The 143,422-nt window shown below is 44.4% G+C and overlaps 3 protein-coding genes and 1 long non-coding RNA gene across 12 annotated transcripts; 2 read left to right on the forward strand and 2 right to left on the reverse strand.

The window, feature by feature from the left end:
* Positions 1 to 4,302: 4,302 nt before the first annotated feature.
* On the reverse strand, positions 4,303 to 18,343 carry CSTF1 (cleavage stimulation factor subunit 1). Of its 3 annotated transcripts, none has more exons than XM_049869478.1 (6): positions 18,246 to 18,343; positions 15,056 to 15,256; positions 12,053 to 12,330; positions 11,699 to 11,896; positions 10,046 to 10,436; positions 4,303 to 6,508 (listed from the first exon to the last, which is right to left on the reverse strand). In XM_049869478.1, the coding sequence occupies exons 2-6, from the start codon at positions 15,222 to 15,224 to the stop codon at positions 6,249 to 6,251; spliced, it is 1,296 nt and encodes a 431-aa protein (XP_049725435.1). In that variant the 5' UTR covers positions 15,225 to 15,256; positions 18,246 to 18,343; the 3' UTR covers positions 4,303 to 6,248. The 3 variants fall into 3 exon arrangements, with proteins under 3 accessions (XP_049725435.1, XP_049725436.1, XP_049725437.1); XM_049869479.1 differs by lacking the exon at positions 18,246 to 18,343 and adding an exon at positions 18,070 to 18,139; XM_049869480.1 differs by lacking the exon at positions 18,246 to 18,343 and adding an exon at positions 17,734 to 18,052.
* Positions 18,344 to 18,385: 42 nt separating this feature from the next.
* Positions 18,386 to 39,618, forward strand: AURKA (aurora kinase A). 7 transcript variants are annotated; one of them, XM_049869482.1, is made up of 10 exons: positions 18,527 to 18,646; positions 18,911 to 19,020; positions 23,764 to 23,810; positions 26,563 to 26,842; positions 28,583 to 28,637; positions 29,714 to 29,905; positions 31,258 to 31,396; positions 35,547 to 35,695; positions 38,458 to 38,632; positions 38,770 to 39,618. In XM_049869482.1, exons 3-10 carry the CDS (start codon positions 23,769 to 23,771, stop codon positions 38,950 to 38,952), a joined length of 1,215 nt encoding a protein of 404 aa, XP_049725439.1. In that variant the 5' UTR covers positions 18,527 to 18,646; positions 18,911 to 19,020; positions 23,764 to 23,768; the 3' UTR covers positions 38,953 to 39,618. The 7 variants fall into 7 exon arrangements, with proteins under 7 accessions (XP_049725442.1, XP_049725439.1, XP_049725440.1 ...); XM_049869483.1 differs by having other exon boundaries at positions 18,527 to 18,629; XM_049869485.1 differs by lacking the exons at positions 18,527 to 18,646; positions 18,911 to 19,020 and adding an exon at positions 18,386 to 18,463.
* Positions 39,619 to 40,343: 725 nt separating this feature from the next.
* FAM210B (family with sequence similarity 210 member B) lies at positions 40,344 to 58,025 on the reverse strand. Its single transcript, XM_049869497.1, has 3 exons — positions 57,797 to 58,025; positions 44,541 to 44,710; positions 40,344 to 43,598 (listed from the first exon to the last, which is right to left on the reverse strand). Exons 1-3 carry the CDS (start codon positions 57,977 to 57,979, stop codon positions 43,382 to 43,384), a joined length of 570 nt encoding a protein of 189 aa, XP_049725454.1. The 5' UTR covers positions 57,980 to 58,025; the 3' UTR covers positions 40,344 to 43,381.
* On the forward strand, positions 55,305 to 65,368 carry LOC126067513 (uncharacterized). The gene is made up of 3 exons (XR_007515425.1): positions 55,305 to 55,642; positions 62,595 to 62,709; positions 64,979 to 65,368. It is a non-coding gene; the product is annotated as an uncharacterized LOC126067513 (long non-coding RNA).
* The last annotated feature ends 78,054 nt before the right edge of the window (positions 65,369 to 143,422 follow it).

Below are 143,422 nucleotides of genomic sequence, written 5' to 3' on the forward strand. Positions count from 1 at the left end.
TTAATCCGGACGTCAGCCTTAAATGGTAGCTAGCACTATTATGCACATCTTACTGATGAAGAATCAGGCAAGACAGGGAGATGAAATAATTTGGCCAAACAACCCACCTAGTTTCTCCAACAAATAAACTACAAGGGGGAGAAAAGGAGGGTGGAATCAAAAGATGAAGCGAGACTTTAGAGACATCAAATCACAAGGTAGGGGCCATATCTGATCTTAATTCTAAACAAACAAGTCATTTTAAAGACTTCTGGAAATGAACACTGCCTAGATATTTGACGTTAAGTAGAGGGTCATTGAAAAAGAGGAAGACCCTCAACAAGATGGACTGACACCATAGCTGCAACAATGGGCTCAAGCATAGCAACAATTGTGAGGTCGGCGCAGGACTGGGCAGTGTTTCGTTCTGTTGCACACAGGGCTGCTATGAGTCGGAAGCGATTCAATGGCACCCAGTGACAATGGTGGTATGACTGTGGTTTTAAAAGTCTGGTGGCGCCGTGGTTCAGCACCTGGCTGCTAACCAAAACACTGGCAATTCAAACCCACCAGCTGCCCTGTGGGAGAAAGATGTGACGATCTGCTTCCATTGAAGATTACAGCCTTGGAAACCCAGTGGGGCAGCTCTACCCTGTCCTATAGGGTTGCTGTGAGTCAGAATCGACAGCAAAGGGTTTGGTTTTATATCTTTTAGAAATATTTACAGATAAAATATATCTAAGATTTGCTTCAAAATAATTCGAGAAGGGAAAGTAGATGGAGGTACAGGTGAAAGAAGACTGGACGTGAGTCAGACGTTGGTAAGGCTGGGCCATTGGTACATGGTTTTTATTATACTGTACTGTTGGCTTTTCTTATGTTAAAAAAAAAAAAGTAACAGCAGTTTTGAGATGTGTCTTAGTTCTCCAGTGCTGCTGTAATAGAAATACCACAAGTGGATGACTTTAACAAACTTATTTTCTCACAGTTTAGGAGGCTACAAGTTTGAATTCAAGGTGCCAGCTCTAGGGGAAGGCTTTCTCTCTCTGTTGGTTCTGGAGGAAGGTCCTTGTCTCTTTGAGCTTCTGCTCCTGGGCAGTCTTCATGTGGCTTGGCATCTCTCTTCCCCCACCTCTGCTCTGCTCGCTTGTTTAATCCCTTTTATATCTCAAAAGAGATTGACTCATGATATACCCTCAACTAATCCTGCCTCAGTAACATAACAAAGATAACCCATTCCCAAATGGGACTTTAACCATAAACAAAGAGGTTAGGATTTACAGCACGTTTTTGTGGACATAATTCAATCCACAACAAGATGTAATTTCCATAGCATAAAATCCACCTTTTTGAAGCATACAATTCAGTGTTTACTATATTCAGAGTTGTGCAATCATCTCCATTATCTAATTTCAGAACATTTTTGTCACCCCCCAAAAGAAACCTGCACCTATTGGGCACTCAATCCTAACACCCCCCAACCCCCTCAGCAACAACTGATTTGTTCCTATGGTCCTGTTGAGTTCCGTATAAATTTAAAGCTCTCCATAATAAAAAGTAAAAGGGGTGGACAATCTTGTTCAAGGTCATAGTTAAGTGGTGGAGCCAAACTTGAACACAGCTTTCCAGAAGAAAGACTCTGCACTGACCCAAGTCTGGGCAAACTGTGATGGCTTCCCAGTACTGAAGGGCTTACCCTGAAGTTCACAATACAGATTAGAATTTGTTGTCATGTATATGAGGGAAAACACCAACCAGACCAAAAAAGGAAACATGCAAAAGTTAACTGGATTTGGCCCTGGAGTTACACAGACGAATTCCTACAGACACCCAGTGCGATATTCCGTAAATGAGGTTTGATGTCTCAAGTCTGTTATTAATTTCTTTATGATTCTTCTGAATTAAAGATGTGAGAAATGACTGCAAACGTTCTGATGCAATCTGATCGTATTTACTTCTTAAGGTAATTGAGGCTCTTATGTGCACGAATATTGCGAGAGTTGGTTATTCTAGGAACCCGGGTAGCTTTCATAATATCCGGCTGTCTGAAGGCTGAAACGGCATATGTTGGGGACTCCTGTGAGGTAATCTAAGTACTTCCGACAAACGTGCTACTGAGAACATTACTGGGACTAAATTTTTTCTAATTAGTGTGCAGAAAGGCGAATTGCTTTAGTATATTGAACTGGTTTTTGCACGCTTTGATGCTCTTTTCACATGGACTTCTGGCTATCTAGCTCCTGGAGTGGTCGTATTCCAACACCGGCCTCAATACCTGAGTTACAAAGTACAGCTGAACCAGACTCCGAATGCTCAAAGAATTAAAGCCTTGGCAGGAAATCTCAACCTGCATGGCTTTAAAATTGTCTGGAATTATCAGGCAGATTTTAACTGCATAAATTCATAAAAATAGCTCCTTTGGTCCAAAGCAGGATTTCCTAAATTGCCAACAAATGAATCGGAATATCTTAATGTAGGAGTAACACAAGGGGGGGTTGGGGTTCTGCAGCCACCGCCATTATCGGTGATAACTCAGCTTTATAGCCTGGATTTTGGTCCCAAGGTTGAAGAGGAAAAGGGATCAGAGCAAGAACTGAAAATAAAAAGTAGACAGGAAAAGCTGTGGGTGTCCAGGGAGGACAGAAAGCTAGAGAAAGAGGCTGATGGTCGGCGTGGAGAACACAGAAAACCAGGGTCGAAAATGATGTCACCGGCAAGTAAGACACGTGTGCAGACTGAAAGTGGTGGAGCCAACTGGTCAAAAGATGAGTGGGAAGAAGGCCTCAAAAAAACCAAACCCCCTACCGTCAAGTCGATTCCAACTTATAGCAACCATATAGGACAGAGTTGAGTTTCCAAGGAGCGGCTGGTGGATTCGAACTGCTGACCTTTTGGTTAGCAGCCGTAGCACTTAACCACTACGCCACCAAGGTTTCCTTGAAGGGAGGAGGAAGGCAAAATAAAAAGCTCCAGGAAAAGGCCAAAAGCATCAGGTGTGAAAACCATAGAGGTTGTTCCTACACAGTTTTCTAAACATTCTCTTGTTCAAATCCACTTGGCCACTTTCGAGTCTCTTGATCCCTGGTCCCCCTTTAGTTATCCTGTTTTAGTTCTTCACGTTATACAAATGTATATATTCTGCATCTGGTAATTCCTACATCTGCTTCCGGTTTCTGCTGATTCTCACCAGCAGGGTGGCTGTTTCCTCATACATTTGACTGTGAACCTGACTCTCAGAACCTGTATCTGGGAGAATCATTTGAGGCCTGCGGTTCAGTGTATTCTTCCAGAGTCTGTGCCAGCTTGTGTCAAGACGCTTGTGGCCACTACCGATTGGAGATTGTTTTAAATTCCCAGCTTGTTTTTTTCCAGGCCACAAAGGTAGTGTCAGCTGTTCCAAATCTGAGGGGGGGTCTGTGGTTAGAAGACCCTCTCCTCTCCCACTATGCCCCTCCCCTGCAAACCCTGGGCTAATGCCCAGTCAGGCAGGTTGCCTATCTTTCTCTGAGGCAGGGTTTTTGCCAAGTTTGCCCTTCCATTGAGGGGAGCGCTTTTAGGGTTCTGGGCTTTCTGGGTCTTGATCAAAGTTCCCACCCTGTGAGGACCCAAAGTTTTGACTTTTGTTCAGAAATCCTCAGGCTACACGGGACTGGCAAATGTCCTTGGTGCAATTGTCAGCCCCAGCACGCCACTAACCCGGATTTATGTGTTCTTGTTTTTGCCTCTTAAGAATTTCCTCCTTTCTTGCTAGCTGTTATCTATTCAGACATTAAAAATAGATTCTTTCCAGGTTTGTTCTGCAGGGCTCTCAGAGTATCTGGTCTGCCATATTCTCAGAAAAAAGTCTCCACCCTAAAAGTCAACGCACCTCAAATCTGTTATATCACGTTGCATCTACAAAAAAGGAGCTTCACGCGTTGATGTGCGTGCTGGAGTTTTTTTTTTTTTAATTAAGCCCCTTAATCACAGAAAAGGAAGCTGTAGCCCAGAAGAGATTTTTTCCTTGCTCCTTACCAAGTTAGTAACAGGAGTCCCCCATGACACTGCCCTTCCTAAGGGAAAAGGTAGCTTTCTCTGAATGGGCCAAAGACACTGAACTGTGCTCAAACTCGGAACTCAGAGGGTAGATGTAAAGAGCAAAGGTGCACAGCTAAAGGTGGTTAAGCTACCAAAACCTGATTTCTAATACGAAGCACTAAAGAAATGGTGTGAAGAGTACTAGACCAAAGTCGCACCTACTGTGTGAGAGCTGATGCTCCCAAAAAATAAAAAAAGAACTAGCTTTAAAACATTATATATAAAAAGTTTATTTTAGAAATCACATATCTTTAAAAAACAACATCGAAGTTATAACTTCATATCCTAGCTGGATAATATTCACCATTTGAGTGCCACGGTACCATGTGGGACAATTAATGACGTGAGGAGGTGGAGTCTGGATAATATTCCTGGCATTTACATCAGCTCAGAACATCAATATGATTTTTAAAAGAAAAACAATAAAATAAAATAAAAAGACTATTTTGGGAACACACAAAGATATTCTGATTTTGTAAGCAGAAATCCTGAAACTACACACCCATTGCTGAGACGACTCCTCAAACTGTAAAACGTAAGCATTACTATTTTTAGTCATGAGCAATTAAACAGACACAATGGCACTCACACCAGAAGCGCAGTGTGTGGTCGTTCTAACATGTGCTAGTACACATGCCAGGGCAGAATAATGAGGAAAACGTCAAACCTCTCCTTTAGTTTCTTAAGTTGAAAGCAAAAGAAAAGTCCGAAAAGGAAGTGGGGAGTTTTGGCTCATGACTTTTTGCCTGGCTGCCAACCAAGAGGTCTGCAGTTTGAATCCACCAGCCGCTCTTGGAAACCCTACCCTGTCCTTTAGAGTTGCTATGAGTCGGAATCAACTCAACGGCAACAGGTTTGTGTTTTTGGTTATCTGGATCAAGATATGATATCCCTGAGCTCTGGGATTTAACAACACTTAAAGAATGCTTTTAAAATAGCTTCACAGACCAAGGAGTTTAACTGACCCTCCCAAGGGTGATGACTAACGCAGAATTTTTATGCAATAACTTTAAGATGAGTTTAAAGTTCCTATAGTATAAAACAAATACTTTTACTTTCATCTATTTACTACTGTTATCAAATGATCCCAGATTATATTTGTAGGTATACCCTGGCCCAGGCCATTAAGTATTTGTTTTTTGGGGATAAATACAAACCACAGCTCATGCTTATAATGAGTTCAGGATTTTCTGACCTAGCTGGAGTTGAAACCATAGAAATATTGTCACCTTTTAAAAAGTTTCAAGACAAAGAAAACATGCATCAGTTGGCTAACTCTCCTGAGGCTGCAGATACCATGTGCATCAATGATGAGAAGTTACAGCTCATGCTGAAGGGAACTGAAAAATAAGATTTAAATTCTGTAAGAACAAAGTCAGTCGGTGGTAATCATTTGTGAAGATGAGCAGCACCTGAGAGCAACAGAAGGCTCACTTCATTTTGATTAGATCTGGATATACTGAATTTTCCACTATGTTCCTAATGAAATCATAATCTCATCAGAAATACATTAACTGAAGGTAAGCATAGCAGGAAATGAGAGGATAATGTGGGACGTCATGACGGAGGACGTATCTAGAAATCTTCAGGAAATAACTGGCTGTTAATATCATTGAAGTAAAAAATATGTAACACTACAATTGCAGATCTGAGCTTTATTATCAGAATGATGCCATTTCAGGATAGAACTGATAATATTCTCTAGCGTGGTTTCAATACGGCACAAAACTCTTGATTCTCAGAGCTGCAGGACTCTATCTGCCAAAATGTATCTTGAAAGGAAGTAAGTACACAAAGAGGGTGGAGCACAACAGGTACAAAAGTTGACAGAATAACCAAATGACAATTCTCCATGAAAGAGCCACCTGAGATTTAGAAAGCGCTTCAATACTCCATCCGTCCTCAAACGATCTAGAGATTCAAGAGAACTGGCAAGTCCTAGGCTTAGAAACCGATAAAAATCACACTGTAATCCTCAGGGAATGTGGAGCAACTGCACAGATCTGCATTTCCAGCTTTCTCCACCATGATTCCACATCAAGGTAAAAAAAGGTTCTTTTGTACAAATCCAAGAAGGCTGTCGAGTGGCAGCTCAACCACCAAAGATGGTACAGTGACTTACTACGGAGGCTGACGCGGGCCAGCCGGGGTGGAGGGCAGTCCTTGAGAAAGGAAGCCCATGCAGGGCCCGCTCAGTCGGTGGTAGACCTGCGGTACCAGAAGCGCGCCCGGAAGTCGTCGCTGCAGGTCATGAAGCCAGGGTTGGTGGGCGAGTGCACGATGCAGCGGACGATGTTGTTGTGGCCCAGGGAGAGCAGGTTCCGGCGCTCGGCCGTGCGCGAGTCCCAGCAGCAGAGGCTGATGGTCCTCTCGTCCGGCAGCAGCACGTAGTCCTCGGTGTGGTTGAAGACCGCCTGCGTCCTGTGCACCTGCCGTCCGCTCAGACCGGCACCTGCACAGAGACCGGGAGGGTGAGGACCTGCGGGCCGAGTGAGAGCGGCCTTCCCCTCTCAGACCCTCAGCCTTCTCTACTGCAGTCCTTTCAATGTGAAAACAGCATGTGAAAACTGTCAAGGTAGTGCACATGTACTGTACAATTGTGGAAACTCTAAAAAAGTATAAACGAGAAAATCACCTCTAGGTCCACCACCTGAGGGCAACACTGTTAATGTTGTGATATACGTCCAGGCATAAAACATTTTTAATACATAACTAGTATTTTCCTAAAACGGTTTAAACCAATTTTACGTCGGGTAATTTTCCCCCATGATTTTTAATTGGCTGCCAAGTATCCCATTGTCCGGATGCACCATTAGCTAACAATTATTTTACTGCCAGGCATTTAGATTGTATTCAATTATGAGTAATGTTGTGATAAACTTCTTTTGTATAGAAAGCTTCATTTTCTTTGGATGAAATTCCTAGGAACTGAACTCCTTGGGACTAAGAGTATGAATAGCTCCAAAAAGAAGCTATATCCTTTTTTAGGACCGTAAGAAAACATATGTTTTAGGGTCTATAGTTTGGTGAAAATCGTTTCCAAGTATCTCTATGTGTTGTGCACTCATATATAAAAGCACATATGTCAGAGCATATGCCGTATGGTGTTTTCATTCAATAACATATGGTGACAGTCTATAAAGAGGCAGTATCACTTACTGGCTAAAAACACAAACTTTTGGTATTGGACAGATCCGGAGTCAACACTACTTGTGATGTAACCCTTGGGCAAATTACTTAATACCCCTAAGACTTAATTTTCTTATCTGTTCAGTGGGTATGATTAAGCACCTATCCCACAGGATATTCTATGACAACAGTTAAAAGTTTGACTGCTAGCCAAAGGTAGGTGGTCTGAACCCAAGCAGAGGTGCCTCAGAAGACAGGCCTGGCAATCTGCTTCCAAAAGGTGACGGCCTTGAAAACTCTATGGAGCAAGCAGTTGTACTCTGCACACATGGGGTCGCCATGAGTCAGAATCGACTCTAATTACAACTAACAACAACAACAACGATGCTTATACAGCTTTGCAGCATAAGAAGGACTCAATAAGCACTGCTATGATTATTTGCTTGATGATAATCATGGGCATGTATGTTGTTTCCAATTTCTGATTACTCCAGATGACACTGGATGAACTTCCTTTTATGTGTACGCGCTTGTCTGATTATCTTAGGCTGACTTTCTAAGACAGGATATGGTGGGACAAAAACACATGTACTTAAAATATGACAACACACTGCCCTTCACAATATTTTACCAATTGACACTCCCACAATACATATAATTTCCCTAAATCCTTATCAATACCAGATACTATCAATCTTCTTAATTCCTGAAATCTTATCAGCAGAAAAAAAAAAAAAAAAAGACTTCCACTTACATTTCTTAGGTTCATAGTGAGGCTGGTCATCTTGTGCTTACTGACCATTTTTATTTCTTTTATAAAATGAATCAATGTCCTTTGGCCATTTTTCTGCCAAATCTGGGCTCATCTTTTTCTTATTTATAAGGCCTTTTTATAAAGACATTAATGCAATGTCTGACATGTGTCTATTATAAACGATCCATTGCCATCGAGTCAACTTTGACTCATTGTGACCCTGTAGGACAGAAAAGAACTGCCCCGTGGGGTTTCTAAAGCTGTATATCTTGATGGAAGCAGACCGCCACATCTTTCTCCCATGGAGCAGCTGCTGGGTTCGAACTGCCGACCTTTTGGTTAGCAGCCCAGTGCTTAAGCACTGCGCCACCAGGATTTGTGTATTAACGTGTGCCATGCATATTTTCCCTCTAGGCCAGCACTTTGTTTAGTGTCTTAAATTAATTTGTGTCAAAATTTCTAATATTTTCTTAAAAGTTCTTCCTTTTCCTATTTCAAGAACCCCTTGAACTCTAACTAAACGTTAAAACTGGAAACAGATCTAATGTGCCGGCATGGAAGGGTCTTAGCGGTGTTAAAGAAAAAACCCGGGAATCCGTGTACAAAGTCCCACAGAATGCCATTCTGAAAAGCAAACTGCAATTCTCCACAGAACAAACCAGTCAACACATGCCACCACAAAACATCCCCAACACTCACAGAACAAAACAAAGACAATAAACGACTGTGACTGGCTGGCTGTGTACCCACCCAGATACCCATCAGTCTTGAAAAATAACGGTGGCTACTTCTGAAGAGGGAGGGGCTTTCAATGTTTACTTTGATCACTTTTGTACCTTCTTTTTGCAGTAAGCCCTTGGATACTAATGAGTAAAGATTATTTTCAAAATAGCTACATATAAAATTGAAGTGTTTCAATGAAGTCACAAAGGATTATGATAAAAATGGCTCTTTGCAAGACTTGGCAATTGTGCTATATACACTGGAAGCCAGGAAGATGGCCTGGAAGCAAACCCTGGTCACAAGACAAATCTCAGGTAGGTTGTGCTGCACCCTGGTGGTTCCAATGCCACAAACCCTTCAATTTTCTTCTCTAAAATGCTAGTTTTGAAACCCTGGTGCTGTAGTGGTTAAGTGCTACAGCTGCTAACCAAAAGGTCGGCAGTTTGTATCTGCCAGGCGCTCCTTGGAAACTCTATGGGGCAGTTCTGCTCTGTCCTACAGGGTCGCTATTGAGTCAGAATCAACTCGACGGCACTGGGTTTAAAATGCTAGTTTACAGGGACTGTCCCTGGTGGTCCCAATGCCACGAACTCTTCAGTTTTCTTGTCTAAGATGCTAATTTACAGGGACCGTCCCTGGCACAGCAGAGTCTTTTCCAATAGTGTCTTCCTGTGAGTTTTTTTTTCTTCCAAAAACCAAATACCAGTCTTTTCTGCTCCAAGGAACAGAATAAGACAACATGATATTTTAGTAACTCACTGGCAAACATAATTAGACCTGAACAGTAACTGCTAGTGATAGGATAAATTTAAATAGATTTCACCAGAAAAAGAGCACACAAGCTCTTTTCTTCATGAGATACCAACATGAATTGATGACAAAGAATTACACCACCTTGGTTTTTTGTCTGACGAGCTCACTAGTCCAGGCTCAGAACATCCGTGGTCTTACTTCGGGGGCTACCTCTGCCCTCTTAGAAATGGGCCCAGACCTTCCTTTTCGGCCCTTCTTTCCTGAACTTGTAGACTTCCTGAGTCACACTAACTGAGGCTTTCTCTGGACTGCACTTCCATTTTTGTGGGCAGAGGGCAGGCCATCAGTCTACAGCCAGCCTGCCAGGTTCTTCTGTGGTACCTCCATGGAAACCAACCTACACTGAGCTGTCATGTATCGCAAAGAGCAAAGCTAGGAAACTGGTTTTATTTCCAGCTCTGCCTCCTACTAACCATAGCCTTAGCAAAAACTAGGTAACTTCTAAGCTTCAGCTTCCTCTGAGCATCTGAAGCTCAGAGATTTATTGTGTTGATCTACTGTGAGCATCTAAGAGTTCTGGGAACTGTAAAATGCTACACAGATGCCAAGTGATGCCAGTTTTTCACATACCTGTGTATCTGACCAGCGTGCGTCCTGTCGATATCTCCCAGAGTTTGGCAACAGAGTCTTTTCCGCTTGAGAGAATGTATTTAGAATTTTTCGAAAAAATGGCAGAACAAACTTCCGCACCATCATGTGCCTTCTCAAAAGTTGTGATGCAGCGATTTGAAACGCCATCCCACAATTTGATGCAGCCGTCCTTGCTGCCAGTTACATACATATTGGCACTAGGGTTGTAGTTAACGGAGCATATAGCATCTGTGTGTTGATCTTGAGGATTACAAGACACAAAACACTGAAATGTGTTGATGTCATAGAGCCGAAGGGTAGGATGCTGAGTCCCAACGAGTATGAAGTCTCCGGAAGGATGAAAGGAGATGGAGCGGAGCATCTCAGCCTCCTGTTAGGACAGAGACATTCACAGGTGACCAGCAGGCAGACGCTGAGTCCACAGGAAACACGGAAATCCATAAAACAACAATCAAATATTACAAATATTACATAGGTATGAAAAGGAACAAACGGACTCCCTGGAAAGTATCTTTTGAACCCAAACCAAAAAAAACCAAACCCACTGCTGCTGAGTCAATTCGACTCCAACTCATGGTAACCCTGAAGGACAGAGGAGAACTCTTCTGTTGGGTTTTTAAGGCTGAAACCTTTACGGAAGCAGACTGCCACAACTTTCTCCCGTGGGGTGGCTGGTGGGTTCGAACTGCTGACCTTCTGGTTAGCAGCTGAGTGCTTAACCACTGCACCACAATGGCTTGTCATCTTCTGCACAGAGATTTCCAAAATTGATAAGGTTATTCCAAAAAACCATAGGAGTGAGCGTCATTATTTGCAATACGAGCACCAGGTGAACTCAGATATCTATGTACCATAATAATGACCAATGACGCATTTGTGCAGGATTACGGAATGAACGTAAAACTTGCACGTATTTGCCCCAGGACTCCAAAAACTGAGTAAAAATTTAAAATTTTAAAGTGGGGAAAAAAAAAACCCAAACCGAACCCGCTGCCATTGAGTCAATTCACAGCAACCCTGTAGGACAGAGCAGAACCACGCCATAGGGTTTCCGAGGTTGCAATCTTTACGGAATCAGACTGGCACACCTGCCTCCAGTGGAGTGGCTGGTATGCTCAAAGTGCTAACCTTTTTGGTCAGCAGCCAAGCGCTTAACCACTGTGCCACAATGGTGCCTTTCCAAAAATTGAATAAAAAAACAAATTTAATTATTAAAGTAGAAACCACTACTATTAGTATTTTTGAACTGAACATTCAAAACAGGGTACCAGATGCCACTTTTCCAGCAAGCTCTCAATAGTTTTGACTTAACAACTTTTTGATTTCCCTAAGTTATATCTTAGCCAAATTGTTGTGTTTTGTTTTTAACAGGATTTACGACCTTTAAGAGTGATATGGGTTCTGACCCCGCATCTCATGAACTGTGACCAGTCAGTCCTGGCCGCCAGAGGGAGCTGGCCTGCGACACGCCAGGATGCCTCACCCTCACGCCCCCTGCGGCACGTCTCCCTGTTGCTGTACTTTGTTTTATAGGATGATCACTGGGACTGCTGTTAAAAAAGAACAGTCAGACGACGGCTCACGGCACTTAAGAAAAAATGTTACGCTCCTTTCCAAACACCAGATTCTAACCTGGATGTATTTGAAGGCTCTTTTTGCCGATGGTTTGGAATAATCAAACAATTTAAGAGTGTAATCCCTTGAACCAGAGGCCAGGATCTGTTCTGTTGGGTGGAAAGCAAGACATGTGACTTCATCCACGTGGTCGTACAGAGTTCGAATCACTGGGTGGTTTTCCATATTCTGCTGTGCAGTCTCATTCATCATGACCTAAACCAACGAGCAAAGAGATGCTTAACACATAAAATCTGCCAGAAATCAAAGCACACAATCTAAAACCCTGACAAGAGAAAGGTGTTTAAGCCACTCTCTCATTTGACCCAAGAACAATGGTAGGTAAGCAACAGCACGTTCTGGGACTCTCACCTCGATTGGCATGGCACTCTTGGCCAACATCCTCTCTGTGTCAAGGATCTTTATGGAGGCATCAGCAGACCCGGTTGCTATTAACTGCCCATCTCTACTATAGGTGGCGACCCGGCAGGGCCCTTTATGGGACGTGACGTAGCATGTTTCGTACTCTGAAGCCTCTGGGGACATGGTCTGGACATCTGCATCAAACTCCAGGTCAATCCCTGTGCCAGGGGCAACTGTATCTGAACGGCCAATTGCATACTGAACTGCAGTATCATCGTTTTCCATTCCTTAAAGAAAACAAAAGTATGGGCATGATAAAAAATGAAATTAATTACAAACAAACTCTCGCTTATTTTTTTGTCCTAGTGGAAAACTCTCAGTAGTAGTTTCGGGGGGTGGGGGGGTTAAATAACACGTAGAGGAAGAAGGGGGGCAAAAAACAAAATCCTCGCGAGTTAGTCAGGGAGAACGGTATTGGTGAAATCGTATATAGGTGAGTGCCAGGACATCGGTTCCTCATCGGTAACAGGCTACATGCAACCTACTTTTGACACCGCACTCCTGAACAAACAGCTCTGTATGGGGCTGAGCAACTAGAAAATGAAGAGCTAGGGCCCTGGTAACCTCAGCAAGAGGCCTGCTCCTTCAACATTCTACTCCCCTCCCAGGCCTTGAGATCATCTCTGGCTGTGAGCATGTATCTGTTGGGGGCTGATGGCCTGGAGACATACTGGCAGTCACCCTTGTGTGAGATGGCCTCAGGCCCACCGTTCTAGGCACTGGCAAGCTCTTCCCAAGCTGCCAAGCAGTGCTGGGCCAAATCAAGGAGAGGCACGGGGTTGTGGGAGAGACTGGAATTCCTGAAAATCTGACAACTGGGGACCTCTGCCAGCATTTAGTTGTAACAGTTAACAATAAGAAATGCGGTTGTATTTATACCCCAGGCCCATAAGCAGTGCACACTAGTTACAGCAGAGGTGCTTGTGGGGTTCTGTAATCTATAGAGAATCTCAGCTTTTACAATTGTTAACTACTGCTTTTTAAAAAGTTTTTGCCTAGAAAAGTATGCTTCCATTCTAAATCAAACAAATGGGCACCTATTTTCTCTTCCAATCCTTCTGTGGCTTTATTTAAACTCGGTGATCCATTTGGAATTTATTTTTGTGGATTGGGTAAGGAGGTTCTTTTCATCTACACGGTTTTTCCAATGTCATCTGATGATAACCCATCCTCTCTCTACTAAGTGGCAGATTCTTGTATCCACTCATCTTGTTTCTGGGCGAGTTTTCCTCCCACTAATTGTCCATTTTTGCATCCAGTAAGAATAAGCATTTAGTAAATTTTTTTATACACGTAATTTTATACAATAATACTCGTATTCTGCGTATAATCTCGTTTTCTATTTTTCTTAACAAAATGGATGAATATATTTTTAGTGAAAGGCATTTAGTAAATCTTAAAAAGAAAGCCAAGAAGCGGCCATGCCTTACTGGTATTAAAACATACAGCGTTCTTAATCTCTTGATGGTGCTATTGCAAAAACCTCCTAACTGGTCTCCTGACCTCCATGCTCAGACTTCTACAACCCACTCACCACATCATTCCTAAAATAATTTTTAAAATAAACTGGGTATACTCTCAAAAAAAAAGAAAAAAAAGAAGATGCCCCTGGACTGCCCAACCCCCTTCGATCATATTCTGTTTTGTGTATCACTGTGGACCTTTTTGTTTCCGTTTATGCAGACAAGACAGTTCTGTAGGGTATAAACCACAGCTTGTTTCACACTATAGATACTTCTCTGAAGTTTGCCTTCTTTAAAGTGATTTCTCTAAGCTGCAGATTCAGTCATTTTACTCTCTGCTAGAAACACATCCCCAGGTACAGTACGTATGTAGTCATGCCGCCCAGATTCCTGTTCTAGGAGGGATTGCTGCAGGGCACAACCTCGTCCACGGTGGTTACCTTCCCTGTGCAGTCCACATCCTAGGATGGGGTGAGGCCAGGTACACAGGCTTGGTTCTCTTGGCCTGACACAGACTCAGGGACAACATTCACTCTAGTGCCCTCCACTGGGGATGCTTTGTTGGGCCTGAGTTGCATTCGATTTATTCCTCTGCCCAATCCTGCGTGCTCCCTTTCCCTGCTTAGGTGCTGATCCCTATTAAACATCTCATACACAAACCCCACCTTGGCGTCTGCTTCCAGAGCTAGGCCTATAACACACTGCCTATCAGATACAGTTTCAACTCCAGCACAGTAACTGAGACAAGACTATGTATTCAGCCACTCTGTTCTATTGCGTTTTCTATAGCCAGGTGGGCGTTAGAATGCCATGTTGAACAGGACAAGGTCCTGACTGTTACTAACTTTAGCGAGGAGGAGGAGAGACGGCTTGTGCAGGAACAACCCAAACAATAAAGAACATTTCACACAGTGATTCCCTTATGAAGGAAAGAGCCAGGTTGGCTGTGGTGGAGTAACTGGGGAGTGTGGGGAAGATCATGGGATTACTTTAGAGGGTGAGGACAACTCTGAGGTGACACGTGAGCCAAGACCTGAAGGAAGTCAGTAATAACACATCAAAGTCCTTCAGGCCCTGAGGCTGGAAGTGGCTTAAAGTGTTCATGATCTGGACTTTGCTTACCCCATTGGTATCCAGCACTAAACCTGGCACGTTTAAAACAAAAACAAAACAAAAAAGAACCCGCTGCCGCCGAGTCGATTCTGACTCACAGCGACCCTCTAGGACAAAGCAGAACTGCCCCATAGGGTTTCCAAGGCTGTAATCTTTATGCAAACAAACTGCCACGTCTTTTTCCCTCAGAGTGGCTGGTGGGTTCGAACTGCTGACCTTTCAGTTAGCAGCTAAGTGCTTTAACTGCTGCGCCACCAGGGCTCCTTACCTGGTCCATAGTAGGCATTAAAACTCAACTATAATCATCTTAAAAACCTCTGATGCCTGAAAACACCCAAAACCTCGTCTCGGAGCTACGCATTCCCTGACAGGCTACCTAGTTTGATGAGATGCAGGAGCTGCTCTGAGGGGGCACACACGGACTGGGGCTTGATTTCGTTGATGAGGCCGTTGGCAATGCTGATGTAGCCATCATACAGCAGCTGGCTGATGATCAGCTTGTAGAGCTGCTGACGGTCCTTCAGGCCCACTTTGGTTCTGTACATCTTGGAGGCGAGGAAGACGGTTTCCCTGCCAGCTGCAAGAAGAGAACACGGGTGGGTGGGGAAGGGCAGAGGCATGAGGAAATCACCGGACGCAACACAGGTCTCTGGGGTCAGCCGTGTGGGGCTGAAATCCAGCTCTAGTGGCCGCATCATCTTTGGTCAGTGACTTCATTTCCCTGAGGCTCGGGTTCCCCAGCTGTTCAGTAAATCACTGAAGGTTAACAAGATGTGCACATAGGGCACTGAGCACAGAAGGCATTTGAGTCATGCCAGCTGAGATCGAGAGTAGCATTTCCCTTCAACTTACCCTCACCCTTTCCTTCTCTGACAAAACTGTTGTTGGGTGCCATCGAGTCAATTCCAACACAGTGACTCCATGTGACAGAGTAGATGTGTCCTATAGGGTTTCTTGGCTGTAATCTTTACAGGGGCACATTGCCAGGTCTTTCCTCCTGCAAAGCTGCTGGTGGGCTTGAACAGCCAACCTCTTGATTAGCAGCCAAGCACCTACAAGCTGCACCACCCGGGCTCATTCTGCCAAAACCACTTGCCTACAATTTTAATCCTTTATTGCTGTCCCAGGAACTTCCATTTCTTCTGTTAACAAAACACTGAGTGGTGTTGAAAATTGTGGACAGGTGCTACTTTCTCGAACGTCTAGGGACTACTGTTTCCACCAGCTGAGCTGTATGTTTACCAAAGTCAGTCATGCTTGTTCCTAAAATCTGTTTTACGGCAACCAATCTTGTTACTGAATTATATAATTACACAATAAATTAAAATATGAGGGCAAAAAGCTATTGTTTTAATGAAAACTAAAACAAGTTGAATGCTCTGGAAAGACAAAACATGAACCACTTAAAAAAAATATTGCCAACTAACATATGGGAAAAATGGGGGAGAGAAAAGAAAAAATCTGGAATGATTGTGCATTCAGATTGATTTCCAAGTGTCTAAGTGCTCCCAAAGTCTTAAAAGACCTGTAGTAGTCCTATTAAAGGAGCACTGGTGGCACAATGGTTTAGCGCTAGGCTGCTAACCAAAGGGTCGGTGGTTCCAACCTGTCAGTCACCAGAAAAGACCTGGTGATTGGATCCTGTAAAGATTACAGCCTAGGAAACTCTATGGGACAGTCCCACTCTGCCCTACAGGGTTGCTATGAGTTGGAATTGACTTGATGGCACAAAGTAACAGTGGACCTAATTAGATAAGACATTGATTATCAAAAATCACAGACCCAACGAACGTGTGGGCAGGTAATCAGAAGGCTGCAGATGCCTGGGAATAGCAATAAAAAAGAAAAGTTGTGGATTTGCAGCCTGAGAGAGAGAAACAGAGACAAGAAAAACCAGAGTGAACGGTAACATCAGGACCTCTTGGTGTTGTTATATTTACTTGGTATTGCTATATTCTGAAAAAGAAGATGTATGCAGGAAAGAGATGGAGAACCACCTGTTCTAACTACATAGCTTCCTCTGGAGAGTCACTGAGGTTACTGATCATAATAACAGCTAACACTAACTGAACGTTTACCATGTTTTATCTCATTTAATCCTCAAAAGCATCCTATAATGGAGGTTTTGTAATCGCCTTGTTTCCAGGTGAAGGAAAATAAGTTACTCAAGTTCTCACAAGTATTGCCTGGAGAAATCAGGGCTGGAACACTGGGGGTGTGTCTTTAGAGCCCGTGTTGTCCCTAAACACAACTTCGTAATGTTCCCTAAAAGCTTAACAACAATAATCCTGGCTAGTATTTATTTGATATTTGTCGTTCTTGTTAGTTGCCATTGAGTCGATTCCAACTATGGCAACTCCATGTGAGTACAATATGCAGGACACATTGTGTAAACAGCTTACATGCATCACCTCATTCACTCCACAGCTAGTCCTACTTAGAGATAAGCAACCTGAGGCCCAAACCAAAATGAAACCCATTGCTGTCAAATTGATTCTGACTCATAGCAACTAGAAGGACAGAGAACTGCCCCATAAGGTTTCCAAGGAGTGGCTGGTGGACTTGAACTGCCGACCGTCTAGTCAACAGCTGAGCTCTTCACCACTGTGCCACCAGGGCTCCAACCTGAGGCCCAGAGAGGTTAACTAACTCAGCCAGGGTCAAACAGCTTGCTAATGGCAGGGCCTGCGTGCTAACCCCACACTATACTGGTGGGTGTTAATAATAACAGGAACATTTACTGAGCATTCCTACATACTGGACACCGTCCTAAGCACTTCAAGAGTATGCAGAAGCAAATCTATGTACATCTATGCTTCTGTAGGCAATACTGAGACACAACGATGAAACGGGGCTCAGAGAGGTTAGGAAACCCACCAAAGTTAAGTGTGGCTGGTTAATCCACCCAGAGCTCAGAACTTAACTATTATTTTAACCCGTATCTTCAGTGTATCATGGGGTGCACAAAGAGCTCAACAAAAGAAAGCAGAGCGAGCTCCCGCTTCCCAACTCCCATTGTACGTTCACTAGCCGGGCTAGCAGGAGTCTACTTACTATCCCCCGTTTGCAGGTGGGGACACTGAGGCCCGGAGACACGAGGAATGCCGGAGTTGGGAGACCCGGGCGAGAACAAACTCTCCTTACTGTACGCGCCACAACCATCCCAAGGCAAAGGCGAACTAAGAACGGGGAGGGGACGGGCGCGACGTCCCCTTTTAGGAAGAGGAGGGGGTGTGCTGGCCCAGCCCGGCAACTCAGAAAACCGAGCTCAGGCTGCAGGCCTCTCCCCTCACTCTTGACCCTCCTGCCTCTCCTCAGTCCTGCCCGCGGGCCCTTGCAGGCCCCAACCGACCGCACAGCCACTCTCCCCGCATCCCGGAACCCCCTTACCCGCTGATCCGGCTCTCGCGGTCCCCGCTCTCTTTTAGAAAAATGGAGGCGCGAATGCTTCCCAATCGATCGCTCGGCGCGCACGTTCTCTGCGCAGGCGCACAAGGCGCCGCGCCGAGCGCTGCGCTATCGATCGGCCCCATTCTCTCGTCTGCCCTCCTCGCCATCTTACTTACTGGCACGTTCCAGAGGCTCGTTCACCTCCCCTGGATTTATTCCTTGTGCGGCAGCCCTGACGCAAGGGAACTGTTGTTTCCCAGAAAAATGCCCGATCCCGGACAGCACCGCGGGCACTAGGACGGCCCCAGGTCTGGCGGGCCGTTGCGCCACCACTTCCGGCACTTTACGGAGCGAGTGCGCCTGCGCGGATCTCAGCCTTGTCATGTGACTCGAGGTCCGGTCCTTTGTTAACCAATCAGAAGGCAGTCTCTCTTCAACGCAAGCCAATCAACTTTCGGGTTAGAGGGTTTAACTCGTATTTAAAAAGAGGAGGCTTTGCTTCCTAACGGCTAAGATCTTGGGCGGATTGGCGGCCACTGGTCGGAGGTGGCAGGTGACCAGTGTGTAGCGGGCAGGGGTGAGGCCTGGGACGAGGGGGGCTCGTCGAAGGCGGCCTCAGGGCGGGTGGCGGGGCTGGAGGCCGAGGGGCCCAGAGGAAGGTTCCGCGAGGGTCGCCCTCCCAGCCTGTCCACAGTGCCCACCTGGGCTCTTCAGGCGCGTTTCCTTCGGCGGGTGGGCACCGAGGCGCCTTGGAAATGCCGCGTGTTGTTTATTCCCGTAGAAGCGGATGGGGGTTGTTGAGTGGTGTTGCGGGTGCTTCTGATGGGATTCTCGTATTCAGTGAGCAGCTGGGTTAAGAAAAATACGGAGGGGTCTCTGCCGTCCTGGAGTTCACCTTCTGTCTGGGTTGAGGAGACAGACGACGAACTAACAAGATAACGTCCAACAGTGGTGGGTGTTCTGAACCAAGTGAAACAGTTACATGGTTTAACGGGGGTTACTTTAGATCTACTCGGCTGCTTAGGAAAGGTTGGCGGCCAAAGAAAGGTTGGCGGTTGGAACCCACCCAGCGGCCCTGCAGGAGAAAGGCCGGCAGTCTGGTTCTGTAAAGATTGCAGCCAAGAAAGCCCTTTGGGACAGTTCTACTCTGTCACATGGGGTTGCTATGAATTGGAATTGGCTAAATGGCACCCAACAACAGCTTTAGATAAAGGGTCCTGAGTGGCGCAAACCTTATGGAGCGGTTCTGCTCTGCTCACATGGGGTCACCATGGGTAGGAATTGACTGGAAGGCCGCTAACAACAACTTTAGGTAGAATAGCCTGGGAAGGGGCTTATCCTGGCTGGATGAGTGAATGGACAAAGAAATGAATGATAACCTTCTGCAGAGGCCTTCCCAGGCCAGCGTTTCTCAAACCTTGGACCACCTATATGAGATTACTGGGGCCCTTGTTAAAAATGTAAGAAGCCCTGGTGGCCCGGTGATTGAGAGCTCGGCTGCTAACTGAAAGCTTGGTGGTTCGAACCCACCAGCCACTCCACGGGAGAAAGATGTGGCAGTCTGCTTCCACAGAGATTACAGCCCAGGAAACCCTATGGGGCAGTTCTGCTCTGTCCTGTAAGGTCACTGGGAGTCTGAATCAACTCGATTGCAACAAGTTTGTTAAAAATGTAGACCCTTGCTGCATACCCAATGAATCAGAATCCCTTGGGAATAGGACCCAGGTGTGTCTACTTTCAGCAAGCTCTCCAGGTGATTCTGATGTTTCAGTGAGAACTAGTGGTCTATACCAGTGCATAGTATCATCTGGGGATGATGTTAACATTTACGATCTGATTTATTTAGTAGCCTGGGGTTGGCCCTGAGAGTCTCCATTTCTAACAAAAGTCAGGCAGTGCAGCTACTGCCCTTGACTTTCAATTCTGCCCCCTCCTTAATGTTCCTTTTTCCTTGACTTAAACACTTTTCAGCAGTGTACTCAGTTCCTTTCCACTCACTTTCATCTTTGTAGACATTCACAGGTCTCCTGTGCTGAGGGAGGAAAAAAATAAGTCCTGACCGTCAACCCAGAGTGCTGTTAAAGCTAACACTTTTCCTAGTTAGAATTGTAGGATCTCATGAAGGTCCTCTTGTCACTGCCTCCTGCATCTGGTTCTAGATCAGAATCACCCGAGGAGCAGTCTCCCTGGGCGAGTCCTCAGAATTTCTGAATCAGAATCTTATCCATTCTGCTTCTTCATCATTCATCTTCATGAGGAGAAAAAGAAAGAATAAATTGGAGCCAATGTCTGTAGCTTTTGTCAGAAGACTGTTGAGTAAATGTCCTGAGGCCTCTGTGATCTCCTTAGTCAGCTACTTGTGATTGTTAGGGAAACTGGAAGCCTCAGAGCATGTCTTAGAAATTAATGTTTGCATAATATAAACATATAAGTCCTGTTACTTTTTTTGTTTATTATTATTTTTTACTTAACCATTTTCTGTAAGAGCCTGGGCTTTTTAGGCCTCTTCATCATGAAGTTTGCATATTTATAAAATGAATATAAAGCTTTGGGATGTGCTTTCTGGTTGCATTATCATATTCACTGAGCAGCTGGGTAAGACAAATATGGAAACGTTTCTGCAGTCTCGATAGGTGATAGTGCCTGACTCACAGTGTGGGCTTACTGTGAACTTTTTGTTGATGTAGAGGCTGTCCCGGGGCTACAAACAGACCCATTCCTGACTGTGTCTTTAAGAATTTGCAGGTAGGTTGGAACAGGTGCATAGGGTTCTCATTTAGCTTTACTTTAGCGCAAGAAAAGACTTGGAGCCCTTTCGGTGAATTCAGAGCTGTGTGTGTGGCAAATGGAGGTGATCGTGATGAATTTGTTGCAGGTCAGGGGCTGGTTCAATTGTTTCACTAAATCTGTTGCTGTCCAGTCAGTTCCGACTCATAGTGACCCCATAGGATAGAGTAGAAGTGCCCCATAGGATTTCCAAGGAGCAGCTGGTGGATCTGAACTGCTGACCTTTTGGTCAGCAGCCTAGCTCTTAACCACTGTGCCACCAGGGCTCCTCATTTGTTTCAAAGCAAGGGCAAGTTTCCCCAACATTGAAGGATAAGTCTGAGTTATCCGTAAGGCGGACGTTGGTAACTGGGGACTTACTGTACTTTGTAAAAAAAACTCATTGAGTGATTTGATGCATACTGTGTGCCAGGTGCTGTTCTAGGTTCCGGGGGTGCAACAGTGAGCAAAGTAGGACTGAGCCCTTGCTGTCACAGAGCTTTCTTTCTAGTGGGGAGAGGTGCACAGTAAATACATATGTAACGTTCGTGTAGAATGCTGAGAGACGTGAAGAAAAGTAAGGGAGGGGTGGTCCTGGAAAGGCACACTTGAGCCGAGACCGGAATGAAATGGAGGGTGAGCCACACATCTGAGGAAAGAGCCTAATAGGTAGATGGAACAGGAAGTGCAAAGGCCCTGTGGCAGGGCACTTGTTGGAGGAAAGAAAGGAGCCCTGTGTGGCTGGTGTGCAGTGGATAAGAAGAGGAGAGGTGGTCAGGGTCTGCGTTCTTTGGAACGTCATGGGCCTGTCCCTGCAGGTCAGTGTTTGAGATTCTTTTGAATTGAGCTAGGGAGCCATGGGAGGCTTCTGGACAAAGGACTGACATCGGAGTCATTGGCTGCAGTGTTGAGAGTGACCATAGCGGGACAAGGGTGGAAGCAGGGAAACAGATCAGGGAGAGAATTGTTGGACCGAGTGGTGGCAGTAGACATGGTGAGCAGTGCTTTTGCAGACAGAGCCTAGAAGATATGCCCATGGCTTAGATGTGGGGCTTCAGGGAAAGAACCACACAAGGCTTTCAGTCTGAGCAACCGGCAGGACGGATTTGTCACCAACTGAGATGGCAACTTTGCTGTGAGAAGTTTGGAGAGGTGCGGGTGGCAGGCATCAGGACTTCAGTTGGGAACATGTTAGAATTGAGGTGTCTCTTAGATAACCAGGAGGAGAAGTTGCGCAGATGGTAGGAAATTTGAGTCGAATTCAGGGAAGGGGTGTGAGCTAGAGATGGAGATTTGGGAGTCCTCAACCTATGGAGACTGGATGAGCTCACACAGTGAGTGTAGACCGAAAGGAGGGGGTTCACCCAGGGAGTGAGTGTAGACAGAAAGGAGGGGTTCACCCGGGGAGTGAGTGTAGACAGGTGGAGAGGTGGTTCACTCGGGGAGTGAGTGTAGACAGAAAGGAGGGGGTTCACCCGGGAAGTGAGTGTAGACAGAAAGGAGGGGTTCACCCAGGGAGTGAGTGTAGACAGGTGGAGAGGTGGTTCACCTGGGAGGGGGGTGAGTGTAGACAGAAAGGAGGGGTTCACCTAGGGAGTGAGTGTAGACAGGCGGAGAGATTGTTCACCCGGGGGATGAGTGTAGACAGAAAGGAGGGGGTTCACCCGGGGAGTGAGTGTAGACAGGCAGAGAGGTGGTTCACCCGGGGGGTGAGTGTAGACAGAAAGGAGGGGTTCACCTAGGGAGTGAGTGTAGACAGGCGGAGAGGTTGTTCACCCGGGGGATGAGTGTAGACAGAAAGGAGGGGGTTCACCCGGGGAGTGAGTGTAGACAGAAAGGAGGGGGTTCACCCGGGGAGTGAGTGTAGACAGTGGAGAGGTGGTTCACCCAGGGAGTGAGTGTAGACAGAAAGGAGGTGGTTCACCCAGGGAGTGAGTATAGACAGAAAGGAGGGGGTTCACCTGGAGAGTGAGTGTAGACAGGAGGAGAGGTGGTTCGGAATTGAGCTCAGGGCACTCTCCTGAGCAGGGAGGGGAGAAACAGCTTTGTTTTTCACGTGTTAAGATTAAGTTGCCTGGTAGACCTTTCAATGGTAGTTGGATCTCTGAGTCTGGTGGTATGAGGCGAAGTTAGGGCCAAAGGTGTAAATTCAAGTTATCCTAATAAAGATGGTGAGAGCCAAAGCACTGGATGGGGGTAGCTAGGAGGAAAAGAGGAGGGTCCAAGGACTCTTTTTTGGGTCCCCCCAGACACTTTCAGGTTGAGAAGAATAAGGCCAATGCAACCCAAGAGGAGAAGATGGGACAGCTAGTGTGGTAGGAGATGCACCTGGAAGCTAAGTGAAGGAAGGGGGTTCAGGGCATGGTGATCCACCTCGTGAAGCGCTGGGGCAGGCAGTTGGGCTTGGCATCCACAGGGTCCCTTCATGGTGGGGACGAAAGCCTGAGGGGGAGTGGTCTTGGAGGAATGAGAAACCTTGTAGAGAGGAGGAGTGTGGAGGTCTCTCTGAAGCTTTGCTGCTGGAAGAGGAGGAGAGAGAGGCAGTTCTGGGGGTGAAGAGGATGTTTTTTTTAAAGGTAGCAGGTATCACAGCAGGCTTGTACCACAACAGAAGTGATCCACAGAGCGGAAGTGATGGAGGAGAAAGACCATTAACTCGGGAGTGCAGTCTGAGCGTGCATGCCGGGGGTGGGACATGGTGCACAAGGGGAGAGGTGGCCTTGCATACAAGCTGCACGTCTGCCTCATCCATGTTAGATGACAAGGCACTTCCCTGATCAGCTTCATTTGGGCAAAGAAAGAAATTACACAATTCTGTGGTTGGCTGGGGCTTTTTCTCAGGGAGTTAGAACTCTTATGTTAACATGGCAGCACTTTGCAGCAGGTGGATTTGTGTGAACTAAAGCACGGTTCTTTTTTTCCTTTCAGGCATCATGGATAAGTCTAAGGAAAACTGCATTTCAGGACCCATTAAGGTGATTGAATAATATAATTGCAATCATGTCTCAAATGGAGATTGGTCCCCTATCTGGAATTTATACCCTTATTTATTTATTTTTTTGATTCTAACTGTAGATTCCTGTACTACACTCCCAGATATGAATGGCTGCTTTCCTCAGCATTCAGTGACATTTTGTCAATTGCCTCAGTGTATCTCTAATTTGTTCTGCCTTCTCTTATAGTTAGCAGTATCCTCTGCTGTATGCAGGATAATACTAATGTACCTGACAAACCAAAAACCAAACCCATTGCTGTAGAGTGGATACCGACTCACAGTGACCCTATAGGACAGAGTAAAACTGCCTCCTAGAGTTTCCAGCGAGCACCTGGTGGATTCGAACTGAGGACATTTTGGTTAGCAGCTGAGCTCTTAACCACTGTGCCGGCAGGGCTCCTTATGTACGTGATAGGAACCTAATATTTGTGCAGCTAGATTGATTTGTGCTCAATTGGATGCCTGTACTCTCTTGCTTGCCAGAAGTTAATTTTCTTTGGCATAGATTGTTGGGGTCATAATTCAGGGAACAGTAAGCGCTGAGGAAAGTGAAGTTGCATTTTTAGTCAGCATTTCCTGGGAACCTACTTTGAGATGCAGGGATTATGCTGGTGAAAAGCATAGGGTCCTGGACTTTGAAGAAGTTGGAGTCCGTTGGGAGGTGTGTGAGCTAGTACCATGACTTGGGATAATATACCTAGAGCCTGGGTACTCCTGAGGAGAGGTACTTGGTTCAGATTGGGATGGGTGAAATCCAGAAAGGCTTCACTGAGGAAACCCCACTATGAAAGACCCCAACACTTAGCATTTAATGAGTATTTGTGGGGTACCAGGGTGAATGAAATAAGCCCCAGGTTTTTTTTCTTCTTAGAACCCAAAACACCAAACCTGTTGCCATTGAGTTGATTCTGACTCATAGCAAGCCTCTAGGACAGTAGAATTGCACCATAGGGCTTCCAAGGACTTGAACTGCTGACCTTTTTAGTTAGCAGCAGAGCTCCTAACCACTGTGCCACCAGGGCTCTTCTTAGAAATCAGAATAAAAACATATATATTACCTTTTTTTTTTTGTGGGGGGGGGCTTGTTTTTAGAAGTCTCAGTCGTCAAATAAATGGATGTTTACCTTTCTTACTGATTGAAAGTATAAAATGACCAATAAGAAAGAGGCTAAACTGAGTCCCTATTTTATTCTTGGTAGAAGGCCAGCGTAAAAGAGGAAGACCCTCGAAGAGATGGATTGACACAGTGGCTACAACAATGGGCTCAAACATAGCAACAATTTTGAGGATGGCACAGGACCGGGCAGTGTTCCGTTCTGTTGTACACAGATAGGGTTGCTGTGAATTGGAACCAACTGGATGCCACCTAACAATTTTATCTTCAAACTCTGTGATAAACATCTTTTAAAAAAATTGCTCTGTGTTTAAAATGTTTTTTTTTTTCACGTATCACTGCTTAAATGCCTATTGTGTTGTGGACACTGCAGACTTCAGAAGTAACTGACTCTATCTGAAAGTCTTTTAATTTTAAACCCTCTCTTTGAAGGCACTAACCTCAGTGAATGGATGATGAACTTTGAGGCTTCACTTCCCATCACTGGCTCCTTATTTATGATGCGAAACTGAAGCTGGAGGAAATTTCACCCATCCTCTCATTTTAGCCTGATTACCTTGAGTTAATTTAACTGTATTTTAAGCTTGTAATGCACTGTGTATGAACCCGATGTCGGTTGTGACTCACAGCGACTCTGTACGACAGAGCAGAACTGCCCCAGAGGGTTTCCAAGGCCATGATCCTCACAGAAACAAACTGCCAAGTTTTTCTCCCATGAGCGGCAGTTGGGTCTGAACCACCAGCCTTTTGGTTAGCAGCTGAGCTTAACCAAGGCTTTTCGCACTGTGTATACCAAAAAAACCAAACGCATTGCCGATGAGTTGATTCTGACTCATAGCAACCCTATAGGACAGAGTAGAACTGCCCCACAGGGTTTCCAAAGGAGTGGCTGGTGGATTTGAACTGCCAGCCTTTTCATTGGTAGCCGAGCTCTTAACCACTGTGCCACCAGGGCCCCAGGCACTGTGTATAGGTGTGTGAATTATACATTTTGTTAATAACTTTGAAGAACCTACATTTATTTCTTCTTTGTCAGAGTTCTTTTTGCTCATGACCACTTCGAGCCTTAGACACGAAACATTAGGGAGTAATCATTACCAAGCTTATTGTGTTAAATCTGGCCAATAAAACAATTGGGCTGTCTTCCAAAACTTCTGCTCTCAAGAGTAACCACCACTGAGCATTTTGGTGCATTTCTTTGTTTTTCTCTTAAACACAGGCATTCAAAGGAATTTCAGAATTAGAATTGAGATTTTAGTATAAAGTGTGTATATAGCGGCTCTTTGCTAAACAACAAATGAGGAGTTTCTGTTACAGAGAATTTTTAGAACGTGCTTCATGTCCCCTCTCATATCTTTCAAGCTTTCACTTTAGCTGTATTCCCCATCCTCTGGATGCACTAATTACAGTGGCCTTCCCGCTTGAGGGATGCTCGCGATTTTGTTATATAAGAAAACAAGCTTTGTGAAATTCTCAAGATATTCAGCTTTCCTTTTTCCCGCTTCAGGGATACTCGTGATTTTGTTATACAAGAAAACAAGCTTTGTGAAATTCTCAAAATATTCAGCTTTCCTTCATGCCATCCATGAACTTACTTTTATTTTTCCTCTCCACCTAGACTACACTTCCACTTGGTGATGGTCCGAAGCGTGTTCCAGTGACTCAGCCATTCCCTTCTCAGAACCCATTGTCTGCAAGTGGTGGCCAGGCTCAGCGGGTCTTGTGTCCTTCGAATTCCTCCCAGAGCGTCCCTTCACAAGCACAAAAGCTTGTCTCCAGCCGAAAGCCAGTTCAGAGTCAGAAGCAGAAGCCATTGCAGATAACCACTGTACCTCGTCCTGTCTCCAGGCCACCCAACAACACCCCAAAGGGCGAGCAGGCCCAGCCGCCAGCATCTGGTAAACCAGTTTTTGAGACTCATTGGAGAGTCATTCTTTTTGGTTGTTGCGAACAAGCGAGTGTGTGAGCTGCGTTTATTGTCTGCAGCCCTAGTCTTTCCAGCCTGTCTGTGGAGGGGAGGGGGACGGTGCGGTGCTGAGCTTGAAGTGGCAGTGTCTGCCATAGGTCAGGCCTGTGGTAGAAATACAGGCCTGACCACTGCCCTCACGGGACACTTGGGAGTCGGGAAGGACACAGGACCATTCCCATGTCCCTCTGATTGCTTAATAGTGAGTGGGTTTTAAGGTGTCCTGGTGGCGCACTGGCTAAGTGCTCAGCTGCTGACCAGAAGGTTGGCAGTTTGAATTCACCAGCTGCTTTGTGGGAGAAAGAGGTGGCGGCCTGCTTCCATAGATTACAGCCTTGGAAACCCTATGGGGCAGTTCTGCCCTGTCCTCTAGGGTCACTATCAGCTGGAATTGACTCGACGGCAATGGGTTTGGTTTATTACAGGAGATACACCTGAGGAACTGAAAAGTCTGAGGTTATGGAGCATGGGCGGAGCTTGGGGGCACATGAGAGAACTGAGGCAGACCAGGTAGGGTCATAGTGGGCTCTGTTGGCCGTTAAGGAGTGGGGGCTCCATCTAGTGCATTGGGTGTGCTGCCCAGGGGTTTTTGAGCAGAGGACGGGCGTTTTAGAAAGCTCCCTCTGGGTGTGTGGAATGGATTGGAGAGTCACACTGGTGGGTCCGGGTATACTAGGACAGGAGGCTTTTGCAGTGGTTTAGGCTAGAGGTAGCGGTGGCTTCGGCTGGGCACAGCAGGGTGGATGGTGGTAGTTGTTACTTACTGCCTGTTGGGTGCTTACGCACAGCGGACTCTGTGGTAAGTGCTTCTTCATCTGCTGCCTTGTTGCATCCTCATAACTACCCTACAAAGGTAGCCAGGGTTGCTAACTCAGTTTTACAGAGGAGGAAACTAAGACTCAGAAGAGATTAACTTAATCCAGAGACAGAGCAAGGATGGAGAGGTGCAGACTCAGAGCTGGGCACCAAAGGAGACATGGGAGAGGAGTGAAGGGGAGTTGGGGGTGGCGGTTGCGATGATAGTGATCCACAGAGGGAAGGAGGCAATGGAGACCCCCGTGATCCATGGAGGGAAGCAAACAGTGGAGACCTGCGTTCAGATATCGGAGCGGAGCAGACTGTGCTATTGCTTGTTTGAAGTGTCAGAATCAAGGGGAAACGTCCTGTGTGCACATCCAGCCACGTGGCTGATGACGTAGTCTCGGGCCCTGCTGTGTACTTGCTTTATTGTCTCTGCTGAGTTAGTGGCTTCTGTTCCTGTTTCTCCTTCCAGCCAGTAGAGTGGAAGGAGGGTCCTGGCTTATGTTTTGTTACATTTTTTGATGGTTTTTACGTGGCATGATTAGAGAGGAGGTGTGTGTGGACAGTTGGCTGGTCCACATAGTGGGGAGAAGCCGACAACTCATAAGTTTGTCATGGAGGGGAAGACTGGTAATTCTGCTGTAGCGGCGCTCTTCACATGGAAACAAGCTGAGGTTTCCGGGAGAATCTGCATGGTCTTGAGTCTTTAAATCATCAGCAGTCCTAACTACCTATCTGCCCAGCATTACTCTAGAAATTCTATAAAGATTTTGCTTGGTATGGGAGTCAGGTTGGAGGGTAGTGGTGTTTTTTTCCTAAAGTATAAAGAAAAGTAGCCCAATTTTTTTTTTTTAAAACTTGTTTTACATAGGAAATAATTCTGGAAAGGAACTGGCGTCAAAACAGAAAAAAGAAGAATCAAAAAGGTAAGCTTTATCTTATTTGCAAAATACTGTATTGTCGTTCTAGAATACACCTTTAATTGTAAATTTAGTTGTGGGAACTCTTAAAAAAAATAGGTCTTTATGTTTTCATTTAGAAAACTGGCTGTCAGACAGTTCCCAGATTTCTAATCTTTATAAAAGAGGGAATTTTTTTAATGATGGGTATTTCCTAGAGACTCGAGTTATGCTTTTCAAATCTAGGAAAAGCCCTTATGAATCTGGTACACACAGAAATGTGTAAATAAAAGCTGCTTTCTGCCGTCAGAAGTAACCACTCACTATATGTAGTTCATGTGTGTTGCTAGACTTCTTTCTGTTCTTATACAAAAGCGCAGGTTTTTAAAAAGCAGAGGTGGTTATGTTGGAGAACTATATATACATTGTGTATGACTATCATTATTTTGACAGTATTGATAAAACTGTTGTATTTATTCTTTCATAAGCTTGCTATAACATTTTCCCAAGAAATTGTCTAAAAGGCTGCTCTCAATCTCTGAACTGCCTAGACTCTGGAATGTAGTAGCAGGAGCCAGGAATGAACCCACACCAAGACTTATTTGCTTCTAAATCCATTGGTTTTCGATCTTAACTGCCCAGTGGGATCCAGCCTGCTCCCGTCAGTAACAGTGGCTCAGCGTCCACCACCAGGGTGGTTCTCAGCCCGAGAGTGTTAGCATCTCTGGATGGTGAAGGAGGATGTAGTTAGCTCGAAAGAGGCTCACAGGTGGTTCTGGAGCATTCTTCCCTCCCTAGTCACTTATCTAATCCTCTTTTATGTTCTCCAGCGTAGTGTTGTTAGTAGGCCTTTACACCTGAGCATAGGACAGCCTTGGGACGATTCCCGTTCCCTGTGTCAGCTCTAAAAGTCAAAGACAGTTCCTTGTCACAGACTCGTGCAGCTGGGGGAGGGGTGTGGAGTGCGTTTGTGGAGACTCACTCATCGTGACGATGGCTTGGTTCTTAGGTACAAATCCAGAAGGTGTCTAATGCTATTGTTGACAAATTGTTGGAGAAGATTTATTTTCTTCACATTTTAAACTGTTCACATTCTTTCCTAGAAGGCAATGGGCTTTGGAAGATTTTGAAATTGGCCGCCCCTTGGGTAAAGGAAAATTTGGCAATGTTTATCTGGCAAGAGAAAAACAAAGCAAGTTTATCCTGGCTCTTAAAGTATTATTTAAAGCTCAGCTAGAGAAAGCAGGAGTTGAACATCAGGTGAGAAGAGAAGTAGAAATACAGTCCCACCTCAGGTAAGTTTTCAGATTGGTGCTCAAAAGAACGGTGTATAGAACCTAAAGTTCTTAAGAATTAAAAGATTATAAAACTCTTATTAGAGTGCTTGTGTCTTAGTACTGCAAAGAGTAATTAACTGTGATTTTTCCAAGATTTATATGGACTGTTTTGCTGTGGTTCTGAAAGATCACGTGCAGATTTGATGTTTTGTTATGAAGTAATTTATGTGAGCAAAAGCATGTTTTGTATTTTTCTCTGGGTTATTAGGGGGAATCACACCGCTTATTCTGAGGGTAACCAGTGTGCAGAGCGGCAGCCTGTTGGTTGATTCTGGCCTCTGGATTTTTTTTGTTTTTTTTCTTTGTTTTATTTTTGCTTTCATAGCATTTAACAATTTGAATGAGTTGCTAATACTTAAAAATCTGGCTTCATCAGGCGGGTATCCATGCATGGTGACAACGGGCTGGAGTTGAGAGGAGCCAGCGTCTCAGGCCACGTTCTCCAGCTGCCTGTGGCCCTTGCCCAGCCCACCCTACCTGGCAGCACAGACGCACTGCCATCACTGAGCACTGCGTATACATCATCTGTCTCAGTGTCTGGGGATCAAACCACTGTGGAAATGCCATGACTTTTTTTTTTTTTTGACATTCACGGACAGTTAACATTTAACTGAAATTCTCCCTAAGAATAAATAAAGATGCCTAAAGGAAGGAAATACAGGTTTCCCTGCTGTCCAAAAGTAGAGCATCCCTATGAAACCTTTTGTAAGCAGAAACTGTGTAAAGCTAAGGAGCAATTACAGTTAACTAGCGTGGGAAAAGTTTCTGAGCATTCCCAGACCCAGAAAATAACCTACCAAATCACACACAAAACCTAAAAGAACACTGACATAGAGTAAAGGCAGGAAAACTGAGTAGTTCCCAGGGAAGGAGCTTGGCACTGTACTCCCACTGGTCGGCGTGCGCTGCCCCTTTAACAGCTCCCTACAAAATAAGTGAACCCCAGCCATTCGTTTTTCGCCTTTTTGCGTAGTAGCGAAAATCCTCTTTGAATTTCTTTTGGTTAGCGATAACAAGGTACTGTTGTAGGTCTTTCGTAAAAGCGAAGTGGCGTAAAACAAACTTTGGAAAAGTGAGGATACCTAAAATAATCTTAACCTGAGGTCCACGTGTACCTTGAAATTGCATGGAAAATGATGTGTGGTGTCCGTGTTTTCCTGTGGACTGGGTGTGTAGCTTCAGGATCTTGAGCGGAGCGGGAGCGGGGGCTCATGGCCAAAACCGGTTAGAAATCCCACCGGCTTCACGTGAGAGGTTCGTTTGATATCAGCTCCCAAACCAGATGCTAGTGTATTTGTCCTTTGTTGCAGGCATCCTAACATCCTCAGGCTGTACGGTTATTTCCATGACGCCACCAGAGTTTACCTAATCCTCGAATACGCACCTCTTGGCACGGTATACAGGGAACTTCAGAAGCTTTCAAAGTTTGATGAGCAGAGAACTGCTACCGTAAGTTCCCAAGTCTCATCCCAGACTAACTCCGGTTCCTGCAGAGCAATAGGCCTGTTGTTATCGGGAGTCATTATTGTCTCATGACAGTACAGCCTGGTAGAGTCAAGTATCTGAAATGGAAGGATCAAGATAGCTGTAGCATATGTACAGGTAATATCAGGTACCAGGTTGCATGTGGTGGAAGTTTGTTTCCACAGGCGTTTTGCTTCAAAAATGTGTATACCTAGTTGCCCTCCATTTCACATTTTGTTTTTAAACAATAAACATTTTATTTTAGAATAGTTTAGATTTACGAAAAATCGTGAAGATAGCACAGCGTTCCTCATATCACACACACCTCGTTTCTCCTGAGCATCTTACAGCAGTGTGGTACAGTTGTTACAGTTAATGACCCAGTATTGACACACTGACTATATAACTGAAGCCCATGTAGTCTTCCAGTCTCCTCGGTCTTTCCCATGACTAGACTTGGGTTACAGGTTGTGGAGAGGAAGGTCGCAGGTAAAGCGCATTCTCATCATGTCAGGGGTACATCCTGCCAACATGACTTCCACACCTGGCCGAGGTGTGCTTGCCAGGTTTCTCCGCTGTGAAGTTTCCCCTCCATACTGCCCTCTTGGGAGGAGCAGAAAAACAAGCCCACTTTAGTAGGTAAGCTTTCAGGTTGATGTCCAGAAAAATGATGCACAGAACTTAAAAGTTCTTAAGAGTTCAGTGTTCTCCTCTCTGAGGGCATAAATTATTTGAAATTTTTCTTTAGGGGAGATTTGCCTGTTCTTCTGTAGTTACTCAGTCCTTCATTAACATCAGAGTAGACTCGTGGATATTTTATACTTTGGTTATAATCCAGTCCTACTCCAGTACTGTTTTTTTTTTTTTGTGTGTGTGTGGTTCACATTGTTCCATTTTTGGCCACTGGGAGCCCTTTCAGTTGACCCCTGTGTCCTTTTGACGTACCCCATCATTGTGGGCTGTTTTGCCACTCCTTACTTTCCGGCTCTGCACGCTGCCCCAGATTCATCTTGTGTATTTCTTCCCCTAGTTGTGGCATCGGCCACTTCTTCAAGGAGCGCTGGTACCTTTTATTGGAGAGTGATTACCTGAAACCAAGATTGGGGGCCGGGTGTGCTTGTTGCTCCTGGGGTGTCATTACTTTTAGGTCCTCTAAGCTGACAGAGCAAGAAAATATGGGTGTATATTAACCAATGTATATACACATCTGTAAATATTTCCATATCCATTTGTATCTGTATTGAACAAAACATGAGTTTATACTGATGTTTCCAACTCTGATCCATTCCCACGTGGACCATTCTAGCCTCCTCCCCTGGCTTGTCTGTAAACTCCCACTCCTGCCATCCAGTTACTTGATCATTCTATTCCAGTCTGACGTATTGCAGTATTGTGGGAAACAGTTTTATCAGCTAGGGTAGAGTGCTCAGGGACAGTTCCTTTTTGCCGTCAGTCTTACAGACTCCACTCGCTTCCATCGCCTAGGTCAGCACCTTTTCCTCCATGGCCTTCAGCGAGGTTTTCATACGTTTGTAATAGAGTTAGAGTCTTTTGTTACTGTTTGCAAACATTTTCTCCCAGTCCGTGTGTGGGTTGTTTTTCATTTATCTTAACCTGTGTCTTTTTGTAGCGAGGAAGTTTTCGGTTTTTAATAGAGTCCAGTGTATCAATGTTTTCTTTCATGGGTTATGCTTTTGGTGCCCCTCTTTTTTACGTAAATGCAATTACTTGTTTTAATTAATTAACTACCAGTCTTAATTTCAGTTGGCAGGTGTTGGGGCCTATTGAATGCTGGCTGCTCTGCTCGTTAATCTGTTTCTTGGTGTAGATCACTGGGCAGTGTGCCCACTAATTGTCTTCTTGGCATTGATTTAAATAACGTTTCAGTTCAGGTGACTTTACTTCTATCATTTGGTGAAATGCCACCACTGTTCCCGTATTGATGGATGACCCTTCTCCAGCCTTGTCTCTGTAATAACATTTTATTCTTCAAATCACAGTATACCTGGTCTGTAACTTTCTTTTCATTGAAGGCATGTTATTGACAGGTTTTCATGCCAAAAATATATAATTTCTGAATATGGAATGTTTGCCATTGTGATAAACAGAAATAGATTTACTTTATTTCTGTTTTTAGTATTAGTGAAGAAAATCAGTTTGACAATATATCACCTATCGGGTGACTTCCTCTTAAATTGGTAGATCAATAAGGGAATGTACTTCTGAGTGATAGTGACGCTCCCTGACGTACTCTTTCTACCTTTTTTTTTCTTTTTTGAGGGACGGGGTGGGAAGCATGTGAAACTTACTTTTTCTTGAGTTTTCTGATGTTGATACCATATTCGGAAGGTTTTACCCCCCAGCAAGATTGTAAGAATATTTACATATTTTGAGTTTTTTTTTTTTTTTTTCAGGTGGAATTTATTTTGGCATAAGGAGGATATAGCTATTTGAAAGAAAATGAAGGTTCTTTGTAGATTTCTTAGTTGTTAGGTGATACATTTGTGTGTCTTTGTGTGTGTGTATCTCAACCTGTTTCCCTTTTCTAATTATAGAAAGTTTAGGGTCTTTTATATATCCAAGGAGCCCTGGTGGCGCAGTGGTTAAGAGCTCGGATGGTAGCTGAAAGGTTGGTGGTTCAAACCCACCAGTAGCTCCGGGGGAGAAAGATGGCAGTCTGCTTCCATAAAGATTACAGCCTTGGAAATTGTAGAGGGCAGTTCGGTCTATCCTGAGGATTTGCTGGAAGTCAGAATGGGCTCAACAGCAGCAGTTTTTTTTTTTTTTTTTTTTTTTTTTAGCAAGGCCTGAGGTGAAGGAATGAGGTGCCAAAGAACTCCAGTTAAACTAATAGCTTTTTGTTGGGAACGATTTGAACAGGGGGAATCCACCGCCCTTTGGGATTCTGATACGTGCTCTTAAAGCATCATTAACCCAGAGCAGGAGGAGGAGAAGAACGTTTTTCTTTGCCTTCACCTTCAGCGTATCACAGTGCCCAGGGTCACTCTGAGTCGGAATTGACTCGATGGCAGTGGGTTGGCTGTTGGCTTTGGCCTGAAAGAATGAAGGGTGTCCTTTCTGATGGTAACATTTGGTTTTTACCTATTTGTTCAGTAAACATTTTTGGTGTAAGAAAATGTTCAGTCCTGTTCCAGCTACTTTGGAGAACAAAGTCTTCTCAAACTGTAGCCACAGCTAAATATTATACTTCGAGTACAGTAATAACAAAACACTTCTTACCTATATCTGGAAGGAAATGCTGGGTCTGCTTGCCAGTCCTTGTGAGTCTGGTTGGGGACTGGAAAATCCTTTCTTAAAAGAGGTGGTAACTTAAGGACACTGAAGTGATGAAAAGACTGAATTGCTTGTGCATTTTTAAGTTGGCTGATGATTAGCACATGCAAGAAGTTAAGACGCCATTTAACGTGCGTGGGTCCCTGCTTGTGTTTTCTCGGATTGTTCAGGGTTAATTTCTTCCCTGGTATTCTCGAAATAAATGTTTAACCTCAAACAAATCCTTTTTTAAAAATAACTTTATTTTGTTGTTGTTGAGAATCTACACAGCAAAACAGATACCAATTCAGCAGTTTCTACAAGTACTATTTAATGACATTGATTGTACCGTTTGATGACATTGTACCGTTTAATGACATTGTACCGTTTAATGACATTGTACCGTTTAATGACATTAATTACATTGGAGCTGAGCCACCGCACTCCTCCTTTTCTGAGCTGTTCCTTCCCATTAACGTAGACTCCCTGCCCCCCAAGCTTCCTATCCAACTGTTCGAGTTGCTGTTGTCAATTAAAAAAAAAATCCTTTTGTTGTAGAATGATCTTGGTTTGAAAAATGAGAATTGATTACACTTGAAAGATTTTTTTCCAAAAAATGTGCTTTTTTTCCCCTTAATATTGTGTTTTCAGTGAAAGTTCATACAGCAGAATAGGTTCCAATTCAACCACTGCTACACAAATTGTTCAGTGACATTGGTTACCTTCTTCACAATGCGTGAACATCTCGTTATTTCCGTTCTGGTTGTTCTGTTTTCATTCGTCTAGTTTCCCTGGCCCTTTACGTTCTCATCTTTGTTTTAATTAATTGTCGCACGGACTTTCCATCCTCTTTTTTTCGTAGTATATCACGGAATTGGCAGACGCCCTGTCTTACTGTCATTCCAAGAAAGTTATTCATAGAGACATTAAGCCGGAGAACCTGCTCCTCGGATCCACTGGAGAGCTGAAGATTGCAGATTTTGGGTGGTCGGTGCATGCCCCGTCCTCCAGGTGAGCGACTTAAGAGGTTGAAGCTCGTCGGCCTAGCAGAAGCCCCCCCCGGGGGCCAACCATGAGCTAAATTGTGAAATCCTTAAATGTAAATTTTGTCCCTGACTCTTCTAAGTTGGAGCAGGTGTTTATACAGAACTACTTTGGCATAATCTAGGCCTGGTAATAAACTAGAGTCTTGGAGAAAACTTTATTCCGCAACCATTTTGGGGATTTATAAGGTTGCTATCGAGTCAGCAATGAGTTTAGGCCTGGGGATAAAGAGGCTGAAGGTCTTTAGAGACTAATGAAGGTGATAGCAAACAGATATGTCAGAAGTGACATTGGTGATGGGGGGGCACTCTCACCTGCTCCCTGGGTGAGAGGATGGGGTGAAGCTTCCAAGGGTGGCCCTGCAAAGATCTAGAGCCGAGAGCCCAGGCCTTTGGGGAAGTTAAAATGTTTGGGTGGAGCTGTGTCTGCTTCTGTCTGCAATTGAAATAGTCCTTTCTTGCCTCTGTTAAAGCTGAAGCAGAAAAGTCAAGCTCACAGAACAACTTAAATCTTATGTGAACTTTGCAAAAAGAGCCAGAATATTCTCTGCTATTTAAAATTTATTTTGGGTTAAAATAGGCTTTTGAAACTTAGCGTGACTTGACATGCCCCACTTCACAGTATATTGCCTGATTAGCATTTGTCAGCCTTGGGGGAGGACTTGAAAATGACAGCCAGATTACCTTAAAGCTGGTTTCTAGCCTAAAATGGACGACGGGGGAAAAAGCCCTTTGTGTTACCACGTGGAACAGTTTCGGGTGATGCACTGAATTAGCTGCCGAAGTCTTGTCTTTTTCTTTTTAGAAAGTACTGGCTGCCTTTCATTTGTGTGAGTTGTTGTCCCTGGCTAGGCAGATGATACAGAATTGCAGGTTTCATAGAATCACCATGTTAAACTAGACCTTAATGTGTCCGGTGGCTTGGAGTCTTTTGTTGGTCACTTTGCCCCACATCCCAAAGGTTAATAATGACTGTTATTTCCAGATTCTCGTGCCCCATGGTTTGAGAACCTCTTGATTCGGTCTGTCTCCCTCATCTCATTTGGGGATGAGAGGGGTTAGGGTCCAGAGAAGTCAATTCTGATCCCAGATCACAGTCCAACTGAGTGAACATTTGCATGCTCGCTGGGTGCCAGGCGTGGCTGAACACAGTGCCGGCATAGGGTAACTATAAAGAATAGCTGATAGAAAGCAACAGGGACTTACAGTCTGTGCTCTTGTTTTGATGTCTCTGCCATCCTCAGTTTATCTTCCACCTTCGTCAGGGAGATCCAGATGCACTGAAATGTTGACCTGTAGTTGAGTGCACACTGTCTCTCCAGTGCCTACATTTGATGCGTGTTGACATTTGCCATATAAGTTGCATCCACTTTTTGGTGACACACCTGAAAATAAATTGCTGACATCATGATGCTTCACCCTTAAGTACTTCAGTTTACGTCTCCTAAAAACAAGGACATCTCCTATATAAGCACAAAATCGTCATCACACTAGAGAAAAATTATGCATTCTTTCATATCTAATAGCTAGTCCCTGTTGAAATTTCCCAAGTTGCCAACAAAATGTATTTCATCACTTTTTTTAAAAATCTGAACTCAGTCAAGCTTCATGCGTTTTATTTGTCTCTTGTGATCTTAATCTAGATCAGTCCCTGAACCTGTTAAATGAAGTTTTCTGACTATGTCACTTACCTTGGTCCTTTGTCCCATGTGTTTGCTGAAAACTGGAGGTTAAGACTGAAGATCTGAATGGATTCAAGTGAAATGTTTTTGGCAAGAATATGTCATGCGATGAATGTGGTGCCAACCCTGACATCTCAGTGTCTCTTTTGTACCAACGATCTGTCAGAAGGCAGCACGAATCTATAACCCAAAACCTGGTGCTTTCCTAGTGGGACAGTTCTTAGTTTCTTGTCCTTAGTGTCACCTGGCTCTTAGCTTCTTAGCGTATCTGTCACGGAAGAACAAACGGGAAACTCCAAATGGTATTTACAGAGAACTTTGCACGGCTGCTTTTAAACAGTAACAGTTTTAATTTATACTCTGGAGTTGTGCAGATTTGGGGCAAGGCTTGGTTGGTGTGTTCTTTCTTACACACTCCCTCAATCTGTCTCCTGTCTACAAATGGGGATTTATTGATTTATTTAAAAGATTTTTTTCTTTGTGGTTGAAAATCGACACAGCAAAACATAATGCCAGTGTACATGAACAATCTGGGACGTTGACCACACTCTTCAAGCTGTGGAGCCATTCTCACCCTCCTTTTCTGAATTGTTGCTCCTGAATTAACATAAACTCACTGCCCCCTAAGCTTCGATCTAATCTTTTGAATTGCTGTTGGCAGTTTGATCCCATATAGATATTAAAAGAGCACACTTCAGACATTCTTTACTAACTAAAGCTAAACTGTTGTTTGGTTTAAAGAAGACTTCAGAGGATGTTTTTGATTTAAAGTTTAAAGATTGTCTCAGGGCAATAGTTTCGGTGTTCATCCAGCCTCAGTGGTTCTGTAAAGTCTGGATTCTACAAGAATTTGAAATTCTGTTCTACATTTTATCCCCTTCTGATCAGGACTCTACGGAAATGGGGATTTATAATAGTACCTGCTTCCTGGCACAGGATTTGGCCTAAAGAAAGCACACAATAGTTAGTGTACTGTTATTGGTTTCTAGTGGCTGTCATAATAATCAAGACAGAGCCTGTCAACCTGAGCCCTTCCCTCCATTTCCAGGAGAACCACTCTCTGTGGCACCCTTGACTACCTGCCTCCTGAGATGATTGAGGGCCGAATGCATGATGAAAAGGTGGACCTCTGGAGCCTTGGAGTCCTTTGCTATGAGTTCTTAGTTGGGAAGCCTCCTTTTGAGGCGAGCACATACCAGGAGACCTATAACAGAATTTCACGGGTAAGACGTCGCTGAAAGGCATCTGCCACTTTCAGAATTCTTCTGTATTAGCCTCAACTTCGGGCTGGTGAGATCAGCACAGTTCTACTCTGTGGTGTCTCCCAACCACATCTTGTTTCTCATTTATTTTACTCCAGGTTGAGTTCACATTCCCTGACTTGGTAACAGTGGGAGCCAGGGACCTGGTCTCCAGATTACTGAAGCATAATCCAAGCCAAAGGCTGACGCTAAAAGAAGTACTTGAGCACCCCTGGATTACAGCCAACTCGAAAAAACCACCAAGTAGCCAGAACAAAGAACCAACTAGCAAACAATCTTAGGAATCTTGTGGGGGGAAATCTGAGCCAAGGCCGCTGTATAATCCGGCAGGAAAATGCTACTGAAACTTCACCCGCTGTGGACTGCCTGCCCTCCATCGAGAGCGCTGCAAAAAATAATTTTTTACTGAGCATGCAGGACCTCAGGCTCCCTATTCAGAAACCTCTACTTCAGTAAACGTGACGCTCTGTAATCTCCCTCTCCCGGGCTCCACTGCACCTCCCCCAACAGCCCCAGGTGAGGAGCCTTGTGGGCGACACAGGTGGAGGCTGGTGGTGGGAAGTGCCACCTTCGCCCTGATGATTAAAGGAAGTGCCGTGCAATAACCTCCAAGTCCCCGAGTGTGTGTGTAACTTATTGGGTGGCCGCGCCTGGCAAAGCTTTTGGAATGGACACTTGATCTTTGTTTCCGATGTTAAAATAAAAGACTTTTGCATAGACTTGTATTTTTACTTCAGCGCATCCCCTTGGGAATGCCCTCTGTCCAGCACCCCTGTTACGCCTGCTTGGGTGTAGTCTTTGTTAACTGCTCGTCCCCTATATGAAATTTCAGATAACAGCACGTGCTCCACCTCTGTCTCAGGCCTGGCTCCAGGCACCGCCACGTATCTCAAAGTTGTTTCTGAATGTCCGGGGCTAAGTTTTTTTTTAATTACATGAAGTTATGGCCTGTGTGCACTTTAAAAATAAAAGTGTAAATAAATGCTTGAAGTCTGAGGTGCACAGGTAGTTCTTTCCACCACCTGCCCACTACTGGCCTCAGGATGAGCAGGTGCCAAGAGGAGAGGTCTCTCCTTTGGTCTGTATTATGCTCGGTGTGCACCTAATTCATAAAGTTACGTATCTGTTTACACAGCATGGCCCTGGCTAGCAACAACTTCATCTGTTCGTCAACTAAGGACATGGTGAACTTGCCAGTGATGAAGGAAAACCTGGGCTTGTTGAACTCACTGAGAACGAATAGCAAGCTTTTATGGCTGACCTTTAGTGCAAGGGACTAAATATCAGAGGTCAAAATGTAGAAGTGGCTACATAAATACCTGCGTTGGGGTCACAGAGGAGTCAGGGAAACTTGAAAGCACAACTGGGTGAAACTGTGGCACCCAGTTACCCCCCTAGGACAAAAGGGCTCTGGGTTCCTATAGATGTCTTGAGCCAAACCAATGTTTACATCCCCCAAGTAGTAAGATCTCAGGTCCCGCCCACCCTGGGTGTAGTTGACATGATGTGGCCAACTTCAGCGATACCAGCTAAACTGTGCTGTCTCTGCAAACCCGATCCTGCACAGGCCAAGAAAACAGTGCATTGTAGGAGCATGTTAGTAAACAAGTCACAGGGTCCTGCTTTGTCAGCAACAATGCTGACTTCACTGAAGAGGAATAAACTCGGCATAGACTTTACAAAGACTTTTATTTTTTTCACAGAATTTAAGCTGCTTTGTCAGGTTAAAAAAAAGGTGAAAGATGGCTTACATTTTTAAAATAGGTCATCCAGCATTCCTAGTTGCATAAAAGCAAGGTAAATACAATCAGTTTGTACATCCTGCTGGTGACCACGTAATGCTCCAGTTCCCTGAGCCTGTGGTCTCACCCCCTCCAGCTGTTCTTGTGGATCACTGGCCACGGGAAGAGAATGGAGCCGGGGCTCAGAAGGTAGGGACATGGCTATTTGGTGTGAGAATTTTATTGCTTGCCCTTTCAGCCCTCTCCCATTACTCCTAAGAAAGTCGAGGAACGAGGCCCTTAAACCTGACTATCAGCTTTTTTGCATAGGTACAACAAGGCCTGAATGGCAGGGAGCCTGGGATGGAAGGGGCAGGGATCGATAAACCAGTAAGCGCGGTACACACGGGCTTGTGTTCACTAATCTGTACTGCACAATTTCGTATGGGTTTCACCACATACTCAATGTGAAAAACAGGTGAAATTGTGCACTACAGATTAAACCCACGCATACCTTACCGGTAATCCATCCCTGCGAAGGGGCTAGGAGCCCGAAGCCGACAAGTCACGTTCAGACACAGCACGCAATGGGGGTAAATGCCGCAGTCCACGTAAGGAGTCGCCCAGCACTGATCCAAGGGCACCTTGCTCAGGTGTGTGGATGCCCTTGGAATTAGACTCCAGAAAGGCAGTTAAGCTAAAATCTGTAAAATCTTTGGGGAGTGTGCCAGGAGTTGCTTTAAAAGAAAAATAAATCAGTTCTCTCAAAATCCTACAAGTGGAGAACGTGTCCCACAAAGACTCTTGTAAAGGGTAGTGGAATGACTGATGGACATTGGTTATTCTGCGCGAACTGGGGAGCTGTCAGAGGAGAGTTTGTAAAACCAGGAGGGTCAGTTGATAGTTCTTTAATGTTCTGACTGTCGCAAACGTAATGTGTCAAACTCCGGAACCAGAAAGATGACCACGATCCCCCCAACCACAGCGATGGGGCAGAGTTGGTAAACTGGGGTTTCCCAAAGTGTGTAGCCACTGCCCTGTGCCAGGGGGCGGCCAGCAGGGTGGTGTGAACACTGAGTACCACAGGAAGGACTTCCTTCAAGTGCTGTGGCCTGATGACTTCAAGGAGAAAGTCTCAGTTTGGGTCTAGTGTGCTCAAGTTTCTATGCTTACCTAATCCCATAACGCAGAGCGAGGGGCCTCAGGTCACACACCCTTCATGAGTAAAACCAGCTTAGAATTTAATTACATTGCTCATCCCCCACCTCCCTTTCCTGTATTTATTGTACAGGTGCTTTCCATTTATAGGAAACCCTTGTGGTGTGGTGTTGACCAAAAGGTCAACAGTTCGAATCCACCAGGTGCTCCTTGGAAACCCGATGGAGCAGTTCTGCAATGCCCTATAGGGTCGCTATGAGTTGGAATCGACTCCACAGGAATGGGTTTTGGTTTAATGGGTTTCCATTTAAAACCCCAATGCTGTCGAGTTGGTTCTGATTCATGGCAACGCTATAGGACAGAGTAGAACTGGCCCATAGGGTTTCCAAGGCTGTCATCTTTATGGAAGCAGACTGACACATCTTTCTTCCACGGACCGGCAGGCGGATTCAAACTACTGAACTTTCGGTTAGCAGCTGGGCAGGAAACCACTATGCCAGCAAGACACCTGTTTATAACAAGTGATACTCATTTCCTCCTTAGGGCATGATACTTTTTTTTTTTTTTTTACATAGTTAAATATAAAGCCGGTTAACAATATATGAGCAACACAACGTCCACGCTGACAGTAGCTCGGGAATGTCTGCAGTTTGTAGACAGTTAGGCAAAGATTGTCTCAGCTCTTCATATGTGCAGGATCCCAATTCTCCTGGATATGGGCAGCAGGAGCCAAATGATGCTGTTACTTGGAGACATGCTGCCATCCAGTCGATTCCGACTCAGTGACCCCATAGGACAGAGCAGAACTGCCCCATGGGCAGGGCCGGATTATGCAAGTAAAGCAAGGTAGGCATGGGCTTACTTGTGCTTACTTATTAATCTGTAGTGAACAATTTCACTACAAAGATGTGGTAAAACTCATGCAAAATTGTTCACTACAGATTAATAAGTAAGCACAAGTAAGCCCGTGCTTACCTTCCTTATTGGATAATCTGCCCCTGCCTGTAGGATTTTCTAGGCTATAATCTTTACGGGAGCAGATCACTAGGTCTTTCCTTCCCAGGAACCACTGGATGGGTTTGGACCTCCGACCTTTTGGTTAGCAGCCGAGCAGTTAACCACTGTGTCACCAGGGATCCCCTTATTTGGAGGTTTCCAGTTTCACTGAAACGAAAACAAATGACCATGATCTACCTGAGTGAAATCTCAGCAAAGCCACCTGAGGTAGGACCCACAGTGCCCAGATTTGAGGGTGTTTTGGAATCTGAAACCCACCAGACAAGTCTGCTTTTCTTTTCCCAAAACAAACATGATGGATGCCGAAGGGCTGAGGCTATAATTTAGATGCTGATTACACATTGTTAGGTCTTCAGTTCTGCGTCTCTAACTGAGCACTGGCAGCTGCTCTATAGAGCACTGTGTATTAAACCGCAGGCAGCCTGACGACAGACACCGGCCTTGACTAATCACTGCTCTTTGGCCGGAGCCAAGATTCACCTCCCAGGGTTTTGTCGACCGACCCTCACCCCCTCACCGAGATCTTCCAGAGGGGACGTTTTGTAGGCTCACAGTTTTGTTTATAAAGGCAACTCCCTTCTGATGTCTTAGATCACGTATACAAGCCCGTGAGGAAGGCATTAGCAACATTTATAAAGCAAAAAACTACGATTATTCAGAAATCTAAATGTTGCTGGCAAAGGTAAAACATTCATGAGAACGTAGCAATCAGCTCTCTCTGCTCCCCCTAAAAAAAGCCCTACAGCCCTAAAACCAACCCCAAATGTGTCATTTATAAACAGTAGGTTTTCAGTGCCTACAACAGCAGAGTTCATCAAGGCTTGGCCACAGGAGGTTTGAAAAATCCCACTTTCCGGAGATATCTGACAATCAAGGGCACAGAAACTAAGGTGATGCTGATTCTCACTGGTGCAAACAGCTTGTGGATCGCATATGCCACCACGAAGGTACTTGTGCCCGCTGCCATCTTTGACTGCACCAGCGACTCTTTGAGTCCGAGCTTCAGCAGGAGCGCAGACATGTCCACGCCACTGGGGAGAAGAGGCAGAAAAACGGTTATTACAGCGAGGGGTTGACTAACGAGTGGATTCAGCTGCCAGATTTACAGCATTTGTTTAAAAAACTTTTTAAGTATTTTTAAAAATGTGATGAAAGTAGCCAGGTGGATAGAAAGTCTTAGAAAAAAAAGTTTTTATTCACATAGAACCTTATGTGACAGTAAAAAAAAAAAAAAACCCAGTATTTATTATTAGTTTTTAATACTTTTTTTATTGTTGAAAATATACACAGTGGAACATACACCAATTCAGTTTCTACATGTATGCCTCAGTGACATTACCATAAACTCACTGCCCCCCTAAGTTTCCTATCTAACCTTTCAAGTTGCTGTTTTTATGCTCAAGGAGTGTGAAGTATACCAAAGTGAATTTGATCCCACATATATAGTTCTTTAAAAGAGCATAATTTTTTTTTTAATTTTTATTGTGCTTTAAGTGAAAGTTTGCAAATCAAGTCAGTCTTTCATATAAAAACTTATATATACCTTGCTATGTACTCCTAGTTGCTCTTCCCTTAATGAGACAGCACACTTTCTCTCCACCCTCTATTTCCGTGTCCATTCAGCCAGCTTCTGTCCCCATCTACCTTCTCATTTCACCTGCAGACAGGAGCTGCCCACACAGTCTCATGAGTCTATTTGATCCAAGAAGCTCACTCTTCACCAGTATCATTTTCTGTCTTATAGTCCAGTCCAACTTCCGTCTGAAGAGTTGGCTTGGGGAATGGTTCCTGTCTTGGGCTAACAGAAGGTCTGGGTAACATGACTTCCGGGGTCCTTCTAATCTCAGTCAGACCAATAAGTCTGGTCTTTTGACAAGAATTTGAGGTCTGCATCCCAGTAAAAGAGCACAATTCTTTACTAATTAAGCTAGCCTATTAAAAAGCCAGTTATTTATCACCGTCAAGACTCTTACCTTGAAACAGCCGTGTAAAAGATGCCCAAGGAGACTAAGGAGGTTGCAATGTGGAAGGACACACCCACGGCCCCATATTCTTTAAAAATCTTTCTCAGCTGCTGTGACTTGCTTTGCTTCTCTGTGCTGCTCACCTCGTTGCCTGCTGTCTCTGTGATTTTGCTGAGGTCCTGCATACAAGCCAAAGGGGAGACACTCAGGCAGGAGCAAAGATCCAGTTCCAAGCATCACCAGCTTTTGTATTCATGAAACCTTATCCTTGCTTTCCAGCCAACGAGAGATCAACGTTATCCTTACTTTCCTGTCCAACAAGAGGCCAATTAACCCTTCCTACTCAGCGAGTTGAGACCAATGCACTCAGTCAGAAATTGCAGGCAAAGACCGCATTCTAGACAGACAGTATGCCACTAGGTACTATAGACACTAAGCCCAAAACCTACTGCCGCTGAGTTGGTTCCGACTCATAGCAACCCTATAGGACAGGGTAGAACTGCCCCCAGAGTTTCCAAGGAGTGCCTGGTAGATTTGAACTGTAGGCTTCGTGGTTAGTAGCCATAGCTTTTAGCCATTATGCCACCAGGTTTTCCCTACAGATACTAGATACTGTGGTAAGCAGCATAATGCCCTACCCTTTCCCATGTCCAGGACCTAATCCTTAGAACCTGTCAATATTCTACCTGACATGGCAAAAGGCCCCCACTTGTCTGTCAGTTTGTCGTATTGTGGGGGCTTGCATGTTGCTGTGATGCTGGAAGCTGTGCCACCGGAATTCAGATACCCAAGAAAGGTGATCCAACCAAATGTGGAAATTATAGAACAATATCATTAATACCACACACAAGCAAAATTTTGCTGAAGATCATGCAAAAATGGCTACGGCAGTATATCAAGAGGGAACTGCCAGAAATTCAGTCCGGTTTCAGAAGAGGACATGGAACCAGGGATATCATTGCTGATGTCAGATGGATCCTGGCTGAAAGCAGACTACCAGAAGCATGTTCACCTGTGTTTTATTGAGTATGCAAAGGCATTCGACTGTGTGGATCATAACAAATTATGGATAACATTTCGAAGAATGGGAATTCCAGAACACTTAATTGTGCTCATGAGGAACCTTTACATAGATCAAGAGGCAGTTGTTCCAACAGAGCAAGGGGATACTGATTGGTTTAAGGTCAGGAAAGGTGTGTGTCAGGGTTGTATTCTTTCATTATACCTACTCAATCTGTATGCTGAGCAAATAATAAGAGAAGCTGGACTATATGAAGAAGAACGGGGCATCAGGATTGGAGGAAGACTCATTAACAACCTGTATTATGCAGATGACACAACTTTTCTTGCTGAAAGTGAAAAGGGCTTAAAGCACTAATGAAGATCAAAGACCACAGCCTTCAGTATGGATTGCACCTCAACATAAAGAAAACAAAAATCCTTATGACTGGACCAATGAGCAACATCATGATAAACGGAGAAAAGATTGAAGTTGTCAAGGATTTCATTTTACTTGGATCCACAATCAACAGCCATAGAAGCAGCAGTCAAGAAATCAAAAGACGGGTTGCATTGGGTAAATCTGCTGCAAAAGACCTCTTTAAAGTGTTGAAGAGCAAAGATGTCACTTTGAAGACTAAGGTGTGCCTGACCCAAGCCATGGTATTTTCAATCGCCTCATGTGCATGCCAAAGACCGAAGAAGAACTGACGCCTCTGAATTGTGGTGTTGGCAAAGATTATTGAATATACCACGGACTGCCAAAAGAACGAACAAATCTGTCTTAGCAGTACAACCAGAATGTTCCTTAGAAGCAAGGATGGTGAGACTTCATCTTACATACTTTGGACACGTTGTCAGGAGGGATCAGTCCCTAGAAAACAACATCATGCTTGGCAGAGTACAGGCTCATTGGAAAAGAGGAAGACCCTCAACGAGGTGGACTGACACAGTGGCTGCAACAATGAGCTCAAGCATAACAACGATTGTAAGGATGGCACAGGACCGGGCAGTGTTTTGTTCTGTTGTGTATAGGGTTGTTATGAGTTGGAACCGACTTGACGGCACCTAACAACAACAACATGGCAAAAGGGATTTGTGACTAAGTTAACAGATCTGGGGTTGGGGAGACTGTCCGGGATTATCCAGGTGGGCCCAATGGAATCACAAGGGTCCTTAGAAGTGAAGAGAAGGGGGCAGGAGGTGCAGAGTGAGAGAGAGCTGAAGACAGAGAAAGGGGCCACAAGCTTAGAAATGTGGATGGCTTCTAGAAGCTGGAAAAGGTAAGGGAACGGATTCTCTCCTGGAGCCTCCAGAAGGAACCAGCCCTGCCGACACCCTGATTTAGCCCTGTGAGACTCCTTCTGGACTCTGACCGCCAGAGCCGTAAGAGAATACACCTGTGTTGTTTTAAGCCACCAGGTGTGTGGTGACTTGTTACAGTGGCAACAGGGACTAATACAGCAGAGCTTCGACACTTGTGGACAACAGTGATAATTCATGGAGCATTTTCTGCGAGCCAGGCAGTGGTCTGGTGCTTCCTCGTGTAATCCTCGCAAGATCCTGCTGAGTGAGATACTGTTATTTCCCCCACTTGTCAGAAGAGCGACACAGGCTTAGACAGGTCAAGCCTGAGCTGCTACTCAGTCACCAAGACTGGAACCCCGGCCATCTGAGTCTACAGCCTGAGCCCCTGCCAACCATGTTCTGCTTTAACCAAGACACCAAACCCATTGCTGTCGAGTCAATTCCAACTCATAGTGACCCTGCAGGACAGAGTAGAACTCCCCCATAGGGTTTCCAAGGCTGTCATCTTTACAGAAGCAGACTGCCACATCTTTCTCCTCTGAAGCAGCTGGTGGGTTCGAACTGCCAACCTTTTGGCTGGCAGCTGAGTGCTTTAACCACTGCATCACGAGGACTCCTGCTGTACATAAAAAGGACAAAAAAAAAAAACCTTCAAAAACAAGCAAAAACCCCAAACCAGTTGCTTTCCAGTCAACTGTGACTCATGGCAACCCCGTGTGTGTCAGGAGAACTGCACCATAGGGTTTCGAAATACATTGCCAGGCCTTTCTTCCAAGGCCCCTCTCTAGACTCGAACCTTCAACCTTTCGGTTAGCAGCCAAGCACATTAACCATTATCCAGGGGCATAAGTAGAGCAAAATCTGTGGTATGTTTACTTCGAAAATCAAGATTTACCCCTAAGACCTGAACAGGTGACAAGAGGGCCAACTCCTGACAATAAGATTTGTACAAAAACAATTCATTGCATGTGGTGTCTGTTAACATTTTTAAAAATAATATTGTGTTTTCAGTGTACGTTTACACAGCAAATCAGGTTCCCACGTGTCTGTTAACATTTATTGAGTACCTCCAGGCCTGGAATGTTAGGGAAGGAGAAAACTCAACACTTGGATTAAGAAGCAAGAAAGGACCCCTTTTCAACATGGTCAGAGCCAGTTTTATCGAAAGATAATTTCAACTCTAATAGCAGTCCTCGGGGGTCATCTCACAGGTCCCGTGTATCTGGGTCAGACAGCACCATTTATCGACTCTGCAGCTGGGCCACTTCTATTTTCAGAGCTGTGGCTGAGCCACACTCTAGAGCCACAGGGTCAGACAGTAGCAGACCAGATCCCCAGGTGACAGGGTCAGGACTGCCCAGGATGAAGATGAAATAACACGGCCCAAAGCCAGCGCTGCCCAGACATGCTGCAGACCTGTCCCAGGCTGGTGGGGCCTCCCAGCCCTGCCTCTGCCCTGCTGATGGAGCAAGTCTGGGCTGAGGCCCCAGGGTCTATGTTTCTCATGAGCTCCCAGGCAGCCCAGATGCTGCTGGCCCAAGGAGCTTACCTTCAGAGCCTTTATCCATGCCACCCCTCAGCCACAACCGTTCCTAGCCTCCAAACTCCTGTCTGGCCTTGGCCTCAGCGCAGACCCTGGGTCCCACGTCCCGTTAGAATCCTGGGCTCTGGCCACATCCCACGGCTGCCCCCAACTCGCTCTTGGGCCTTTATTTCCACTTGCTGCCGAGCCCCTCCTTCCCCAGCGAGACCCTCTTGCTGACTTAATGTAACTTAATGTGTTTTCTTGTTTTGGTTGACACACATGGCCCAGGACTGCTGCTGTAAGGGCAAATACAAATTGAAAACGAAAAACATTTCATTTTCCCTCGTGCAAAAGGGAAAGAGGCTGCCCCTTCTCTCCCCGTTTTCTTTCGACACCTGTCATCGTACATTCTTTCTCTGCCCCTTTGAGATGTATGTAAATCTTTCGAACAGGTGAAAAAAAAAACCCACAAACAGCTCTTGCTTTCTGGTGGTAGTCATAAGGTTTCTAGCTCAGAAATGTCTTTCTCAAGGACCTGGGAGCCACCTCGTGACATGTAATCATCAAGGAAGACAGCGCACCCAATCTTCCCGTCTCCCTGGGAGCGTGGGAGCCTCACTTTCGTGGGTGGCTGGCTGGCTCCAGGCTTCGAAAACCAAAACCAGGCCAGTTGCCATCAAGTGGATTTCCACTCACGGTGTTCCCACAGGTGCAGAGTAGAACCGTGCACTGCAGGGTCTGAACCGCCAGCCTTTCAGTTAGTAGCTGAGCGCTTACCCATCTGCACTACCCAGAAATCTTCTTCCTTTGGGTGAAGAAAGCGAACACAGATGCCACTCCAATTACCAGGCAAACTGAGGATGAATTGAGGGCAATGGTGGTTCAGTGGTAGAATTCTTGCCTTTCATACGGGAGATCCAGGTTCAATTCCTACCCAGTGCACTTTGAGTGTAGCCACCACCCATCTGTCAGTGGAGGCTTGCAAGTTACTGTGATGCTGCGCAGACTTCAGTGGAGCTTCCACACTAAGACAGAGTAGGAAGAAGGGCCTGGTGAGATTCACACCTCACCACGGGATGGCACAGGACTGGACAGCATTTCTCTCCCCTGTCCATGGGGTCGCCATGTGTTGGGACTGACTCGTTGACAGCTAACCACAACAATATGTGAGAAAAATGATGCTGTCAAGTCCTCTTACTTGAGTTCTAGTTATCATTTATCTTCAGGACAGGTTGTATCTGCCTGGCTGGATAAAAGGGTGAGATTTCTTTGCAATCTCTTTAGCGGATTGCTTGTGATACGCATCACATTCTGGCTTAATGCTTCTTCGATGATAAAATTGTTTTCCTTCTCCTCCACCGCTATGGAGAGGCTTTCTGGGTTGGCAGGAGATTCTGTGTTTAATTTCATTTTCCCGCCACTGCCCTGTGACTCCTGTCTGGGTTTAGGGTGGGAACACAGGAACAAAACACAAGAGGGCACTCTCGGGGCTGAATCTGAAGAACAGGAGGCTTGTGTTGTTGTTAGGTGCCATGGAGTTGATTCCAACTTATGGTGACCCCATGTGACAGAGTACAACCGCCCCGTAAGGTTTCCTAGGCTGTAATCTTTATGGAAGCAGATTGCCAGATCTTTCTCCCACAGGGTTGCTGGTAGGTTTGAACCACCAACCTTCCGGTGAGCAGCTGAATGATTAAGCATTGTGTCACCACGGCTTCTTTTGACCTAAGTGAGATCAGGGGAATATGTGTCAGGGCAGATCCAGGAGCTCAGGCAGTGTGGTCTCTACATCTCACTCCACGTCTCTACACGGGGGAGGGAACTGCCATCGAGGTGGGGACTGGCCTCGCATGATGGCACAGCCAGGGCGCCCTGGCCTCACCCTCACCCAGTCTATGACCCTTGACTCTAAACCAGCACCTCCACTTGGCTTGAGAGTCAACAGCCAACCCAAAGGCAACATGCCCAGAACTGGGCCCCAACCCTCTCCTCTGAGGGTCATCCCTCTCAGCACGAAATAGCAATGCCATCTTCCTGGGGACTCTGGCCCCAAACCTCCCAGCCACCTACCACTAGTCTCTCTTACACCCACATCCAGTCTTCAAACTTGCACTCAGACCCTGCCCCTTCTCACCTGCTCCAGCACTGCCACCAGGTAAGTAGGCCACCAGCTTCTCTCCTGGGTCTCAGGCAGCCCCAGCTGGCCCGGCTCCATCTTCACCCTGCAGTCTACTCTCTACAAAGTCGCCAGAAGCTGAATGACAGTGCTGCTCTATTCAAAACCCTCCTGGATGCCAACAGAGTCCCTGCACCAGCCACTCAGCCTCCCAAACACGTCTCTGACCCCCTCTTCTCCAGTGCAGCCTGACCGGCTCCTTAAACAGGCCAGCTTCCTTAAACATTCCCGCCTTCGCACCTGCGGTTCCCTCTGCTTTTCTCCAGATGTCCTCAGGGCTTGGTCCCTCACCCCCTTGGGGTCTTTGTCAAACGTCCCCTCAGGGAGGCCTTCCCGGACCACCCTCTTAAAACTGCTGTCCCTTTACAATTCCTTCTGGGGTCTTCTCTATCTAACACACCAGTATTTACTTGTTCCTTTGTTGTTGGAGACCATCAGCCCTGTGAGGACAGGGGCTGGGGGTTGTCTCCTTCACTAAACCCCCTAAAACAGGCCCTGGAGTAGAGTCGGGCTCAGAAAGGAGCTGCTGAAGGCACTTCTCTACCTCCTGGGGGCAGGGGAATGGAAGGAGGTGACCCGTTTTACTGACTACTAAAGCAGATTAAAAAACAACACCCCCCAAGCAGTTTTATTGATATTTAATTTACATACCACAAAATTCACTTGTTTCAGGTGTGTACGTAAATGTTTTTTCACGTATTTATAGTTGTGTAACCATCGCCATTGCAAATGGTTAACATGCTCGGCTGCTAACTGAAAGGCTGGAGGTTTAAGTTCACCCAGGGGCACCTTGGAAGAAAGGCCTGGTGATCTACTTCAGAAAACCAGCCACTGAAAACTCTGTGCAGCAGAGTTCTACTGTGACACACATCGGGGTCGCCATGAGTCCAAATCAACTCACAGCAACTATTTTTTAACCATCACCATAATCTAATTTTAGAAATTTTCATTGTCCCCAAAAGAAGCCTTGTATCCACTAGCAGTCACACCTCCTTCCGCCCTCCCCAGCCCCTTGGCGACCACTAATCTACTGTCTGTTGCTATGGATCTGCCTCTTCTGGGCATCACATAGGAGGCCTGGTGGCACAGTGGTCAAGAGCTCGGCTGCTAACCAAAAGGTCGGCAGTTGGAATCCACCAGCCGCTTCCTTGGAAACCCTATGGGGCAGTTCTACTCTGTCCTACAGTGTCACTATGAGGTGGAATTGACTTGATGGCAATGGGTTTTATGGGGCATTACATATACATGGAGTCATACAATGCGTGGTCCCCTGTGACTGCAATCTTTCACTCAGCATGTTTTTAAGGTCCATCCTTGTTGTAGCATGAGTCAGGGCTTCATTGCTTGTTAGAGAGCCGGCTTTGACTCAGCTGAATACACGCAGGCAGATTCTAACATTAATGCGGGTGCCACAGCCCACTACCCGCCCCCAGAAGGTCTGCTCTGCCCAGGGAGCACTGTGCCCTCTGGTGTCCTGGGTGGGGCATTACGACCTGGTTTCAGGCAGGAAGAGGAAGGGCAGGCTCTGAACATTCCAACCAGATGGTGGCAGGCAGTCTGCGTGTGGGGAAGATAATGCGTGCATGTTACATGTATGTGGAAGACACGGAGTCACAAAGACAGGCTTTCTCGGACTCCCATCCCCACCACGAAGGAACTAACACCCAGTGAAGGCCCAAGTTCTGCACAAGACGAGGAGGGGTGGAATTCAGCCTAGATTACAATCTGCCCAGGATCATTCTGATTTTTAATCATACGCAACAGCTACTCATTTGCCTCTCCGCTAAAAGGGCTGCACAAAGCTCAGGTTTATGAGTTGGAAGAGTCTTACTCTCTGTGCTCGACTACTAACCCAAAGGTTGGTGTTTCAAACCCACCCAGTGGTGCCATGGAAGAAAGGCCTGGCAATCTGCTTCTGTTAAGATCACAGCCAAGAAAGCCCTATGGAGGAAGCAGTTCTACTCTGTAACACGTGGGACTGCCAGGAGTCCGGGCCCACTCAAAGGTAACTAACAACAACAACAGCTAAAAGAGGATCTCTCTTGTTCCCAAACTGTAGTTGGGTCCGAAAAACAAAAAACAACAACAAAAAAGCAAACAGAAAAGTCTGGATTTAAGTCTCTCCGTTCCATTGAAGGCAGCTCTCGTCTCTGGGCATTAAGGCTGCAGGGACGGGGACAAACAGTATTTCGTCCCAGCCATTAGCCTTCCAGGAGCCCTGGTAGTGTGATGACTAAGCACGCGGCTGCTAACAGAAAGGTCGGCAGTTCGAACCCACCAGCCGCTCCATGGAAGAAAAGACCTGGCGATCTATTCCCATAGATTACGGCCTAGGAAACCGTGAGGTGCTTCTACTCTGTCACATGGGGTCGATGTGAGTCAGAATCAACTTGATGGCAGCTAATGACAACAACATTCAGCCTCTACTCCTGTGTGTTATTTCAAATCTATGAAAACAGACACTTAAACAGGGTGGGAGACTACTCAAGGCCAGTGCTGGTTATGCGGACCCAGAGGTGAAACTCTGACGGGCAGCAAAGCCTAACTTTTTGGGAGGTCTTGGGGAAAACTCCACTGCTGTCATGACAGGTCCCGTCCATTAAGCCAGGGACTGTGCTAAGTGCTTTAATGGCGCCATTTCTTAGAAACCCTCACGACCCTGTGAGGACGGAACCCAGCTTCCTCCCATTTTGACAGATGAGAGAGAACAAGACTGAAGTTCACAGTGGGGAAGCAAGGTGCTGGCGGGCAGTCCTAGGGTGGGTTACCCTGCTTGTCACCACCAGGCCACACAGTCTCTGTATGATCACCAGGTCCTCCTTCCTGTCTCTCATGAGCATTTCTAAAGGATGACTTTTCTAGAACATCAAGGCGCTCCGGAGGGAAGGGCAAGGAAAACGGGAATCAGCCTCCTTCTGGTTACCCAGCATGTCCCCTCCCGCTCCTCGAAGCCTTTTGACTAGCTCTGCCACCACCGGCCAGAGTGGCTGCTGGGAGCTCCTGTGCTGCCTGATAACAGCCCCTTGTACCCCCCACTTTCACTGCTGATCGGAGAACTGCCGGGTGTTGGGTGCTGATAGGACGCACCATCTCCAAACCGTTCTGTGAGCCAAACTGCATCTAGGATGATGATGGGCCCTTTTATTTCCAACTTGACGCTTGGCTCAATCAAACTTAATTATGCCCCGTTTCACCCATTCACCAGGACCCCGGGCGCTCTCTGTGAAGGCGCTTGTCTTTACAACCTCTGCTCTGGCAAAGGCCTTTTTTGCCGAAAAAGAAAAATAAAAAGGCAGCCAGACTCCTAGCTACAGAACTTCCTGTAAGACTATGGCAGGAACAAAATCTCCAGCCGCAACTGACCAGGACAGCACCACGAAGAGTTTCTAACGTTTTCGAGAATACTAATCACTTGGACAATTTTCTTCCTTTTATCTTCGTAGAAGGAAATTGTCTTTAAGCACTGTAAGCTGTGTACTTTTCTTTCTAATCCTGGAGGAGACTGAAGAGGCAAAAATAAAGGGGTTTATGAGGGGGTGACGTGGAAGGGACAGTCATTCCTTATTATTACCTTAGCTTTGCCGTCAAGTCGATTCCAACTCATAGCAACCCTATAGGACAGAGTAGAACTGCCCCGCAGGGTTTCTGAGGGGTGGCTGGTGGGTTCGAGCTGCTGACGTTTGGGTTAGCAACTAAGCACTTAACCACTGCGCACCAGGACACCTCAATATTACCTTAAGTACCTGCAAAGTGTTAGGCACTGCTCTGGATGCCTGTAACAACACGACACATCCTCTGAGCGCCTGTACTTAAAGTACTTTCATATACTTGTGTGCATGTGGCCCCCTCGTCCCCAGTATTTATTAAAATACAAAGTGATGTAATGGAAGGGGCAGGAAGGTTTGTGGAATGGGCTGAAGACCTTGCCCACAAGTTGCTCTCACTGTTTGCAGTGATACCTGTTTTCATTTATGCCATAAATAAGATTAATAACAAACACTATACTCTGTTTAAAGAGCCTTGGTAGCACAGTGGTTAAGCACTTGGCTGCTAATCGGAAGGTCGGCGGTTCAAACCCAATAGCCGGTCCATAGGAGAAAGGTGTAGCAGTCTGCTTCTGTAAAGACTACAGCCTTGGAAACCCTATGGGGCAGTTCTACTCTGGACTTTAGGGTCGCTAGGAGTTGGACTTGACAGCAACAGGTTTGTGTTTTGTTTATACTGTGTTTGCTTTGTATCAGACACTGGTCTGGGTGCTTTGAAAATATTAACTCACATAATCCTCATGACACTGAGACAAGCACCACAGTCATCCTTACTTAACAGAGGATCCTGGAAACCCAGAGAGGCTGAGTAACTCACTGAGGATCACACAGGTGTGAGCAGGTGGAGCTGGGATTCAAACCCGCGAGGCTGGGTCCAAGGTCTTTGTTCATTCTATACTACTACGTTCACACATTCGGGAGTATCTCTTCTGTCCCAGGTGCTGTTCTAAGTGTAGAGGCCAGAGTAATGAGCAAAACGGACAAAACCCCCACCTCAAGAAGCCTGCGGGACAACCAAGTTAGAACAGTAAAAGATCAGGGCAGTTAACGTGACCCATGCCATGGGGGAAAAAAAAACAACTCACAAAGGAAGGGAGGGAGACAAGTAACAGTGTTGGGGGAAGGGTGCTACAAGTTTAAATAAGGTCAGCAGGCGTGGCCTCCCCGAAAAGGCAGCACTTGAGCAAGCACTGGTGGAGATGAGGAAATGGGCCAAGTGTGAGATCTAGCAATTTATCCATGATTCCCGGCCCTGGCGAGTGTAGCACGCTGGCCACCGTACACCACATTGAAGCATGGTGAGAGAAAGAGATGGGTTTCCCCAGGGTTTACAGGCCCCTCCTTGTTACAGGAGACCCCCTGCTGAAGGCAGAGGGGCACTGAATTAACTGCTGGCCCATGTGGAGACCCCAGCTGGGCACTGGACGATCCTGCCTCCAAATGACGGAAATGAGCATGCTCCAGGGTGGTCAGAACAGCTGGCCAGGGAGGCTGGGCTCGGTGCAAAGCCCAGGCCCTCCCTCCGTCTGCTCCCAGGCCTGCTGAGCTGTGATCGCAGGTAGGTTTCTTTTGTCCTAACCTCATGGTAGGTACTGACCCCACCAGTTTGGATTCTGCAAACAGTTAATGCCCTTGGCTGCTCACGGAAAGGCTGGCGGTTTGAGTCCACCCAGAGGCACCTCAGAAGAAATGCCTGGTGATCTACTGCCAAAAAATCAGCCATAGAAAACCCTGTGGAGCTCAGTTCTACTCTGACACACACGGGGTGGCCATGAGTCAGAATTGACTCGATGGCACTGGTTACCAGTTACCAGAGAGCAGGAGAAACAAGGACAGCTCCCGGGGCCCTGGGGCTTTATACACTGTTATACTAGAATAGCTAATGTTAACTTAGGCTGTACTGGGTGCCAGGCACACACATTATTTCATTTTATATTCACAGTCTGTGGAGAATGCATGATTAAAATCCCATTTTACAGATAAGGAAACTGAGACAGAAAGCTGAGGGTACTTGATCAAGGCCACAGGACTAGTGAGTAGAGGAGCCCAAAAAGAAACCTGAGAAGGCTGAGATCTCACTGATCTCTACTGTGTATGTGCACATGCACATGCACACACACACACACACACACACACCTGCCATGTGCCAGGTCCAGGCTGGGGATGAGGTTGACAAGGCCTTGCCTTTATGGGCCGACAGAACAGCCAAGCAAGCCAGGAGACTGTTCCGGCTGGTGAGTGCAGGGAAGATTCACACCCATGGGGACAAAGGGCCAGTGGAGGAACCTGAGGTGCCACCAGTGGTCAGGGAAGGCTTCCTGGAGGATGGGACAGCTAGGCTGAATCATGAAGAATCACTGGGACCCACGTGTGTGGAGAGTGCCAGGCCCTGTAGGACCCCACAAACAGACTCAGGATTTAGAGAGAAGATCTTTGAGCTGTGTGTCAGGTGCAGGAGGAGAAGGCAGGAGGGATGTTTCTCCATCTGGGTGAGGTCAAATCCCACTCTGCTACTTTCTGAAAACACTGTGGAACATTCAGGAAGTGCTAGCTCTATGCAAGGCAATGTGCTCAGTAGCTGGTCTGCACCAGCTCATGGAACTGTCCCCCCAAACCCTCCCCAGAAGGTGCTAGTTTTAGCTCTCTGAAAGGTCAGGGAGGAGCCCTGGTGGCGCAGTAGTTAAAGCGTTTGGCTGCTCATTGAGAGGTGTGCAGTTTGGACCCACCAGCTGCTCCCTGGGAGAAAGATGTGGCAGTCTGGTTCCTGGAAACCCTGCGGAGCAGTTCTACTCTGTCCTATAGGGTGGCTATGAAATCGACTTGACAGCAACGGGTTTGGTTTTGTTTTGTTTTTTGAAAAGTCAGGGGACAGGCTTAGAGACCTTCAGCGCTTGTCTAAGGCCACACCGCTGTGCAGAGGGCCGAAGGTCCACGCCCAGGTAGACGGATCCCAGCGCTGAAAGCTTCAGGCACTCACCGTACAGGATGGCAGGCGTGGCACCCCACCTTGTTGTTCTCCTTCCATGGGCAGGGTTTCTGTTCTATCTCCAGACTACCTGCGCCACGACTTATTACTATTTTTCTTTAAAGAGACCCATTAAAAAAAAAAAAAACCGTGATAGATTTTTTTTAAAGGATAATTTGTGTTGCCATTCTGAATCAAAACCAGTTTTCACTTACCCTATTTGGAAGGCCAAAAAATGAAAAATAATGAAGCAACACAACACTGCGGATGTCTTGCCCGAGTTTTGCCTGGACCAGAACGGTAGGCCTGCTCCCTCCGTTAGATAAAAGGCAGAAGCAGCAAGTGCCGGGAGGCGTTAAAGAGCGCTCACGGGAGGCTCTCCCTGGCAGAGGCTTCAAATTGCCTTCAAAAAGGGACAACACAGAAGGCCAAGTGAGGAAGTTGTTTGGTCCCAAGTCCAGGCCCCGCCTACAGTCCTCTCGGCCTGCACCGTGGCACGGGCCCACGCTTTGGAAACCTGGGCTCTACTGCGACTGTGTGACTCGGGCCGAGCACCACCCCTTCCTCAGCCTCAGTTTCTCCAGCTGTCCACTGGGTGGGCTGGTAGGGAATTGGGACCCCGGGGCTCTTGTAGGTGCTCGGTCTTGGGAGCTGCAAGCGCAGAGCTCTCCCTGCGGCGGCGGCGGCTGGCCTCTGGCACCGCGCACAGGGGACGCGGGGATCGACGTCGGGGTCGGGGAGGCTCACCTGCCGGCCGCGATCGTCTCCATGGGCCGCGCGCAGCACCCGGGTGTCGGGCCCAGGTAGCAGGGGCAGGGCCAGGGGCGGCGGGGCGCAGGGCGCAGCGGCGCCCGGGAGCCAAGCGGCGCGAGGCCGGACTCGGGCGCCAGCTCGGCCCGTCCGGCCCAGCAGCGCCAGCAGCCCGGCCATGGTGCGCGGCGAGGTGCGCGGCCCGGAGCAGGGACCCCGGCGCGGACAGGCGAGGGCAAGAGCAGCCCTGGCCCCGCCCACCTGCCCGCCCCTCCGGAGCGCGCGGAGTGGGCGGGGAGAAGACTCGCCCACTCTCATTGGCTCCGCCCACAGGTTCCGCCCCTCCGAGCCCCGAGCCCAAAGCAGGTGGGCGAGGCCTGAGACTGGCGCTCTACCCTTGGCCCCGCCCACCTACCCGCCCCTCCGGAGGCGGAGCCCTGCGCGGGGTGGGCGGTCCCGGAGACGCGAACACTGTTTGGCTCCGCCCAGCGGCCTGGCGGCCGGGTCCTGCAGGTGAAGTGAGCCTTTGCAGCCTGTCTTCCAGGGACTTTGGGTTTCCAGTCTGCAGTTTCCAGGCTGCGGAGAGTGGGTGGCGGGATGTTTTATTCTGCCGGGACAAGTGTGGGCCTGTGGCTTTCACCTGAGTTTTTCACCCTTCAAAAATGGGTAGAAGCTGAAAAATTTATGTTTACATGTTAGTTCAAAAGAAGAAAACAAATATGAGAAGCGAGATTAATAAATGTTAGTTAAAAGTTCAAATTCTCTAAATGACCCTCATACATTGTTGGTGTGACTGTGAAGTGGTGCAACCCCTATGAAAAAGAATTTGGCAATTTCTTAAAAAGTTAATACTCTGAGAAGCCCTGGTGGAGAAATGGTTAAGCCCTGGGCTGCTAACGGAAAAGTCGAAAGGGCGCGGTTGGAACCATACCCGTAAAAAACTTAAAAAACTTGCGTGGAGTCCATTTCAACTCATAGTGACCCAGCAGGACAGAGTAGAACTGCCCGATAGGGTTTCAAAGGCTGTAACCTTTACCGGGAGCCCTTGTGGGACAGTGGCTGGCTGCTAACCAAAAAGTTGGCAGTTGGAATCCACCTGCTGCTCCTTGGGAACCCTACGGGGCAGTTCTACCCTGTCCTGCAGGACCGCGATGAGTCAGAATTGACTCAACAGCAACGGGTTTGGGTTTTTTGTTTTTGTTTTGTTTTTTTTTGGTGGTACAGTGGTTAAGAGCTTGGCTGCTAGCCGAAAGGTGGGCAGTTCAAATTCACCAGCAACTGTTTGGAAACCCTCTGTAGCAGTCCTGCTCTGTCCTGTAGGGTCCGAGTGAGTCATATTCCACTGCAGTGGGTTTGGTTTTATGGTTTTAATCTTTACAGAAGTACATCACCAGGTCTTTCCCCTGCAGAGCTGCTGGGGGGTTTGAACCCCTGAATTTTTGGTTAGCAGCTGAGCACTTTAACCACTGCACCACCAGGGCTACTCATTCAACATTGTTGTTAGTTGCAGTTGAGTCTGTTCTGACTCATAGCGATCCTATGCACAATGGAGCTAAACACTGCCAGGTCATGTGCCATCCTCACAACGGTTGCTGTCTTTGAGCCCGTTGTTACAGCTACTATGTCAATCCATCTTGTTGAGGATCTTCCTCTTTTTCGCTGACCCTCTACCTTACCAAGCGTGATGTCCTTATCCAAGGACTGGTTCCTCCTGATAACATGTCCAAAGCACATGAGACAAGTCTCGCCATCCTGGCTTCCAAGGAGCACTCTGGCTGTACTTCTTCCAAGACAGACTGGTTTGTTCTGGTAGTCCACGGTATATTCAATATTTTTCATCAAAATTACATTCAGCATTACCTGGTGAAAATCATTTGGATCAACTGTTATAACTTTGGAGCCCTGGTGATGTAGTGGTTAAAAGCTTGGCTGCAAACTAAAAGGTCGGCAGCTGGAATCTGCCAGCTGTTCCTTGGAAACCCTATGGGGAATTCTGCTCTGTCCTATACGGTTGCTGTGAGTTGGAACTGACTCAACGGCAGTGGGTTTGGTTTTTATTATAAGTTTAATTCGTTCTTTGATGGGAAAGCATAATAGTCTATCCAGCTGCTCTCCTATTAAAATACCTTAATTTTGTTTCATTAACAAGATGGTCATGATTCTTTTTCGTACTTCCCCATGAGCTGGTGCTTTTGTTTCTGTGGGGGGCATTTCTAGAGTAGACAGGGATATCTTTTTTTTAAGAGATATTGCTAAGTTGTTATTAAAAAGCAATTACAAACACTTCCCTATTTACCTCTGAGAATATCCTTTCCTCCACATCCCCACCATCAAGAGGTATTATACCAGCTTATACTTTTTTCCAGTCTGATGGATGTAAAGGACAATCTCATTACTTTATGTTTCCAATACTGATTTCCTGTGACTGCGTGACAGATTAGCACATACTTTAAGCTATTAAAACAATGCACATGTCTTATTTTGCAGTTCTGAGGTCTGACATGGACCTCACCAGGCTAAGATCAAGTTGTCGGCTGGGTGCATTCTTTTCTGGAGACTCTGGGGAGAATGGCAGCCTTCCTTGCCTTTTCCGGCTTCCAGAGGCCACTTGCTTTCCTTGACTTGTGGCTTCTTCCTCCGTCTTCAAAGCTGGCAACGTTGGCCTGTATCTCTGCTTCCCTCTTTGAATTTTCTTTTCCAATTTAATTTTTTGTTGTTGTTGAAAATATACACAGCAAAACATACACCAACTCGACAGTTTCTACAAGTACAGTTCAGTGACATTGATTACATTCTTTAAGTTGGGCCACCACTCCCATTCTCCTTTTCCGAGTTGTCCCTCCCGCATTACCATAAACTCACTGCCCCCTAAGCTTCCTGTCTAACCTGTCCAGTTGCTGTTGCCCCTTTTCCACTTTTAAGGACCCTAGTGATTACATTGGGTTTACCTGTATAACCCAACATTATAGGGTTTTCTTAGCTATAATCTTTATGGAATAAGGAGCCCTGGTGGTGCAATGGTTAAACACTCAGCTACTAACCAAAAGGTTGGTGGTTTGAACCCACCAGCTGCTCTGTGGGAAAAAAAGTCCTGGCGATCTACTCCCATAAAGATTACAGCCTAGGAAACCCTATGGGGCCATTCTCCTCTGTCCTGTAGGGTGGCCATGAGTCAGAATTGACTTGACTGCAGAAGACAACAACAATCTTTATGGAAGCAGTTCACCAGGCCTTTCTTCCACAGCACTGCTGGTGGTTTCGAACTGCAGGCCTTTAGGTTAGCCACTGATTGCAAACTGCTTGTACCACCCAGGGTTCTCATGATTTAGGATAATCTCCCTATTTGAAAATCAGCTGATTAGTGATCTTAATTCCCCTTTGCCGTGTAACATAACACCTTCCCAGGTTCTGTGGATTAGGATGTGGACATCTTTGCAGGGGCATTGTTCTGCCTACCACACTTGACTGCTTATGTATTTGAGCATCTTTTCACAATTCTTGGCCATTTGGATTTCTTTTTCTGCAAATTTTCTATCCATATCCTTTGTGCATTCTTTTTTTAGTTTTTGTTGTTGTTGTTAATTCTGACATATATTGACACCTGCTATGCAAAAAAGTTTATTTTCTATGTAGTCAAGTCCAGTTGCTTGTAATTTCAGGTTTTCAGTCTTCAGCTTCTGTGTCCAGGAGCTAAAATCAGAAGTTGCTTGAAGGCAGCCTCTCTCCCTGTCTTTTGCAAAAGCCTAAATAAGTAGAGGAGAACATTCCAGGTGTCTTGGAAGGAGAAAGCCAGAGAGGCTGGGTTCCTCCAGTTCAGGGTGGGGACTGAGACCTGTGAGTGGGTCCCTGAGTGATGGGAACTAGCACCCCCCTCTTGCTTCTTTACCACCCTTCAGAACTGCATCTATGGGTCTGGAGTGTGCATGTGTGTGGAGGGGGAGGGGAGTGGTTGGACACTGGGCACCTGGATGGGAAAGTACCTTTTGAAATATTATCTCCTTTTAAAATTTTATAATTCAAATAATATATAACACATATATTTAAGATTGCTAACCAAGAAGTTGGCAGGCGCTCCTTGGAAATTCTATCGGGCAGTTCTACTCTGTACTATAGGGTCGCTATGTGTTGGAATCGACTCGACAGCAGTGGTTTTGGTTTTTAGGTTTTATATTTAACGTGTACGCCTCCCCTCCTCCCCACTGCCATCAAGTCAATTCCAACTCACAGTGACCCTGTAGATCAGAGTAGAACTACCCCATAGAGTTTCCAAGGCTGTGATCTTTATGAAGAAAGACTGCCACATCTTTCTCCCGTGGAGTGGCTGGTAGATTTTAACTGCCCACCTTTCGGTTAGTAGTCAAGTGCTTTAACCTCTGCACCACCAGGGGTCTTGTAAGATATATGTAAACTCGTTGCTGTCGAGTCGATTTTGACTCATAGTGACCTTATAGGACAGAGTAGAACTGCCCCATAGGGTTTCCAAGGAGTAGCTGGTGGATTCAAAACGCCGACTTTTTGGTTAGCAGCCGAGCTCTTAACTGCTACGCCACCATCACCTACTAATTGCCCCACATTGAAACTGCCCCTTGGTGGAACCATTGCTCATGTGGTGTGAAGATGGCAGGGCCCTTCTAGAGTATTTTGCTTAGAATAAACCTCCTGGCTCTTTTGCTGAACCCTTGGAGGGAAGTGCATGCTGTAGGGAGGGGAACGAAAGCCCTGATAATAACCAAGACGGCAACTTTGGCCATCGTGGCTTCACGAGGACTCATGCCATGATTTCACTTTGTTTCAGAAAAAACAAAAGACCGTTCTGACACTTCATCTGTCTGCCCCGTGGTGGCCAGCTGCAGCCGGTGTGCAGTGAATGCCTGTGGTCATGAAGAATTATCATCGTACTTCAATTCTCTGTAATTTTTTGGTTTGTCTTGTTTTGTCCTGGGGAAAAAAATAAATAAAGGAAAGAAACAGTGCCAGATACCTGCAGCTAAGGAGCCCTGGTTGTGCAATGGTTAAGCACTGGGCTGCGAACCAAAAGGTTGGTAGTTTAAACCCACCTATCAGCTCCATGGGAAAAAGACCTGGCAATTTGCTTCTGTAAAGATTACAGCCAAAAAAAACCCCTATGGGCAGTTCTACTCTGTCACATGGGGTCTCTGTGAGTTGAAATTGACTTGGCGACACCCAACAACAACAACAAACTGTCACTGGGGCAGTGGTGGCTCAGTGGTGGAATTCTCACCTTCCATCCGGGAGACCTGGGTTCCATTCCAGGCTTCTGATCCAACATTGACACAGAAAGGGAGATGAAGCCAGGAGAAGAAAGGTGTATTAACACTCAGGCAGACAGTCTACGTAGCTCTCTAAGGAGGCAATTTCGAGGTGAGCCGCAAAGAAAGCATATGGAAATAAGCATCATTAGAGCTTCACACGTCAACTTTTCTGTTTTTTAACTTTACAATTAAAACTGAAATGTGATTCCAGCAATGCCGCTCTTTAAAAGCCTCCACTGGTCAAGTAAATTGGAGACAGCTTTTTACAAAAGAGAGCCCCGTACGCATGACGGAGGGAGAGTAATGTGTCATCAAAGAAAATTAACTCTGTGTCGTGGGTGGAATTGAGCAAAGGCTGAGAGTGATAATGAACTTTCTTTCTTGCAGAAGCAAGACATAAACTTCATTATAGGGAATAATTTTCTCAAGTCAGAGAATTGGGGCCAGGAGGGAGGCAAGTCTGGCTCGGCTTGGGCTTGGTTTGGATCCTCAGCTTTGTTAAGAGGGTACTGTTGATCCTCATGGGATCCAAGGCTAATGCTAAATCCAGTGCCTGGTGCAGCCCAAGGAGCCCTGGTGCCTCAGTGGTAAGCGTCTGGCTGCTAAACCAAAGGTTGGTGGTTTGAAACCACCAGCTGCTTGTGGGAGAAAGATGTGGTAGTTTAGTCTTGCTTCTGTAAAGTTTACAGGTCGTCCCTTTAGTCTCGTTTTATCATTCTGATGACTCCGTTGTTAAGTCGGCTCTGACATAAGTCGACTACTTCTCTTTTTTTCTTAGTTTTCATTATTATTGCCTTCTACTATCAGTATCTTTATAAAACTGATCTTGTCTTTAGGGGTTAGAAATGTTAGATATAAATTTGTAGATATATGCTGCAATGCTGTAAGTAGTACATATTACTAATGATAAACCAAAGATGTACAAAAAAAAAAAAAGAAAACAACAGATGGTCATAAGTGCAGTTCATCGTAACTTGAATATGTCGTAAGTCAGGGACTACTTGAAACCTTATAGGGCAGTTCTCTTCTATAGGGTCACTATGAGCTGGAATCGACTCCACAGCAGTGGGTTTGGTGCAGTCCAGTTTCCTGCAAGTTGGCCCCACGGATTCACGTCTCCTGGTATTCACCCCCGTGTGTAACCTTCCCTTGAATTTGGGCTGGACCTGGTACACCGATTCTAATAAGTAGAATACAGTGAAAGTGATGAAATGTCACATCTGTCACCAGGTGACAAAAAGATTGTGGCTCAAGACTCGAGCACTGTTATGGATTCACTTGTGTCCCCTGAAGATATGTGTTGGCATGCTAACCTCTGTACCCATGGATGTAATCCTGTTTGAAATTCAGGTTTTCTTTGTTATGCTAATTAGACTCTCCCCAAATATGGTGGGTTCTAAATCTAATCACTTCTGATTTATAAAAAGAAAAATTAGACACAGAGATAGGTATGTAAACACACACACTAACACACACACACGGGGGAAGACAGATGTCATGTGCGGATCGCCGAGAAACCAAGGAATGCCCAGTCCTACCAACAAAGAAGGAGACCCAGGCAAGCACAAGTGGCCATGTGCTGGAATGCTCACTAAAATGTTGGCAGTACAAACCCACCCAGAGGTGCCTGAGAAGTAAGGCTTGGTGACCTGCTTCTGAAAGGTGACAGTCTCAAAAACCCTATGGAGCGGTTCTACTCTGCACATGAGTCATCAAGAGTCAGAATTGATTCAACGGCAACTAATAACACCGATAAGGAAGGAATTGATATGGCTGGGACCCTGATTCAGATCTTTAGCCTCCATAACTATGAGAAGGTAGATTCTGTTCTTTAAAGCTACCCACTTGTGGTACTTCTGCTACAGCAGCAGTAGGAGACTAAGACCGTCTTTGGCTCTCTCCCCAGATCACACTGAGGGTAGCTGCCATGTTGGAAAGGCCAGTGTGGCCCGAAACAGAGGACACCAACAGCTATGCGTAGGAGCATAGAACCAGATCTTCCCCATCCCAGCCTTGTGATGACCTCAGCCCTGGCCAACACACTGAAGACAGCCGTGAGAGACCCTGAGCCACTTGCAGCTCAGCCACACCTGGACTCCTGTCTCTCAGGAACACAGGTGGTAATTGTTTGCAGCTGCTGAGTTTGGCAGTGAGACGCAGGAATAGATAACTGTTGAATTTGTATTGCATTTCCCAGACTTGCTGGAATTAAAAAGTTTCTTTAAAGGAGTTAAAGGGGCTTAGTGTAGATGTTTTTACCTTGGGCTCCTCTTGTTAAAAATTCCTACCTTCTTTTGACCTCATTGGTGTCTACAACATTTCTGCTTCCATATTTGCTTGTGTAGAAGTTTTAGTTCAGACATTCAACAGACTTTTTAAAATTGTTGTTGTTAGGCGCCATCAAGTCGGTTTCCGACTCATAGTGACCCCCAGTGACAGAGTAGAACTGTCCTGTAGAGTAGTTCTAATATTTACAGAAGCAAATTGCCAGGTCCTTTCTCCTGAGGAGATGCTGCGGGGTTCCAACCACCTACCTTTTAGTAATCAGCCAAGTGCTTAAACATCGTGCCACCCGGGCATCTTCATTTAAAAGTTAAGTTTAAATGTTTAGGTATCCTGTATGTCCTTTCTTAAAAAAAATTTTTACTGTGCTCTAAGTGAAAGTTTACAAATCAAGTCAGTCTCTCATACAAACATTTATATATACCTTGCTATATATTCCTGGAAGCCCTGGTGGCGTAGTGGTTAAGTACTACGGCTGCTAACCAAAGGGTCAGCAGCTGGAATCCGCCAGGCGCTCCTTGAAAACTCTATGAAGCAGTTCTACTCTGTCCTATAGGGTCACTATGAGACGGAATCGACTCGACGGCACTGGGTTTATATGTTCCTAGTTGTTCTCCCCTTAATGAGACAGCACACTCCTTCTCTCCACCCTGCATTTCCGTATCCATTCAGCCAACTTCTGTCCCCCTCTGCCCTCTCATCTCCCCCCAGACAGGAGCTGCCCACATAGTCTCATGTATCTACTTGATCCAAGAAGCTCACTCCTCACCAGTATCATTTTCTATCCCATAGCCCAGTCCAATCCCTGTCTGAAGAGTTGGCTTTGGGGATGGTTCCTGTCTTGGGCTAACAGAAGGTCTGGGGACCATGACCTCTGGGGTCCTTCTAGTCTCAGTCAGACCATTAAGTCTGGTCTTTTTACGAGAATTTGAGGTCTGCATCCCACTGATCTCCTGCTCCATCAGGGGTTCTTGGTAGTGTTCCCTGTCAGGACAGTCATCAGTTGTAGCTGGGCACCATCTAGTTCTTCTCGTGTCAGGCTGGTGGAGTCTCTGGTTTATGTGCTGCTTTCTGTCTCTTGGGCTCCTAATTATCTTGTGTCTTTGGTGTTCTTCATTCTCCTTTGCTCCAGGTGGGTTGAGACCCATTGATGCACGTTAGATGGCCGTGTGCTAGTGTTTAAGACTCCAGACGCCACTCTCCAAAGTGGGATGCAGAATGTTTTCTTAATAGATTTTATTATGTCAATTGACCTAGGTGTCCCCTGAAACCATGGTCCCCAAACCCTTGCCTCTGCTATGCTGGCCTTCAAAGCATTCAGTTTATTCAGGAAACTTCTTTGCTTTTGGTTTAGTCCAGTTGTGCTGACCTCTCCTGTATTGTGTGTTGTCTTTCCATTCACCTAAAATAGTTCTTGTCTACTATCTAATTAGTGGCTACCCCGTCCCTCCCTCCCTCCCCTTTCTCGTAACCATGAAAGAACATTTTCTTTGCTGTTTAAACTGTTTCTCGAGTTCTTATAATAGTGGTCACATACAGTATTTGTCCTTTTGCAACTGACTAATTCACTCAGCATAATGCCTTCCAGATTCCTCCATGTTATGAAATGTTTCATGGATTCATCATTGTTCTTCATCAATGCGTAGTATTCCATTGTGTGAATATACCATAATTTATTTATCCATTTATCCGTTAATGGGCACCTTGGTTGCTTCTATCTTTTTGCTGTTGTAAACAGTGCTGCAATGAACATGGGTATGCGTATATCTGTTCGTGTAAAGGCTCTTATTTCTCCAGGATAGATTCCAAGGAGTGGGATTGCTGGATCATATGGTAGTTCTATTTCTAGCTTTTAAAGGAAGCACCAAATTGATTTCCAAAGTGGTTGTACCATTTTACATTCCCACCAACAGTGTATAAGTGTTCCAGTCTCTCCGCAACCTCTCCAACATTTATTATTTTGCATTTTTTGGATTAATGCCAGCCTTGTTGAAGTGAGATGGAATCTCATTGTAGTTTTGATTTGCATTTCTCTAATGACTAATGATCATGAGGATTTCCTCAGGTATGTGTTAGCTGCCTGAATGTCTTCTGTAGTGAAGTGTCTGTTCATATCCTTTGCCCATTTTTTAATTGGTTTATTTGTCTTTTTGTAGTTGAGTTTTTGCAGTATCATGTAGATTTTAGAGATCAGATGCTGGTCAGAAATGTCATAGCTAAAAACTTTTTCCCAGTCTGTAGGTAACCTTTTTACTCTTTTGGTGAAGTCTTTGGATGAACATAGGTGTTTGATTTTTAGGAGCTCTCAGTTATCAAGTTTCTCTTCTGTAATGTTAGTAATGTTTTCTATACTGTTTATGCCATGTATTAGGGCTCCTAGCATTGTCCCTATTTTTTCTTCCATAATCTTTATCATTTTAGATTTTATATGTAGGTCTTTGATTCATTTTTAGTTCGTTTTTGTGCATAGTGTGAGGTATGGATCTTGTTTCATTTTTTTGCAGACGGATATCTAGTTATGTCAGCACCATTTGTTAAAAAGACTGTCTTTTCCCCATTTAACTGACTTTGGGCCTTTGTCAAATATCAGCTGCTCATATATGGATGGATTTATGTCTGGATTCTCAGTTCTGTTCCATTGGTCTATGTATGTGTTGTTGTACCAGTACCAGGCTGTTTTGACTACTGTGCTGGTATAGTTAAGTTCTGAAATCAGGTAGAGTGAGGCCTCCCACTTTGTTCTTCTTTTTCAGTAATGTTTTACTTATGTAGGGCCTCTTTCCCTTTCATATGAAGTTGGTGATTTGTTTCTCCATCTCATCAAAAAATGTCGTTGGAATTTGGATGAGAATTGCATTGTATCTATAGATTGCTTTTGGTAGAATAGACATTTTTACAATGTTAAGTCTTCCTATCCATGAGCAAGTTATGTTTTTCCACTTATGTAACTCCGTTCTATAGGGTCGCCATGAGCCGGATTCGACTCGACGGCACTGGGTTAGGTCTCTTTTGGTTTCTTGCAGTAGTGTCTTGTAGCTTTCTTTGTATAGGTCTTTTATGTCTCTGGTAAGATTTATTCTTAAGTATTTTATCTTCTTGGGGCTACTGTAAATGGTATTGATTTGGTGATTTCCTCTTCGATGTTCTTTTTGTTGGTGTAGAGGAATCCAACTGATTTTTGTATGTTTATCTTGTAACCTGACACTCTGCTGAACTCTTAGTTTCAGTAGTTTTCTTGAGGATTCTTTAGGATTTTCTGTGTATAAGATCATGTCATCTGTAAACAGAGATACTTTTGCTTCTTCCTTACCAATCTGGAAGCCCTTTATTTCTTTATCTAGCCTAATTGCTACGGCTAGGACTTCCAGCACAATGTTGAATAAGAGTGGTGATGAAGGGCATCCCTGTCTGGTTCCCAGCCTCAAGGGGAATGCTTTCAGATTCTCCCCATTTAGAATGATGTTGGCCGTTGGCTTTGTATAAACACCTTTATTATGCTGAGGAATTTTCCTTCTATTCCTATTTTGCTGAGAGTTTTTGTCATGAATTGGTGTTGAACTTTGTCAAATGCCTTTTCTGCACCAATTGATAAGATCATGTGGTTCTTGTCTTTTATTTTATTTTTATTTATATGATAAAAAAAAGGATTACATTAATTGTTTTTCTAATGTTGAACCATCCCTGCGTACCTAGTATGAATCCCACTTGGTCATGGTGAATTTTTTTTTTTTGATATGTTGTTGAATTCTGTTGGCTAGACTTTTGTTGAGGATTTTTGCATCTAAGTTCATGAGGGATATAGCTCTGTAATTTTCTTGTTTTGTGGTGTCTTTGCCTGGTTTTGGTATCAGGGATATGCTGGCTTCATAGAATGAGTTTGGGAGTATTCCTTCCTTTTCTATGCTCTGAAATACCTTTAGTAGTAGTGGTGCTAACTCTTCTCTGAAAATTTGGTAGAACTCTGCAGTGAGCCTGTCTGCGCCAGGGCTTTTTTTTTTGTTGGGAGTTTTTAAATCACCTTTTCAAACTCTTCTTTTGTTATGGGTTTATTTAGTTGTTCTACCTCTATGTTAGTTTAGGTAGGTAGTGTTTTTCTAGAAATTCATCCATTTCTTTTAAGTTTTCAAATTTGTTAGAGTACAATTTTTCATAGTAATCTGATATGATTCTTTTAATTTCAGTTGGGTCTGTTGTGATATCACCCATCTCATTTCTTATTTGGGTTATTTGCTTCCTCTATTGTTTTTCTTTTGTAAGTTTGGCCAATGGTTTATCAATTTTGTTAATTTTTTCAGAGAACCAGCTTTTGGTCTTGTTAACTCTTTCATTTGTTTTCCTGTTCTCTATTTCATTTAATTCTGCTCTAATTTTTATTATTTGCTTTCTTCTGGTGCCTGAGGGTTTCTTTTGTTGCTCTCTTTCTGTTTGTTCAAGTTGTAAGGATAACTCTTTGATCGTGGCCCTTTCTTCTTTTTGTATGTGTGCATTTGTTGATATAAATTGACCTCTGAGCACTGCTTTAGCTGTGTCCCAAAGGTTCTGATAGGAAGTGTTTTCATTCTTATTGGAGTCTATGAATTTCTTTATTCCATACTTGATGTCTTCTATAACCCAGTTGTTTCTGAGCACGGTATCGTTCAGCTTCCAAGTGTTTGATTTCTTTTCCCTGCTTTTTCTGTTATCGATTTCTACTTTTAGGGCTTTATGCTCAGAGAAGATGCTTTATAATATTTCAATGTTTTGGATTCTGCTAAGGCTTGCTTTATGAGCTAATAGGTGGTCTATTCCGGAGAATGTTCCATGTGCATTGGAAAAGAAAGTATACTTGGCTGCTGTTGGGTGGAGTGTTCTGTATATGTCTATGAAGTCAAGTTGGTTGATTGTGGCATTTAGATCTTCCGTGTCTCTACTGAGCTTCTTTCTGGATGTTCTGTCCTTCACCAAAAGTGGTGTGTTGAAGTCTCCTGCTATAATTGTGGAGCTGTCTATCTGACTTTTTAATGCTGTTAGAGTTTGTTTTATGTATTTTGCAGCCCTGTCATTGGGTGCATAAATATTTAATATGGTTATAACCTACCGGTACATTAATCATTATATAGTGTCCTTCCTTACTTATCCTTTGTGGTGGATTTAACTTTAAAGTCTATCTTATTAGAAATTAATATTGCCACTTCTGCTCTTTTTTGATTGTTGTTTCCTTGATATATTTTTTTCTATCCTTTGAGTGTTTGTTTGTGTCTCTAAGTCTAAGGTATGTCTCTTGTAGGCAGAATATAGATGGATCTTTTTTTTTAATCCATTCTGCCCCTCTCTGTATCTTTATTGGTGCATTTAGCCCATTTACATTCAGCATAATTATGGATAGGTATGAGTTTAGTGCTGTCATTTCGATGTCTTTTTTTTGTGTGTTGTTGACAGTTTCTTTTTCCCAGTTAATTTTTTGTGCTGAGTAGTTTATCTTTATATATTGTCTTTTTCTCTTATTTGTTGTTGTTGATTTTCTTTCTGCTAAGTCTCTATTTTTTTCTTGTATTTTATTTTGGTGAGTAGGATTGGTAGTCTCCTTTGTGGTTACGATAATATCTACCCCTGTTTTTCTAAGTTTAAACCTAACTTTTATTTCTTTATATTGCCTTGTCTTCCTCTCCATATGAAAGATCTATGACTACATTTCTTAGTCCCTGTTTACTGTTTTAATGATGTCTTCTTTTACATAATGACACTGTTGTTTCCCTGTTTTGTCCATTTTTTTAATCTTGATTTATTTTCATGATTTCCCTATGTGGGTTGACATGTGGTTGCTCTGTCCTGTGTTCTACTCTTGGGTTGATATCTGATATTATTGATTTTCTAACCAGAGAACTCCCTTTAGTATTTCATGTAGTTTTGGTTTGGTTTTTATGAATTCCCTAAACTTCTGTTTATCTGGAAATGCTCTAATTTTGCTTCTGTATTCGAGAGAAAGTTTTGCTGGATATATATATATATAACTAATTTTTCTAATACCAAAACAAAACCAAGTCCATTGCTGTTGAGTTGATTCCAACTCACAGCAACTGTATAGGACAGAGTAGAACTGCCCCATAGAGTTTCTAAGGCTGTAATCTTTACAGGGGGCCCTGGTGGTGCTGTGGTTAAGAGGTTGGCTGCTAACCAAAAGGTCAGCAGTTTGAATCCTTGGAAACCCTATGGGGCAGGTCTACTTGGTCCTATAGGGTCACTATGAGTTGGAATCGACTTGACCACAATAAGATTTTTTTTTTTAATTGTTACAGAAGCAGACGGCCACATTTTTTTCCCACAGAGTGGCTGATGAGTTTGAACCACTGACCTTTTGGTTAGCAGCTGAGTGCTTAACTGCTGCACCACCAGGGCTCCTTTTTCTAATTAAAATCTAAAAAAATAACTTTCTAATTAAATTATAAAAATTCTTGTCTTAAACTGAAACTATGTCTATAAATAGACACCCTCTTAATTAAAGTCCAAAATAAATATTTTTTTCTTAGTTAAAATCCAAAATTATTTCCCCCAAAAATTCAATTCCAAAAAAAAAAAAACCCTGAAATAAAGTATCCATTATCTAAAGAATAAAAATAAGACCTCCTACCCCCTCAATAAAAATGTCTACAAGTATATTTGGTCCTCAGACCTACAATATCTTTGAATTTCTAAACCAACTTAACTAAAAATAATTTACGCTATAACTGCCTTAGTAAAATTCATTCTCTTTAAAATACAGTTATTTATTTAGGAAATAAATTTAAAAACCACACAATGTTAAAACTAAACAACTCCAAAAAAAGGCTTATTTTGACAAGTATTCTAAAGCCATAATCAAATTTAATAAATCTAAATAGCCTTCTTAAAATAAACTTTCTACAAATAAATAAATAAAACACTAACAAGTAAAAATCCAATCTTACAAACAACAAAAAGTCTATTTTCAATTATAAAAAATTACAGTAAATCTTCTTTAAACATTCAAAACTCTCTATTTTAAATCAACTATTTAAAAAAACTAAAATAACTTCACATTTTCTTAATAAATTAAAATGAAACATCACCCATTTATGAAAAAGTACCTCTTAAAAAGTACTTCAATTAATTAACATTTTAAATAAAACTTTAAAATCTCTAAAAAATGAAAAAAAGTTATAGCAAATATATGTATTTATTTATACCTAATTAAAAATCAATTTTAAAATGTTAAACCTATTTTAAAATTATTTAATTTCCTAATAAAATATAAAAACACAATAAAAATAAAATGAAAAGTCTGTAAACTCAAAGATAACAAACTAAAAACCCAAATATTTTCCAAAATTTTAGAATTATTTAACTTCTATTAAATTATAATTTCCCCAAATTTATACTGAAAATAAAACAACTCTTTTTTCTCTTACCAACTAAGAAAATTTATGAAATAAATTTCACAACAAATATTTAAAACTATATTAATAAAAGCCTAGTTAAATACCATATTCTCAACTCACAATACATTTAATTAAACACCCAATTTTTAATAAAAAAATTTATTTTAACAAAAAACACTTTACTAGGAACCAAAAAATTGCCTATACAATAAAAATCTTCCTTAAAGTAAATAACCCATTTCACACAATAAAATATGTAAAAAAAAAAAAAAATTATTATTAAAAAATAATAAATTAGTCCAAAAATTAAACAAACAAAACTACCTGATTAAAACTGTAAGGGTAAGAAAAACAAAACAAAACCAAAAAACAAAAATCATTTTTACAATGAAAAAAAAACCCAAAACCAAAAACAACAATAAAATTTAAAATATAAAAAGGTCATTAAAAAAATAAACAATAAAAACTGACAACAAATACTTATACATAAACAGTAAACAAAAATCTATATAATTAAAAATTTATACATAGCAGTTGTTGAATGGGAACCTAAACTGCTATGGAAAACACAATAAAATATTATTAAGAATAATTTATACAAATAAGTATAAATTTACATGAATAACTTAAATCATATTATTAAAAAGTATATAAACAAAACCAAAATATAACTAGTTTAAAAAATGTTTATAAATAAAAAATTAAAAAGCCATAAAAATAGACAAAATAAAAGTAAAATAAAACAAAATACCACAAAGCTAAAGATATTTTAAAATAAAATAATAAAATTTAAAATAAAAAATCAACTTTACCTTCAAAAAAGAAAATATCTAAAATATAAAATTAAAAAGTAATACAACTAACTTAGCTACAATTTCAAATTATTTGTAACGTTAGGGTCAAAATAACCACAAACAATACACGTAGTCCCTGGGTTACAGACAGATCTGGTCCTGCGTCTCTAAGCTGAATTTGTAGGGAAGCCCGGAACCGGCACACAGCGTTCTTACTTAGCCCTACTTTAGTGCAAGAAAAAGCATCCCGCCTTTTCAATGAATTAAAAGCTGCACATCCAGCAAGGGAAGGTGATTGTGATGAAGAATTTGTTGAGAGCAGGGGTTGGTTCATTTTTTCCAAAGTGAGGATGAATTTATATAACATTAAAGGGCAAGTATGAGTTTGTCTGTAAATCGGATGTTTGTAACCCAGGGACTGCCTGTCCAATTACAAAAAACAAAATAATAGTAAAACAAAAAATATAATATTTTAAATACCTTTATAAAACATTATCCCATTCTGTTAAAGCAAAATGTAAACACATTTTAAACTTTCTTATTAAACCCTAAATTACTTAAAAACAATACCTACAATTACAAAACTAATAAAAATATTTTAAACTACTAAAAAACTTTAAAAATTTATTAAAAATTTTAACATTATGTAAAAAACAAAAACCCAAATTAACTAATAATAATTAAAACATAAGTATCTTAAAATGAAAGTCTAATTATACAAAAATATAAAATAATAAACTTAAAATTTAAAATAAAAGTCATATATCATAAACAAGTTTATAATAATACTACTACAAAATATTACAAAATCTTTTTAACACTCCAAGTCCCACATATAATTAAAACCTGATTAAATAAAAAACAAAAACATTTTTCTACTGGCCGTTTAACCTCTTATAAATTATTATTACTTTTTCCATCTCATATAGTTTTTAAAAAATATAATATTTTAAATCTTGCCACAGCTTTATCAACTCCTGTTTTAATTCAAATTTATTAAATTGCTTCCAAAAATACTAATATTTATAGTCAATTTACCCTGAAAAAATACAGTTTTAAAATAGTATAAAAACAAAAAAATTAAACTTCAAATAATAAAACTATTAAACATAAATAGTAAATTACTACAAATGCCCTGCAACTTCTAAAAAACTATTACTATCATAAAATTAAAGCTATAAATAAAATTCAATTATGTATATTAAAACTATTCATAATAAAAAAAAATATCCATTTAAACCCTCACGAACTAACTAAAGAAAAGTTGGCCACAAAAGAAAGTCAACTTCTTAAGACAAAATAAAAATGGGCAAAAATTAAGTATAAGAAAAATACATTAAAAGGCCCTAGTAAATTTCTTTTCCTTCAAAAATCTATTATTTTGTTCTGTTAAAAAATAAAAACAAACCTTCCACTCTCATACCAGTCATAAAACAAACAAAAAACTAATAATTTTTTTCTTAAAAGTATTCAAACAACTATTACTCAATATTCCATAAAACTTATAATCCAAAAAAAATTATACAAATTCAAATTGGTGATGAACCACCATCAATTAATCCAATCAGACACCTTCAAATAAATTTTTCAACTTTCCCCATTAATATGTTTTCTAATTAAAGTTTTTTCCTTAGCAAAAGATTAATATCATCACAATAGCAAACAAAATTTTATGAAATATATTTTCCCACTTAAAAAATTCCTCTTCACATATCAAATAACTAAAATACTTAAACAACTAACTAAAAATATAAAAATTTATTAACATTATCACCCTCAATCTTCCAAGCAATTAAAAAAATAAAATCTTTAAATAGAAAATATAAAAAAATCACTTAAAAAAACATCTTCCATAGTCTAAAATATTTAGGCTTTGGAAGATCACAATCGAATTGCCATCGAGTTGATTCAGACTCAGAGTGACTGCATGTGACCGAGTAAACTGTCCCATAGGGTTTTCTAGTCTGTAATCTTTAGAGAGGAGCCCTGATGGCTCAGTGGTTAAGTGCTTGGCTGCTAACCAAAAGGTTGGTGGCTTGAATGGAACAGAATTGAGAACTCAGATGTAAATTCATTCACCTACGGTCACCTGATCTTCGACAAAGGCCCAAAGTCCATCAAATGGGGGAAAAGACAGTCTTTTTAACAAATGGTGCTGGCAAAAGTGCATGTTCATCTGTGAAAAAATGAAACAGGACCCAAAATGGATCAACAACCTAAATATAAAACCCCAAACTCTAAAGATCATAGAAGAAAAAATAGGGTCAACTCTAGAGGCCATAATACACGGCATTAACAGGATACAAACCACAACTCACAATACACAAACACCAGAAGATAAGCTAGTTGACTGAGATCTTCTAAGAATTAAACACTTGTGCTCATCAAAAGACTTCACCAAAAGAGTGAAAAGAGACCATACAGATTGGGAAAAATTTTTTTGGCTATAATAAATCTGACAAAGGTATAATCTCTAAAATCTACAGGAACATTCAACACTTCTACAACAAAAAGACAATCCAATTAAAAAATGGGCAAAGGAAATGAACAGACACTTAACCAGAAAAGACATTAAAGTAGCCAACAGACACGTGAGGAAATGCTCTTGATCACTAGCCATCGCCCAATGTCACTAGCCATTAGAGAAATGCAAATCAAAACTACAATGAGATACTATGTCACTGCTGGCATTACTGGCATGAATTAAAAAAACAACAACAACAAAACAGGAAATAACAAATGTTGGAGAGACTGTGGGGAGAAGGAAACTCTTATGCACTGCTGGAGGGAATGCAAAATGATTTAACCATTTTGGAAAACGATACAGTGCTTCTTTAAAAAACTAGAAATAGAAATACCCTATGATCCAGCAATCCCACTCCTAGGAATGTATCCTAGAGAACTAAGAGCCATCACAAGAATAGACATATGCACACCCATGTTCATTGCACCATTGTTTGCAACAGCAAAAGATGGAAACAACCTAGGTGCCCATCAACAGATGAGTGGATAAACAGACTATGGTACAAACACAATGGAATACTACACAACGATAAAGAACAATGATGAATCTTCAAAGCACCTTACAACATGGATGAATCTGGAGGGCATTATGCTGAGTGAAATACGTCAATCACAGAAGGACAAATATTGTATGAGACTGCTACTATAAAAACTCGTGATAAGGTTTACACACAAAAACAATCTTTGATGAGGGAGGGGAGGGGTTGGAGGGAAAAATGCTGAATAGACAATAGATAAGTGATAACTTTGGTGAAAGGTAATATAGTACACTATACGGGGGAAACCAGCACAACTTTGTCATGGAAGCTCCATGTTGTTGTTACATGCTGTCGAGTCTATGTACCATATAACGAAACACTGCCCGGTTCTGCGCCATACTCAAAATCATTGTTACGCTCCAGCACATTGTTGCAGCCTCTGTGTCAATTCATCTCGTTGAGGGTCTTCCTCTTTTCCGATGACCCAGTACTTTACCAAGCTTGATGTCCTCCTGACATGTCCAAAGTATGTAAGATGCAGTCTCGCCATCCTTGCTTCTAAGGAACATTCTGGTTGTACTTCTTCCAAGATAGAATGTTCGTTCTTTTGGCAGTCCATGTTATTCAATATTCTTTGCCAACATCATGATCCGAAGGTGTCAATTCTTCTGTATCCTTATTCGTTGTCCAGCTTTTGCATGCTTGTGATGCGATTGAAAATAGCATGGCTTGGGTCAGGCATACCTTAGTCTTCAAAGTTACATCTTTGCTTTTCAACACTTTGAAGAGGTCCTTTGCAGCAGATTTGCCCATTGCAGTGTGTCTTTTGATTTCTTGACTGCAGCTTCCATGGCTGTTGATTGTGGATCCAAGTAAAATGAAATCCTTGACAACTTCAATCTTTTCTCCGTTTATCATGATGTTGCTCATTGGTCCAGTTGTGAGGATTTTTGTTTTCTTTATGTTGAGGTGTAATACTGAAGACTGTGATCTTTGATCTTCTTCAGTAAGTGCTTCATGTCTTCACTTTGAGCAAGCAAGGTTGTGTCATCAGCATAACTCAGGTTGTTAATGAGCTTTCCTCCAATCCTAATGCCCTGTTCTTCATATAGTCCAGCTTTTCAAATTGTACGAAGCCCCATAGACACATATCCAAACTACCTGAGGGACCAAATTACTGGGCCGAGGGCTGTGGGGACCACGGTCTTGAGGAACATCTAGCTCAACTGGCATAAAATAGTTTATAAAGAAAATGTTCTACATTCTACTTTGGCGAGTAGCGTCTGGGGTCTTAAAAGCTTGTGAGTGGCCATCTAAGATACTCCACTGGTCTCACCGTGTCTGGAGCAAAGGAGAATGAATAAAACCGAAGTCACAAGGGAAAGATTAGTCCAAAGGGCTGATGGACCACAGCTAACACAGCCTCCACTAGACTGAGTCCGGCACAACTAGATGGTGCCCAGCTACCACCACCGACTGCTCTGACAGGGATCACAATACAGCGTCCTGGATAGAGCCAGAGAAAAATGTAAAACAAAATTCTAACTCATAAAAAAGACCAGACTTACAGGTCTGACAGAGACTGGAAAACCCCAAGACTATGGCCCTGGATACCCTTATCACTCAGTAATAAAGTCACTCCTGAGGTTCATCCTTTAGCCAAAAATTAGACAAGCCCGTAAAACAAAATGAGACTAAATCGGCATACCAAACCAGGGGCCAGGACAAGAAGGTAGGAGGGGACAGGAAAGCTCGTAATGGGGAACCCCAGGTCGAGGTGGGGAGAGTTTTGACATGTCCTGGGGTTGGCCACCAGTGTCACAAAACAAAATGTATATTAATTGCTTAACGAGAATGGTGGCTTGAACTCACCAGCGCTCAGCAGGAGAAAGACTTGTCAATCTGCTTCCATTAAGATTACAGCCTCGGAAACCCTATGGGGAAGTTCCACGCTGTTTTATAGGGTTGCAATGAGTTGGGACTGACTGGAGAGCAATGAGTTTGGCCTTTTTTTTTTTTTTTAATCTTTACAGAGCAGATCACCAGGTCTTTCTCCCAAGTAGCTGCTGGTGGATTGGAACCAACCTTTCACTTAGCAGCTGAGTGCCTAACTGCTATGCTGCCAGGGCTCCTTTTCTTGTCCTTAACCATCTAATTTAAAAATGATCCACTTCCAAGCTCCCTCAGGCTGTCGGCAGAATTCTTCTTATGGTTGTGGGACACCATTGAGGTTGAGGTTCTCATTCATTGATTTTCCTGGTTGTTGGCCACCAGAGGCCACCATAGCTCCTTCTCCGATGCCTTCTCCATAGACAGTTCACAAGCTGGCAGTTTAGTTCTCCAAAGCCAGCAGGGAGAGTCTCTCCAGTCCACTCACCTGCTGCCGTGGAGCCAGTTCCTACCGTGGCAACCTCATGTGTGCAGAGTAGAACTGCTCCATAGGGTTTTCTTGGCTGTAATCTCTACAGAAGCAGATCACCAGGCCTTTCTTCCACGGCACCACTGAATGGGTTTGAACCTTCGACCTTTAGGTTAGTAGTGAAGCACAAACTGTTTGCACCACCCAGGGATATCCAGTCCACTCAAGGTGGAGTCTTACATGACGTAGCATACTCATGAGAGTGCTCCCCGTCACCTTTGCCATATAGCATAATCTAGTCAAGGGAAGTCACATCCCATCACCTTTGCCATATTCTGTATTGGTTAGAAGCAAGTCACAGGTTCTGTCCACACTCAGGGGTGAAGACTACACAAAGGATGGACACCACGAGGTAGGAATTATTGGGGTCAATGACCTAAGGTCTGTCTGACACAGTGGGGGACACTTACATGGCTGGGTGACTTGAACAGCTGAGGGCTGGGATCATCTGGAGGCCACTTCACTCATGTGTCTGGCACTTGGGCTGGAATTAAAATACTAAAAATATGTTAACATGCACATGAGAAGCCCCTGATGTTTCATTAGCCAGAATTGGTCACATGGCCACTCTTAGCTGCAAGGGAGTCTGGAGGATGCTGTCTTGGCTTAGACCTGAGCAGGCACTTTGTTTTCCTGAGCAAAATTGGGGTTCTGTTAGCAGGAAAGTAGAAGATAATGACCACTGAGTGGGTAACTCATAGAGGGTGTGTGTGTGTGGGTGGGTGTGGTGATGTGTGTGAGTGACACAGGGAGTGTGTGTGTGCACATGGGAAGTTGCAAATGTGAAGGTGTGTCCATGTGTGTAGGTATGTATATGTGTGTGTGCATGTGTGTGGGTTATGTGTGAATGTGCACATATGTGTATGGGTATGTGTGTGCATGTGTGTATACAAGTGTGTATGTGCGCATGTGTATGTGTGTGCAGATGTGGATATGTGTGTGCATGTTTGGGTATGTGTGTGCATGTGTGTGGATTATGTGTGAATGTGCACACAGGTGTATGTATGTTTGGTTATGTGTGGGCATGTGTGTATGCATGCGTGTGTGTGCACATGTGGGTATGTGTGCATGTGTACGTGTGCGCATGTGTACATCTGTGTTTACATGCATGTGTGTATATGTGAATGCATGTATGTGTATGTATATGTGGGTATGTGTGTGCATGTGTGTATGTATGTGCACATGTGGGTGTGTGTGTGCATGTGTGGGTATGTGTGTTCATGTTTATGTGGGTGCATGTGTGTGCACATCTGTGTATACATGCATATGTGTGTATGTGAATGAATGTATGTGTATGTATATATGGGTATGTGTGTGCATGTGTGGGTGTGTGTGCATGTATGGGTAAGTATGTATGTGTGGGAACGTTTGTATATGTGTGTTAATATTGAAGGGGTATGAGTCACTGAAGCAAGAAGGACCTTCCACTTCAGGGGAGGAACCACTTGTTCCTAGTTTCCAAGGGAACACAGTGTTGATCTGTTCTGGGGTCACTGGCCTTGGGATTACTTATAGTGGCTTGTGTTTATAGGAATGTGGGAAGGTAGACTCAGAAAAACAAGCAGAGATGGTGTTGAAATAGAAAGTGGGCAATGCCGGGGATCGATGGCTCTGTTTCCTCCAAATACTCCTTTTTGACTTATGGAGTCTTCCTGAGAACAAGGGCATTTTTATTCCAGTGCTGTTTCTCTCTTTCCCGGGTTCTGCAGAAACTGTTCTGAGTGTTTCCGGTCCTCCTGGGGTCCGTCCTTTTGCCCTGATGTCTCCTGTCTCAGCACCTGCCCTCGCCTCCTGCTTCCCAGGGGAAGCCTGCAGCCAACTGGAGAGAGTTCTAATCCATCTCCATGTTTCTCTCCAAGTGACACTATACCTCCTTCTACTTCTGTCCCACTCACATCAGAAAGACCCCCTTCTCCTGGCCCACACCTTGGGGAATTTAAACTTGAATTGACTTTGGATCATGTTCTTTGCTTTTCCGCATGGCTCTGGGGAAAGTCAAGGCTGAGGACATGGGCCATGGAGTCAGACAGACCGGGACTCCATTCTGACTCAGTCGCTTACCAACTGTGGTGACTTGGCAAGCAACTTCGCCTCTATCACCTCTGAAATGTGGATAACAATAGTGAGCACCTCTTAGTGCTTAAATCTGGTAGCATCTTTAGAGCGCTGAGCCAGTGCCTGGCCTGTGGTGGTTGTGAGGTACACTCCAGTTGATTCTGACTCATAGTGACCCCATGCATTCCAAAGCAGAACTTCCCCATGAGGTTTTCTTGGTTGTTATCTTTATATATTTTTTATCTTTATTGGAGCAGATTATCATGTCTTTCTCCCCTGGAGCAGCTGGGTGGGTTTGAACCACCAACTTTTCGGTTAGCAGCTGAGTGCCTAACTGTTTGCACCTCCAGGGTTCCTTCTGGCATGTGAGTTAAGAGGAATTCTGATTCCTCCTGCCCCAGGTTCCCACCTTATTGGGTTTTCTCTTCTTGTTTCTGCAAATGAGGTGGATGATTGGTCTAATACTTTGGGGCTAAGGGTCTTTTAGGGAGTCCTTGGGTGGTGCGAATGATTAATGCACTCAGCTGCTAACCAAAAGGTTGGAGGTTTGGGTCCACCCAGAGGCACCTCTCTGAAGAAAGGCCTGGCAATGGACTTCCAAAAAGTTAGCCATTGAAAACGCTGTGGAGCACAATTCTCCTCTGACACACATGTGGTTGCCATGAGTCAGAGTCAACTCAACTGAACAACAATCAATAAGAACAGGACTGGGTTTAAAAGTTAAACTGGCTTTAGCTGGAGTTAAAAGCTGGGGCTTAGGTGTGCGTTCCAGCTTTACCTCATAGTAGCTGTGTGACTAGACAAGTCAGTCAATGGCCCCGAGCCTTGGTTTTCTCATCTGTAAAGTGGGGATAGTAATAGTACCAGCCTCATGGGGTTGCTGTGAGGATTAAGAGAGAGAACACACGAATCTGCACAGAGCCTGGCTCATACCATGCCCTCCCTGAAGCTAATCACAGTAACACTGTAACCATCGTTGAGTTTCTTTCTTCATTCATTGTAAGAGGGTAAACCTTTGAGCCAGACTCAAATAAAGGCTTTGAGCTCGGCGGGGACAGGGAGTAGGACCTGGGCCATCTAATCTGATGGGGGCGCTTGAGGAAAGAAGTACTTGTAAAACCACCACAGCGAAAAAGAGTAGCTTATTGCGCAATGAAGGTGCCCTGGTGATGCAGCGGTTAAGGGGTTGGCTGCTAACCAAAAGGTTGCGGTTCAAACCCACCCAGTGGCTCCGCTGGAAAAAGACCTGGTGATCTGCTCCCATAAAAATCACAGCCTAGGGAACCCGATGGGGCAGTTCTACTCTGTCACACGGGGTTGCTGTGAGTCAAAATCTACTTCACACCACGAGAAGTCGGCTGGTGTTTAAATTCTGGTCCTGCCACATGCTTGCTAGGAACACTTGGACAAGTTGCCTTAACTCTCTGAGCTTATTCCTTATCTGTAAAATGAGAATAATAATGTTATCAATTTTATGGGAATGCTTTATATTTAAAAACATTCAGTACATGTATGGATCTAATATAGTAAGTTCACGGTCTGTGATAGTGGCTACACCGCTATGCCAAGGCAGCTTCCATTTATGATTGTTACCATTATCGAGGGAGTCGCGCTGTCATGGATTGAATTTTATCCCACCCAAAATATGTGTCAACTTGATTAGGCCACGATTCCCAGTATTGTGTGGTCATCCTCCATTTTGTGATTGTAATTTTACTTTGAGAGGATGGGTAGGATTGTAACACCATCCTTACTCAGGTCACGTCCCTGATCCAAGGTAAAGAGAGTTCCCCTGGGCTGGGGCCTGCACCACCTTTTATCTCGTCAAGAGATGAAAGAGAAGGAAACAGGAGAGTTGGGGACCTCATACCACCAAGAAAGCAGGACCAGGAGCAGAGCACGTCCTTTGGACACAGGGTCCTTACTCCTGAGAAGTTCCTCCACCAGGGGAAGATTGAGGACAAGGACCTTCCTCTAGAGCTGATGGAGAGAGAAAGCCTTCTCCTGGAGCCAGCGCCCTGAGTTTGAACTTATAACGTACTAGATCGTGAGAAAATAAATTTCTCTTTGTTAAAGCCACCTGCTTGTGGTACTTCTGTTAAAGCAGCACTAGATGACTAAGACACAGGCCTAGTATTAATTGCTGCTGTTTATTGTACACCCTTGTGCAGGCTCTGAGTGCTTTATACAAATTGTCCCATTTACTCCTTACACTAACCCTGTGGGGTTGGCATTGTCACCACCTCTGTTTTGCAGATAAGAGGCTTGAGGCATAGGGAGGATAATGGGGCCCCTGGGTCCCTACTGACGTGGGAGGCATCCCGAGCCCTGGCTGGCACCAGGGCAAGTTTCTTCCTTCCGGATGCCAGCTAATTGGAAGCCGTTCCTATCAGCATTTCGGGCACGCTCTGCGGCTAAAGATTGGGGGCGCTCCTGCGTGAAGGCGACGTGGACCCAGAACCCTGAAGGTTGCCAGGGGCTGCAGAGCTCGGCCTAGGAGGCGGGCGTCCGGGGACCCACGCTTCGCTGACCTCCAGCCCGGGTATGCGTGCAGGTGGCTGTGCAACTGAGCGGTCCCCCGGCCTCCTTTATCCGCAGACGTGGTTGGGGAGCTGGAGAGCCTTGTACTAAGCCTGGGCGCCCAGGAGGTGGCGCTGCAGGCCCTCTGGAGGATCCGACTACGGCCAGGTGTCTGAGTGCTCTTCAAAAGTTGTAATTTGCAAGTGTCAACTGCTTAAGACAGCCCCCTGGGCAACTGAGTCTCTGCACTACTTAGCAAACTGCTTCTGCATCTGAGTCACGTAGGAAGCCCCTCATAAAATTATCAGACGCCCCGGACCCCTTAGAGCTAAACAGGGAAATACCATTAACTACTCCTCTAAATGTTTTGTTTTGGCCTTCCCCCCTTCCCCAAATTTTTCGTTACACCAAAACGAGTCAATATTTATGCAATACGTATGGACTCGCTGGCATGATATCTTCAAGGAGAAGTATGCCTTCAAGGAGAAGTATGCAAACATAGCTGCTGTTTATTTGGCACTTTTCCTTGGCGCCCTTAATCCTCACAAAAACCTCATGAATCAGGTACAGTTCTGCAGATGAGGAAACTGAGGCTTAGGTGGAGTGGAGTGGTGAAGGCAGGATGAGACCCACATCTGTCTGGCTCCACACGTGCTGTCTTTTTCTAAGCCTCTGGATTACTGAAGAATTCCCCCACAGCCACTTGGGGATTCTTCCAGCAGAAAATGGGATTTTTGGGCGGGGGGAGGAAAAAGGGCAAACAGAAGGGAGACATTTTCTGAGAAGTGAAAGTGATTTAGGGTACTGCATAAGAGTCACATTTGGGGCCAGCGATGGATCTTTGGGAAATGTGTGTGTAGGGGTACCTAAACCAGACAGTTCCGACTCATCGCGACCCCATGTGTGTCAGAGTAGAACTGTGTTCAACAGGGTTCTCAGTGGTTGATTTTGGGGAAGCAGATTGCCAAGCCCTTCTTCCGAGGTGCTTCTGGGTGGATTTGAATCATCAATAGCCAAGACCCTTAACCATTGCACCACCAGGGACATCTGGGATATGTGGAAGTGGAAGGGGGTAGTTCTAGGGTCAGGAATGGCAACCTCTACCATGCTTCTGGGGCTGGAGGGCTGTGTAAATGAGTGAAGCCAGTCCAAGGGGGCAGCTGCCTCTTGGTTCCAGTACATTGTCACCAGGTAGCTATGTCCCCAGCTCACCAGCTCACCACTAACATGGCCCAAAAGGTACCTGAGTGGCACAAATGGTTTCCACTTGACTACTGACCTAAAGGAGGTTTGAACCCACCCAGCAGTGCCACAGAAGGAAGGCCTGGAGACCTGCTTCTGTAAAGATTACAGCCTTGGAAACTCTATGGGCCCATTCTGCTCTGTCCTGTAGGGTCACTGTGAGTTGGAATCGACCCCACAGCACACAACAACTAACCTCCAAGGGCATGGGTCTATTTGGGCTTTCCTCTTGGGATATGGAGTTCCGATTTTGTGTCTGTGGGGTTATCACTTCAAGATGATCTCTGGTCCTATTTGTAAAATTGGCATGGCGGGGGGCGGGGGGAGTGTTGGACCTCCTCATCTATGTTTACAAGGGTGTAGAATGGTCAGCATCAGCTCAAGGCTAATTCCCATGAAGTGGAGGTCAGACATACCCCTCTCTCCAACCTCCTCTCTCTGACCTTTTTTTAACCAATTCTGATACCAGCTGTCCCTCCCATGGCACTCTCTACTTCTCTGCTGGGTTTGATAATTGGTTGCAATGGCCACACAGAACTTACGGGTCATGCTCACAGTTATGGGGCTTATTAGGGAAGCAACAGATTATATTTCAGGGTCAGGAATGACTCAGGATACAGTTCTTCAATCAGGATAGCTTCTTCTCAGCCGAGCCAGCAGGCAGGCCTCTCTCTGGCCCTCAGTCTCTTGGCCCCTGGGCCCGGTCCCTGCCATGCTTGGTCAAGTGTTACAAAACTCTTCAGCTCCACTGATAAGTGCCTGGAGGCACCCGACTCCTCCAGGAAGCCTTCTGCCCGAAGGTGCTCAGCTCTGTCGCTCTGTGGGTTGGCACACCCGTTGTAACTGCCTTGCACCATAGGCCTGGAAGCCCAACTTGCTGTCTCCTGCGGATCTCCTGGTTCTGCTGCCACCATTTCTCTGCTGCTGCTTCTTGCCTTCTCAAGCTGTGTCCGGTGTTACAGCTTTATCTCCTGGGTCTAGGAGGTTCTCAATACAGGGACCCGGGTCCAAAGGACGTGCTACACTCCTGGCTCTTCTTTCTTGATGGTTGTGATGTTCCCTTTTCCTGCCTCTGGGATGGCTCATTTTAACCTAGCAGGATGGCAAAGCTGACCAATCCCTTTGTTAGGATTCCATTCACCTTATTTGCATGGTCCTACCTCTACAAGGGTGCCATGCACTTTATTTGCATTATTAGCAAGCTGTCTAATCCCCTCGGTGGGCCACAGCACCTCATTTGCATAGCCCCTCCCAATCATTATGCGGGGAGTTAGGAGACCACGCATGGCTAAAAGGACCATATTAAGTAATTCACTGCACTGAACGTCTTCATGCTTCAGCTGCTGCAAAACCGCAATCTTGTCACCCACTGCCTGAGCCTGGGCCCCAGTGCTGTCTTAGCTTCTGCACAGTGACTTGCTTTAATAGCCTCAGCTGCTTTAATAACATCAACGGGCGTTGACTAGGGCAAGGGAATGATTATTTTTGAGTCGGTGCCGCTGAGAAGAGCTAAGCGTAACAGGGAGGATGAGACCCCTTTCACACTTCTGTTTTCCTAGCTTTCCAAGTTGTTTTCCCTGCATCGTTAAGCAAGACTTTATAAAGCCATTGCAACCAATTTGGTCATCAACATCTGCCATAATGAGGCAGCTTTAATTCCCCCAGGTTTGCCAGACTAGGAGAGAAAACAAAAAGCCTGCAGGAGGTGGGAATGGCTACTGAAGGTTTCGAGAGCGTTCTCCTCTGCCTTATTCACTGGTGGATCTTTTATGGAGGCAGTGAAAGGATTGTGATTGTGTGAATTTCACACAATGGGGCTCAGCTTACTTTCCTCCCACTTCAGGCTTGGTGAAGGCTGGGCTCGTTTGTCCTTTCAAGGCTGTTCCCATTTTACAAGTTGCCATCACTTGAGCTAATGAGTTAAGGGGAGAGGAGGCACCTGTCTTTTCTCCAAGTGTGGCTTGGGGACAAGTTGAATCACTTGGTGGGGGTGGGGGAAATCCCCCCTCCAAAAACAAACAAACAAAAAAACATAGCCATTGCCATCCAGTCTGTCCTAACTCATGGCTACCCTATAGGACAGAGTAGATCTGCCCCATAGGATTTCCAAGGCTGTAATCTTTTTTTTTTTTTTTTTAATTGTGCTTTAGTTGAATGTTTTTTTTCTAATCTTTTTTTTTTTTAATTGTGCTTTAGTTGAATGTTTACAGCTCAAGTTAGTTTCTCATACAAAAATTTATTCACACATTGTTATAGTGTGACAGCACACTCCCCCTTTTCACCCTGGATATCTCATGTCCATTCAACAGGCTCCTGTCCCTTTCTGCCTTCTCATCTCGCCTCCGGACAGGAGCTGCCCATTTAGTCTCGTGTATCTACTTGAACTAAGAAGCACACTCTTCACGGGTATCATTTTATGACTTACAGTCCAGTCTATTCTTTGTCTGAAGAGTTAGCTTTGGGAATGGTTTTAGTTCTGGGTTAGCAGAGAGTCCGGGGGCCATGTCTTCTGGGGTTCCTCCAGACTCAGTCAGACCATTAAGTCTGGTCTTTTTACTAGAATTTGAAATCTGCACCCCCCTTTTCTCCTGCACCATCAGGGACCCTCTGTTATGTTCTCTGTCAGGGTGGTCATTGGAGGTAGCTGCTCTCAGGCTGATGGAGTCTCTGGTTTATGTGGCTACTTTTGTCTCTTGGGCTAGTATTTTCCTTGTGTCTTTGGTGTTCTTCATTTTTCTTTCCAAGGCTGTAATCTTTATGGGAGCAGATTTCCACATCTTTCTCCTGTGGGGTGGCTGGCGGGTTTGAACCACTGACCTTTCAGTTAGCAACCGAGTGCTTAACCACTGGGCCACCAAAGATCCTTGGGGGTAGGGGTGGGGCTTACTTAAAAAGTAGATTCTTGGGTCTAGACTAAAACCATTGATTCAGAATCTCCCAGCAGGGGGCTATGGGATCTATATTTTTAACAAGCTAGCCAGTTGCCATCGAGTCAATTCTGATGCATGGTGATCCCATGTGCGCAGAGTAGAACTTCGTTCCATAGAGTTTGCAAGGCTATGACCTTTTGGAAGTAGATTGCCAGACCTTTCTTCTGAGGCACTCCTGGGTGGCTTCGAACCACCAACCTTCCGGTTAGTAGCCAAGCTGTTAACCATTTGCCCCACCCAGAACTCCCAGGTGGTTTTCTGCAGTGCATTAGAATTGGAGAGGAAGCAGGCAGTGTGGTATAAGGGAGCCTTCTAGAAAGCCTTCCCCTTTATTAAAGTGTCTGTGCTGCCTGTAGCTCAGATTGTGTAGACAGTTGCTTTGATTTTTCCTGGTAGGATCAGGAGAGAATTTTGAGAATGATGAAGTTCATGTCTTGGCACAGGGTGACAGGACCATCTCTGGCTGGGAGAGGCCCACCCCTCTATCTCCCTGACTTAGAATATGGCTATTACGGAAGTAGCCATGCACTATGAAATATGGCCTTCAGAAGGGCAGCCAAATCTACAGAGAACTGTGTTTGTTATCTAGTGCTGCGTAAGAAATTACCCCACAACTCAGCGACTTTAAACAACAATAAACATTTATTATTGCTTACAGTTTCTGTGAGTCAGGAATTAGCTGGGGAGTCCTGGATCAGGGTTTTTCATGTGCCTGCAGTCAACATATCAACCAGGGCTGCAGCCATCTGAAGGCTTGACTGGAGATGGGATCCACCTCCAAGGTGGTTCCTTCACTTTGCTGGCCAGTTGGTGCTGACTGTTGGCCGGAGGCTTCAGTCTCTCTCTGCATGGGCCTCTCTGTGGAGAAGCTTGAGCGTCCTTGCAACATGGTTGCTGGCTTCCCCAGATGGAGCAATCCCAAGAGAACAAGCAAGAGCTGCAGTGATCTTTATAATCTGGGCTTGGAAGTCACCCACTGTCACTTCCACAGTTTCCTAGTGTTCAAACAGGGCATCCCTCTTCAGTCTGGGAGGGGACTACCAGGAGGTGAGGCTCACTGGGGTCATTTTGGAGGCTGCCATGTTTATTGAAACGTGAACAATAGCTACCTTGTCATAAAAATAATAATAATATTGATTGAGGGCTTACTCTGTGCTAAATGCCTTGGGATGCTCTTTGCACAAACAATCTCATAATAGTGTTTATGAGATATATTCGTTGGTTTTCAACATTGAGAATTGATTCACAGACTTTGTTGTTTCAGAAGGAACTGTGAATAAGAACTGCCTTGAAACATAAAAGCCAAAGCTTTTTTAAAAGAAAAAAATTATTCATGAGTAATTCAGCATATTTACTGAAAGCCTACTGTATTCCCGGTTCTAGACAGAGCAGGATAGATACAATGCCTGAATTTGGAGAGGTCACCATCTGTAATCCATTAGAACTGGTTCCAAATCACTGTGAGCCTTCATTTCATCTTACACTGACTTCCTCTACAGGTAAATAAAGTCCTTCCTTATGCAAGCCATTCCTTGGACTCTTACAAGAGGAATTTTGAAATCCATGTATTGACAAGGCTGCCACTCTGTGCCTTCTGCTACTTATGACAACGTCAGGTATTTTGTTCATCTTCCCAGGCCTCCCCAACCAACCTTCTGCAGTTTTGTCTATCCAGTTGGCTTTTTCTATGGCACTCTGAGACAGCTTTTCGTTCCCTTCATTGTTGGCCTTTTTTGCTTTCCTCCTTGCTAAAAACCTGTCATCTGGGCTGCCTTGTCTTTCCTTTCCTGGCTTCTGATTCACACAGGTGACTAATCTTAACACTTTCTTAAATGGCAGTTCTTCAATAAGCATATTGAATTGAATCAACATCTCCAGTTAGCATTTCCTTGAGTTTTGTGATGTTCTTAGCAACAACACTGCCTTCCCGAAAGCCGCTTAGAACTACTACTCTCAAAAAGACAAAGATTTCTTGAGGATTCCTGTTTTAAAGGTGGTACTAAGAGAGATTAACGAAGGAATGCATAGTTCAGCAAAGAAATTCAAGTTCTGCTTTTTGGAACTTTCTTTTCTTTTTCCCCCCAAATATTTTTGATCTGCAGTTGGTAGAATCCACAAATGGGGAGCCCACAGATACAGAGGGCCAACTGTAATGAAGACTTCAGCTCTTCTTGAGTCCTGCAAGTCAGATGCTATCAAGCAAACTGCCATTGATGAATCATATATATGTATATTTTAAAAATTTTAACTCAAGAACAAATAATTAAAATTCAGTAAATTTTCATTTTCCAAATGTTTTCATAATTATCGAAAGTATCTTTCAGTTATAAAAACACAGTTTGATAGTCTGTTTCCCCCAAGTGAACTACCTGTTCGTGCTGTGAGGTAGCAATGAGAGACCATCTGACTTTCTGCGGTGTCGGCGGTCACATTTTATAAGCCTTCCCTCTTCAACAAGAAGTTTAGAAGAGTCAACTTTCATTAACTAGTGGCATTTTCACAGTATTTTCTAGGGCCTGATTTCAGTTTTTCAAAAAAAAACCAAAAACAGAACAAATTTATTCTGAAAATATGTTCCATGTAGCAGCTATTAACCACTTCCAGCACTGTCTCTAGGAATAATCCGCATTTCTGAGCCATGCTTTGGACGAACATTCCAGCAGTCAGTCCAGGGTTTGTTCCTGTCCCATCACTGGCCATAACTGTGCTTGTCACCGCAGGATCTTAAATTCTTCTGCTGCAAACTTGAAGACTGCTTTTTCTATTTTCAGGAACACTGAGTACTGGATGGAGACCTTGCACCAACTACCTAAAAGCAAAGGATTAAAACAAAAAAATTGTGATAAATATATATGTAACAAAATGTTTGACATTTCCATAGTCTTCACGTGGACAGTTGGTCAGTGACATTGATTACGTTCAAAATCATGTTCGCCCATCACCCTTACCTGTTCCCAAATAATACCACCACGCTGAACTGAAGCTCAGTGTCCTCAGAGGGGTTTTTGAGGAAAGTTGTGAAGTGGGAGGGAGGAAGGGAGGAGAAGCAGAGTGAAGACAGGGAACCAACGTGCCATCTTAAAGAGGGAGAGGGTCCACAGATCCCGTGGAAAGTTGATGGAACAATAAACAAAGTGTTTAAACCTATTATTTAAAGCTCTGAAATGTTCAAACAAAACTCATGTTAAGCCAATAATAGAAATCGATTGAAGTTTATTGAATATACGATTTGCAAATCAGGGTAGCATTTCAACTAAAACCCATTGCTGTGAAGTGGATTCTGACTCATAGCGACCCTACAAGTCAGAGTGAAACTGCTCCACAGGGTTTCCACGGCCGCAATCTTTATGAAGGAGTCCCTGGTGGCACAGTGTCTAAAGCACTGGGCTGCTAAACAAAAGGTGGACAACTTGGACCTGCCAACATCTTTGTAGGAGAAAGATGTGGCAGTCTGCTTCCATAAAGATTGACAGTCTTGGAAACCCTATGGGGCAGTTCTACTCTGTCCTGTAGGGTTGCTATGAGTCAGAATTGACTCAACGGCAGTGGGTTTAGGAATCTTTATGGAAGGAGACTGCCACATCTTTCTCCCGTTGAGCAGCTGGTGGGTTCAAACTGTTGAACTTTTGGTTAGCAGCCGAGCGCTTAACCACTGCACCACCAGGGCTCCTTAACATTTCAACTAACCAAACTAAACCAAACCCATTGCTGTCTAGTCAATTCTGACTCATAGTGACCCTATAGGACAGAGCAGAACTGTCACATAGGGTTTCCAAGGAGCAGCTTGTGGATTCAAACTCCCGACCTTTTGGTTAGCAGGCGAGCTCTTAACTACTGTGCCACCAGGGTGCAGTGTGCTGTGTGCCGTGTGCTATGGGCTCTGACATTTCAACTAGGGAGTCAAAAACTTTCCAAAATGAGAAGAGCTTCCAAAATTCTTATACCACATCTTAACGGCATTGCCACGGAGGAGGGGGCCGGAACTGTGTTTATATAATAACAATTTACCCTAAAACATAGCTCACAGCCTGATCTTGGAGTTTCTGTGTCTGGAAACTGACTGGGCACAGGTATTTCTTCAGGAGAGCCCAACGCTAAAGGCAAACCTGTTCTAACTAGTTTATCTAGACCACTGTTTGACTTAAAAGTGACTTTTAGGAGACCAATTTCTTTAAGGCTCAAGGTTCAAAAGGACATGTATGGACAATGGCTTTGGCGGGTCTCCCCAACTCCACAGACCCCAGAAATCTGGATTCTAGGAGCATTAAAACAGTTTCTCGGAAGGAATCAGAGCGGGACTGAAAATAGGTCTAAAAACCCAGAAACCAAATCCAGTGCCATCAAGTCGATCCCGACTCATAGCGACCCTGTAGGACAGAGTAGAACTGCCCCATAGAGTTTCCAAGAAGCGCCTGGCGGATTCGAACTGCCAACCCCTTGGTTAGCAGCTGTAGTACTTAACCACTATGCCACCAGGGTTTCCACAAAAAAGTAGGTCTATAAATACCAAAACTGGAGATGGAGAGGGGTGGTGATCGAGGCAATACACATTGTCAGAATCCAGACGTTAATAGTATAAGCACATCTTCTAAAGACTTGGAGGCCAACATTGGGATTTCCGGGTTGGCAATTAGTGCTGTGGGCCCAGTTGGAATGATTCCATCAGATGGGAGACACTGAAGGGACTTCCCAGGGGAAAAAAGCAAAGCTCTCAAGCTTGAGCTCCATGAGAATCACCTGGCTGGCTTGTTCAAACTCCGACTGCAGGCTGCACCTGCAGCGTTCCTGATTCAGTGGGTGGCCTGAGAGCCTGGACTTTGAACAAGCTCCTAGGCAAAGCTGATGCTATTGGAGCCACACTTGAAGAACCACTGGGCTAAAGAGCGAGGAGCAGGAAGGAAGGAAAGGACTCCAGGAATAGCCAGTGATTGGGCCTTCTCATCCCCCCTGCCTTTTTTTTTTTTGCAATTTTAACCATTTTGAAGCGCACAATTCAGTGACCTTAGTTACATTCAGCACATCGCACAAACATCACTACTCCCATTTCCAAAATGATTTTCATTATCCCCAACAAAAACCCAGTGCCCCTGCAGCAGTAACCCCTTCAGCCCTCTCTCCCCTCACGACTAGACTTATGTTGATGGCTCTCATTTGTTTATTCCCTATTTGTTTGTTTAATTGCCCCATCCTTTGGCTTCCCCAAAGATAGGGCAACTGGGTCATGAAGCCACAGAACTTCAGGGCCTTGGAAATGCCCTGATCAGGTTATAGTAGGGGAACGTGGAACCCAGCAGGAGGGTTGGGGCTTACCCAGAGAACTCGCTTCTGTCTAGCACTCTGTCCACTGTCCCCACCTGCTGCACTGCTGCCACATTGTGACTTTCCATCTCAGTTCCTCCGAGTTGTGTTTCTCTTTGTCCTGAGTCCTGGGGGACTCAGAAAATGGCCCCTTGTACCCAGCCCCAACCCCTTCCACCAGAGAAGCACAGGATGGGCTAGCGGGACAAACGGGGGGACATTTCCCACCCAGACACTCAGCCCTGTCCCGAAGCCCCCTGCAGCCTTGGTCCCCGCCCTCAGGGAGCTCATCCTGACTGAGTAAACCATGAGATAAGCACAAAGGAGGTATGATTTTTTTTAAAGTAAAAAAGAAAGAAAGAAAAGGATGCTGCTAATAGGACTAATATTTTCCCATGCTGTTTCTTTTCACGTCGAATTATTACACGGAAGCATGAATGCTTTTGAATTAAGTGACTAATTTTCTCTTGTAATTTTATTTCAGAACAGTGGCTGCTTACAGGTTTCCATGGTAACCAGAGGAACATTATAGGTGAACCTCAATGCCACCAAATGCACGGTGATGCCTACCATCTGCACGAAATATTAACCTTGTCTAGAATACCTGCTAAAGACTGGCCTTATGCCATTCCTTTATTTGTTTGCTCATTCATGCACACATTCATTCATCATCATGGGTATCTGATGCTGCTGTAACAGGAATACCCGGAGTGGGTGGCTTTAACTGACAGACAGTTCTCTTCTCACAGTTTAGGAGGCTACAAGTCTGAATTGGGGTGCCAGCTCTAGGGAAAGCCTTTCTCTGTGGGCTCTGGGGGATAGTCTTGTCTCTTCATTTTCTGTCCCTTGGCTCTTGGTGATCTTCGTGTGGTGTGGTGTCTGTCTACCCCCATCTCTGCATCCTTGCTTAATCTGCTCTTTTTATATCTCAGAAAAGATTGATTTAAGACAACCCTACACTAATACTTCCTCATTAACGTAACAAAGAAAACCCATTCCCAAATGGGATTATAACACAGGCATAAAAAACCCATTGCCTTGAAGTCGATTCCAACTCATAGCAACCCTATAGCAGCCAAGCTCTTAGCCACTGTCTTAGTTATCCAGTGCTGCTATAACAGAGGAAACCCTGGTGGCATGGTGGTTAAGAGCTATGGCTGCTGATGAAAAAAGGTTGGCAGTTCAAATCCACCAGTGCTCCCTGGAAACTCTATGGGACAGTTCTACTCTGCCCTATAGGGTTGTGCTATGAGTTGGAATTGACTTGATGGCAATGGGTTTGCTATTATAGAAATACTACAAGTGGGTGTCTTTAACAAAGAGAATTTATTTCTTCACAGTAAAGTAGGCTAAAAAGCCCAAATTTGGGGTGTCAGCTCAAGGGGAAGTTTTTCTCTCTCTGTTGGCCTTCTTATCAATCTTGCCCCCAGACTAGAAGCTTCTCTGCGCAAGGACCCCGGGCTCAAAGGACACACTCTTCTCCTGACGCTGCTTTCTTGGTGGTATGAGGCCCCCCGTCTCTCTGCTTGCTTCTCTGTTTTATATCTCAAAAGAGACACAATGAATCTTGTAGATTGAGTCCTGCCTCTCTAACACAACTGCTGCCCATCCTCCCTCATTAATGTCACAGAGGCAGGATTTACAACATACAGGAAAATCACACAATACCGAGAATCATGGCCCAGCCAAATTGATACACACATTTTTGGGGGACATAATTCACTATAGCCCCTATAGGGGTTAGGATTACAACACGTTTTGGGGGAATGAAATGCAATCCATGACATTCATCCTACATATATTTATTGGGCATATACTATGTACTAGGCACTCTTCTAGATGCTGCGGCTATAGCAACAATAAGACAAATACTGCCGTGGTGGAGCTGACATTTGAGTAGGAGGAGACCCTAAACAAGTAAATACTAAAATAGATAGCATGTCAGGTCATAATACAAGCTCTGGGGAAGAAGGAATCCCTGGGTGTTACAAATGGTTAATGTACTTGGCTGCTAACTGAAAGGTTGGAGGTTTGAGTCCACCCAGAGGTACCTCTGAAGAAAGGCCTGGCAATCTGCTTCTGAAAAATCAATGAAAACCCTATGGAACAATTCTACTCTGACACGCACAGGGTTACTGTGACTCAGCGTTGACGGCAACTGGTAACTGGCGGAGAGAAAGAAAGCAGGCAAGAAGAATAGCAAGGGTCAGGATGAGAACATACTTTACACTCGGGAAGTCAGGTGAGGCCTTGTGACATGGCGACGTATGACCAGCGATCGAATGGAGGGTGGTTGAGCCCTGTGTTTAGTGGAGGAGGAACTTCAGGGAGACAGCACAGCCAATGTAGAAGCCCTGGGCCAACACATGCAGGGAACTTACCGTTAAGGGAAAATGATGAATGAGAAGAAAAAATGTGGCTTGTTTCCGGACCGTTACGCTTCCTCATGCCTAGCTTTTTTCTTCCCCTCTGCCCTGTGAATTCTTTCAACTAAAAAGTACATTTTTTCTAGATCACAATGTGTAGAACATAAAGCCATAATTGCCTTTTTTTTTTTTTTTAATGGCTTACAACAGCACCCACAGTTATTATTTCAGTTTCCATGGGTCAGGGGTCTGGCATGTTTTAGCTGGGTCTTCTGCTCAGCGTACGACACGGTCTTCAGGCAAGGTTTTCCAAACGTTGGCACAGTTTTCTACCATGGCACAGTGCTTCATTTTGCTTAATTGTTGGGGTTCTTATTCAGCTGAAGGAGTCCTGGTGGCACAGTGGTTACAGTGATCAACTGCTAGCCAAAATTCAGCGGTTCAAAACCATCAGTGGCTGTGCTGTGGTTGTCTGCTTTGGTAGAGATTTACAGCCTTGGATACCCTATGGGGTCACTGTGAGTCGGAACTGACTCGATGGCAGTGGGTGGTGGAGGTGATTCAGCTGAGTTTCCCAAAGGAACTGTGTTGGAGGGGGCACACACTGCAGGAGCTTCGTTACCTGCCCTCTGAGCTGCCTTCTGCAGAGAGAAAGCCTTTGTCCCAGGGCAGATGGACATGTGCTGAACCTGATAGAAGACAGAGGAGAGGTGTCTGGTGTTGTCTCAAATGAGGGACTCATGCCACTTTGTTCCCTCTACTCTGAATCAGACCCGAACCTTCTGTGCACACAGTCCAGTATAAAAAACAAAACAAAACAAAAAAACAGTTGCGGTCGAGTAGATGCCAACTCACGGTGACCCCAGGTGTGTCAGAGTGGAACTGTACTCCATAGTGGTTTCAATGGCTGATTTTTGGGAAGTAATTGCCAGGCCTTTCTTCTGAGACACCTCTGGGTGGCTTTGAACTGCCAACCTTTTGGTTAGTATCTGAGCACTTAACCATTTACACACCACCCAGGGACTCCCCAGTCCACTATAACTGTAATTAAGAGCAGGAAAATGATTTCAGACTCAAAGTGTGGACGTTGCCAAATTGCAACCTCAGATAATTTGAGAGTAAAATTTAGGAGGCTGTATGCTGTAGTGGGGGGCCCTGGTGGTGCGGTGGTTCAGCATTTGGTTGTTGACCAAAAGGTTGGCAGATGGAATCCACCAGTCACTGCTTGGAAGCCCTCTAGGGTGGTTCTACTCTGTCCTATAGGATTGCTATGAGTCGGAATTGACTCTACAACAGCGGGTTTGGTTTTTGGTTTATGCCATAGTGGATGTGGGGACATTGGAGGTTCAATGGTAGAATCCTCACCTTCCATGCAGGAGGCCCAGGTTTGATTCCCAGCTGATGCACCTCAAGCGCAGTGACCGCTCGTCTATTGGTGGAGGCTTGTGTGCTGCTCTGATGCTGAACAGGTTTCAGCGGAGCTTCCAGACTAAGATGGACTAGGAAGACAGGCCTGGTGATCTGCTCCCCCAAATCAGCCAATGAAAACCATATGGATCACAATGACCCAATCCACAACCCATCTTGGGGATGGCGCAGGACCAGGTTGTGTGCGTCTCCTTTTGTCTGGGGTCATCATGCGTCAGGGGCTGACTTGATGGCAGCTAACCACAGCATGCTGTATCGTGGGAAAGGGGGCTGGGTTTGTAACCATGAGGGTTTAGGTTCAAATTCTAGCTTTCTTAAGCCATTTCATTTATTTCTGAGCCTCAGTTTCTCTATGTGGGGTAGTTGCTGCTTAGCGTACGGGGCTTGGGGAGAGTTGGGAACAACGAATAGAGCAGGCCTATCCCAAAGCCGTGCTCAGCAGTGGCCAGGCGTACCATCCGACATAAAGTCAGGCTGACCTCACGGATCCAGTCTGTGAAGCCTTGGGCTAGAATTAATTTGGAATTTTGTAGAAAGCGCAGCAAGAAATTGATATAAGTGAAATCCAGACCCTTCATTTTCTCAAGAACTTTCTAATGAAAGGGAACTTCCTAACCCACGCAACTGGGAGACCTGGGGAACTCAGTGCCAGGGTAAACAGGCTTTTTGTGGCAAAGTCAAAACTCTCTTAACATTTAAACGGTACAAAGCAGTGCATTTTGTCTCTCAGGCAACCAACAAAACTAGATTCCACTGCCAAGTTCAAAAAAATGTGAATGTTTTTCAGGGAAGGCTTGAACTTAATATAACAGGGACCGTGCTTCTCAACGCCAAGTCCAAACTGTCGTTGTTGTTAGCTGCCATGGAGGTAATTGTGGCTCATAGCGACCCCGTGTGACAGAGCAGGGTTTCCTAGGCTGGAATCTTCACAGGAACAGATTGCCAGGCCTTTCTCCCTTGGAGCCAATGGGTAGGTTTGAACTGCTGACTTTTGGTTAGCAGCCAAGTGCTTAATCACTGTGCCACTAACCAAAGCCGTCGCCACTGAGTTGATTCCTACTTGTAGCAATTCTAGAGGACAGAGTAGAGCTGCCCCATAGGGTTTCCAAGGATTGGTTGGTGGATTCAAACTGCCAACCTTCTGGTTAACAGCCATAGCTCTTAACTACTGCACCACAAAAAAAAAAAAAAAAAGACTCCTTAAATTCAAACTAGGCTGTTTGAAATGTGGACAGGCTCAGGAAGTCTGGGTTATAGAGGCACAGTTCCAGAGACGTTCGCTGAGTGTGTGCCCTGTGCCCGCTCCTGGCTGAAGACTGGGGGCCGCTCCTGCACTGTGCCAGTGTGCCCCTCGGTATATAACGCAGGTGTGCCAGCCAAAACCTTTACTTTGCTCCAGCTCCACTTCAGTTCTACTTCGAGATTCATTCCCACCTAAACTGACAAAAACAAAAAAAACCAAACCAGTTGCTGTTGAGTTGATTCCAACTCATGGTGACCCCATGTGCTTTGGAGTAGAACTGTATTCCATAGGGTTTTCAACAGCTGTGATCTTTGGAAAAGAGATTGCCAGGACGTTCTTCTGATGCACTGCTGGGTGGATTTTCACCACCTAAATGACAGAAAATTGGTCTCAGCCAATTGGCATTCCTCTCTTTCCTGGGTGTTGTGTCTTTATTTCTGGGGGCTTACAAAGGGCCATGCTGTTGGGTTTTACAGTCTGTCTGGCCCTTGTGCCATCTTCCCATCTGGGTATACGCTGAGGCTCCCATTACCCCCCTTCTGTCCCCTGGTTACTGGGGCCACTGTTACAGGCCACTGTTGAGCAGTGCTTTGGGTCTGGCTGCAGACTCCTTCAAGCCTCTCCAGACTTCTGCAGGCTTGGACTCATAGTGCTATTTATGCGTCACTTTTTTCTGTGGCACCATGATTGCCGGACTGATCCTGAGGCCCCGTGTGCCCAGGTACCCACAGCTCCCTGCTCTCTGAGGCTCTGTCCAGATTTCAGGGAGAGGCACTCACGTGGCCTGGATCCAGAGTATACATGGAGGGCCGTGTTCCACATGTCTAAATAATTAAGGGGGCAGTGTTTGTTCAGTGGTAGAATTCTCGCCTTCTGTGCAGAAGACCCGGTTTTGATTCCCTGCCAACACGCCTCATGCGCAGCCACCGCCCATCTATCAGTGGAGGCTTGCGTGTGCTATGAAGCTCAACACATTTCAACGGTGCTTCCAGATTAAGACAGACTGGGAAGAAAGGTCTTGGGGATCTACTTCTGAAAATCTGCTAGTGAAAATCCTATGAATCACAATGGTCTGAACTGCAACCAATCATGGGGATGGCGCAGGACCTGACAGCGTTTTGTTCTGTTGTGGATGGGGTCGCCATGAATCGGGGACCGGCTCAGTGACAGTTAACAATGACAACATCTTTTAAAGGTTGTGCATCGGGCTAACAAAGTGATAAATACAACATGTCCTGGCCTCTGCTGTGAAACATACACTTCCATAATTTAGAGTTCTTGGACCCTTCAGGCTTTTGCTCTGGGCCAGGGCAGCTTGGCCAACTCAGGCTCCCGGCCCTAAGTGGCCCATCACTTCTCTTCCTACTCCCGCTCTGCTTTGTCTTGAGCAGCCTTGCACACGCGCGTGCACACCTAAACTGATGGGCATGTGCAAACTTATTCCAGACACCATACAAATAGCCACTCCTTGGCCACCCTGCACCAGTGGAAATGTCCTTCCTCAAGAGGACAGACCCAGGGACGAGGCTTATGAGGAGCTGGAGTAAGGTTGAGCCACTTAGCAGGGGGTTCCCAGGTCCCAGGCAACTGAGAGTCCCAGAAGTGGATCCTGGGCTTGGGGAGGACAATTCTTCTTGTCTCCAAGGATTCCTTCAGTAGGGAGGGGTATGTAGGGGGAGAAGGAGGGCAAGAGCAGGGCTTACTCAAGTGTTGGGCTTAGGGTAGAAGTCCCTCTTGCACGTCTTGACCAAGGAAAGGCCTCTGGCAACAGGTCCTAATATTTGGTTGCCCTGACTTGGGGGGTGGGTGCTTCTGGCATCTAGTGGGTGCAGGCCAGGAATGCTAATAAACACCCTACAACGCACAGGGCAGCTTCTACCACAGACAATTTTGCTGGCCCCGAATGTCAATGGTGCTGAGGTTGAAATACTGTGCCTCAGGCAAATTACAGAGATGATCATATCCTACCAGTGCCTATTAATACAAATACCTTTGCACTCTATAATTTTTACACCCATGGGTCATGCCTAAAGAGTATTTTCACAGCACTTTTGAACTGGAGGTGAAGTCATCACCCAATGACATGGGTATTAAGGAAAAAAAAAAAAAACTCGTTGCCATCGAGTCGATTCCAACTCATAGTGACCCTGTAGGACAGAGTAGAACTGCCGCATAGGGTTTCCAAGGAGCAGCTGGTGGATTCAAACTGCTGGCTTTTTTTGGGTTAGCAGTCAAGCTCTTAACCACTGCACCACCAGGGCTCCTGGGTATAAAAGGTGGCCAGCCTCTAATCAGATGGGAGTCCCTGGGTCACTGCAGAATCGTGGGTACAACTTGGGGAGGACTGAAGCCCATTTCCTGCTCTCTAGGGAGGTAAGCACTTGAAAGACCCATTCAAAGGGCTCCACTGAGAAGAATAAACGAGGACTCGTGAGCAGTGCTCTGGGCCGGCTCAGGAAACGAAGAAGGGATGATGAGAGCCCAGGGACCCCCAGCAGCTGGGAACCCTCACCCTCCAGGCAGAAGGGGCAGAGGAGGAAATGGCGTCGCTGTGGCCTTGAGGGAGCCTCCTAACAGAAGCTGGAGCTGTGGAAGGACACAGCCACTGTCAAAGCCAGAATTACAGCCTAGGAGGGCGAGAGGAGCCCTGACTGCTCTCCCGTTTCCTTCCTGGTCTCTGGTTAGCCATACCCAACCGGAAGCAGAGTCAAAGGGTACTTGGGCAACACAGTTCCTAAGAGCTAGCTCTAAGGGCACAGGGCAGGGTGGGGAGGGTGAAAGCAGACGGGGGTTGTGGTGGGCAGTCAGAGAATACATAGCACAAGATGCAAGTACAGCCACCTTAGGAAGTTGAGGAAGCAACCAGAAGACAAAGAAAAAGCCTTAATCCCTCGGAGCAGAGAGCTGCAGTTATCTTGGCAGAATCTGGGGGATTCGTGGTGATGTTTTAGGACAGCCGCAGGGCTGAGGGTTGACTGGGGCGGGTTACTAGACCTTCCATTCCTCCAAAAAAGGCTCTTCTTGTATCTGGTTTTGATCGAGATCCTCTTTAAGATTTGGTCTGAAGAAAATGTTCCATGCATTAAAAACACATTTTAAAAACCACTCTCTAGCACACCCTGACCCCTTGCCCGCCACCTCATCTATAGGTAATAGGTCACATTCAAGTAAAACTCTCCGTTTACTGCAGTCTGAACGTGTCTCTCACCATCCGGAGGAGGAGCTTCTCTGTGATGGCTCTTTCCTCTTAGATTCTGCTGCAGAGCACAGAGCGGAGTGAGCGGCCCCACAGAGAAAAGGCCTGACATTTAAGATCAAAACACACTCCTCTTTGTGTTTGGAAGATGGGAGGAAGGACAAGCAGGAGGCCTAGCACCCCACTGAGTTCTCTGCTGTCGCTGGAGTTCGTGAGGGAGGTGATGTCACTTCTGCTAAAAAAAACTGCTAGACAAGTGCATTTATTTTATTTTATGGTGCTTTAGGTGGGAGTTTACAGAGCAAATTCGTTTCTCACTCAGAAATTTTATTCACAAATTGTTTCGTGATGTTGTTTGCAATCCCCGCAATGTGTCAGCACTCTCCCCCTTTTCATCCCAGATTCCCTGTATCCATTCGTCTCATTTTCCTGTTGCTTCCTGCCTTCTTATCTTTGCTCCTGGGGAGGCGTTGCCCATTTGGTCTCACGTACTTGATGGAACTAAGAAGCAATTTCCTTACTTGTGTTATTGATTGTTTTATAGGCCTGTCTGATCTTTGGCTGAGAGGTGGACTTCAGGAGGGGCTTCAGTTCTGAGTTAGCAGGGTGTCCAGGGTCTGTAGTCTTGGGGGTTTCTCCAGTCCTTGTCAGACCAGTAAATCTGGTCTTTTTTAGTGAATTTGAATTTTGTTCTACATTTTTCTCCCGTTCTGCCTGGGATCCTCTATTGTGATCCCTGTCAGAGTAGTTGATGGTAGCCGGGCGCCACCTAGTTGTGCTGGACTCAGTCTGGTGCAGGCTGTGGTTCGTGTGGTCCATTAGCCCTTTGGACTAATATTTTCCTTGTGTCTTTGGTTTTCTTCATTCTCCTTTGCTACGGACAGGATGGGACGAATATATGTATCTTAGATGGCCACTCGCAAGCTTTTAAGACCCCAGACACTACTCATCAAAGTAGGATGTAGAACATTTTCTTTATGAACTATTGTCTTGGTCATCTAGTGCTACAAGAACAGAAATACCACAAGTGAATGGCTTTAACAAACAGAAGTTTGTTCTCCATCAATCATCCCCTGGAGTAGGAGCTTCTCCAAAGGACGCACTCTGCTCCTGGAGCTGCTTTCTTGGTAGTATGAGGTCCCCAGTCTCTCTGCTCGCTTCTGTCTTCTATATCCCAAAAGAAACCAGCTCAAGACACAATCCAATCCCGTAGATTGAGTCCCACCTCATCAACACAACTGCCGCCCATCCCCGCTCATTAACAACATAAAAAAAACCCACAAAATAGAGGCAGGATTTACAACACATAGGAAAATCACATCAGATGACAAAATGGTGGACAATCACACATTACTGGGAATCATGGCCCAGTCAAATTGATACACACATTTCTGGGGGGACACAATTCAATCCATGACAACTATGTTATGCCAGTTGACCTAGATATCCCCCAAAACCATGGTTCCCAGCTCTCAGCCCCAGTAACTGGGTCTCTCTAGGTGCTTGAATGTGTCTAGGAAGCTTCTATGACTGTGCCCCCTTTGTGCTCTATTATATATATGAATATGCATGCTGTTATACAAATACGTCTATAAAAATATCCCCAGCCCAACCTATATACGTGAGTGTACTCCTATATGCCCTCCCCCCATTCAGCATGTGTATCTGCCTATATATCTGCTTGTAAGTTATTATTTGTTTTTACTGTTGTTGTAGGGTTGTGTATACTATAGTATTTACTGTGGTTGCCTCTGTTTTTCCCTTGTAGTCCTCTAAGTGTCGTCCTCTGCCTTGGTCAAGTTGTGCTGACTTCCCCTATATCCTGTACTGTCTTTCCCTTCACCAAAGTTAGCATTCGGACAAGTATATTTAAAGAGAGCATTCAGATAAGCAACTTTTTTGGGGGAATGAGATTCTACATGTAAGCAGGTTTCATGGTACCGCTTGAAATATTCTTTTTATTTCTAATTTTTTATTGTGGTAAGCACATACATCTGCCATTGCAGTTATTCACTATTCACTGACATTAATTGCGTTCATCATGTTCTTCAACCATCGCTATTATCCATTTCCAAATTTTTCCAGAAGCTTGTGTCACCTAAGCAATGAATCTCCGTTTTCCCATCCCTCCCACCCCACCCTGGTAACCACTAACAAGCTTTGGTCTCTATGTATTTGCCTGTTCTAGGTATTTCATGCAAGTGAAATCGTCCACTATTTGGCCTTTTGTTTCTGACTCATTTCACACAGCGTAATGTTGTCAAGGTCCATTCATGTCGTAGCATGTGTCAGGACTTCATCTTTCCTTATGGCTGAGTAATGCTCTGGTGGCAAAACAGTTAAGCGCTTGGCTGCCAACCAAAACGTTGGTGGTTTGAACCCACACAGCGGCTCCACAGGAGAAAGACCTGGTGATCTGCTCTGGTAAAGATTATGGCCAAGAAAACCCTGTGGGGTGGAACAAAACATCCAGAATGGATTTAATGAGAACGCTGGCACATTTTGAAAAATGTAACCAATATCACCAATTTGTGTAGTAATTGTTAAACGGGAATCCAATTTGTCGTGTAAACTTTCACTGAAAACACAATAAAATATTACAAAAAAACACCCTAAAAGAAAAAAAAAAGGAGTATCTCAGGTGACACTGAGGCAGGTGATATGATCACTTCGTTTTGAGAAACATTAGTCTGAGGGGAGTTTTGTTCTGTCCGTGCTTCTTTTTGAGGTGTTTTATAAATTTAGTTAACCCAATTATGTCTGGTAACTACAGAAACAGTAAGTGTATTAAAACACAACATGACACAACACAACGCAACACCCCTATGGGGCAGTTCCACTCTGTCACATGGGGTTGGTGTGAGTCAGAATCCACTCGACTGCACCCAACAACAACAGCAACAACAATGTTCTCTGCACTGCTGTTCCCAGAGGCTAGCACCCACACAGAGAGAAATGCTGGTCTTTATTTCTTCTTTAATTTAGCACTACTCTGATGGATGAGTTATCCCTGTCTCACCCCCTTTTTGTGGTTTGTGGCATTGCTTGCTCCTTCTGTTCCAGAAGGTTTTAAGTGTTAAATACTTCGTTTTAGGCTGGAATTTCTTTTTGGCATTTCCAAGGACTACACAGTGAGGTCTCCTTTCAGATAGAATTCAGATGCTGTTATAGTTATGCTCTTGGAAAATGAAACGTGTCGGGTTCCTTGGGAATCTCCATGACTGGAGCTCACAGCAGTCTCTGGAGCTTCCACAGTTAACCTCGTGGTGACCTGCAGAGCCTTCCTGATTCCTTCTTCTTACTGCTCCTGAAACAGAGTTTATCAGCTGAATATGAGAACGGAAGTAAGCCAAGCGTCCCAGTGGGTTATTTCCTTGTCCCAGGAAAAATCTCTGAGGGTCTAAGATCATGCTTCAATAAGGATTAGATTCTGCTACATATAACTCGAAGTCCCTGGGTAATGCAAACCTTTAATGCACTTGACAGCTAACTGTAACACTTGACAGCTAACTGTAAAGTTGGAGGTTCAAGCCCACCCAGAGGCACCTTGGAAGAAAGGCCTGGCAACTGACTGCTATTGAAAACCCAATAATGCACAGTTCTACTCTGACACATGAATTGGAGTCGGCTTGATGGCAACTGTTTTTTTTCTCCCCCTTCCTGATCATCCTGATCATTAGGCCGTCCCTGCTCCTCAGCACGTGGTAACAGCACGGTGTTACGTCCTTAACACGGCCCACGAAAGGGCCGGCCTTGGGAAGCCCATCTTCACAGGGCTCATCTGAGAGTTGGGAGAGAGCTACAAAGAACACCTGCTGCTGTCCTGGACTTCCCTTCACTGTTCCTGGAGGGACTGAAAGCAGGAGTGAAACAAGGAGAGTGGAAACACACAGCAGGCCTCTCCCTCCCGCCGAGACGCAGGATTGGCTCAGGGATGGGCCTGGTGCAGGATCATGTTCAGTGTGTGGTCCAGCAGTTCTGTCCCAGGAGTTCGGAGAAGGAGATGCTCCCTGTCCCCCTGGCAGGATTATAGCCAGAGCTCCTGGAGCCATCTTGTTGAGAATGTTGATGCTGAGGAGAACAGAGCCAAGAGATAGAAAACAGCTCCCTTTCTCTCTCTTTCTCTTCCTTTTAAAAAATATTTTATTTATTTTTGATGGCAGCATCTACCACCAAACACACATCCATTCACAATTTCTACATGAACAGTTCAGTGACATTGATTACGTACTTCACATCATGTCACCAGTCTATCTCTGCCCATATTGTTTCATCGCCATTAATTTCGTAAGGAGCCCTGGTGGCGCAGTGGTTAAGAGCTTGGGTGCTAACCAAAAGGTTGATGGTTCGAACCCACCAGCCAGCTTTGTGAGAGAAAGATGTGGCAGTCTGCTTCTGTAAAGATTTATAACCTTTGAAACTCTACGGGGCAGTTCTACCCTGTCCTATAGGGTTGCTATGAGTCGGAATCAACAAGATGGCAACAGGTATAGCATTCATAAAGAAGCCCTAGTGATGCAATGGTTAAGTCCTCAGCTGCTAACCAAAAGGTTAGGAGTTCTAACCCTTCAGCAGCTCCATGGGAGAAAGACCTGGCAATCTGCTTCTGTAAAGATTACAGCCTAGAAAACATTAAGGGGCAGTTCTACTCTATCACATGGGGTCACTATGAGTCTGTCTCACCCAAGGAGAACGGAAGGCCAATGAAGGTATGGATTTTTACCTGTATTTATGTGTCTAAAACAGTGCTTAGCACATAGTAGGTGCTCAATAGATATTGGCTCAATGTATGAATGCCAGGACCCGTGCTAAGTGCTTTGCATTCATTAATTCATCTAATCTTCATGACAGCCTTTTGAAGTAGGAACTATTTTTCCCATTTTATACATAGGGAAACTGAGGCTCACAGAAGTTAAATCGTTTGCCCAAGGTCATTCAGTTAATAATCGACGGAGCTACGGTCTCACAGGATGCACTCTGGCTCCTGATCCAGATAAAGGAGCAGAGGATCTAGGTGGCTTGTTCAAGGGCAAGTGTAGAGCTAGTAAAGCTAAGTCCTACGGTTTTTATAGGTATAAATGCTTGAGTATATAACTAGGGTCAACACAGGCTTACACCAAACTCTTGATGTAGCTGGCACAAAATTAGTAACCACAAGAAATGAGAATCCTGTATTCATGATATTGATATTAATGACTTTGTCTTCTTTTCCTAGGGCTGCCGTGACAAAATATCACCAAGTGGGTGGCTTTATTTATTTATTCACTTTGTTGTTGTTGTTGAGAATGTACACAGCACAACATACACCAATTCAACAGTTTCTCAGGTACAAGTCAGTGACATTGGCTGCATTCCTTGAGTCGGGCAACTATTCTCACCCTCCTTTTCTGAGTTTTCCCCCTTACTAACATAAACTCACTGCCTCCTAAGGTTCCTCAAAGTAGGTGCTATAAGGAACAGAAATTTATTTTCTCACACCTGTGGAGAATGGAAGTTCAAATTCAGGGTGTTGGTAGGAAGGTCCTTCCTCATCCCCTCAGGCTTCTGGTTGCCCGGGCATTCCTTGGCTTGTAGATGGTTCCTCACATGCTATCTTCCCCCTGTGTGTGACTCCATTTTTATAAGACACCACTCAGAAGGGATTAGGAACCACCCTACAATTGACGTTAACTGATAACATCTGCAAAGAAAAGCCCTGTTTCCCCAAATAAGATCATATTCACAGGTGCAGAGGTTAGGACTTGAACATTTTTGGGGGAGAGGGGGCAGTTCATGATTCAATCCATAAAAATCTTACATTTTGAAGTTTAGTGTTGAGCTTTTGATCAGAATGAGTTTTCAAAACCCATCTTTTGCTTCCCAGGGGGAAGAACCAGTGGAACATTCTGTGGGCACCCTTTGCGCTGAGAACCTCTCAGACCGCTGTGTCCATCAGCCCATAGATAAACCTCAAGCTTCTTTTTACACCAGATTTTGACATAGGAATCGGCAAAAATATTGAATCAATTTCAACAAATTTAGAACAGCAGGTTCTTGGCTGGAAAGATATTTCCATGTGTATGAGCTGATTTTTCCTGAAGCGCAGTGGATATGACATGTGAGGCACCGACCTTTTCAGAGAAATGGTTTTCTTTTTGAGATTGGGTGATGAAAGCATCCAGCTTTGAAATGTCTTCATGGGCGAATGGATGGATGGATGGATGCAAATCCCTCAGGCCAGATCAGATGAGTTTTCAGAAGGAATTGAATTCTATGGTTACTTGAAAACATTGGTAAGCATATTCTGAACTTCAGAGGTCAATTGATTGTTGTTGTTGTTGTTAGGTGCTGTCGAGTCGGTTCCGACTCATAGCGACTCTATGCACCACAGAACAAAACACTGCCCGGTCCTGCGCCATCCTTACAATCGTTGTTACGCTTGAGCTCATTGTTGCAGCCACTGTGCCAATCCACCTTGTTGAGGGTCTTCCTCTTTTCTGCTGACCCTGTACTCTGCCAAGCATGATGTCTTTCTCCAGGTACTGATCCCTCCTGACAACATCTCCAAAGTATGTAAGATGCAGTCTCGCTATCCTTGCCTCTAAGGAGCATTCTGGCCGCACTTCTTCCAAGACAGATTTGTTCGTTCTTCTGGCAGTCCATGGTATATTCAATATTCTTTGCCAACACCACAATTCAAAGGCGTTAACTCTTCTTCGGTCTTCCTTATTCATTGTCCAGCTTTCACATGCATATGATGTGATTGAAAATACTATGGCTTGGGTCAGGCGCACCTTAGTCTTCAGGGTGATATCTTTGCTCTTCAACACTTTGAAGAAGTTCTTTGGAGCAGATTTGCCCAATGCAACGCGTCTTTTGATTTCTTGACTGCTGCTTCCATGGGTGTCGATTGTGGATCCAAGTAAAATGAAATCATTGACAACTTCGATATTTTCTCCGTTTATCATGATGTTGCTCATTGGTCCAGTTGTGAGGATTTTTGTTTTCTTTATGTTGAGGTGCAATCCATACTGAAGGCTGTGGTCTTTGATCTTCATTAGTAAGGGATTCAAGTCCTCTTTGCTTTCAGCTAGCAAGGTTGTGTCATCTGCATAACGCAGGTTGTTAATGAGCCTTCCTCCAATCCTGATGCCCTGTTCTTCTTCATATAGTCCAGCTTCTCGGATTATTTGTTCAGCATACAGATTAAATAGGTACGGTGAAAGAATACAACCCTGACGCACACCTTCCCAGACTTCAAACCAATCAATATCCCCTCATTCTTTCCGAACAACTGCCTCTTGATCCATGTAAAGGTTCCTCATGAGCACAATTAAGTGTTCTGGAATTCCCATTCTTCACAGTGTTACCCATAGTTTGTTATGATCCACACAGTCGAATGCCTTTGCACAGTCAATAAAACACAGGTAAACATCCTTCTGGTATTCTCTGCTTTCAGCCAGGATCCATCTGACATCAGCAATGATATACCTGGTTCCACGTCCTCTTCTGAAACCAGCCTGAATTTCTGGCAGTTCCCTGTTGATATATTGCTACAGCCATTTTTGAATGATCTTCAGCAAAATTGATTGTAGAGACGAACAAATACTTCTGTAATAAGCTAACATTTGTTGAGCATTTGTGTGCTAACCCTGTGGTTTAATATATTTTTTTCATCAAATCATCAGAACAACCCTATAAGAAAGGTACCACTATTGTCTTAATCTTATGATTGAGGCGTGGTAGATTTTTTTCTGTGTGCCTTTCATACCCACTGTACCATGCTCTGTGCCCTGGCTGGATGACCTGTGTGGATAGCATCAGTTGCTGCCTTGTCTTCTGGTTTCCAGTTGGGTTTGTCCAATGGGAACCATGAGAAGATTGAAGATCAAGCCAAAATGTCAGGCTGAGCTCCTCCCCTAAGGCCACTTTGTGTCTCTATTGATCATAGCTAGTCACATGGCTCTGACTTACTGCAAAGGGGATTGGTAACTGTGGAGAGGCACATTTTGTGAACAATAAAGGTCTCTGCTACATCACAAAATTAAAAGAGGCTGGGTTAATGCTTTGTTTTAAGGACTCTTGTTAAAATATCACCCCCCTTTTCTTTTTATGGAAACACTTTAGAATGCAAATGAGGATGGAAGATGTTTTTATAAGGATAACCTTGAATCTGATCTAACTTAGAAAAATTGTCAATCAATTCCAAACCTTGGTGCTATTGCTTATGACCCACCTCACAACTGATCAAGAAACACAGTGTATCTTGCCTTCAGGATAAGATTGCTGTGGATTGAGCTGTGATCCCCCAAAGAGAACTGTTAAACTGTTGCACTATGCCACATTCATGTATCTCTCCATTTCAAAGGCTAAAACTATGATAATTGGTCCTGAGATGTAATCATGTTTATTTACCCACCTATCCTCCCATCCACTCATCCACTCATCCATCCGCCCATCCATGCATCCATCCATTCATCTTCCCACCCACCTATCCACCCACCTGTCCACCCACCCGTCCGCCTGTCCTCCTGTCCGCCCACCCATCCGCCCATCCGTCCATCTGTCCATCCGTCCATCCGTCCATCCGTCCATCCGTCCATCCATCCATCCAAGAAATATCAGTTGAATGTCACTGTGTGGCGTGCACGGTATTAGGCAAGGAGGTGAGAAAGTTAATAAGACAGATACTGTTCCTAACTTCAGGGAGCTTAGAGTCGTTTGCGGCAAAGGAAGATAAAACTAATAATCCCACAAGTAGCTATGTAATAACAGTTGTTGCCGTTGTTATGAAGGAAGAGTAGAGGGCGCTGAGAAAAGTAAACAGGGGACTTTCCCCCAATGGTTGCCTCTCCCAAGTGCTTTACCTACATTTTGATATTCATCTAATGTTTTGATATTTATTGTGACCTGAGAATTCATAGAAGTGGGAAATACCTTAATAATGAAGATTCTTCCCTTGGGGCTGGCTGTGGAAATGATGGCATTCAATATTTGTGCTTTATTTATTACACTGACCTATTACCTGATAAATCTTATTTCTGAATTGTGCGAAAATTATAGATTAAGTAAACAGAAAACAGTATTTTTGCAAATGCCTGCCTGCAAAAGTATCTTTGACTAATTTTCGTTTTTGACCGCTTCCTCCCCAATTTCCCCTTGGAGACATCTGTGGTCCATATGCTCCCATTCCACCTCCTGCCCACCCCTGACTCCCATGACATGGCAACAATTGGGAGGCCAATACCAGGCTCAATTTATCCTCCATTCATGAAGCGGAATGCAAAAATGAAACCAGAGCCAGACACTGCTCTGAGTGCTTTATTAACTTTAACTTGTTAACTCCTCATAACAACCCCGGGAAATGGGCACTATTACTATTGTTAAAATAATCAAAACTCAATGAAATTTCAACATAAAGGTATTCTGTAGAATAACTGCTCAGAATAAACATTATGTTCAAATGGTCTCCATATATATACGTGGAGACCATTTTGAGATGAGAAAAAGCAAATGGCTCGAAGAAGGTAGGCACAATGAGGCTTTTAAAGAGAAGGAAAAAGCCAAAACCAAACCCGTCGCCATCAAGTCGATTCTAACTCATAAGAGGAGGGGGAAACGTAGACGATCAACCTTGGGCTAATCTTAACGTGATTGATTGGACCCTGCACCCCCGCATTTACTGAGATCAAACTGGTAGCAGGTGGCAAGGTGGTCTCAGCCCCTCCACTCAGCCATATCTTTTGAAATCCAAATTTAGTAAGCCTCGCTCCAAACGGGAAAGAAAGGATTTGCAACTTTGAGTGAAAGAAAAGCCGCTGATGGGTTAATTTTGGTCAGGAATTTCTTTTAAGTGAGTATTTGGTTTTGTGGGTAAGAAAGCCCTAAAATCAAAACAAGATATTTGTTATCAGCTTCTCTTTGACACTATCCCCATTTTATAGGTGAGAAAACTGAGGGACGGAGAGGCTAAGAAACTTTCCCAGGTTCCCAGGGCTAACAGGTAGAGGAGCCACTGGCCTACTCTGAAACCTTTTTAGTCTCTCAGTGTTATCACATTGAGTTGTCGTGTTTCACGTGAGATGACTCTGCACCAAGCTCTGTGCTGTGGTCGACTGTGAACCTCTTGAGGGCCAGCAGGTGCTGGTCTTAGCTATCCTCACAGGCCTTGCCCCACCTGGCATACGGCCTGCCCAGAGAAATATTTGTTCACCTCACAGGTTCTGAGGCTTCTCTATCATCCTTGCTCTCACAGGTCAGGTCGCCTGGCCTAGCTCCTTACATATATGATTTTTTGTTTAATAGCAATTAAAAATTTTTTTTTTAGTGAAAATATACACAGCAAAATCTGCTCCCATTCCCCAGTTTCTAGACCTATCAGTGACATTGGTTACATTCTTCATAGCGGGTCAACATTCTTGTTATTTCTGTTCTAGTTGTTGCACTTCCATTTACTTAATCTCTCTGCTCCGCCCTCCCCGGTCCCCACCCCCCCATCTGTGCTTTAAAATAGCTGTTGATCCTTTGGTCATATAATATATATGTTGTTGTTGTTAGGTGCTTTCGAGTCGGTTCCAACTCATTGCAACACTATGTACAACAGAGCGAAACACTGCCCAGTCCTGTGCTATCCTCACAATCATTGTTATACTTGAGTCCATTGTTGCAGCCACTGTGTCAGTCTTATCTCATTGAGGGTCTTCCTCTTTTTTGCTGACCCTCTACTTTACCAAGCATCATGTCCTTCTCCAGGGACAGAGCTCTCCTGATAACGCGTCCAAAGTATGTGAGATGTAGCCTTGCCATCCTTGCGTCTAAGGACCATTCTGGTTGTATTTCTTCCAAGTCAGATTTGTTCATTCTTTTGGCAGTCCGTGGTATATTCAATATTCTTCAGCAACACCACAGTTCAAAGGTGTCAATTCTTCTTTGGTCTTCCTTATTCATCGTCCAGCCTTCTCATGCATATGAGGCAATTGAAAACATCATGGTTTGGGTCAGGTGCACCTTAGTCTTCAAGGTGACATCTTTCTTTTCAACACTTTAAAGAAGTCTTTTGCAACAGATTTGCCCAATGCAATATGTCTTTTGATTTCTCAGCTGCTGCTTCCGTGAGTGTTGATTATGGATCCAAGTAAAATGAAATCCTTGACAACTTCAATATATATATGTAATACCTGTTGCCATTGACTCATGGTGACCCTATAGGGAAGAGTAGAACTGCCCCATAGGTTTTCCAAGGAGCGGCTGTTGGGTTTGAGCTGCTGACCTTTTGGTTAGCAGCTGAGCTCTTAACCCCTATACCACTAGGGATCTCTCTCTATGTATATAACCCCACTGCGATCGAGTTGATTCTGGCTCATATCAACCCCATAGGACAGAGTAGGACTGCTCCGTAGGTCTTCCAATGGTATAAATCTTTACTGAAGCAGACTGCCACATCTTTCTCCTGTAGAGTGGCTGGTGGGTTCCAACTGCTGACCTTTCGGTTAGCAGCTGAGTGCTTTAACACCTGTGCTACCAGTGGTTAAGGAATGCAATACTCAAAGGTGACAATCTTTACTCTTTGGGTTTACATATGATTTTGAAAATGTTAAAACCAAAATCATATTAAGGCAATAATAGAAATTGATTGAAGTTTATTTAATATACAATTTGCAAGTTGGGTTAGCATTTCAACTAGGCAGTCAAAAATGTTCTGAAGATGTGAAAACCTCCCCAAACCCTTATACCCCATTATCCACATTGCTCCAGGAAAAGAGCCAGAACAGAACTGATGAACAATTTGTAGTCAGGAAGAATTTTAGCAATGGTGAAATAATTAATGATTTACCCTAAAACATAGCTGTAGTCTGACCTTTGGAGTCTGTGATTACCGAAGCTGACTGAATTCTTCGAAAGAGTGCAATGCCTGTCTTAGTCATCTAGTGCTGCTATAACAGAAATACCACATGTTGGATGGCTTTAACAAAGAGAAATTAATTCTCTTAAAGTCTAGGAGGCTAAGAGGCCGAATTCAGAGCTTCATGGCCAGGGGAAGGCTTTCTCTCTGTGTCAGCTCTGGGGGAAGGTCCTTGTCATCAACTTTCCCCTGGTCTAGGAGCTTCTCAGCACAGGAAGCTCAGGTCCAAAGAACGCCTCTACCTCCGGTGTTGCTTTCTTGATGGTATTAGGTCCTCCTATCTCTTGTCTTGCTTCTGTCTTTTATATCGCAAAAGAAAATGACCTAATGTTGTAGATTGAGTCCTGACTCATTAACGTAACTGCCTCTAATTCTGCCTCACTAACATCATAGAGGTTAGGACTTACAAAATGTAGGATAATTACATCAGATTACAAAATGGAGTACAACCACACAATACTGGGAATCATGGCCTAGCCAAGTTGACATATATTTTTGGGGGACACAATTTAATCCATAACAATGCCCAAGGCAAAACGGTCTTACTAGTGTCTCTAGACCATTGTCTGAATCAAAGGTGACTTTTAGAATCCAGTGTCCTCAAGGCTAAAGGTGCAGAAGGACATCTAAGGACAAATAGCCTGGGTGGGTCACCCCAACTTCGTGGATCACAGAAATATGGATTCCAGGAGAAATGAAAACTGTTTTTCAGAAGTAAAACTTTGCTAGAAACTTGCCAAAAGCCAAAAGCCCTTTGCACCAACACCGCCCACATCCACCCATTTTCCCTTATTTGGCAAGTCCAAGCAGGAAGCTCTTTAAGTTATTCTTTCTTCCTTAACAGGGGAGGCTCTTTGCTTGCAACTGGGAACACACAGCTGGAGACACTAACCCACGCTGAAAAAGAGAAAGCCTCCAACATGCTAGGCAGGTACAAACACCCAAATCAACTGTATTCCTTGACCCATGGAACGCCTGTCTGAGTTCAAATAACAAATCCTTGTCGTTGCAAAAGCTCGAAGGTTCAATCCACTCTGCGCAATGCAGTGAAATTTTGCCTCAAAGTTAGAGACTGTTGGAATTAACTGATTAGGCAATCTACATCACGGTTTATAAACCACATTCCTCAACATTTAATAAAAGCTGGTCTCCTCTCCGCTCTAGAAGGATCTATGTGATCCTGCAGGGCTCTGGCTTAACTTCGACATTCTGCCTAATGACTGTTGAGCAAACTGAGCCGGGTATCGGCCTCCCAATTATTACGAAATCCTGGGAGCTGGGGGATGGGTCTGGGTAGGGAGGAGGAACTGAGGGGTTCCAGGGGATGTGGGGGAGGAACTGGTTGGGAATGAAAAAAAAAAAAACCAGTCAAAGATACTTTTGCAGGCTGGCATTTGCAAAGAAATTATTTTGTTTATTTAATCAAGTGTTTGTTAATTTATAAAAGAGAGGAAGAGAAAGGAAACTTCTAGTTATTGGCCATATGCCTGAATTGGGGCACAGACTTCATCTCAGTAAGTGTTATGGATTGAATTGTGTCCCCTCAAAGTATCTGTTGAAGTCCAAACTCTGTGCCTGTGAATGAGACCCTGTTTGGAAAGAGGGTTTTTCGTTTGTTATGTTCGTGAGATCATATGGGAGTAGGGTGGGTCCTAAACCTAATCACTTCTGGGTGATGTCTTATAAAAGGAGTACAGACACAGAGAAAGACACACACAGAGGCAAGGCAGAGGCAGATGAATCTACAAGCCCAGGAAGACCAAAGACAGTGGCAGCTACTAGGAGTTGAGGAGCCCTGGTGGTGAAAGCGGTTAAGTGCTTAGCTGCTAACTAAAAGGTGGTTGGTTTGAATCCACCCACTGGTTCTGTGGGAGAAAGACTTGGCGATCTGCTTCCATAAAGATTATAGCCAAGAAAACCCTATGGGCTGTTCTACTCTATCACACGGGATCACTATGAGTTGGAATCGACTCAATGGCACAGAATAACAACAACTAGAAGTTGTGTCTGTCAGTGTGTTGTACTGTGGGGGTTTGTGTGTTGCTGTGATGCTGGAATATATGCCACTGATATTCAGATACCAGCAGGGTCAACCATGGCAGACAGGTTTCAGCTGAGCTTTCAGACTAAGAGACTAAGAAGAAGGACTCAGCAGTCTACTTCTGAAAAGAATTAGCCAGTGAAAACCTATGAATAGTGGCAGAATGTTGTCTGATATAGTGCTGGAAAATGAGCCCCTCAGGTTGGAAGGCACTCAAAATACAAAGACCCTCAACCAGACGGATTGACACGGGGGCTGCCACAGTGGGCTCAAGCACAGCGACAATTGTGAGGACAGCGCAGGACCGGGCAGTGTTTTGTTCTGTTGTGCGTAGGGCCTCTATGAGTCAGAACCGACTCTACAGCACCTAATAACAACGACAAGAACAGAAGTTGAAAGAGACAAAAAAGGACCTTCCGCCTAAAGCTGACAGCCTGATTTGGACTTTTAGCCTTCAGAACTATGAGAAAATATTCTTCTGTTCTTTAAAGCCAGCTGCTTGTGGTGCTTTTGTCATGGCAGCCCTAAGAAATTAAGACAGTAGATTTCATCTAAGTGGGTGGATGGGAAAAATGCCACAAGTGAGGAGGGGTTGGAGATGCATTTTGAGCAGTGTGTGGGATTCAGGACACAGTGGTGGGAGGGAGGGTCCATCAGGCTGGTAGTGGCTTTTACAAGCAGAAGAGAAGGAATGAGGGAAGCAACTGACAAATGGCTCTTGAGACACCTGTGGCTTCTGTGTATGGATGACAGCATATCACTCAGAGCAACTGGGGGCCAAAAGAGAGACCCCTGAAGTGGTATTTGCACAGCATGCTCTCAAGAGTTGACCGTATCTAACTTGTTGTATTAGAATAGACACAACCCCCTCCCCCCACACAAAAAATACACACAAGGTCTAGAAATTTCAGTAGCCCAAATGATACATCAGCAACTCTCTCTCTTTTTGCTATTTTTCTATTAGGTTTTTTTTTTTTGGTCCTGAGAATAATAAACCCAAACCAAACCTGTTGCCATTGAGTGGATTCTGACTCATTGTGACCCTGAAAGTAATAGGTGCTTTAAAAAGATATTTGAGAGCTAAAGGAAAGCAGAAAATGTACTCAAAACTCTACCACCTGAACACAAACATGCTCACATTTGGGTGTATTTTCTTCCAAACATATTTTGTCTCTACACTGTTGAAATCATAACAGGCATGCTATGATGCTGGTGTCCTCTTTTTTCACTTGTATCAGATTATAAACATTTCCAATTTATCACAGATACTTTAGAGCCTTTATTTTTAGAGGTAGGGTAATATTCCATTCAAGGAGCCCTGGTGGCACAAAGGTTAAGTGCTTGGCTGCTAACTGAAAGGTTGGTGGTTCAATTCCCCGCCCCCCCGCCAGTGGCTTCCCTGGAGAAAAGACCTGGTGATCTGCTGTCATAAAATTACAACCTTAGAAACCCCATGGAGTGGTTCTAGTCTGTCACATGGGGTTGCCATGAGTCTAAATTGACTGGATGGCACCCAACAACAATAGCAACAACAGTATCCCACCCAGTGGCTGTATGAAAACTGACTTAACTATTCCTTTTCAAACTCCAGGTAGTTCAGTTGTTCTCCATTTTTCCTCCTCAGATATAACAACTTGCCAACATTACCTTCGTGCATTTTCTCTTAAATTGATTTTTGGGACGTGGATGCCACTTGTCAAATGGCAGAATTGAGAGCTAGAGAAAATGAGCAGATAAGAAGTTAGCTAAATAAAAGAAGACATTATTACTGGGATATAGACGCCAGGCAGTGAAGAACAGTTGATCAGTTTCCCTTCTAAAAATCATGTCCTGCCAAAATCTAGTTGTGTAAGATGTTGTTATGGGTTGAACTGTGTTCCCCCAAAATGTGTGTCAACTTGCCCATGTTTTTTGCAGCTCTGTTTACAATAGCAAAAAGCTGGAAGCAAGCAAGATGTCCATCAACGGATGAATGGTTAAATAAATTGTGGTATATTCACACAATGGAATACTACACATTGATAAAGAACAGTGACGAATCTGTGAAACATTTCATAACATGGAGGAACCTGGAAGGCATTATGCTGAGCGAAATCAGTCAGAGGCAAAAGGACAAATATTGTATAAGACCACTATTATAAGATCTTGAGAAATAGTATAAACTGAGAAGAACACATAATTTTGTGTTACGAGGCGGGGAGGGAGGGAGGGTGGGAGAGGGTTATTTACTGATTAGTTAGTAGATAAGAACTACCTTAGGTGAAGGGAAGGGCAACACTCAATACAGGGAAGGTCAGCTCAACCGGACTGGACCAAAAGCAAAGAAGTTTCTGGGATAAACTGAATGCTTCAAAGGTCAGCAGAGCAAGGGCAGGGGTTTGGGGACTATGGCTTAAGGGGACTTCTAAGTCAATTGGCAAAATAATTCTATTATGAAAACATTCTGCATCTTACTTTGAAATGTGGCGCCTGGGGTCTTAAATGCTAACAAGTGGCCATCTAAGATGCATCAATTGGTCCCAACCCACCTGGATCAAAGGAGAATGAAGAACACCAAGGTCACATGATAACTATGAGCCCAAGAGACAGAAAGGGCCACATGAACCAGAGACTTACATCATCCTGAGACCAGAAGAACTAGGTGGTGCCCGGCTACAACCGATGACTGCCCTGACAGGGAGCACAACAGAGAACTCCTGAGGAAGCAGGAGAACAGTGGGATGCAGACCCCATATTCTCATAAAAAGACCAGACTTAATGGTCTGACTGAGACTAGAGGAATCCCGGCGGTCATGGTCCCCAAACCTTCTGTTGGCCCAGGACAGGAACCATTCCCGAAGACAACTCATCAGACATGGAAGGGACTGGACAATGGGTTGGAGAGAGATGCTGACGAAATGTGAGCTACTTGTATCAGGTGGACACTTGAGACTGTGTTGGCATCTCCTGTCTGGAGGAGAGATAGGAGGGTAGAGAGGGTTAGAAACTGGCAAACTTGTCACGAAAGGAGAGACTGGAAGGAGGGAGCGGGCTGACTCATTAGGGGGAGAGTAAGTGGGAGTATGGAGTAAGGTGTATATAAGCTTACATGTGACAGACTGACTTGATTTGTAAACTTTCACTTAAAGCACAATAAAAATTATTAAAAAAAAAAAAAGAGCCATTTTCAGAAAAAAGACGAGAACCCTACCACCACCAAGGCAGAACAGCCAGGAGTGGAGAGCACATACTTTGGACGTGGTATCCCTGCCCTGAGAAGCTCCTGGAAGCAGGAGACTGAAAGAGACAGAGAGAGAGTCAACTGTAACCCTAAAGACAGTAAGAAGCGATGGCAGGAAAGACCTGGCAACAGAGACCTGGCAGCAGGAGATGGTGTGGCGGGCTTCCTGGCCCACTGAGAGAGAAAGTTGAGTGCTTTTGGGCAGAGGCAGAGGCATGTCTGCGAGCACAGTTGGGAAGAGGCTGTCCTGGTGAAAGAAATGTATCCTGAGTATTTCTGAGCCTGAATTGTAACTGTTCCTTCCCTTATAATAAACTCTCTAATTGTGAGGAAAAAAAAAAAAATGTGTGTCAACTTGGCTGGGCCATGGTTCCCAGTATTACGTAATTGTTCACCATTTTGTCATTAGATGTGATCTTTCTATGCGTTGAAAATCCTTCCTCTATAATGTAAAAGAGGCAAGATTAGAGGCAGTTATGTAGTGAGTCAGGACTCAATCTACAAGATTATGTTGCATCTTGAGTCAATCTCTTTTGAGATATAAAAGAGAGACGTGAGCAGAGAGGTAGGAGGACCTTATACCACTGAAGAAAGCAATGCTGGGAGCAGAGCGCCTCTGTTGGACCTGGGTTCCCTGAGCTGAGAAGCTTGTTGATCAGGGAAGATTGATGACAAGAACCTTTCCCCAGAGCCGACAGAGACAGAAAGCCTTCCCCTGGAGCTGATGCCCTGAATTCGGACTCTTAGCCTCCTGGACTGTGAGAGAATAAATTTCCCTTTGTTAAAGCCATACACTTGTGATATTTCTGTCAACCTGCGTTCAAGGTCTGTAGGATCAAATAAGTGTGAGAAACAGTTTAAAAATTCAACCTATTATTTTACTGCAGGACTTCTCAGAGTCTTTGACATGCTGGTGCACCTTATCAATTATCGAGAGCAGCACCGTTCAGTAGATCTTTCTGTGATGACGGAAATGTTGTCTGCACTGTCCAGTACGGTAACCACTAGCCACCTGTGGAAGCCCCTGTGAGGTGTAAAATGTTCAGGCACTTGGCTACTAATTGAAAAGTTGGAAGTTTGAGCCCACCCGTAAATGCCTCAGAAGAAAGGACTGGCAATCTACTTCCAAAAAAGCAGCCCTTGAAAATCCTGTGGAGCACAGTTCCACTCTGACAAACCTGGGGTTGCCATGACTCAACACTTTGTTTTTTTCAGCTCTGGATGGCTACTGAGAACTTGAAGTGTGGCTAATAGTATTAAGAAACTGAATGTTAACATTTAATTTAATCTTAATTTAAATAACCACGTAAGGCTAGCAGCTCCTATACTAGGCAGGGCACCTGTAGAGGGAGATACAATGTGATCTATGTTTCCAATTTATCTGATCACAGGATCTGTGCTCTTTTTTTCATGTGGCATCTCTGGAGAAACGCGTGTATTTCACAGAACATGCTTTGGGGACACTAGTACAGAATATTCTATATTATAGGTCTATATTATAGAAGAGAAGATCTTTAAGAAAAGCAGCAGAAATTGAGATGCAAGGGTGAGTTCTTCTAGGGTTGGAACCACCTCCGCCACCGCCATTTGCCCTCAAGTCAGTTTCTACTAGTGGGAACACCAGGTGTGTCAGAGCAGAGCTGGGCTCCAGAGGGTTTTCAGTGGCTGATTTTTTTTGAATTAGATCACCAGTCCTTTCTTCCAAGGCCTCTCTCAGTGGACTTGAATCTCCAGCCTCTTGGCAAGCAGTCAGGCATGTTAACCGTTTGCACCCCTCTGAGCGGGAGCGGTGACTTATTAATCTTTGTCCTGCAAGTGCGCACAGTGCTGGCACACAGTAGATGCTCTGTGAAGATGGGTGACAGCCCGTGGCCATTTGGGAGAATTACAACCAGAACCCATGTCTGCTGAATCCCACACAGTGCTTCCCTCTTGTTGCTGCTCACGGACCACTTCTGCTTTGACTTCTTGAGGTGACCCTCTTTCCGCCCCACTCCTATTTCCTCAGTTCGTACAGTGTTTTGGTTGCTCTGGGCTCATGTCAATGTCCATGTGAGATTCTCTTGTTTTCCTAATAGCTCTTTAAATAAATTGTCCATTCTGCCTTTCCTGTCGTCCGCAGCACTGGGCGTGTGGTGTGCGTAGACAGAATGACTTACTCTTCTGTTTGATTTCCACGAGGGAGGCTTCCAAATCAAATCACTGCAAGGAGAAGTCAGGTAGGTGGCTTTCTGTTGAGACCAGTGTCTCTACCACCGTAGCGGGGCTTGTCCTTGTTTCTTTCTCCCCTGTTATTTTCAGTTATTCTTCTTCCAGGTCAAAGGTCAAATATATCTAACCCTGGGTGTGATGACTCTGAGAAGGCAGGAGTTTAGACTCATTTGAGACCATTTCTTGAAATAGGAATTATTTTAATTATGCCTTTTCTGCATACAAGGGGGTGCTCACTCAAGCACCTCAAAGAATGGTGAGTGGGGAGGTTTGTAATAAGTTCTTGAATGCCTGGGAAATGTCAACAATATATGTTAAGAACGCATTTAACTGCATATAACAGAAAGGCAGACTACACGTGGTCACGCAAATAGGGGTTATTTTCTCTCCTATGAAGCCCAGAGGTAGGAGCCCAGAGCTGGGGCTCTCAGGGACCTGGGCTCTTTCTCTCTTTCTGGTCCACCATTTTCAGAGTGTTGGTTTCATTGTTGTGTTGTCATCTCATGATTGCAATGTGGCTACCATACCTCCAGGCATCACGTCTGTGTTTCAGGCAAAAAGAAGAGTAATTGGGTTATGGGCATTTCTAACTTGGTCTATCCTCTTTTGTCACAAAAGCAAAAGGTTTCTGGAAACTGTCCCCAGAAGATGTTTGCTTACATCTTATTGGCCAGAACTGGGTCCCCTAGCCATCTCAACCTTTCCAGATCCCCTTTGTCTGGACTTTTGCTGATGTCAGAACCTAACTAACCTGTGTGCCACTTCTTGACGGCTTGCCTGGTAAGTGACTTGTTTATTTCCCCCAAGCTAGCTCATACTAAGTTGCCAAAGTAGATTTTGACTTCATGTCATCTTTTCTGAGCAGGATTTCTATTTTAAGCATGGAATCCTGGAGACACAGCTGCCTTCATTTGAATTAGTGTCTGATGGTAGAATTTTAGGCACTGTGACCAGCTGATTGGGGAGATAATTTGGAACAGAAGTACTTGTCACCAACTTCAAATTTGGCCACCACCTGGCCATGGTTCTGCCTCAGTATTGAGAATACCCACCGAGACTGATCTCAGGATTAGGAGTTAGGAAAGGGACGTTCCCATAACTCGTGTTCTGTGATATTTGACTTGTCTTTAATATCTCTAAACTCTGTGATCCCACCCACTCACCTCTCAGTCTACTTACATGTTTTTGAAAGTTTTTCTTCTCCTGCCGTTTAACATAATTGGAAGATTGGAATGACTTATTTCACCAAAGAATAATAACTTTAAAAAGAAAGTTGTAGAGTTTCTCTTTCAGTCTTACCTGTGAGAGTCACTATCCACAGTGAACCCTGGAGCCCTAGGTAGGGACTTTTGAAAGAACTGGCTCACCTGCCTGGGTGCGTGATTGCTCTGAGCTTCGGGCACATTTTTCCCTGAATAGACTACTCTTGCTGTAGACTCATTTCACTCCTTAAGAGTGGGGTTGTAGGTTTCTTCTGTTCTGTGTGTGTCTTGGAGAAAAGTTCTTTAAATTCATCCTCAAGAATCAAGAGTGCGGGCTTTGGAGTTAAAACAACAACAAAAAACTGGGGTTCAAGATGTACATCTGCCATTTGGCTGTGTGTCTGGGGACATGATTCTTAACTTTTCATTATCCATAAAATGGGGATAATATTAGCAACTGTGTTTTAGTTATCTGTTGTTGTTAAATGCCATGGAGTCAGTTCTGACTCATAGCGACCCTACGCACAACAGAATGAAACACTGCCTGGTCCTGTGCCATCCTCATAGTCGTTGCTATGCTGGAGCCCATTGTTGCAGCCACTGTGTCAATCCATCTTGTTGAGGATCTTCCTCTTTTTCGCTGACCCTCTACTTTACCAGGCAGGATGTCCTTTTCCAGGAATTGGTCCCTCCTGATAACGTGTCCATTCTTGCTTCTAAGGAGCATACTGGCTGTACTTCTTTCAAGATAGATTTGTCCATTTTTCTGTTAGTCCATGGTATATTCAACATTCTTTGCCAACACCATAATTCAAATGCATTGGTTCTTCTTTGGTCTTCCTTATTCACTGTCCAGCTTTCCCATGTGTATGAGGCAACTGGGAATACCATGGCTTGGATCAGGCACACCTTAGTCCTTAGAGTGACATCTTTGCTTTTTGACACTTTAAAGAGGTCTTTTGCAGCAGATTTGCCCAATGTAATACATCATTTGATTTCTAGACTGCCGCTTCCATGGGTCTTGATTGTGGATCCAAGTAAAATGAAATCCTTGACAACTTCAATATTTTTCCATTTATCATGGAGTTGCTTATTGGTCCAGTTGTGAGAATTTTTGTTTTCATTACGTTGAAGTGTAATACATACAGAAGGCTGTAGTCTTTGAGCTCTGTCAGTACGTACTTCAACTCCTCTTTGCTTTCAGTGAGCATGATTGTGTCACCTGCATATTGCAGGTTGCTAGGGAGTCTTCCTCTAAACCTGATGCCGCGTTGTTCTTCATATAGCCCAGCTTCTTGCATTTAGTTGTCTATCTCTACGTAACAAACTACCCTTAAGCAGCAACCTATTTGCTCACGATTCTGCAGGACGGGCTGAGTTCAGTGTGCGATTCTTCCATTGGTCTCGCCTGGGGTCATTCATGCAGCTTCAATCGCTTGGAAGCTTGACTGGGGCTGGATGATCTAAAATATTCTTATGTACGTGTCCAGTGGCACAGCCGGAGTGATTGATAGACCTGGGGCTGTCTGGTCTTCTCTCTGCCTCCTCCTCCAGGTAGCCACAATTTTTTACAGGGTAGCTCAGCAAAAGTAGCAGCTGCCAGGCTCTTGAGGGCTGTTGTTGTTAGGTGCCATCAAGTTGATTTTGACTCATATGACCCCATATGATAGAGTAGAACTGCCCCCTAGAGTTTTCTAGGCTATAATCTTTACAGAAACAGATTCAGGGCTGGGTGGGTTCGAACTGCCAACCTTTTAGTAAGCAGCTGAGTGGTTAACCGTTGTGCCACCAGGGTTCCTTTCTTGAGATCTAGATGCTGGAATTGAACAATATCACCTCTGTCATGTTCTGTTGGCCAAAGGTTGACCCAGACTTAAGGGGAGGGGACATAGGCTCTACCTTTTTATGGGAGGAGTGGGGGGCATGTGGGTGCAGGGATGGGAGGAAATGTTGGTGGCCATCTCTGCAGACAATTTAAGTCTCAAAGATTATGGTGAGGCTTAAAGGAGAGAATGGAAGTGAGGAGCTCAGCCCTGTACTGGTCCAGAATAAATCATGCCAATGTTAACGTAGTGATCAATGTTACTGATGGTAATCTGGGTGATTTTCCTGCATGAGCTGCCCTGCCAAAGGGGACTCTTCTCTTGTTCTCTAGGGGATGGAGAGATTGTGAGCCTGGATTTGTCTTCTGGATAGCATGACAATCCACATGTCCTTTCATAAAGACAGAGGTCTCAGGTGTTGGAAGTGGCTCAGAAAGCTTTCTTTGGAGAGTGTGATGGTTAAGGTTGTGTGTCAACTTGGCTGGGCCACGATTCTCAGTGGTTTGGCTGTTATGATGTAGTTTGGCAGCTATGTAGTGATGTAATCACCTCCATAATGAGATCTGATATAATGTAATCATCTCCATGATGAGATCTGCTATGAGCAGCCAATCAGTTGAAAGAAAGTTTCCTTGGGGGTTTGGCCTACATCCAGTATATGTGTATTTTCTGGCAAAGCTTGTAGGCTTTTGTTTGAGGTGGATCCTCATCTGACCTCCAGTTCTTGGGACTTGAGCTAGCAGCTTACCTGCCAATCTTGGGATTCGTCAGCCTTTGCAGCCTGTGAGCCAGAGGCCTGATGTCTGACCTGCCAACCTTGGGTTCACCAGCCCCTGCAGCTATGTGAGTTAGAAGCCTCTAGTCTGACACATGGACTTGGAATTTTCCAGCCTCTGCAACCACGTGAGCCATTTCCTTGACACAAATCTTTCTCTATATGCTACATGGTTTTGCTTCTTTACAGAACCCAGCCTGAGGCAGGGTGGGTGTTCAGTTTCTCTCTGGACTGTCTGTATTTTTCTCTGTTGCTGGTTCTATGTAAAGATGCTGGCTTTTTGCCTCCTTTCCTTCCTGCCAACATCCCCCTGTTGGATGTATAGATACCCGGCACCGTGCTGAACAATTATATTTTGAAATCTCTGAAAGCAGAATGACTCTTACAGTCGTTGGTATGACGATTGCTGTCAGGCAGCGAGTGTGATGTGGCTGCCATTGTCTGACCATGAATAACTTGGTCTGAACTGTTCATGTCATCACTTCCATTGAGTGAGGTGCATTGTTGGTGCCACAAGTTTATTGTTGTTGTTGTTGAGTTTATTCCGACTCATGGCGACCCCATGTGTTACGGAATAGAACTGCTCCTTAGGGTTTTCTTGGCTGTAATCTTTATAGAATCAGATTAAGAGGGCTTTCTTCCATGGTGCCACTGGGTAGGTTCAAACCATCAACCTTTAGGTTAGCAGCAGGGCGCAAATCATTTGCACCACTTGGGAACCACAATACCACCAGGGCTCCACGGATTAGAATGCAAGGCTCAAATTACAGTAGAGACCAGCAGGGAAGTCTTTCTGGACTCTGTGTACGTGACTGTGCTTGCCAATAGTGAGACCATTTGGTGACAGGCAATACAGCCCTGTCCTTCAATTATTAAGGACGGAGAACTGGGGTTATACTGATAAGTGGCAGATTTTGCGTTTCAGCTCAGTCCTGTCTTGATTGTTATCTGTGGGTGGCAGCTTTGGGCTTAAGGATCAGTCCCCGACCTGTAGTGGCTTTCTTTCTCTTTTTAAAAACATTTAAATAATATTTTATTGTGTTTTTGGTGACAGTTTGCACAACAAATTAGGTTCTTATTTGACAGTCTCTGTAAAAATTATTCAGTGACATTGGTTTCATTTTCCACAACATGTTAACACTCTCATCAATTCCCTTCTGGTTGTTCTGTTTCCAGTAATCTAGTTTCCCTGCTTCTTACCTTCTCGTCTTTGCTTTAGAGTGATTGTTGACCATTTGTTCTCCTATAGATGATCTTTTTAAAGGAGCGCAGTACTGACAGGTGATATTCTTTATTTTATGAGCCACTGTTATTAAGCTAAAAGGTGACCTTAGGTGATAGTTTGAGTTGAAGATTTAAAGGGTATCTCAGGGCAGTAGTCTCGGGGAATCCCCTGGTGTCATCTGGTCTAGTAAGTTAGGACTTTTTAAGAATTCAAGGTTCTGTTCCACATTTCTCTCGATTCTATCAGGATCCATCTATTGTGGCCCTGATCAGAATGGTCAGTAGTGGTAGCCAGGCATGGGGTTTTGTCTCTTCTTGAGACGCAGGGTGGTGTGATATGTCTTCCTCTCCCCCTGGGGGCGTGGCAGCCAGCGGAGGTGGGTGAATTGGAAAGATTGCCCAGAGCAGTCTTCTTTGCTTATTGACTGAGTCACTCTGCGTCTCACCTCAGCCTTCCCCAGGCTTCCCAGGATAAGAGAGTCATGTTCATTAATAAAGCAGGGTTCTTGCACACAGAAGCAGCGGGTAGAGTGGTAGATCCTGTCTCTGGTGAATCCTTGAAGCAAACCAAATGAAAGCAGGCCTGAAGCTGCATTGGAGGGCTCTGCATGGGATGCCGGAAGTGTAATCAGGTGCTGCAGAGAGTCTGTGGTCACGTAGAGACATTTCTGGGCTCCTCCTTGGGCAGGGGTGGGGTGTCCTCATCCCTTCCCTTACTCACCAGGCAGATCCTGGAGCAATGGGGACCTTCGGTGACAGAGGCTCTGCCTCTGACCACTGATCAAAACATCAGAGGGAAAGTCGCCTCACAGATCCATTGCCTTCAAGAGCTGTGGGTTTTCTGAAGGATTTTTAGGTCATATTTGGGCTCATTGTGCAAGAAAGGTGGGGTAGATCACTTGTTTTGGGGTGAAGGGGCAGGAACATTTTAGGGGATTTATACTCTTCTATTTTGGGGTGTTTTGTGGGCTCACATAGCTGGAAGGTAACCAAGCCAGTTGCTGCTGAGCAGGCTCTGACCCCCGACGACTCCATATGCGTCAGAGTAGGGCTGTGCTTCTTAGGGTTTTCAGTGACTAATATGGAAGTAGATAACCAGATCTTTCTTCTGAGGTGCCTTTGGGTGGACTCGAACCTTGAACCTTTTGGTTAGTTGTCAAGTGGTGTTAACCATTGGCACCACTCAGGGACTCAGCTACAAGGCAATGCTTGAAAAATCAGGGAAAAAACCAGGAGGCAAAGTTATTCCCATCTGAGCCTCGTAAAAATCCTGTACCGCAGACACAGTAGGTGTGTGACCTTGTCCCCATTTCACAGATGAGAAAATTAAGACCCAGAGGGGTTTAGCAAGTGAACACAGTACACATGTAAAAGTCGGCAAGGATGAGATTTCAATTCAGGTCTTTGGACTTGAGTTATAAAGTGGGTGGATGAAGAGGCATTGGACTCAGGGCTCGGTTTTATTCTGAACTTTGCTAACTTTGGAGAGGAGGACACAAAAAAGTCTGTGACTCTTTGTTTCAAGTCTAGCTGGAGAGACAAGGTTGCCATGAGGGAATTGAAGCCATAGAGCAGCTGAATAGCTATAGAAACTGAGTCTTGTCTCCTGGTGCTGGTGAAGGATGACCCAGTAAATAGCATTGACCAGTGGGCCTCAGAGTCATTTTTTGGCTTACATATCGCCCTAAAGGTATTTAGAAACACTATAAATTCCCTTCACGTATCGTTGGACTGACACTCAAAATTTTTCTTGGTAAGTTTAAATAGTTGCAAAGAATACTACTTCTGGCATATCATAAATATTGATGTTTTCAAATAAAAATGTTACAGGATTAAAAAAAAAATTGTTTCCAAAGGAATCAGAACATCACAGCATTTGGAGGCCCACCGTTACACATTTAAAATGTCTGAAACATCCTTCCCTAAAATTTTACATCATCCCATTTCCTCCTTGAATTTATGGTGTTTAAATTCCCACATGGAGTTTTATTCTAATAAAAAAAATTTCTATGCTTCAAAGTCTTTTATTGATCATTCTATCCCTGCCATGAAATCTGTATATCTATTGAAACAAAAACGTGGTTTCTGGGCACCATGAGGCTTTGAGTTTTTAGAAAAACTCTTCCAGATTAAATTTGCAGTTCAATTGTTACTAATTTAATTGCATCACACACTACAAACTCATTACAAAATAGGAGAAATAATTATTAGGTGTAAAAAGTAATGTTTTATTGTACTGCACCTCTTAATAAGATGGATGGGGCTTTTAAAAACAGTAGTTCAGAGATCCACAGAGAAAATTACTTCTTGCTGTAATGATACAGGATTCAGCATTAGTTCTGTTCTTATTTTTCAGTGTTTATAGATACACATAGAAGTGCTGAGAAACCTTGTTCACACATGAATAAACAGATGGGAACAGCAATGGCACTCATTATTTAAAACTCTTTTGGGGTATAGGAAACTCTGGTGGTGTAGTGGTTAAGAGCTACAGCTGCTAACAAAAAGGCCAGCAGTTCGAGTCTGCCAGGCGCTCCTTGGAAACCCTATGCGGCAGTTCTACCCTGTCTTATAGGGTCACTATGAGTCAGAATTAACTAGATGGCAACGGGTTACAGTTTTTTTTGCTTTGGAAAACTTTGGGGTATATGCCAAAAATCACGTCGTGATTTGTCATAAAAATTATTTTTGATGACCTATGAGCTCATGACTCAATGAGACCCCCCTGTAATGTTGTTTAAAGCAAAGAACTGAACTTGTGGAAGGATTTATACCCAAGTCTTTAGGGTCATTCATTTTTTCAACACCTACTCCAGGATTCAGAATTCTCCTTTTGTGTGATGCCCCCTGGAGTTTTGGACTTGGGAACTGTTATGGATTGAATTGTGTCCCCCCAAAATATGTCTTATAAATCCAGCTCAGCTGCTAACTGAAAGGCCATCAGTTTGAACCCACCAGATGCTCCATGGGACAAAGATGTGGCAGTTTACTTCTGTAAAGATTCAAACTGAACCAAACCCGTTGCCACTATGTCGATTCTGACTCATAGCAATGCTGTAGGACAGAGTAGAACTGACTGCCCCATAGAGTTTCCAAGGAGCAGCTGGTGGATTCGAACTGCCAACCTTTTGGTTAGCAGCCAAACAGAAAACCCTATGGGGCAGTTTCTACTCTATGTAGAGTATGAGTTGAAATCTACTGGATAGCAACAGCTTTTGGATTGTGGTTATACTCCCATTTGGGAACAGTTTTCTTTGTTATGTTAATGAGGCAGTATTAGTACAGGGTGCGTTTTAAGTCAATCTCTTTTGAGATACGAAACAGCAGATTGAGCAAGCCACCAGGTAGACAAAGACCGATGGTGACGATAGATGCCACACCACATGAGATCTCCAAGGAATCAAGAAAAGGAGCTGAAAAGAGCTAAGGACCTTCCCCCAGAGCCAACAGAGAAAGAAAGCCTTACCCTAGAACCAGCACCCTGAATTTGGACTTCTAGCCTCCTAAACTGTGAGAAAATAAATTTCTGTTTGTTAAAGCCACCCGCTTGTGGTATTTCTGTTTTGGCAGCACTAGGGAACTGAGACAGGGATAATGAGCCATACTCAGCTTCGGGATAGGGGAGGGAGGCCTTTCTTCAGTAGAGTGCAAAAAGGGTGATCATGAGACGGGAGGTAGGAAGGGAGAGTGGACAGGACGCTCAGAGCCCTCCTGGGCAGCTGGCCCCAAATTCATGAAGATCACTGTCAGAGACAACCTGAGCTGGGAGCTGAGAGACCACGGTGTGTGTGTGTGTGTGTGTGTGTGTGGGTGGGGGGAGGATGGGTTAGGGAAGGCTTGCCTTGCTGAGGGAGCTGGGATTTGTGGAGACCCATGTGTACAATGGAAACCCTGGTGGCATAGTGGTTAAGAGCTACGGCTGCTAACCAAAAGGTCAGCAGTTCGAATCCACCAGGTGCTCCTTGGAAACTCTATGGGGCAGTTCTACTCTGTCCTATAGGGTCACTTATGAGTCAGAATTGACGGCAATAGGTTATGTGTACAATGGGGAAAGGAGAAAACTTCGCGAGTTGGTTAAGAACATGGGCTTTGGAGTCAGAGCTCAGTTTCAATCCTGGTCCAACCCAGTAGGTGCAGAACCTTGGAGAATTCTTCACCTTTACGAGCCTCTGTTTCTCATTTGCAAAGTGGGGATGATAATGCTATTTGCAACATTAGGCTCCTTTTGAGTCCAAAACCAAACCAAACCTCTTGCTGTCTAGTCGATTCTGACTCATAGGAACCCTATAGGACAGACTAGAACTGTTCCATAGGGTTTCCAAGGCTGTAGTCTTTATGAAAGGAGACTGCCCCATCTTTCTCCCTTGGAGGGCTGGTGGGTTCAGATTGCTGACCTCTAGGTTAGCAGAGACCAGAAATAATGAAAGACTGACAAGGTTTCAGGCTGACACGGCCCTTAGACCCTGGCAAGAGCCAGACCAAGGGAGGAGCTCCTCTCTGGTCCTCTTGGCTGCTTGGGGGCACAAGGAGTCCACAGGGTCAAGGTGATGTGCCCACCCTAGCCCCTGCCCTCTCCTGTGGACTGCCTTTGGGCACCAGGACCGGGAAGGAATTCCCTACTCAAAGTCCCCCAAGCCTTCCTTCAGGGCTTCCCTGGGACCCAGCCTGAGGGGTGGCCAAGGCCCTTCATGGTGCAGGACTGAGTGGGAAGATGAGGGGGCAGGGCCACAGTGAGGGGTGTCACCATTAGGGGTGGGGGGGGTGGGCACTTCATGAGCAGAAGGGTCTCAGCCTGGCAGAGAGTGCTGAGGAGACAGCTTATTGAGACTTACTATTTGGGCCTCAATTTGTACTCTTGCCCCAATCAAAATCCATTGCCCTTGAGTTAATTCCAACACATAGCGACCCCATGTGATAGAGTAGAACTGCCCCATAGGGTTTTCAAGGCTGTAATATTTACAGAAGCAGACTGCCACATCTTTCTGCTGTGGAGCCACTGGTGGGTTCGACTTGCCAACCTTTCTGTTAGCAGCTGAGTGCTTAACTGTTGCCGGTGCCTCTACGCCTTTAATTAAATAAGGTTTTGCCTCTCAGTGGTCAAGAATGAACAGATAGGGCACGGAGAATTTTCCACAGGAGCAAAGCTTTATTGAAGAGGCTTGCAAGTGGAGATGAGGAGGGCCCAGGCAATGCTTACCCCTGTCTCCCAGAACAAAGGATTTGCATGGGTTTTTAAAAGGTATAGGCGAGGTTTTCCAGCAAGTATCCCATCTGGGCGGGGTATGTTAACTACGGTGTGCATGCAGCAGTTTTCTGAGATGGCTTTAAGATGGCTCCTGTCCTGGAGGCTTCCGGGAATCACACCAGGACTTATTATGGGGCATTGCACCTGCACAGTCTCTTGCTCCCTGAGTTCGATTCCCCGGCTGTGACTGTAACCTGAAAAATTTACTTTACCTCTCCAACTAGAAGACAAACCTAGTTTCTGTGACCGTGTTCGAATATTTTCAAAATGAACCGAAAGCCAGATCTACCCTTTTCAGTTATACAAGCAATAAAATCTCTTTGTACTTTAGTTTTTTTCTTTTTGCTTCTATTACTTGTGACCCTAAATAATTCTAATAGATAAATAATATGTGCTAGATGATTGAGTTAAAATACTCTTTGGGTTTCCATAACTTGTAAAAAAACAGAAGTAAGGTAAATACAGCAGGATTTTTTTTGAGATATTAAATCTGTAGTTTTTCCTCTTTATTTCCTGTTCATCTAAGAATCAGTGTCTATGTTTTCTTGCTTTGGGGGAGGAAGGAGAAGTTGTAGGAAAGACACTTTTCTCCTTGGATTTTTTTTTTTTCCTTCAAAGCTTAGGTACTCCAGGGGTCACAAACTGGCCTTTACGTAGCCTGCAAGGCATTTTTAGTTGACCTACACAGTATTTTAAAAATTGGACAACTTCAGCTAAGCACCTGGACTTCTGAGATCTTTAGAAAAATCGGAATACCTGGCAACCCTGGTTCTAAAATTCCTGTATGACATCTCTTGGCTGGTGCTGAGTAGTATCTGCTTTGGATAAATCAAGCGGTATCCAGTTTGCCACCATCTCAGCCATTCCCTGTTGCCTCATATGCTGCTCATTTCATTCATTTACTTACTTGTCTTGAAATGGAAGACGTATGACTCTGTGGCTTCTGGCTTAAGCCCATCAAAAAGAATAGAGTTTGAGAAGTGAGGGAACGTTTGAGTAATGTTTTTCTCAATTAAAATAATAATAATAGTACTGGTAGCAATTATTATTATATGTTGTTGTTGTTAGGTGTTGTTGAGCTGGTTGGTTCAGATTCATAGCAACCCTGTGTACAGCAGAACGAAACTCTGCCCAGTCCTGCACCATCCTCATAATTGTTGCAACGTTTGAGCCCATTGTTGCAGCCACTGTGGCAGTCCATCTAGTTGAGGATCTTCCTCTTTTTTGCTAACCTTTACTTTCCCACGCATGACGTCCTTCTCCAGGGTTTGGTCCCTCCTTATAACCTGTCTCAAGTATGTGAGACAAAGTCTTGCCATCCCTTTTTCTAAGTCGTATTCTGGCTGTACTTCTTCCAAGACAGATTTGTTCATTCTTCTGTCAGTCCGTGGTATATTCAGTATTCTTCACCAACACTATAATTCAAATGCATCAATTCTTCTTCCGTCTTCCTTATTCACTGTGCAGCTTTCACATACATATGAGGTGATTGAAAATACTATGGCTTAGGTCAGGGGCACCTTAGTCCTCAAAGTGGCATCTTTGCTTTTCAACACTTTAACGAGGTCCTTTGCAGCAGATTTGCCCATTGCAATGCATCTTTTGATTTCTTGCCTGCTGCTTCTGTGTGTGTTGATTGTGGATCCAAGTAAAATGAAATCCTTGACAGCAGCAGTATTTTCTCTGTTTATCATGATGTTGTTTATTAGTTCAGTTGTGAGAATTTTTGTTTTCTTTATGTTGAAGCATAATCTATACTGAAGGCTATACTATCTGATCTTCATCAGTAAGTGCTTTAAGTCCTCTTCACTTTCAGCAAGGAAGGTTGTGTCATCTTCATATCGCGGGTTGTTGATGAGTCTTTCTCCAATCCTGATGCTGCTTTCTTCTTCATATAGTCCAGCTTCTTGGTTTATTCGCCCAGCACGTAGATTGACTAAGCATGGTGAAAGGATACAGCTGTGATGCACACATTTCCTGGCTCTAACCCATGTGGTATCCCCTTGTTCTGTTCAAACGACTGCCTCTTGTTCTGTGTACAGGTTCTGCATGAGCACAGTTGCTCTGGAGTTTCCATTCTTTTGCAATGTTATCCATAATTTGTTATGATCCACACAGTTGGATGCCTTTGCATAGTCAATAAAACACAGGTAAGCGTCTTTCGGGCATTTTTGCCTGTCGGTTTGTCATTCTGTGCTGGCTTGCATGTAGTTGTGCTGCTGGCAGCTATGCCACCGGTATTTCAAATACCATCAGTGTCACAGGTTTCAGTGGAGCTTCCAGACTAAGACAGGTTGGGAAGAAAGACCTGACCATCTACTTCTGAAAAAATTGGCCAGTGAAAATCTATGAATTGCAGTGGAACAATGTCCGACTCATAGCGACCTTAGGTACATCAGAATGACATGCTGCCCAGTCTCGTACCATCCTCACAATTGTTGCTGTGTTTAAGCCCATTGTTGAAACCACTGTCAAGCCATCTCATTGAGGGTCTTCCTTTTTTTTGATGACCCTCTACTTTACCAAGCATGATGTCCTTCTCCAGGGACTGGTGCCTCCTGATAACATGTCCAAAGTACCTGAGGTTCAATCTCATCATCCTTGCTTCTAAGGAGCATTCTGGCTGAACTTCTTCCAAGACAGACTTGCTCATTCTTCTGGCAGTCCACGGTAAATTCAATATTCTTTGCTAACCCCATAGTACAAAGCGTCAATTCTTCTTCAGTCTTCCTTATTCAGTGTCCAGCTTTTGCATGTATATAAAGTGGTTGTAAATATCATGGCTATAATTACTATTAAAACCAAAACCAAATCCAGTGTCGTTGAGTCGATTCCGACTCATAGCGACCCCACAGGAGAGAGTAGAACTGCCCCATAGAGTTTCCAAGGAGCATGTGGTGGATTTGAACTGCTGACCTTTTGGTTAGCACCTGGAGGACTTAACTGCTACGCCACCAGAGCTTTCGTAATTATTATTATATTACATTATATATTATATATAATATTATATAATAGTTAATAATTATGTAGTCATTAAACATTATTTATTCAATTATATGCTTATTATTAAAAATTTTTTTTATTAATAATAATTATATAATAATAGTAACAGTGATTGAATTTCTCTTTGTCTCAAGCCATGTGCTAAGCACTTTAAATATATTATTTGATTTTCTTTAAAACACTATTGGTTGATTTTGTTGTATTTCTTTTTGAGTTACTGACATTTACGGCACATTAGAGGAATGACCTTGGTGGTATTTCTTTAACATTTCTCTATCTCTGACTCATCTCCCTTTGGCAGGCAGCAGTATATTGCTAGAATTTAATAACATTGCTTCATTGTTATTATAGTTGTTTTTGGAGTTAGCGTCCTTTCACAGCACACGTGGATAGGCATTTCTAGTGTTCACCAATACCCGGTTCTCTTCTACTTCTGGGCACACATGAAGCTGGCTCACCTGCCTTCTTAAAATCAGTCATGGTCATGTGACTTCTCTGACCAGTGATGTGAGCAGAAATCTTGGTTGTCACTTAGAGGTGGAAGCACTTGATTTCTGGTGCTCAACTCTCCAGTTGGTGCTTGCAGATCCCATATTAATATGGAGGGCATTAGGCTGATGCTGCCTAGAACTCTGGATCCACAGAAGACCATAGCTCTGGAGAGGGAGGCTTGCCTGGGCTCTGGGTAATTTTGGGTAATCCTGAAATAAACTTGAGTGGTGTTATGCCCCTGAGATGTTGCGATTGTCTCATCTGCAGTATAACCCAACATATCCTGATAATATTGCAAGTGGTACTGGTTTTGCATTTTTAGGAGTTATGCTTGGTAAAGTACAGGGTCAGTGAAAAAGAAGACCCTCAACAAGATAGATTAACACAGTGGCTGCCACAGTGGACTCAAACATAGTAATGGTTATGAGGATGGCACAAGACCTGGCAATGTTTTGTTCTGTCGTACATGGGGTCACCATGAGTAAAAACTGACTCCACGGCACCTAACAACAACAACAGGAGTGACTATCCATTTTCCATTTAAAAATATTTAAGTTTTAAAAAGTGTCCTCTTAAAAAGGTTAAGCCAGTTTTAGGACAGGTTGTACACAGAAAAGGCCATCATCATGAAGCTGGTACAAAAGTAAATAAATTGGCAAAAAGTAGGTTTAATGTATTTTGCTGGAATGCACAGAATGGTGGAGGAAAGGCTTGGCTTCAGGGTAGACATGGGTTGTCTCCAGCTTGTTTTTGTATATCTAGCCTAAGTTGGATGTGGGTTTTTGGAGAGCAGTGATTGTAAGCAATGGCAGCGAAGAAAAGTGGCTGAGTCAGGTTAAAGGTTTGAGGAAGGACTAGAAGCTGCAAGTGAAGTACTATATAATGCGATTTTGTTGAAAATGCTGAGAAGTGTTAGATAGATGGTCATTGATGTAAACATGACTGTCTTGGCAAATGATTCCAGGTAGTCATCTACTGGGCTTTTCTACTGACCCTACAATAATGGACTTGGTGTAGGTTTTTACATACACTTGAATGCAAGGGGAAAAATCATTCTTCAAAATGGCGGCCTCAGGATGGCAGAATGAAGGAAGGACCTCAGTTGTTGGATTAGAACATGATTGTGGTGATGCATGTAAGCTTATTTCACCACAAAGTGAAAATTTAGCCCAAGATTCTGGATGTGGAAAATGTGAGAAAATATTAAACAAAATGACCTGTTTGGTTTCTGCTGCTTCCCCCTCCCCAGATAATTGCTTTGGGTGAATCATTCCTGTTCACGAAAGTTTTAGCCTAGTCCCCTTAGGTAATTATTACATAATATTTATAAAAACTTCCTGTAATTGTGACTCATGGTCCTGCTTCTACTCAGAATTTTGTTAAAGGTGAGCATTTCAGGGAGAAAAATGCCTGAGTGATGTTGAGCCTTTCAGAGAACTCAATGAAAGGAAGCAGGATGGTCAAGGCTAACATTTGCCGCATACGGCCTTAGTCATCAAAGCCTCAGGGTCAGAGAAGCTAATTACATTAAAAAAAAAAGTTTCTCCTTCACTTTTTCTTTGTAATGAAAGGACAATAATAAACACAGGCTTGTCAAAATGTTCAAATATTGCTCTTGTAGTTAGCTGCCATAGAGCCGACACCTGACTAATGGTGACCCCACGCGCAGTGGAAACAAATGCTGCCCGATCCTACCATTGTGATCCACAGGGTTTCCACTGGCTGATTTTTCGCCCATAGAGCTGATTGTTAAACATTTACGTCCCTCCCCGCAAACAACAACAACAACAAAAACATAAAACCGAACCAGATTCCTTCGAGTCAGTGCTGACTCGTGGTGACACCAGGTGTGCAGAGTAGGACAGCACTCCTTAGGATTTTCAAGGCTATGACATTTCGGAAGTGAACCACTAGGCCGTTCTTCTGAGGCTCCTCTGGGCAAGTTCAAACCACTGACCTGATTGCTCCACCAGGGACTCCCTACCTCATCCCAGTCACTTTCAATCCTATTAATCTGTTTGTCTCCACCATAACGCTCATCATAGTCGGTAATATCTTGTTTATTTATTTGTTCGTGTAAGATCCATGATGGCGGAGTTCTTTCCTACCTTTTCCATTCCCCTGTTCCCTGTACTTAGCACAGTAATTGGCATGGTTAGGTGCTTAAAAATTTTTTTTTTTTTGCCTAATGAAGAAACTAAGAGTTACATGTAATAAATGCTAAAGTCATCAGAAGTAGGCCTGGTGCTGGTACCTAGTGCAGTCAGTGAAGGCTTCCTGTAGGAGGGGGCCCTTCAGTGGAAAAGTCAGGTCTTCATTAGAAAGAGAAAGGAATATACACATCAAAACATATACTAATTCCACAGTTTCTACAGGTACAATTCAGTGACAGTGGTTACATTCTTCAAGTTGTACAACCATCCTCACCCTCCTTTTCTGAGTTGGTCCTCCCCCATTAACATAAACTCGCTGTCCCCTAAGTTTCTTACCTGACCTTTCGAAGCTGTTGTCAATTTGATCCTATATAGATCTTAAAAGAGCATAATATTCAAGGCAGACCTTTTTTACTAGTTAAGCTGAACTATAGTTTGGTTTAAAGAAGACTTCAGGGGATATCTTTGGATTAAGGTTTAAAGACTATCTCAGGACAATAGTTTTGGGTGTTCATCCAGCCTCCATGGTGCCAAAAAGTCTGGGTTCCATGAGAATTTGAAGTTCTGTTCTGCAGTTTCCCCCCTTTGATCAGGATTCTTCTATAGAATCTTTGATCAAAAAGTCCAGTAATGGTAGCTGGGCACCAACCAGTTCTGGTCTCCTGGCAGGACTGGTGTATGCTTTGCTGTGTATATTCTCAGCAACAACAAAATAAATAAAAAATAACAAGAAAAAAAAGAAAGTGAAAAAGAACGGAGTTGCCCATACTCCAAATTCTTCAAGATTTCAGGGAAACTTGAGTTCTACTGGGAAACCCAGGCTGCTTGAAAATGTCAATTGCTTTTCACAGCAGATTTGATTTTCCCTAGCTCTCCTTTGAGAGGAATTCGTTGTGTTAAGCTGTAGGATTTTCATCTTCCGCTAAAGCACAAATGCCAATAGTTATGTAAGTAATGCTTTTTAAAACATGGCCTTTCGATGCAGCCATTGCTCTGCCACATTCTTTCCTAGGGCGTTAAAGCACTTTGCTCTTTCGTTTAGAACGTGAAGAAACACCAAGGTGGCTACTAAATGAATCTTTAACTTGCTTCTTACAGGTCTGGAGCAGGCGCGGGGCACCTACTAGATGCTTTTTACCAGTGCGTATAAACGAAGATGTGTTAATCGCTGCTGTGATGCATCGTCAGAGTGGAGACATTTTTGTGTTTACAACTGTGTTTGTGCTAGTGTTTTCATTCAGAATGGTGTTTACCATGTGGGAAGACCACAGGCTTAGGATTCAGATAGCCTGGATTCTAATCCTGACTCCAGTTGACTGTGTGGCCCTCGGAGATTTACCTAAGCTCTCACAGGCTCTGTTTTATCTCTTTTAAGCCTCACCCTCACGTCACCTTCCAGACCCAAGATGACGACATTTCCTGAGACTTCCCTGAGTGCTCTGGTGTAGAATCACGCTCTACCCATTGGCTTCTCCTTGGCAGACTCTCAGGTTTCCGGGCTCTCCACCCCGCTAAGTTAATAATTACTCACTTCTCAGCCTTCTAGCATGGAAACCTGAGTGGGCATCTCTAGTCTGCTGGCGTCTCCTCCTCCCTATTCTTTTCTTGTGGCCGTCTGCTTCCTTTATTCCTTTCCCTTCATTAAAGAGAGGTTTCGGATTGCAGAGAACACTTGTGTTCCATTGGCCAGGTTTAACTATCGTTAGGTGCCATTGAGTTGATTCCGACTCATAGTGACCCCATGTGACAAAGTGGAACTGCCCATAGGGTTTCCTAGGCTGTAATCTTTACGAGGACAGATTGCCAGGTCTTTTCTGCGTCAAAGCCCATGGTGGTTTTGAATCACTGACCTTTCAGTTAGCAGCCAAACACTTAACCAATGTGCCACTAGGGCTGCTTCAGGTTTAACTAGAAACAGTGAAATGGCCTCCTTGGAGAATGAGAGGTCTAAGTTTTTCCTTCCAGAATGGCAGTCTAAGCCTCAATCGGGGCCGTAAATTGACAACAGCAACTCGAAAGGTTCGATAGGAAACTTAGGGAGCAGTGAATGTATGCTAATGGGGGAGGAGCAACTTAGAAAGCAAGGGTAAGAATGGTTGCACGACACGAAGAATGTAATCAATGTCACTGAAGTGCACATGTAGAAACTTGAATTAGTGTATATTTTTGCTGTGTATGTTCTTAACAATGACAGAATAAAATAATTTATTAAAAGGAAAGCAATAGACAACGATATGGGGAGTTAGCAGGGTGATATTAAAGTAGTTCACCTGCCTTCTGATGAGAGTGAAAGATCTTACATGCAGCTATCAGGTGCCTCAGCATAGTCTGCCATCAGGTAACTAGTAAATACTTAGTGGAATATTGGAGAAGAGTTCTGAACTGATCCGGCTTCAGGCAGAGTTTACTCAATTTCGTTTTAATTTTAGTGTTCAAGTGACCATTGGTTCAGAGTCTCATTTCATGAGACATGCACCTGAGTCCCCTTAGAGCAAGTTCTCACCCAGGATGCTCCTGGTGACCTCTCATCAGAGTGGACACTGGGTGACCTGTCTTAGTGACCTCTCATCAGAGTGGACACTGGGTGACCTGTCTTAGTGACCTCTCATCAGAGTGGACACTGGGTGACCTGTCTTAGTGACCTCTCATCAGAGTGGACACTGGGTGACCTGTCTTAGTGACCTCTCATCAGAGTGGACACCAGGTGACCTGTCTTAGTGACCTCTTATTGGAGTGGACACTGGGTGACCTGTCTTAGTTCTTTTGGGATGTGCTCAGATTCCATGGTAGGCACCCAGTTTAGAATCCTAACTGGGGATCTCTGATCCATAAACCTGTCCCTAGGTGAAGAGGCTCCTTCTGCCTGTACCCTGTTCACACTGCAGGGCCTTGCACCCACAGGTGGGGTGGTGCAGAATTCTTTCTTAGATATGTTGTATGACTTCAGATAACCACATGGCTTTTGGTGACTCCGGTCTGCTGTGGGGAGAGGTCACGGTACCTACCTCAAAGACATGCAGCAAGGACAAGGAGGAAAGCACTGCCTGACCATGCAGAGAGGAGGTGGTCCTTCGGATGGCCCAGAGGGCTTGAATTACTCCTCCTTCCTTCCTTTCCCCCTTCTACCTCAGCATCTCTGGGCTTCAGAACAAACCATTGCACCTCCCCCTCTGAAGCCTAATGGTTTGTCTAAATAAGCAGCAGGGCTAAAGAAATAGAAATCCAGGTTAACAATTCCGGGCTGGTGCCCCCATGTCTAATTGCCCCCATTTCGGATGATTAGGTGGGAAAACTTGCATTGAACACTGTGCAGTGAGATATACAATCTCTGGAATATAAAACCAGGTGGGGGAAGATTCTCAGGCTCCCTCATCCACGGTGTAAATAGAGGGGGCACACTGCATGGACAGCTTTTGAGCCAAGGAGGACCACTGGTGATGGAACTTTTCCTGTTATGCATTGACTGTTGTCTGTGAGTAACTGACATGGCTTCCACAGTTGCCAACACCGTGTACATCTCGTGTGTGCCACTCGATCAGGATAAATGGCTATAACACACATGCAGCAGTTCGCACCACTGAATGGAATTCTTATCCAGTACTCTGGTGAGTACTTGGCGTCTTAGGCTGGGTTTGCTACAGAAGCAAAACCAGTAAAGCCTGTATATATATATATAAAATAAATAAACAATATTTATATCAAGGAAATGGCTCATGTGGCTGTGGAGGCTGGAAGGTCCCAGGAGTTACTGCACTGGGTGACACTAATCCCAGTGACGCTACTGGTAGGACAGGCAACATTCTGTCCTTTTGTATGTGAGGTTACCATGAGTTGGAGCCCACGAAACAGCAATTAACAACAACAGCAAGGAATTCAGAATTTCAGAAGAGCTTTCAGAGAAAAGCACAAAAATGGGGGCTCTGCTAAACAAACGCCGAGGGCCCCGTAATGCTTTGTGCACAAGGCGAGTTTCCTCTTCAGCGAGGTGCCTTTGGGCACTTGACACAGGAGGCAACCTGCAGCCTACAGATGACCAAAGGGATAGCATGGCTTGGGTGGAGGGTCTTTGCTCCATGAGGACGCACTGAATCCAGTGGCTCGTCCCTTCTCCAATGGGTTTGTTCCCTGCACAGTGTCTACAGTGTGCAGGCGAGGAAGGCACCAGGAACTCAAGGCAGCTTTTGACATCCATCAAAACACCAAAGACACAACTTCTATGGCTTAAATGGCTAATGGCGCATGTGACAATTTCACTGGGGTGGGACAATCTGACCTTCTGTTTTGGATTAGAAGGTATAATTGTTCAGCAGATTTTTCTTTTTTTTTTTTTCAGGCAGCAACAATCACATCTAATCCCACGTAAATTTTTTTTTTTTGGTGTTCTGAACATCTAGTTATTACCTGTCATAGAAAAGTAAAGCCAGACAGACTTTCGTCTTTTTCTCTTTAGAAGCTTAGATAAGGGGTGCGTCCATCATATCAAACTCACTCTTGGATAACAGGCAAAGGTTTTAGACTTGAGGCTTGGTTATTTTCCTTTTTAAACAAATGCTAGTTTCTCCTTTTTAAATGATTTAAACTTTCAAATCCTTCAGAGATTTAAATTTTTATGTTGAAACGATCGTGCTATCTTCTTCCAGTCCTGTCTTCCGAATTGCATCATTGTGCCAGAGTGGAAACAGCTCAGGCTCCTGGCTCAGACCTGGGTGCCCTTCTTAACTCTGCCACTTTCTGGCTTTGCGGCCCTGGCTAAGTCACTTGCCTTTCTGAGCAGTGTTGGATTACTCAATAAGCAAGGTAAGCCCAGGTTTACTTGTGCTTACTTTCTAATCTGCAGTGAACAATTTCACATTTTTTCACCACATCAAAGATTTTGCTTCAAAGGAGAATGAAGAACACCAAAGACACAAGGAAGATATGAACCCGAGAGAAAGTAAGGGACCTATAAACCAAAGACTCCATCAGCCTGAGACTGGAAGAGCTAGATGGTGCCCGGCTACCACTGATGACTGCCCTGACAGGGAACAAAACAAAGAACTCCTGATGGGCAGGAGAAAAGTGGGATGTAGACCTCAAATTCTAGTAAAAAGACTAGACTTAATGGCTTGAGACTGGAGGGACCCCAGAGGTCATGGTCCCTGGAGTCTCTATTAACCAAAAACTAAAACCATTCTTGAAGCCAACTCTTCAGACAAAGATTAGACTGGAGTATAAGACAGAAAGTGATGCTGGTGAGGAGTGAGCTTCTTGGCTCAAGCAGACACATGAGACTGTGTGGGCAGCTCCTGTCTGGAGGGGAGATGAGAAGGCAGAGGGGGACAGGAGCTGGTTGGTTGAATGGACACGGGAAATGTAGGGTGGAGAGAGGGAGCGTGCTGTCACGTTGTAAGGAGAGCAACTAATAACAATGTGTGTACAAGTTTTTGTGTGAGAAACTGACTTGATTTGTAAACTTTCACTTAAAGCACAATTAAAAAAAAAAAAGATTCCTCTTCTAGGTATGCTGGCATCGGTCTCTCTCCCAACCCCACAGCACCTTCCTACAAAATTGAAGCCTCTTTTCGAATTCACAATCCTTGACGGAGGCAGATGATGCAGTAAGTCAAGTTCCCAAGGCTGTAATCTTTGTGAAAGCAGACAGCCACAGCTTTCTCCTGTGCAGTGGCTGATGGGTTTGAACCTCCCACCTTTCGGTTAGCAGCAATTGCTCTCCTCCTGTGCCACCAGGGTTCCTTTTTCCACTCAGAGCCACCCTATATGAGAGTAGGGCTGCCCTATAGGGTTTCCTAAGCTGTAATCTTTATGGGAGCAGATTACCAGGTCTTTTTTCCTGAAGAACTGCTTGTGGGTTCCAACTGCCAACCCTTCAATTAGTAGGCAAGCACTTTAACCACTGTACCACCAGGGCTCCTTATGTATGCCTAGCCCTGTGAAGATAGAGCCTAACCAAAAATCCCAAACCCATTGCCATTGAGTGGATTCTGACCCACAGCAACCCTACAGGACAGAGTAGAACTGCCCCCTATGGTTTCCAAGGCTGTAAATTTTTGTGGAAGCTGACTGCCACATTTTTCTCCTGGGGATGTGTTCGAACTGCCTACCTTTTGGTTAGCAGCCAAGCACTTTAACTACTGGCACCAGAGCTCCCAAAGATAGAGGATACGTTAGAAATATATGTGGTTCTCTGTATAGATAAAAAGTCTCAGATGCTCTTGGTTCTTTGAAGTTCCTCTTTGTTGCTCAGAAGCAAGGATGGCGAGACTACATCTCACATACTTTGGACATGTTATCAGGAGGGATCAGTTCCTGGAGAAGGACATCATGCTTGGTAAAGTAGAGGGTCAGCAAAAAAGAGGAAGACCCTCAATGAGATGGACTGACACAGTGGCTGCAACAATGGGCTCAAACATAGCAATGATTGTGAGGATGGCGAAGGACTGAGGAGTGGTTGGTTCTCTTGTATACAGCATTGCTATGAGTTGAAACTGACTCGATGGCACCTGACAACAACAACTTAGTTATATGAATGTAAGGCAATGATGTTTGCTCAGGGGAAAATGTAAAAACTGAGCTTTATGTTGGACTCAGCAAGAATGCCCTGTCTTTGTGATACGGAGCTCAAGGGAAGGGGGATCAAGTAACTTAAGAAGCTCTGGAGCCTTCTGGAAGGTGTTGTATAACACAATTGCTTCTCCCTGGGATTTTAAGTTAGGAAGACCTCCCGGGTGTGGGGTTGAGGCCCACCACTAGGACCCAGGAGCAGAGAAGAAAAAGAGTCCTAGGTAATAAACTAGCTGTGGGGCTTGGGGGGAGGGTTGCCAGAGTCAGCAAACAAAAATATATCTCATTCAAATCATCTCATTGTTTCCATATGTAGGGTTACCATATTAAATAGAGGATGCCGGTTAAATTTGAATTTCAGATAACAATG

This window comes from Elephas maximus, chromosome 25, assembly GCF_024166365.1.
Source record: "Elephas maximus indicus isolate mEleMax1 chromosome 25, mEleMax1 primary haplotype, whole genome shotgun sequence".
Taxonomy (NCBI): Eukaryota; Metazoa; Chordata; class Mammalia; order Proboscidea; family Elephantidae; genus Elephas; species Elephas maximus.

Coding starts and splice junctions, on each gene's coding strand:
- CSTF1 (XM_049869478.1), bottom strand. CDS start 15,224: ATGTACAGAACCAAAGTGGGCCTGAAGGACCGTCAGCAGCTCTACAAG. Junction 11,897..12,052: donor AGAGTGCCATGCCAATCGAG/GTGAGAGTCCCA, acceptor TCGTTGGTTTAG/GTCATGATGAATGAGACTGC. Junction 10,437..11,698: donor GAGCCTTCAAATACATCCAG/GTTAGAATCTGG, acceptor CTGTCCTAACAG/GAGGCTGAGATGCTCCGCTC.
- AURKA (XM_049869485.1), top strand. CDS start 23,769: ATGGATAAGTCTAAGGAAAACTGCATTTCAGGACCCATTAAG. Junction 23,811..26,562: donor GCATTTCAGGACCCATTAAG/GTGATTGAATAA, acceptor CTCTCCACCTAG/ACTACACTTCCACTTGGTGA. Junction 26,843..28,582: donor GGCCCAGCCGCCAGCATCTG/GTAAACCAGTTT, acceptor TGTTTTACATAG/GAAATAATTCTGGAAAGGAA.
- FAM210B (XM_049869497.1), bottom strand. CDS start 57,979: ATGGCCGGGCTGCTGGCGCTGCTGGGCCGGACGGGCCGAGCTGGCGCC. Junction 44,711..57,796: donor GAGACGATCGCGGCCGGCAG/GTGAGCCTCCCC, acceptor GCTTGTATGCAG/GACCTCAGCAAAATCACAGA. Junction 43,599..44,540: donor TTTTACACGGCTGTTTCAAG/GTAAGAGTCTTG, acceptor TCTTCTCCCCAG/TGGCGTGGACATGTCTGCGC.